The sequence below is a fragment of the Solea solea genome, chromosome 4 (assembly GCF_958295425.1).
Source record: "Solea solea chromosome 4, fSolSol10.1, whole genome shotgun sequence".
NCBI lineage: Eukaryota > Metazoa > Chordata > Actinopteri > Pleuronectiformes > Soleidae > Solea > Solea solea.
In genome coordinates, this window is record NC_081137.1 from 17,009,911 (window position 1) to 17,115,785 (window position 105,875).

The 105,875-nt window shown below is 41.6% G+C and overlaps 2 protein-coding genes across 6 annotated transcripts; both read right to left on the bottom strand.

The window, feature by feature from the left end:
- Window positions 1-1,058: 1,058 nt before the first annotated feature.
- Window positions 1,059-4,751, bottom strand: h3f3c (H3 histone, family 3C). Its single transcript, XM_058628025.1, has 4 exons — window positions 4,595-4,751; window positions 3,039-3,195; window positions 2,589-2,742; window positions 1,059-2,477 (listed from the first exon to the last, which is right to left on the bottom strand). Exons 2-4 carry the CDS (start codon window positions 3,164-3,166, stop codon window positions 2,349-2,351), a joined length of 411 nt encoding a protein of 136 aa, XP_058484008.1. The 5' UTR covers window positions 3,167-3,195; window positions 4,595-4,751; the 3' UTR covers window positions 1,059-2,348.
- A 1,967-nt stretch (window positions 4,752-6,718) lies between these two features.
- arhgap32b (Rho GTPase activating protein 32b) lies at window positions 6,719-103,008 on the bottom strand. Of its 5 annotated transcripts, none has more exons than XM_058626901.1 (25): window positions 102,441-103,008; window positions 77,768-77,888; window positions 68,592-68,697; window positions 65,683-65,777; window positions 65,301-65,385; window positions 43,993-44,079; window positions 39,366-39,503; window positions 37,622-37,714; window positions 36,629-36,751; window positions 35,884-35,961; window positions 33,415-33,496; window positions 31,768-31,818; window positions 30,899-30,973; window positions 19,968-20,117; window positions 16,861-16,963; window positions 16,096-16,240; window positions 15,505-15,587; window positions 14,909-15,016; window positions 14,122-14,267; window positions 13,813-14,014; window positions 13,377-13,522; window positions 13,219-13,293; window positions 11,885-12,712; window positions 10,873-11,537; window positions 6,719-10,556 (listed from the first exon to the last, which is right to left on the bottom strand). In XM_058626901.1, exons 2-25 carry the CDS (start codon window positions 77,860-77,862, stop codon window positions 8,340-8,342), a joined length of 5,976 nt encoding a protein of 1,991 aa, XP_058482884.1. In that variant the 5' UTR covers window positions 77,863-77,888; window positions 102,441-103,008; the 3' UTR covers window positions 6,719-8,339. The 5 variants fall into 5 exon arrangements, with proteins under 5 accessions (XP_058482884.1, XP_058482883.1, XP_058482886.1 ...); XM_058626900.1 differs by having other exon boundaries at window positions 102,394-103,008; XM_058626903.1 differs by lacking the exons at window positions 77,768-77,888; window positions 102,441-103,008 and adding an exon at window positions 102,394-102,413.
- Window positions 103,009-105,875: the final 2,867 nt, after the last annotated feature.

Below are 105,875 nucleotides of genomic sequence, written 5' to 3' on the forward strand. Positions count from 1 at the left end.
AGTCACACACACACACACACAAACTTGTGAAAAGTGCTTCAAAATTACAGACCCCAGCTTTAAAGTCATCCTGAATGTACTTCCTTCAGTTTTATTGGTATGTAGTGACAGTTGACAACCTAATAAACAAACATGTATTTATTTAGTTGAATCATGCGACACATGTTCAAATACAGTGTGAACACGCTTTGGAAGGAAATGTCACAGCTTCTGTTCCAAGAGAGAGGCTGTAAGGTGATTGATTGCTTTAATGCATTATTATTTCTGACAATGACTTATATAAGGAAGCTTCCATATTTTTGTTCTCAGACACTTATAAATGCTTCAACGTGAGCCAAAATATTATTTTTTAATCCAAAAATGGGGTTAGCATCCTCAGTGTTGCATTACTGTCCAGTGCCTACATGAGTATTATTGTAGTGCGTGCGCTGCAGTGCAAACACAAAATGCAGATTGGAGACAAAGACCATGAGTGTTGTTAAAAGATATGTTTATGTTAAGCAATTTTTTTGTGTCTCATTTGTTCGTACTTAACGGTTATACTTAATTAGATTAAGGGGAAAATAAACATAAAACTGCCATTTCTGAAGCTCAGCATCAGCAAACATGCCTCCTTTAGTACGAAATCACACAGACATGAGGAACTACGTGTGGTGGTAACATGTTATGTCGTAAGATGAGTGACACGAAGCTCACTGCTGTTTACAAACATGCCAAAATATTGAGTATTCATTCTGTCATGGAGAACAGCATGAGTGTTGTTAAATGTCTCCCCCATGTGGCCGTTTAGCTTCCCTACACTGATAAAAAAAAAACTGCAGTTCAGTGCAGTTATGTAACGCCTTTAATTTGTAATGACTACAGTTAAAGACTAACACATCAGATTAACTTCCATTTTCTACCGCTTTATCCTCCACATGAGGGTTGCAGCCAATCTCTGCTGACATAGGGCAATAGGCAGGTCATCACAGGGCCACATATAGACAAACAACCACCCACTCTCACACCAGATTAACTTCACACTTCGCTAAAAACAAACGACACAAATGAGCCATTGCCTTATTTCAACACCTATTTATTACCACCATAATATGAGAAATTTGGAAAATACAAAGATCAGCTTATTTATACGTCTGAAAATCTCGAGGAATAAGAAAAAATATAAAAGAAAACAAATGAGGTTATATTGTGTATTACAAATTTTGAAAGAGGGACAGTTCATATGCTCAGATCTACAGACAGAGAGAGTGTGTGTGTGTGTGTGTGTGTGCAGGAGACAGAGTCTAAACATGCAGAGTTTCTCACTATCATATACACTTTTACTGCTGTGACAAGTCTAATGCCTAATGCCTGTGGTGATAAAGAGAGAGAGAGAGACAAAGAGAGACAGGCGTAACATACAAAGACTGATCTACAGTGAACAATCGAGACAAGGTCATTGGGTAAACCATCGCCCCCGTGAGGCTGCCATTAGAATTGAAGCTGTCTTGGAAAACAAAGAAGCCCTTCCTGATTTTCTTAAACAAATCAGATCCATGTAAAAAAATAAAATGACAACCATGTCGGCAAATATCAATTCAATTTTTTTTTCTTTTTTTCAGAGATTTTGGAAGTGGTGAAGGAAGGGAGGCGCATCCATGATTTATATGCATAAAAAAAAAAATAGACACCATATCCACAACAATAATCAATATTCTTAAGCGACCAAGAAGATTATTTTTTTGTCGAGTACAAGTGGTTTGGAAGATCAGAGCTCACGCGGACACACAGACAGACGGACAGGGCAGCAGCAACCTCTCCCTGTGCAGGTCACAGAGGTGAGGGAGGTGGACCACAGTGGGGACAGTGGGGAGGGTGTTCAGACGGGCAGAGGCCTCAGGACTAGTTTTAAAATAGCACCCTGCTGTGGAAGTTGCAGCTCCCCTTAAGCAGACCAGTCCCTCGGCTTTGTCCTTCTGCTTTGCCTCTGTGAACCACACAATCTACACCTGCCGACCTCATGCCCTCCAAACATCCAGATGGAGCTTCATGTTTCTAACCAGGTGCTGCCTGTCTGAGTATGTTTGCACGCGTGTGTCTCATCTCCTAAACCATTTACATGCACGATAAAGGTACCCTATTACATTTGGTGAAGACAAAAAAAAACAAAAGACAAGAAAAAAAACCTATGAGAGACCAGACTTCAACATATTTCTATCTCTTCATAATCAGGATTACTCTAACATCTACTGAGAAACTGGGCAGGCTGGGGAGCAATGAAAGTGAGGGTGGGGAAGGTGAAGGAAGGGAGGGAGTCTGGGAACAGGTGCAGAAAAACGGGACAGAGGGAAAAATGTCGAGGACGACGTCTAAGCGCGCTCTCCGCGGATGCGGCGTGCCAGCTGGATGTCTTTGGGCATGATGGTGACACGCTTGGCATGGATGGCACACAGGTTAGTGTCCTCAAACAGACCCACCAGGTACGCTTCACTGGCCTCCTGCAAGAGGGAGAGAGACAGGACACGTATTATCGAGTGAGTCTGTATCAACGAGAAGTCACACATTTGTGTTTTTATTCATTTATAGTGAGTGTGCACGCCGACACACACCTGCAGGGCTCCAATGGCAGCGCTCTGGAAACGCAGGTCAGTCTTGAAGTCCTGAGCGATTTCCCTCACCAGGCGCTGGAATGGAAGCTTGCGGATCAGAAGTTCAGTGGACTTCTGGTACCGACGGATCTCTCTCAAAGCCACGGTGCCAGGCCTAACAGACACACACACACACACACGTTTGAGTTCAATTTCAATTTTCTGCAAACACAGCCTATTACATTAATTTTTGGGCATAAATTGCCCACTTTTCTTTCTTCTAAAAAAAATTATTTAGTTTTTGAACTGCCTCATTAAGAGTTGCCACAAATGAAACATTGAGGATGAGAAGCTTCATTGATAACTAATGTGTTTACACAGCTGCAGAACAATGCACTGTGGATGCATGAATAAAGCAACAATTATAGAGTGAGAGTAAGTCTAAGAGCTGGAGGTCCATGACATTATTACCTGTAACGATGGGGCTTCTTCACACCACCGGTGGAGGGGGCGCTCTTGCGGGCAGCCTTGGTGGCCAGCTGCTTACGAGGAGCTTTTCCTCCGGTGGATTTACGAGCAGTCTGCTTGGTACGAGCCATCACGACAAAGTATCACCTGAATAGGAATACTTAAAAAAAAAACACAAAGTGACAGGTGGTGAGAGTTCTGAACTCACAGGGACACAGAAGCTGCTGGTCAACTACTGCCTCATTTGGTACGTTTGCGTCACTGAGGTAAAGCTGAACACAATTGAACTGATGGAGCAGTGGATTAACAACACTTGTGTTATTGTTATCCTTCAGATTATTATTATCACTTTTCTGTGTAACTGCGGTCATTTTTCAGGGGTTAACATGCACAAAAACGGGGGGGCCGGTCTGGTGCAAATGCGATATTGGCATAGTGCCCGGACCTGTGCATTGAAAATTTCCAGAAACTTTGTGGGAAATTGTTATAGCCCAAGACGAACAAAAAAAGTCGATGTAAGCATGGTCTCAACTTAACAGGAAGTCGGCCATTTTGACGTCCATTTTGAAAAATTGCACCCTAAGTTAAAGCAAACTCCTCTGAGCGTGTTTGTCAGACCAACATGACAAATATTTTTCATTAACTTTCTTATTGGTCAACACATTTTTAGGGCTGCTCATTAAATATTTATTTTATTGCACCATTAACATTTATTGATATATTAATATCCAGTACCTGATATGGATATAACACCGATATAAACCATCTCTGTTTATATCGGTGTTATTATGGATTAGACTGTGATCGTGTTACCACAGGCACTGTTAATAACTCTGAACACAAGCCCCTTTTTTAAACTGATAATAACACGATGCGTTGTTTTCCCACATCAGGCTCTAAGTCTCAACATGTTCACTCCCATCAGGGAAAACTTTTCCTCCGCTTCAGCAGCTGCACAAACACAGCGCACCGGGCCAATGCCGACACGGTGGCCTCGCACCTCCACCAATCACACTGCTCACTAGCTCGTCATCCACAAACCCACCAATCCGCTGCGTACATGTACGATTCAACAACCAATGGGATTGGAGTCTTCATGGTTTAGGGGCGGGGCGAAACACAGTAGCCCCGCCTCATACCGCAAGATTATGGCCGCAGACCTTAATGAAGCTGCCGACGTAAAGGCAATAGGAGAGCGAGACGTAAACTTTGACGTTTTTCAATAAAAACACAAAACTTGAGCGCACAACACAGCCACCAAAACACAGAAGACAAACGTAGCTATCGATTAACCGCAACAGCCGAATGAAGCGACGCGATACTGAAGCGAAACAGCACCGAAGACACGGCGACTGAAAGTGGAGCAGATATTCAGACAGTGGAAGAAGTGAGCCGCTCTCGTCTGTGAGCCTCGGCATCGGGGCAGCTGCTTTCTCTTCAACACAGCGTCGAAAAAACACACAATTTCAGCACTAAAACAACTTAATTTGGGCTGTTTTATCAACACAACACTGAATAGAATTGCGAGGAGTAAAAAGTACGAGCGAAATTAAACTTACCGAGGGTGAATTTAACGCCTTTTCTTCGTCACGCGGACACAAGTGTGTTGTGCTTGTCTGGCAGCGTCAGATATTTACTATCTCTCACACAATGGAAGCGGAGAGAGCGCGAGCAAAATGGCGGCCGTGTCAATCATCTGTCTCCCACAATGCAACTGCCAACGTTTGTAAACACGAAAAGTTCACTTTTTCAGCACACTTTTTTTCAAAGAACGTTCACATTAAAAGCATCACTTTATAATAATTTCGAACAGTTTGTGTTATTTATTTCGTTTTTATTATTCAGTAGCGTCGCAGTTTCACGACCACGTTGCTCACTATTTATAAATATATTATACACATAAAGGGAATGCTAGTCATCATTTATTATTATTATTATTATTATTATTATTAATACTAATAATAATAATAATAATAATAATTATGTCAAAAATGTGTTTAAAAATATTATTTGGTCCAACAATAGGAGTATCAAGAACCAAATATACACACACCTGTGAAAACAGTATTTAGACAGTAGTGGAAATACCTAAGTACATTTTTATGTTTGGAGGTGCGTACACTTTACCTTAAACAGTTCATGAAATGTAGTTTTGTTTATTGTTAAGTATACATTTGTGTTAAATTTGCAATGCAATTGTTTTATTCACAATGGTGTGTCTGTTAATGAAGCATGTGTCCACATTTTTATACAACAGAAAAACACAAGGATCCATCTTAAATGCCTGATGTAAAATAGCAACTTCATCAAACACATGGTATTTTTGATGGCCTCCTGCGTCTTTTTTTTTTTTTTAAGTTTTATGTTGCTTACACAAATAAACTAGGACACATGCCCATGTGGTCAGTTATGTTTGAATTAAAATGCTAAAAAGTATTATTAATTGCTCCCCCCCAACCAAATGGTTTACATTAAATAAAATGACATAAATGTGACAATGTCTTCAGTAATCAATGGAGACAACTAAGCTTCTAAAAGCTATAGGTGCAAAGATGGAAATCATATAAGAATAATGAGTCAGCATCACACATTCCAATAACTATATGGTTACCTGGGGTTTGTCCAAGGCCATGACATGAAACAACACAGATGCAGCACATGAGCTCAGAGACTGTGATCAAAGCTTCTGTTGTTGTGACCACATCCACATTACATAAAACACACATTCTAGCTCATGTCAATGAGATTTAAGCACAATCATAATTTATCCACACGGGTACCTAAAATCCACTTTGATTCACAAAATGTTTTATTTCAACCAGTTTTGACGCTGTTAGACCCTTGAAATTATTATTTACCAGGCCCTCTAGTGGTCCTCTTTAAAAACATTGTGATGTTCCCTCCTTTTGAAAACACATTGGCATTCACACACAGAATTCAGCCTCTAGAATACCAGCTGTAAAAAGTGTCTGAATCATTTACATGATGTAGTAAAAGTCGAGTTATCCAGCAGCCATGGTTCAGGTAGGGCCATCCAGCTGAAATATGTTATCTTATCTCATGGCCTAAATGTTTTATTTTCAGCACAACATGTGCACCTGCAGGTGTTGTTCTTACCACTCACATTAGTACTGGATACAACTCAAGAAGTGGGGAGGAGTGAAGTTCTTGAGGGACATGAATTGATTAGTAGGAAGCATTTTTTAGTTGATATGAGATTTGAACTGTAAAGTGGAGGTCATAGGGAAGCAGATGTGTGGTGGAAACTTTGTGAGTTTAACTAGAGCAGTTTAGTTGCTGTGTCCTTGGGCAGAATCCAGACTAAAATGGTTCATATACTCCAACCAGCAACAGCATTAATGTAAGTAATTCCCTCTTGTATTGAGATTGATCTGTTGACTTGGTCAAGCCATGAAACCATGGAAAATAATTTATACTACAAAAAACACAGATTTTTTAGTTACACAGATTTTCTTGCTTGTTAATCAACAATAAGTCCCTAATAATCTTCCAGCAATGTGTGAATCAAGTGATCTGATGGAGAATGACACTTCTGCTCCTCTTCTGCATGGACACACACACACAGGGAGATGATGGCTACTTGTTTTGTCTCCTGCAGTAACTCCTCAAGTCACACTAACCCACACAGAGGTGTATTAGAAACATGCATTAAAACACGTGGATTACAGCAATTCCTGAACAGTTTTATTTATTTCATATCTAACTTATATAGATACCTCTAGTTTGGGACAAGAGTGTTTTCACATTCAAGTACACATAGCCTTACTTTAACACCCCATCTGAAAAAGAAGAGGCTTTAGATAAGGCAAGAGGAGCAAAACCTGCAAGCAATATAGAAGTCAAACGGTTACAGAGTACGACCTGGATTTAGACATTTCAAACATATTGTAATTTTTCCATTATGATGAACCTAAAGGGCATGTAGTATAATACCAGATGAATGTACTATGTAATCATTTCCAGCTAGAAAAAATGGACCCAAATATCTTAAAAAAAAAAAAATCCATCTTAACGGTTTTAAATTCAGAACCAGTGAGGCGATACAAAACTAAATAACCCAGCAGATCACCCGTCAGCGCTGAACTACCAAAAGTCATCTACAGTGATCCTAAATCTAGCTATGTTTGTGCAGTATGACAATGGGTTTGTATGACAATGGCAGAAAACACAATAGGGTCTGTAGGAATAAAATTTAAGGCTCGTCACCAAGTTGTTTTCCTTGAAAAGCAGCGGCAACGTGTTTCTCGCTTTGTCGTTTGACAGGAGCATCGTTGTCACGTGTGTTCAGTTAGTCCAGTTTATGAAAGTACCTTGAATGTCGTGAAAAGGGGAAACAAACAAAAAAATAACCTCTTACACATCTAAGGCTACAACACGCATACATCCATCACCCCCTCTTTATCCCATTAATGTGCAACAACTGTGCCAAGTGATTTGGTCCCTCTTCCGCTGAAGAACAGACAATTACCAAAACATTCCGCTGAAGAACAGACAATTACCAAAACATTCCATTAGAAGTCACTGAAATCTGTTTATAGCAAAGTTACATAAAAATGGCACAGTCACAGAGGAAATAAAGAGAATGATAACCACTATATTAACTGAAAGTAACCCACTGCTGCGGATGCTTATCAAGCCCACACTCAGTTGGAATCTCGGAGACAAACATGGACACACTGTGTCACCGACACATGTACATATTAGCAGAGGGGGTGGTGACCTGTTTCCTGTTTTAATAACTTGTGCTGTAACATCCAAAAAAGAACGTAATGGATAGTGAACTACACAGAACTGTTCTGTAAGAGATAGAGAGTGCATGCATTTCTAAAATGCAAACCTTAATCCCCAGATGATGCTCATACCCAGCGCCACACCTAACAAAAAATACAACTAAAAATCCCTTTTTACTACAGATTCTATCATATATATTTATATACAGTATATATATATCTATACATATATATGTGCATAGATATGTACATATATATGTATATATACACTGTATTCGACATTTTTGTGGTTTCTGTACCTTAAGTCTTTCATATCATATACATTTATGACTAGTTAACGTCTCAATTAATCAATAATATGACCTCTTGAACAGTAATTTCAGGTACATTCAGGACTTTTTGTAAAAAGTCTTACAATTCATTAAAAATATACAGGAGCAAAAATATTGGTGATACGACAGTCCACTGTCCTGCAGAGGCTGCTCAACCGTAGCTCATTAGTCTCTCTTCAACACAGCTAAAGATAAATTCACATGTTTCTCCCCTAAATGCTTCATTCAGTACGTATCTCTGTCTCTGGCCTCTGCATGGCCAACTCAGTCTGGATAAAGGCTCCCTGGCCCAGTGCTGTGGAGTACGCTCTGTTGTTTTGGCTCACTGTGAATCCTGGAGCAGGATAGGAGCCCGAGCTTCCACGTTTTTGGACAGGTGCCTGAGGTTGAGGTACTGGATGGTAATCGTCCAAGTTATCGTAGTGGGACTGTGGAGTTTTCGTGTTATGTGTCTGATACGAGTAGTCTCTGTCCACTTTGCTCTGGCTGTAGTGCTGCTGCTCGCGGACACTGTGCGATCTCTCTGGTTTGGAGCGGGCGAGTTGTTCCCTGGGAACCGACGGTTGGTCGTCTGTGCTGTGGTAGCCGCTTGATGTTTTCACTTTACTCTGGTGGTGGTCAGAATCAGGACACTCGTACCGTGGTTGGACGTTCCTCTTGTTGGAATACTCTTGCTGCCAGTGTTTAGACCTGCCGCAGTCTCCACCCAGATTCTCGTCTCCAGTCTCGTACTTGGCCTCGTATCGGCCGCTCTCCTGATGGGAGAGACTGTGGCTCAGAGTTGCAGGAAGGGAGTGAGACGATTGGCCTTTTTTGGAACTACTATGCTTGGAAAGTCCATCGGACTTGTCACCTGCTACACTGCCCTGGATATGCTTGTCAGTCTCCATGTACATGAGAACATCAGGGTCTGACACCATATGTCTGGGGAGGTAGTGTCCATCTTTGCTCTCGGCTACAACCAGCACAGCTTTACCGGGGTCAGATTTACTACGCAGGTGTAAGGTTTCATAACCAGATATATCTGCTGGTGCGAACAAGCCAACATTGTCATACTGAGAAAGGACAGGGCCTTTAATCCTTTGTCTTGCCCTGCTCTCCCTGCGGATGGAGTGCATGCGGAGCCTTTCCAACTCCTCTGGGTCCCATGAGAGGTAAGCAGCAGCTTCCTTGGCCCCATGGCTAGGGGGCATATCCCTGCTCACAAAGCTATGCTCCTTCCCAGGAGGGAGAACATGGCGAGCGAGGTAGTGGTACCCAGTAGCCTTTTCACCTGATCGACCAGCAACAGCTCCAGGATCTCGGTTGCTGTGGGAATGGAAGTGGCGGATTCGGATCGTGCCGTAAGGATCGATGTCATAGAACGGTGCCTCCAACTGGCCTGAACCAGAGTACGGACTGTAGCGGTACTGGACCCGCCCATTCTCAAAGTAAGGCTGCAGCTGTGTGACGTGGTAGTCTGTTTGTGAGGACTGCGGAGTGGGCTGCTGGTAGGCTTTGCACTGATAAATGGGTCTGTGGTAGAAGAACATGTCATCATCTGGAGGAACCTCGGTTCTTTGAATGGGCACTGAGCGAATAGTGGAAGGAACATGGAGCGAGTGTACTCTGCGGATGGTGGGATAGCCTTGGGGTCTGTCGTGGCTATAACCTGGATGCCCTGGCCCTGGAGACATAAACACACTCCGCGGGTTTCCTCTGGATTTAATGGAGTGGTGGTGTGACCTTGGGCCTAAAGTGCTGTATCTGTTGTCTAATCTGGCACTGTAAGGTATCTGAGGCTCAGACTTGGACACATAGGCGAGGTGTGGGGGGACACTGTCTGGTCGGTAGTGGTGTGGCATGGACTGCTGGCCTGGAGTAACAGGCTTCTGGTGGTAGTAAGCAGCTCCTGGAGGTTCAATAAAAACTGCTTCCCCTTTAGGATGGAACAGGTATGCTGGCTGGTGCATGGAAGATTTATGAGGAGGAGGAGAGAGAGGATGGTGAGGCAGAGAATCATCAATAGGGCCAGGTGCCAGGCCTTCATCCCCGATGTGGTAAGAGGCTTCACTTTGGCTGAGGGCTGCTGTGGCTAGTTTGCTCTCAATTGTGCGAACAGGAGGGGCTGGAGGTTTGGGCCCATGTGAGTCGTGGTACCTTGCAGACTCGGTACAAGGCTGCACTGGCTTAATGGCCTCCCAGGGCTTCTCAAGAGGCTCAGCTGAAGTGGGGGCCACTCTTGCACTGGCCTTCGATAGCGTCTGGGGCTGGGGGTAGACTTGTGTCTGAGGCTGTGCCTGAGGTTGAGCAGGTGTTGGCAGATGAGGCTGTATCCGAGTCTGGGGTTGATGCTGGGGCACAGGAACTGCATGCCTTTTAGGCTTTTGAGCTGTCGGAGGTGGCTGCTCTGGTGGTTTTGGAAAGACTGCGGGCAGCGCAGTGTCCTCCGATTTAACCTGGGCAAAACACAGCAAAACAAATGATCAGTTTTTATATAAACTGAATTTACACCAAACATGTGTTGCTGCAGCACGTAGTACATGTATGTGCTGTTCAGTGGCACAGTCTGGTTGCTCATTTCAATATGTACCGAAGATGTAAGTAACAATAACAGCACTAAATAAAAAAAGAAATTTGAGGGACAAAAAAATTAGCAGTATGTAGACATGTGGTATGTTGAGAAAAAATAAGTGTTGAACACTTCCTTTACAGCTTACTCACTGATGTTTAGTACCTATGTTTATGATGAAACAGGTAGGACATGACACTTACCTCAGGGCGAGGCTGTGTGACGACAGTGTCTTTACAGCCGCCGCTAGGAGTGGAGGCAGCTGTAGAGTAACTGGTATGGACTGGGACTTGTCCTGCAACAGTCTGATGCCTCTCTGGACTTTTCCTGGTTGGAGAAGTCGGGCTGACTGAACTAGAGAGTGGAGCACACTTGTACAGAGGAGTGTCTGGTGGGGTAGAATCTTTACGTGGCTGTGTTTCAGGTGGACCTCTCGAGGACACGGCACTTTCTGTAGCCTTGTTGACCATGCTTGGTAACTCTGGCTGCTGCTGCTGCTGCTTGATTGGGGGACTGGAAGTGGAGGGATATGATGGGGCTGTGGTGACAGCTGTGGAATTGGTGTGTTGAGACGAGGGACTAGAATGTTCAGCTTTCTCCTCAAAGGAAGTCTGGAAATGTAATGCGAGTGGATGTGACGTGTTGCGGAGGTCAGAGGCATCCTGTGACTGCACAGAGGATACAGGTGTTGGAGGCTCTGAGGACCGTAACTGCGACTGGATGGAGACCTGCTGGGCAGACTCAGCCAGGGCCAGGGCCAACATGCGGGCAGCATTTTTAGGAGGGGGAGGAGGAGGAGCAGAGGAGGGAGCTGAAGAGCTGAGGGAATGAGGGGTGAGGTCCTTTGAAGAGTCCAGAGCTACAACTCCTATCAGGGGCAAAAAAAACACAAAGGATCTATGGTTGAAGAATTATTGTGCAAAAGAACAGTAGGTAAAGTGAAGAAATGACAGCAAGCAAGCAGGTCTAAGGTGCTTCGAGTGGAAAAGAGGGAACAATTAAGTCTGTAAGTACAGGCATAGTGTAAAAACTTACTATTATTGATGTAATCATTGAAACCTATGAGACTACATCTAAACTAAAATAATTTACATAGTTGATTGCATCATTCATCACATTCATTTTCAATCTATATTATGTAAGCAAAAAAGTGATTATTTAGAAACATGCCAAAAAAGTACACTTTAAAAAGAAAAGTCATTGTCTGCTCCTTACCTTGGAGCTCTTGGTGACTGGCAGCTGGTGCCTGCTGCAGACTGTCCTCTCCCCTCAGCTCGTGGCTGTCTGTGCTGTCAAAGGCCGCCAGCTTAGAGTGCAGCTCCTTTTGGAAAGCTTCACCAAGTGACAGCTCTGCTGCTCGGAGCAACACGCTGCCCATCAGGGGAGGAGAGTCCTTGGGTTTTACAGGAGGTAATGGGTGTGGAGTGACAGCATGTCCAGCTGTATTCTTATCAGGCATATCTGTAGAGAAAAGCTCTGAAGTGGCAAAAGGTGTCATACTGATGGCCTTTCCACATTTAATAGGTGACACTGCCTGTGTGGGTTTATCAGTGAGTGAATGGGAAGTGGTCAATTTTTTGTTTTCTGTATTGGCTCCAGCAGCTGATCTGAGGTCTGTGGACACCAAGGGCGAGGTCAAGCAGCCCAAGAACGAGGTGGGAATGTCAGAGCCGTTTATCTTGCCACAGATGCTGCCAGGGCTCCTTTTTAACGTGGAGGCCTTGGCACCTCCTGGTGAGTCATCTAGGGGGAAGGCGAAGGATGTGTCGGGGAGACTGCACTGGAAAGACATTGGGTCAAAGTCCAAGGAGGCCATGCCGATGTCTGGCGGGCTGAGGTCCACCTCTTCACCTGATGAGCGAGGTGGTGAAATGAGAGCGGGCACACAGATGGGCCCATCGTCTCCTTCGCTTTCCTCTGTCGCATCCAGGTTGTCGTAGGAGTTGCAGTGCTGCCGGCTGTCCAGCAGCTCTCCGTTAAAGGAGGCTGAAAGGGCATCACTGCTCGAACGCGGCCTCCGAGGACGGTACACCTTGGACTCTCCTGACAAAGGAAAAAAAACATTTAAATCAGAAAGTATTCACTTTAAAACTATGGATCAGGATCTGGACCCAAACTTCAGAACCGGGATTCATTTCTTAACCTTAAGCTTGTCAAAATGAAGGACATGAGCAAACTAAACTGTCGTCCTGAGCGAAGAGAAAAGCAGCATGTGGAAGTATTACACATTCTACACCATAGCTGTTGGCTCAACCCCAGTGAAGCTGTAGAAGAATCATAACTGACAGGCAGTGCAACAAGCCATCACTCTTGTGCGACTAATAGTACATGTAATGATAAATAATGTCATCACGTTTGTGTGCAAGGGTGAGGGGCGGGGGAACATCCAAATATCTTGGAAAGATCAGCATGTCACGTAATATTAGTTTGAACTCGATTGTCAGAAAAAGTGACAGCCCTAATGTAGCTGTGGAGCAGCACATTATGGACCACATAAATGATCTCAACTCCTTACTTTGAGCCAAAGTGAAGTGGAAACATTTGATTACCTTCAACATTATGCAGGGAACTCAGCGACTCTTCACTTTTGGCTGATCTCAGTGTTGCCGTGTCTCCCCTTCCTCCTGGAACATGATGATTGACAGGGTTTAAGCATTGACGTTAAAGTAACTAAACTCTTAATATCACTTGTGGAGCGAGGACTCACCAGCGAGAGCCATTGCTTTGAGTTCATTAGGCTCACTGGGGTTGCGGTGGAGCTTGCGCTTTGACATGGAGGAAGACTTGCCCAAGTTGAAGAAAGAACGCCAGCTACCAACAGGAGACTTCTTGGATTTAATAGGAGGCCTCTTCCTGCAGTTATTAGTGGTGACCAGGAAGAGAACAGTTAGTTACAAATTACAGAATCAGCAATGTAATAGTACATTATTCACAGCTCTTTGTACTTAAAACAGATCTTAATTTTTTTAATACAACTGCCCATGTTTGAGTTCTCACCGCAACCAGCAGAGGGAGACACATTCCAGCAGTAAAATCAGTAGAAATTGCAATCATATGAATATAATTTTTTCCCCTCTATGTTACTAGATGTATATCAAGTTGATCTTATGAAGCTGCTCTGATTTCAGCAGGACTTAACAAACCTCTCGGTGGGAAACTCGATGACGGTGTGGAACTTGCCCTGCAGGGCGGCTGGACCTTCGCCCACCTCAATGTACTTGCTGTCTTCTGTGACTGGAGAGTTGATCTGAGCCTGTGTCCTCGCCTGGGCCTCCTCCAGACTCAAAAGTTTCGTGGAGGGCGATGAAATGAGCAGGGACTTGGGCCGCGACAATGAGTTGTGACCTGATAATGTCGAGGCAAAGAGGAGTAGAGCAATGAATGGTAAAACTAAAGCAGTATTAGGGAGTGAGATGTCCGTTTGTGCAGGATCTGTGTAGATGTGTACATACCTGCTCCCTCTCGTATTAGTGAACTGAGTTTAGTGCTGAAGAGGACATCCACATGGTTGAGGATGAACTCCACCACCACAGACTGAATTCTTACTTCCATGAAGGCTGCTGTACCGCTGAAGCACGCAGATTCAATCTGTTTTGATCTGGGATGAGAGACGCAGAACAGTGAAAAGGGAAGAGGTTAAGTTTGCTCTGATTTAATTATGACACTGGCTCCAAAACAGACTGAAACAAATTCTGCCGTTTGTAATTATAATCAAAGTAAAATCATTACTGCATTTGATACTACTGTGAGCACTTTGATAACAAAATGAATCATTTAAAGTAATAACTTTGAGCTGTGCAGGGCCCATTATCACAGCTGATTCGGAAGAACCTATGAATATTTAAGCTCTAGAGTGTAAGATTTAGGAGGCTTTACTGATAGAAACATAATTTAAATTGTATTTTCTGTAGGTTTATATTTGCTTTAAATAATAATAATAAAAAAACACTTGGTTTTCATAGCCTTAGAATACTCATTTTAATTTGTACTTTGGGCAAGGGTTGCTTGACATAGGTTACCATCTTGTACCACTGTGTTTCTACAGCAGCCTGAATGGACAAATCAGCCGTAACGAAAAGAATGTGAGGGCCACAATACTTCCTTGAAGGTGTGAGTGGATTCATTTTTACACACTGGACCTTTAACTAGTGGATATTTTTATAGCAGGGAATTTAAGGTAATCAGGGCAACTGTAAGATGACAAAGACAAACATTTATGCAACAGTCTTGGCGTCTCACCTCAGCAGGTTGGGAGCCCAGACGATGGCCAGGTTCTTGCTGTGCATGTTGGTGATGTAGCTGAAAGCTGCCAGGCGGGAAAGGTGTCTCATGAGGAACTCGAGGGTCCTGGAAATCAAGTATTCATATATTCAGATTAAAATGGGTTTCCAATCCTGATGTGTACACTAACCACGATAGAGCGACTTCTATAGAGCATCAGCAGTACATTTCCCTCTGTGTGCTCAGAGGAATTTGCATTAGAAAATAGTCACATTTAAGAAGCTTAAACAATCGGAAATCTTGTTTTAGTCATGAAAAAAGCTTAAAACAGATTAATTGATTATCAAAATAGTTGTCGATTCATTTAGTTATCGATTCAAAATCGATTAATCGTTTCAGCTCTACATTCATACACTTTTACAAAGGATGGGAAAATGTTTATTCATCACAAGCTATGTAAGAGTCTTCTGGGACCTGTTAAATTATTCTACTGAATGCAGTGTGACATCTCAAAAGCCCTTGATATGAACACTAACCGACATACAAAACATGCACATCAGTAATCTGCTGTTTACTAAGCCTGCCAGCGGGGGGCAGTGTGCCTCCACACTGACCTGTAATGCGGTGGAGGAAGCTGCTGGATGACATCATGGATTTTGATGAGTCGTTCTTCATCCGTCGCAGCCGATACGGCCTCCTGTAGAGTCAAAACAAAGCAAGTGATGGTGAGATAGGTGGAGTGCTGATGCATCTCTGTATTAACAGGAAGTTCGCTCATCATTCTTGGTTCACACAACTACATGCAACACAGAGGGGACATCAGCCTCTGCTCTGCTTCCCCCCCAGTTGCCATAACAACTACCAAACATTTACTTCATCCTCAGGGACAGACCTGAAGGTATTTTTTATTCCAAATGACACACAGAGTGGTTTGCTTCATTTGTAATGACAGGGTGTGTCAAGTATAATGCTTTCACATTAGGGGAAGTGTCAGCAAACTCCGTGAAGATAAATGTGCAGAATAACTCGAAGGGAATTTACTTTCTCCACTACAGTCTTGTAATCAATACGTCATTCCGCAATCAGTGTCCTTTGGGGCGACTGTAAACACAGCCGATAAAGTCACGTGCTCTGAACATTAACAGACTTGCAGGGACACCCGAGTGTGTGTGAGAAGTGTTTAGTCCGGCCGTGGTTTTGCTTACAGAGAATTTCTCATAGAGCTGGTAGGTGAGCAGGGGGTTGGGCAGCTCTCTGAAGTAGAGCTTACACAGCGAGCCCACACAGTGGATGTCCTGGATGTAAACATCTTTGGTCAGGTCAGGGATCTGCTCAGAGTCAAACTCATGCCTTAAGGAAGAGGAAGAGGACAAAGTCAACGCAGTGACCTTTTCACTAATGCAGGGTCTGAGTCAACTTAATTTACGCATTAGGAACATCATTTGTATAAAAGCATGTGCAAATCATACATATACAGTAAATAAATGGTAAATAAATTCATCTTGTCACTGTAAATGTATTAAGTAAAGCAATTAACAAAGCGACAAAGCAATAGTGTATGATGACTACAAGACACAAAAAAACATCAGGCTACATTTAATCTAATCACAGGCTGTAAAATGTAATGAAACTGGTCTTGGTGTCTTCTGAAACCAAACAAATTAGTTGGAAATATTGGTGTGAGCTGGCAGTGATAATCGCAGTTGACCTAGAAAGAGATAGTCAACACAAGAACTAACACCATTACATTCATTCACCAATTTCCCTTATCCAACAATATGGACATGTAAAAACGAGGAAAACGTCTTTGTTTTCTCTGTAATAGAACATGAAGTCATTTTAAATACAATTCATGTGATCGGTGTTTAAGTGAAAGCGACCAAGGACTAGCAAACAAACCACATTTCAGTACACACACAGACCCACATAAACCGTGTTCACTGAGCAGTGTGTGTCTCTGCGTCTCTTACCGCAGTTTCTGGATATTTGAGGCGATTCCAGAGAGGCGGTAGATGCCGTCCACCACGCCATGTTTCTCGATGAAGTCGGTGCAGCTCTTGAGGACCTGGGGAACTGTGAAGAGAAAACCACGTGTCGTCACAACACTTCTTGTTCAGTCTTTGCCGAGCGCCACAGTGTCAAGGTTAGAGAGTCTTGCATAAACACTAAAGGTCAGGGGCCTTTTGGACACAAGGTTGCAGGCTAAGAGGGAACGCTGAGTATGAATACATGTTTTATGCTTTCGGTGAGAGGAAAGCCCTTTATAAGCCGAGGGCGGAAACATTTAAACCTAGTACTGTGGAAAGAAATATTCAAGAGCTACAAATCTATCGTTGCTCTTGGCAAGTTTATCTATTTTCTACACAAACAAACATTGAGATATCTTGTTATCTGGGAGTCAGCTTCAAAGCACAATGGCAGTGTTTGTGTATTAAAGATGGAAAGACAAAAAAAACAACAACAGAAATGCACATAGCTTCTTTAGTCTCCTTCTGCAACCATGAATCATAGAGGCATGTTCTTTCTCCGTGTGTGATAAGGATGGCAAGTGTGTGTGTGTGCGTGAGGAGGTTCCCAGGCCTCCCACTGCTCACACATCATTCAGATGATGACAGAGAGTGGGACACTCACTGAAGCAGCTGTTCAGATGAATTCCAGACAAGGGCTGCGAGAGGCTAAATGGATAAATGCTCACGCAGAAGAGGTTCTCAAAATGTGCATTTTGGTGTAAAATAACATTTTTCCCCACAAGTGGAAACAGTAGCTGATGTTGTGACAATTTTTTAACCCCTTTTGAAAATGTTGGCTGTAGAATTCACCTCAGAGCACTCAGACTGACTGAAAGTGGAGACATGTAGGTTACTGATGTTTGGCTGCTGCCTCCTCTTACTGACAAAGGTATCATGTGAGAATGCTATTACTATTCAGTCTCTAAGAATGAGTCTGAAACTGGTTATGAAAAAGGCTTTTGGGGGGGAAAAACATCTGACACAAAGTGTTTGCAACCTCTACAGCTTGGATGTGACAATGCTGGTACAGCTATAGTAATTAAACACAGCGGGAAATCATTTACTTGCTAGCCTACGATTTAACGCATCAAAAACTTACTCCATGATTTCTTGTACTGTAATCAAAAGAAATAAATCATTTAATAAAAAAAAATCCGAAACACCCAAGCATGTAAAGATGGAATTTCTGCAAGGAAATCGAGCAACATCTGTCCCACAGACTGCAGGCACATTAGCGTGATTAATACATGATGTTTTAATGTGGATTTATAAATGTAACATTTATTTTGTGGAACATGTGCTTGTGGAAAAAAAGTACAGCCATCTATTTACTAAGTAATTAGTTAACTAATTAACTGATTACACTTTTATTTAAACAGCATGATTTCCTAAAGCATGTTTTTTTAAGTACATCATGTACAAATTAAAAGTGAAAAACCTTCACATACAGTACCTATTTAGAGTTAAACGCAAGTTTACAAGTGAAATGCCACCTCAGTAATGGCAGGTTGTCCGCGTCTGCCTGCAACACTGTGTCAGAGTGTTGATTGTCTATTCACAAGCTACAGATCATCATTATTATGTTTTCAGTGTCAGTTGTTTTCCCGTCACTTTCCAGAAGGATGACTCAAAAACAACTGAACCAATTTTTTGAGCAGATCTGACTAAGTGGGTGAATACATCCTTGTTTTCCTTAATATTTCTTAAATTCTCAAGAAATAATGAATGTATAACTACAAGGGCATATGTAAAGTGGTAATATCTACTAAAGATTTGGACAGTGATCCAAATTTGGTGAATCAAAATGAGTTTTTTTGGGAAGGGAACATTGTATTGTTGGTATGCAGTCAGTCTTCTCAATATGTTTGAATGAGTATGTGACAGTAAGGGAGTGTTGAGCAAAAAGGAGTTGGCTGTTGGTGACAGCATCCAAGTGCTGGCATGAGCTATGAGTGCCCATGGAGAATATTCAGTCATTAATAGTGTTTTTCTCACTTCACAAGATCCCAGCTCTGTTTTATTTCTGGACAGTTTGACCTCCACTACAGTGTGACAGAGTGTCTCATCCCTCTATGTAAAGGTGAAGCAGGTTTTTATAAAGGTTTAAAAGATCAATTCCGTCTCCAATGAAGGTGTGACTTTTATGCAGAACAAATAAGATGGACCGCACTCAGTGTGACATTTCTGAAGTAATGCGCTGCTAAGACTCATGACTAGATACAGATGATCCATGAACATGATTCAAGTTTTCAAGTTAAAGTCAAAATGAACACAGTGTAATCAGCACACCGTGATTCTCCTGCGCTGCACCAATACCATCACATCAGCTCAACCTGACATTCAGACACCATGCAGAGAGATCACTAAAACTGATTATTGTAGACTTCAGCCCCACAATCATCCTAATTACAACCAGAATGCAAGGTAAAAGGTCAGTGGACGCATTGAGGTGAGAGAACACCACTCTCTGAGCAACAGCCATGATGTCTCCAATTAATTTGCATTTGAGCCTCAAGGCTCACGATGGTAAACAACAATTAACAAACAATGTAAGCTGTGGCACTTTTAATACAGCAGATTTCCCACATAACTGCTGGTATTCTCATCATTACTACATCTACTTATAGCTGGGGGACAATTTCTTGTCCACAACACTTCCTTGAGTTTTCAGTTCGCTAGGCAACAGGTAGAGAATGCAGGAAGTCACTGCACACAGGCCATAAATAGCTGGGCACATTTATAGCTGGACTATAACCTTTTTCTTTTTTTTTTTACAGACTTAAGAAACAAATGCGACAAAACTTTATAGGTGCTGCTAAACAGATTATGCCTTTGAACAGAGCCAGAAAAACTGTTATCTCCCATTTCCTTTGTTAACCATTAGTCAAATTAACTTTGTAGCTAGTTTAGCTTCATAATAGACAGTTGGACATAGATGTGTCAACCTCAACAACAAAATCAGAATTCAAAGCATATTGCATATACAATTCAAGGTTCTTTTAATGGTATTTAGGGGAGGAAATGAATCCAGGTCATACTTGGTGTGCTTGTATGTGAGTATTCCTCACCATCATATCCAGAGTTCAGGAGGTGTTCTCCCAGGTCACAGCCGAACACCCTCTCCCGCAGGATGCCCCTCTGCTTCAGCTTCTGCTTGGTGGGCCTGGACTTCATGAAGGACCGCAAGAAGGTGATCAGCTTCCCGTGCTTCTTAGACACTGAGGAGTGATGGAAGGACACAGGTTAGAATCCTTAAACACATGTTTTCTACACTACAGGAGTGAAGGAAGGAAGGACACATGTTAGATTCTTCACACATGTTTTCTACACTACAGTGACTAAGGGCTCAGCTTTCACGAGCTCTATCCATGCATTGGAGTGAAACCCCATACAAGGTGCTCAACGTGTCCCATTGTGCATTTCAGCCTTATTCTAATGCAAACTCTTCCTTTATGCATGTCTGGTTTCCTTGAAGCAAAAGCTTCATTCTTAAATACCACCTCCCAGGCAACTACAAAGGAATCCTCAACATCCAATACCAGTATCCTCAGTTCCTCTTGCCAAAAAGAAAAAAAACCAAAAAAAAAACCCAACCCGCATTAATCATACACTTTGCCTGGGAAAGGGTCGTAATCTTCTTAAACTACACACCAGTTGTTTTCTCTGCTTTTGAGAGATGTGGAAAGGCCATCACTGGAATCAAACAATGTGATTTTTCTCTGCAGGGAGGAACAATAGAGCTGGCCTCTCCTCCAGACATTTGTTTAAAAAAAAAAATACTCATTGAGACTCCCATACTTGGAGCCACTGGGAAGACAGCAGAAGCAGAGGGTTTTTCCACTATGGGGACACTTTTTACTCGACTTGGCCCAAGCATGACCAGTCTGATAAACTTTTCAAGGATCATTCAATGTGTAAGTAACATAAGTAACTTTATATGGTACCCAGGTCTCGGTCTGCAATAAACTAAGTAAAAATAATATAATAAAATGAAAAAAAGGCACCCAAAAACAACCAATCAAATCAAAACGTCAGCGGCATTATAATTAAATAGTGCAGCAGCTTTTACAGCGCAACAGTTTCTAAACAGAGGAGCGGCAGTGTGGAACAGTTCAACACGGCATCCGGGAAGAAGCTGTTTTTCAGTCTTGTGGTCCTTGCCCGGATGCTGCGCAGCCTCCTGCCTGACGGGAGAGGGGCCAACAGCTTGTGTGTGGAGTGAGTAGTGTCTCTCATGATGCAGACTGCTCACACTCTGCATCTGCTGGTGTAGACATCTGAGGGGGGGGGGGGGTAAGCTGTGTCTAGTAGTCCTCTGGGCAGATTTAACCACCCGCTGCAGTGCTCGCTTCTCTGCAACTGTAGGGCCACACAGTGAAGATTGTGGGCTCTCTATCACCTCCTTCTTGCTTTTCTTTGGTATTGAGGATCAGATTGTTTTTCCCTGCACCACAGTCCCAGTCTGTACTACCTCCTGCCGACTCGTAACCGTTGGGTTATAAGCCCCACTGCAGCAGTGTTGTCTGCGAACTTCACTGTAGGGTTGCCGTCACAGTGGGCTCTGCAGTCGTGTGTGAGCAGTATGTGGAGGAGTGGGCTGAGGACACAGCTCTGAGGGGAGCCAGTTTTAAGGGTGATAGGTGAGGATGTGATGTTACCAATTCTGACGGACTGGGGTCTATTAGGTAAGAGGTCTTAAATCCATTTACAGAGTGTCGGGGCTATTCCAAGTACTGACAGTTTGCTCACCAGTGGCTGTGGGATGATTGCATTAAAAGCAGAACTAAAATTCAAAAAGAACAGCCTCATATAGATGTTCTTACTCTCCAGAGGTGTGAGGGACTGATGGATGAAAGCCGAGGTGGCGTCAGCTGTGGAACAATTCCGCCCGTAGGCATACTGGTACGAGTCAGCTGTTATGTCAACAAACTTCTTGATCTGTGTCATTGCCAGCCTCTGAAAGCACTTCATTATGATTGGCGTAAGTGCAACTGCGCAACTCCAAGTATGAAACTGGTCCCAGTCAAACGTTTGCGGTGTGTGGATACATATTCGTCTCTGCTATATCCTCTACAGACACTTGCATGGTGCTGTCCTTCACACTGACTCAGAACAACATCCCTTCCTCTTCCACAGCACAACCGACCTCTCTGGATCTCAAACCAATAAAAGAGCACAAAGCGCTCCACAGCCACATGGCCCACATTCCTGGAATCTAAAACATTTCAAATGACAGTGCAGATGGTCTCGCTCAGGAAAAAAACAAAACAAATCAAAACACCAGCTTAAAGTTCACTACTGAGGACAGTGGTAAAATGTGCAATACCTATCTCGATCATTGTGTTCTTTCAGCCACAACATCTGGAACTTCACTAAATCCCTCATAACAAAGTGATGGCACAAACGTCTCCTGTCTTAGCTGCTCTGGCCTGAAGTGGAAAAACTGTGGTGTACTGTATATATATCAGTTTTTATCCTTATTCCAGAACACACTGCTTTAACAGTCACAATCACAGCCTTTCCACTTCTCCGATGCATTTCACAGACCCAACATCATATTCAATTTACCTGCTCGGGCCAAAATAAGAGGAACACATTTAACATTTGGTCAAATCAATAACTAATCTCCTGAAAGTTACTAGTGCCCTTCGCTGTCAAGCCGAGTTTTGCTGTCAATGAAATCCAGCTAAATGCATGTCAAAGCTCACCAAACTCAATCTGCAGAGACAAAACAAACCCAGTAAGAGAAAAAACACAGCAGCATATCTGTGTGAGATAACATGAAAACAAGTGTCCCAGCAGTGATTTCCTGCAGCGTTTAGTGATTATTAGCACTCAACTTTGATGAATCCGACTTAGATGCACGTACATCATGAAGCACACATGTGCTCATACATGTATGAATATTATTATTATTACAATTATTTAAATCAGCCACTGTGTGAGTGCACTCTTGGCTAGAGACTATTACTTAAAATGAATGAGAGGCTTTGTTCTGCATGCTTAAGTTACATTATGAAAGTTAAATGCATGCAGCAGACTTAAGTGAAAACATCAAGACCATAGTAGAGGTAATAAGCTCATTGGAAAGATGCTTTGTGGCTGAATTCAGTCCCTCTCTTAAACTCCATTTTCCACCAGATGTCCTCTGGTTCACTTATTGGAAAACTGAGTGAACCAGCCAGTGTTTTTACAGTTTTGAGAGGAACTACTGTTTTGCACAATACTAACTAAAATAAAGTATATTTCTATTCCTTTAAATGTGTTAAATCAAACATATCATGATGGCGGCGCTGTGACAATAGCTAGAGGTAAATATTATGTGTCAGCGGAGGTTCCTTTAAGATTAAAACCCAATTCATTCACTTTGCATATCAAGTAACCATCCAACAAGATACTTTATCAACACCATGTGATCATCACATCAACATCAGTGTTTTCTTATAAGAAAATGGTTTCACTGATTTTCATAACACACAATGTGGCGTCTCAAAAAGAAACAAATCCTAAACCAAAATAGATTTGTAAACTCCTTGCTCCTCTTAGTAAATACATACATTTGAATCCTATTGCTATGTTAATGAAGCAGCACAATCAATTCAGCACCAACTGTTTGTCACTGAGCCAGTATCTGTAAACAAGACCCAGTGTTTCTTTTCAGGGGAAAAGTGGAGCTACAGTTTAACCCTCAGGGAGAAATTCCTTCTGTACTGCTGTAACCAGAGACAAAACAGCTGAGGCAGCTTTGTTTACTCACGGTTTATGCATCAAGAAAGTGGCCTCAGTATCATGCAGGAAAAGGCGTAAACAAGGAAAGTGCAATGACAAGTACGACTCTCCAGAGCACGGACACGGACTCCCATCTGCCTACTGGAGGGCAGTTGACAGCCTGAGGGCCAGTAGCTATTAAAGCATGCTCAGCTGTGAGGCCACTGCCACACTCACTGCTGAAATCCAGCTGGGTAAAAGGCATTTAATTTAAGAAGAGCAGGACTGATAGAGGCTGCTTTCTGTGACACTAATTACAAGATTTAGAGCTTCAGGGTGCAGTGATTCAGTTATGTGCTTTCACAAAGTTAGGAGACTAGCAAAGATTGTATTTAAAAAAGAAAAAAAAAGATTAAATCTAAAGCAGCACAGACCAAGGTATCCTAACAAGCACTCCCTCACATGAGCCAGATTCGAAAGACAAAGGATCCTACAGTTCCCATGATGCAACTGGATACAGTTTATCATTAAATCCTCTCTGCCCGGGGGTGACACTCAAATGCTGTGTTTCTATCAAGTAGTACAGTGCAGTTAAGCTCACCATGAAACGGTATGTAACATCAAACCTCGACCTGGCTTGCATATAAACCATGGGGTATGAAGCTCAGATAGCGGGAGCGTCGCATCATAGCAGTGCCACGCAGTGAAGGCGGCCAAGAAATTCAACAAAGAAGAATGCAACACAGTAAACAGTGCTGTGTGTGGTGACATTATCAATGAAAAACTGTCTCGATGGACTGCAATGTTTAGCTCCGCACTGATCCGTTATTTTAGTATCCTTCCCAACCTTTGATAATTGAAACTCAAATAAATGGGTTGTGTGCTGAACTGAGCTGTAATGCATGGTGAAAATTGAAATATTACTTTGTATAATTTGTAATGACACAAAGTACTTTAAAAATCTATTTCAACTTTAACTTCAGCTGAGTGGGGCCAACCAGGACAACTAAACTGAACTGCATGTGGGAAATTAGAGGAGTGGCCCTTTAATACAAACAGCTGACAGTGGTTTCTGTAGAATATAGTGTATATTTGCAAACATTCTAAACTCTCATGACATGGGGTTCTCTACAAGGTGATATGGGCTGAGATATTTACAGTGAGAGAAATAAGAGCCAAGTGGCTGAAGCCGGTACCTGTCATAACAGATCAGATGAGGCCAGATAAAACTCAGCACAGAGAGGGATGGTTCCTGCCTAATCAACTCTAACAGGTTTCAGCTGCAGCCCTGAACTCACCAACTGTATATGCATGACGAGTCTTTTCCCTCAGAGAGCCCAGTGAGGGGCTGGGATATGACAAGCAGGGGGCCAAGCATTACAGCAGAAACAATTGCATACGTAATGGCAAACATCACGCACTGTTTCCCCCCCCCACTCAACCCCAGACTGACCACCTCATTCCACCCAGTTAGTGAGGAGCATTTCAAAAGCACGCAGAGGAAAATTCCAACTTCTTAGCAACACTAAAGCTGAGCGGCGACACTACCCGAGCCAATCAGCCTGAGACATTTGATACAACTACTGTGCGCATCAGTGTTCCATGAATACACATGCACCAGGAGAGGCATGAATGTGGCTCTGTGGGACTTCATAGTGCTCTCATTACAACTCAACTCAACCGTTTCACTACGACCAGTGGCCCCTCCTTAACACACACAAACACTCATAAGCAGTGGAGTGGGAAATTCAAATTGCTATCCTCTGCTGGTGGCTATTATTATGATATTGTTGTCAGTCTCAGATGTCTACATCCTGCGAGAACAAGAGTTCATTTATGGATATGACATCATGGGCTTTTCCATAGAGATTACCCCTGGTGACACATAATGGTGAGTTGTTTTTTTTTAAACAGGTGAGAGGATATTCATCCCGTCAATGCAGCTGCATTCACTTGGTATCTGGAGAACATTGGGAACAAAGTCCCTCAAATAAATTCCTGTAGCCACAGTAAACTTTGCTTTGCAGCCACATACATGCGTCAACAGGCCAGCTTCATCATAATGTTGTTTTTCCTGCTCACTACCAACAACAAACACACATTTGTCGAGTGAGAGGCAACAACCACAGAGATAATGTTTGCCCGACTCATCAAACTAAGAGAACACAATGAGGGAAGAGAGACTGTGCACATCTCCTGTAGGAGTTTCTGGATGGTCGTTGGCTGAGTAAACAGCAGAGCAGACACTGACCTCTGTTTGGACACAGGCGCCTAAGTGTGCAAAAGATAATAGGAACAAAATGACTAATTGTTCCATGTCTCAATGCGCCAGTAAACAGAACATCAGCAGAGAGAAGTGAGGACAGACTGGGAAGTGTCAGCTGTCGTTGGGTTTTAGTTTCTGTGCTGTCAGTCCACAGCAACACAAGGGGACACTTTGACATGGACTAAATGTATATTTAGTCAGATGTTTCACAAATGGACACCACATGACTATTTCAAATGTTTTCAGTATTCTTGGCACAATTGTGTTCATATTGAAACTAAGCAAACCCTAAAATCTGCAGTTTATGTGTTGTTTTTTTTCCACGTGCCATATTTCTACAAATAATTTTAACCTAGTTTTCAATGTTTAAGTATTTTCAATTTTCTAATCCTTTATATTACGAGTATTATTCATTTATTTAATTTTTTCTTAACCATTAATCTCTTTAATCTGACCACAAAAAGCAGCACTAATTGAACTAACTCTCAGAGAGAAATAGAGGGGGGCAAAAAACAAACATTCATCAGAGCTTATTGAGTTATGGTAACATCTTAAAGAATCAGCTGCCTCTGCTTCTTGTAAGACTGGGGAACTCATATTGTACATTAGTGATTCAATAACTGTGAAATAAAAAGGAGAAAATGGAAAACGTTGCGGTCACACAGAGAAGGACAAATGTTTTCCACACGTATGAATCCCCCACTCCATCATTCACAGTTTATTCCTCCTGAAACTCGATCCATCTAACACAGGATTAAATGTTACGCTTCAATACTTCAGTAGAAAAACAATATCCAGACGTAGTCTCTTACCTTAGATCCATAGCGCTGGACTGAAATGACAGCATTTAAAAAAGAAAGAAAAACGAAGAAGAAAAGAAAACCCGTTCGAAGTACAAAGCGCCGCTAAACTTTTTCTCTCTCACACTCTCTAACCGCTCACCTGTTACAGAGGCGGGGAAAGTTCACCTGAGATAAGCGGTGTTTAAACACTATGTGTCTATAACACACACAAGAGGAGCAATAAATGACAGGAGGAGCGGAGTGTGTCTGTTCTCTCTGCGCACACACACGCAGCTCCGCTTCTGCCCCGCCAGCCCCGTGCTGCCTTCACGTGCTGCAGGAAATTTCAAAACCACGCTCTGACAACTTCTATTTCAGCGGTGGTCCAACATTTTCCTCCACAAGAGTTGTTTTTTTTTTTTGCAACCATGTATTGAATTAAAAAATCAGCTCAGGCCCCCAGAAAGAATAACCCTATTAATTGTTGAAAGTCTCAGTCCCTGAGCAGACATGTTGAGTCATAACAGAGTCACAGTAATTTGTTGCTGCCCCAGAATCACAAGACTGCTATCAGTCTCTTTTCACTACATGTGATCACTTCAACTTTTAACAGGCTTTTAATAAGTTGGACAGGGGTCATGTCTTTGACACACAGGACACTTACACAACTCTTCTACTCAAGTACAGTTTTAGTTTTTCTGCCACTCTATATTACTTACAAAAAAGCAATGTCTGGTCTAGGTATCATTGGACACGACTGATTGTTGTATTTCAAGTTGTTTTTCAGCAAATCATCAGTTATTTTAACTTCTCCGATGCTGATGATGACTTTAAGCTGCACAAATGTAATTACGGTCACCTATTTACAAAGGAAATGTGAAGATTCAGTCCAAAGAGGATGGAACAGATATGAACTCTTGTTTTCTTCTTGTTGTTTTCAACTCACACCGACTAACAACCGTACATAAAGTAGTAAAATCAGTTCCACCCTGAGCGACCCCAACGGTCCAATGATAAATGTGTCAGCTGTAACAATCTAATACTGTCACACATCATATCAGTCACATGAGCCATTAACATGTAGGTTCTGCAAATAACACATCACAACACATGTGATGTCTGCTTATGGATACAGGACACGCACAAAAGATGCAGGACACGCACAAGAGTACAGTACATAAAGAATGTTCCCCATTTTGCCGAGTTAAATGTATAACTTTTGCCCTTCTGTGTCTATACTAACAGAGCTGCTGATGAAAATTATTAAGAAAGTCAAGCAAAATTTAACACAGCATGTCCGTCTTCTACACCATCACCCATAGAAATCAGGAGCAAAGACATGAGGTAAAAGGATAATATCTGAGAGTTCAGAGAGTGAAAGCTACAGTTTTACCATGTAGCCCCTGGACTAGTCAAGAGTAGGAGCTGTAATCGATGGCATGGGGCTGAGTCAACAGGATTAATTTGTCACACAATATTCAGTGCTGGACATAAGCGGTATTAGAACAATGATCACTCATGACATAAAGAGAGGAAGTACACAGCAGCAGGTGGAGGATCCCTTTGGACAAGCAAAAACTCACCTTGCAGTCTGAAACATGGACATGAGTGTGCTACCTGACTGTTATCTGTAAGTTATAACAGTGTTTCTCACTCCTGGTCTGTTTTAAATGTTGCCCTGCTCCAACACACCTGAGCAACATCTAAAACATGCAGGGCACTGGGTCCACGGAGACCCAGGACTGAGAAACCCTGGTTTATAACATCGTTGTTAGCAGGTTAACAAATGCAGCCACAAACAGGGAGATCAACAGATCGACAACAACAACAGTCTCTTATTGAAGCTCCAGTGCAACGTGTTACACAAGGGAGCTCGCATAGTTTCACAGCACCAGGAAATGACTGGAGATCCTCGGGAACAGGAGGACAAATCTTACTCTGTCTCACACATTCTCTCCCCACTTTCCTTCCTCCCTGCCTCACATAACCAGCTGTCTTGGCTCATACGTGCTCACAGCTGCCGAAATCTCTGGACTCCAGACATGATGAAGGCCTGCACTGAGGAGAACAATGAAGGGGGGAGACTTACATCTGGGTCAGTAACTGGCAGGTTTACTGGGCTGTCTGAAGAGGAATAAAAATCTGAATAATAGTTTTTTATTGAAAAACCATTCCAAGTCCATTCATTTCCTAATTGATGTTGACAATTGTTTTTTTTCCCCTGTAGACTGCCTGAGACAGCGCAAGAACATGTATGGAAGGATGGGTAACGTCTGCTTTCTTTTGCCTTCTTCTAAATGGTAGCACTGCAGCGTGTTAACAATTTCCATGGTTTTGCTGGGAGGCAGGAAAGGTTAGTGGTGAGCATCGGAGATCTGAGCAGAGCAAGGATATTTTTTCCAATGCTGTGTGGCTGCCTGCAGGAATGTGCTCTCTCAGTCACCATGGAGAGGGAGACAGAGATTCTTACTGTTGCAGGACAAAGCTTAGTGCTCAATGGATGGGTTTACAGGCCCCACTCTCATTGTGAAAGGATTAAATAAATCAAGGTCGGTCGAGACCTAGCACCAAGGCACCCCTGGTGCGGCCATTCGGCTTCAACCAAACAGACACACACAAACACAGCTGGACCTCATCCAGACACAGGGTACATTCAGCAGCTTTGAGAAATGCTCTAGTAACCTGGCTCACCCCTGAAGTCATTTGCATACACCTTGGATGGCAGCGTAACAAAAACAGAACAGGGATACGTTTGCCCTGGTTTAAAAAGCACAGTTCTCCCACTAATCCCTAAAACTTTTACACATAGTTTTTTTTTCTCCCTTTTGCAGACAAACGACATCAACATAATCTTTTCTTTGTTATCACACAAGGATTTTTAAAGCAAGAGAAGGACAGTTAAAAAAAAAAAAGCAAACACACTGGACAAAAACATGTCCTCACACTAGACACTGTATATTTTTTCTGTTTGAAAAGTGACACCTAGGAGGTAGGACAGAAGTAGAAGTTAGCCATCGCCCACCACAGGGGAGACTCTTCTGGTCGCAAAAAGAAAACTTTTTAAATAGAAGTCTAAAGCTGTGTTTCCATCATGGTATGTTTCAGTATGGTACAGTATGGTATTCCTGGGTCAGGCTTGTGCTTCGACTGGGAACGGTCCCTTTACTTGGTTGGGGGGTGTGGGCTGTACTGTGTGACCCAAAACGAACGACGACCTTGAACGCGACACAACAGACAACAACCCAAAGGACAATAACAGAGGACACCTAGCAACTCTTTTTTTCGTGCTCAGTTTGTGGCCGTTTGGGGGAGTTTGTCTCGATTTCCATGGAATATTTACACCGATTGCAAGGGAGTGACTTTTTTTTTTACTGCTGTAGGTGGAGCCGGTCTAGCTGCACCCGGACCATACCAGACCATTTTACTCTGGTACTATGGGTGCCAAAGAATGGAACGGTTGGGGCTGGTTATTTCTGTAATATTCCGAATGGAAACACAAAAAAAATTTGTACAATACTTTACCAAACCGAACTGTTCTACTAAGTGGAAACACGGCTTTACGGAAATTAAACCTACTTCTCTTCAATTCACAACATCACTTAACATTTTCCTTAGGAGTTGATGGTCTCTAGTTTCAGTTCTTCTTCGACAGAACATGATGTCAATTTTATAAATCTTGTTTCCCTCTAGAGGAAAATAGATGATAAAGCAAAGCACATATGAGTGGACAACCAGTGTGATTGACAGCCGTTATTATCCAATAGGTGGCTGGTTGCAGGTGACGTCTGTGGCTCCAATTAAATCAAAGATTTTAAGGCTTCACAACTGGAGTTTGTTTTACAACTGGAAGACTACGTCCATGTTTTATATACAGTGTGCTCTCACATTGCTCATACAGTCTAAAATAGCTGCACTACCGATGGACCTAAATATTTTCTGGGGCACCAACAGATTGTAGAGAAAATGTGGATCAGGAAGTTAAAGGTCACACACACACACACACACTCAGACACCACAATTGAACTGGATTGTGAGAGGCTCCCTTCATTCATACAAAGGTTTTGTAAGTGAGTGTGAAGAGCTATAACTACCTAAACTACCACTAATTAAAAGCTACTGTGACAGGTACAGGGAGTAGTCATATTAGGGTCACACAGTTCAAAAGCATCGGGGTTGTGGAGTTAAGGGTTAAGGTTTTGGTTAAGGGTTGGTGGTGCAACACACACAGGGGCTTTTTGTCTACCTGAACTTAGGCTGTAGTGGTTTAGCGGGTCGGCCACCCATGCATTGTCCTCTATTACACTCTCCATCTCCAAGTCTGCATGCGGCCCGATGGACAGATGGATCAACAGACAGATGGGTGGATGGCATGGCATGGAGACATGAGAGAATCAGCAGAGGGAGAGAAGCACGTCAATTTAGCAAACAGAGAAAATTGTGGCACAGTGAGGTCAGATGCTTTGCATAGAAAGTCATACTTTGATGCCAAAGCAATAAACTGCTTGGTGAGAAAGTGTAACGATAAGAGGAAATATGGAAATGAAGCACAGCCAATATGAAACATTACATTTATCAGTAAATGTAGTTTTTTTTTTTTATGACAGAACTTTTAAGTCATAATCCTTAGGTTCTTATAGCCCCTTTTTTATACTTGGTCTGCATTTTTCTTGACAATAGTTATTCAGCACATTTCCATTCTGTAATTACTTCACGATATAATAGTTTTCACTGTTTGAGGCACACAGTTATTGTAAGAATGAGCAGTGACGGGGAAACAATGCAGTACTTTTTTCTCATACACACCAGCTTGTCTTTATTGTTCAGTGGTGGTGGAGATGCATAAGTCAATGCTAAAGGCAATTTAAAAAAAAAAACAGCTTATATTTCTAAACGACAAACACAAGGGGGCAAATCAGTCACATGAAACACCAGACAGTGACTTCTGTTATTATTGTTATCATTTTGCCCAGTTTAAAGTATGGCTACAACTAAAACTATTTAATAAAACCAAACAGGACTAAAAATCTAAGGATCAAAAATAGTGTGAGTGAGTGAGTGAGTGAGAGCAGTGTGAGTGGACGTGGTGGATGAAGAGTGTGTACCAGCACGCACAGGGGGGGAAGAGATTCCAAGAAGCGGGCTGCAGGCCAGAGCTGGGGGTGGCTGAGGTAGAGGAGTCACAGTCAATGCAACAAATCAAGACACATGCTAAGACAATTGTACATACAGTTAAAGGTGCACTCAGGCAGTGGAGCACACACACACATACTGTACACAAGCAGATTTCAACAGCAGCATTATTACACTCAGTTATTTGTTCTGCCACTGATCGCATATTTGAAATAGACAGCCCAACATTTTACTTTGGTTGATTTATATTAAAAAAATTACATTTGTCTCAGTAAATATATTTTATTAAAGGTGATTATTTTGTAATACAAAAAGCACGATTGGCAAACAAAGACATGCAAAAGGCAGGCCCATTAGATCCAGCCTTGAACAGTGTGTTTTGTGCCGAGTGCAACAGTTAAATCTACACACACACATACACAAGCTCATTTCTGATCAGTCACACAATCTGAGAGGCTTAAAAAGTTGATTGGCAGGGCAGATACTATGGGCTTCCAGCAGCACCTCAAAACCTCGCACATACAATATCGTCTCCCCCATAATTGAAGAGCTTGTGGGGTTTGTATATGTGTGTGTGTGTGAGATTTCTGCTTTTTGCGTTTCTGTGCCATCACTTAATCCTGATCCCAGTGGCGTTCCACTGGTTGGGAAGCCTGGCTCAGCTCACCCAGCCCAAAGCCAGTCGGATGGCTGTGATAGTGAGTCATGCTGGTTTAATCAGTCTCCGGTTTGGATTCGTACACTGAGGTTTGATCAAAAAGGGATCACTCATACAGCGATGTGATGTGAGCTGCCAATTTCAACAGCAGCTGCAGTGTGGGAGAAGTTAATGTTTAGCTCAAGTCTACATCACGGCCACATAAAGTGCTCCATTTGATAATGTTGTACATTTGCCTGAGACACTCGGGAGTGTGCTAAAGAGCTTATCTTGTGTTTGCTCTACATGGTCATAGATTAGCAGAGCTATCTGCAGTGGATTTGCATAGTGCTGAGTCAATAGCTAAAGCAATAGCATGATTGGTAAGCTATTTCGGGGGAAAGATGTGTTTAAATGATGAGTTTGCTTTCACTGCACGATGCCCACACACTAAATGTATATAAACGTCGCGCTGGGCTCTGCATATTGAACTAAGGTTTTACACATAATGAAAAAATCATTTAGAGTCCAAGCACTTCAGTCATTCAAAATCATCACACAACTGTTTTTCAAATCAGTCGATGTTGATAATTACCAACTTAATTGTGGTTTTAAAACTCTTAACAAACTGAAAACAAAAAAAAAAACCACAGAAACATTTTGCAAGCCATTGTGATTATGTGTTACGTCTCAATGCGTGTTTGCACAATGCATGTGATTTAGAATATATGATAATGTTATACTGATAACAAAGAAAATGCTACGTTGTTACGGAAGTATTGCCCAGCCTGAATGTAAGGATATTACACCACTCAATGGATCTACTTACACACAAACACACACACACACACACACAGAGCCACTTCATACATCACACACCTAACCACTTCCTGAACATGAAGCCATATTAGTGAGACATTAACTGCTATCAGGGATAACTTCCTTCCAATTGTGAATCATTTCAGACGCAGAGGAAGGAGGAGGGTGTGTACCTGGTTTTGGCACCGAGTTAGTCATGGACTGTGGCACCTTATCATTTATGAGCTCCACGCACTCGCTGGGAAAGAAGCCAACCTGGACAGAGCAGAGCAGAGCAAAGAGACGGGCAGGTGAGGTGCAAGGAAGTACAATCAGATATGTACACACATCTCTATCGTAGATTATAAACACGTGTCAAGATTCTGAGGTCACTGCATTTACTGGATTCTGAGACAGAGATTGGCACCTGTTTAGGACATTTATGGATCAGGTGGCATGGAAATGACTACACTGTGTGTGTGTTTTTATTCAGTTAAACCTGGAAAACAGAAACTCATACAGTATTACATACACCAGTGCTTTGTGTTTTCTGTACCATTATTAAAGTAGTGGTTCATAAGTGTCTATGAACCTTCTCCATGAGAATAAAAATTTGGTACAGGCCACAGAAACACATATCAATATCATTCACTCCTGATGGAGAGAGCTGGTTTGTTTGCATTATTGTTTAATTACTATCCAAACACCCTTTTTAAGCTCTAATATTCAGTATAAATGGTCCAGTGACAGTTAGTGACATCTAAATATTAAGGGAACTTCACTGGCCTTTACATATCACTTTAAAACATAAAAACACATGCTGTGGCTGGTTTGTCCATTTAGGCTGTTGTAGAAACATGGCTGTGCAAAGTGGCCGCCTCCATAAACCCAGGCCTTGTCTAAAGTATATCACAAAGACTCGATCTTAATTTTAAAGTTAAGATAATACAAACAGTACTTATGTGTAATGTATTCAATTTCTGCTAATAAACCCTCATAAATGTTACATATTGGACAGATTCAAGTATGGATTTAATATGGAAATCGCAGGGTGCCCAAGACACATAGACATAGTAGAGATGCATCAGTGAATAACCAGCCAATGAGAACTTTTCTGAATATAATGAGTGTGAATGGCAGTACTTCTTACAGGAACAGAGCCAAAACACACACACACACACACACACACACACTCTGCCACCCAGAGAGGGCAGAGGGTCAGAGGAGGTTCAGCCAGACACAAGCTGCAAAACCCAGTGTCATTGCTGTTGCAGATTCTGATTTAAACTAAGAAGATATCTGCAGTCAAGTTTGAACTTTAAGAGTGATGTTGTCTTAGAAAACAAATTTGCCATTTGTTTGACCAAAAAAATATAGGCCACACTATAAATGTCCCCCCTGGAGCTTCATGTCTCAAAACGCACGGGATCAGATTTACGAAGAATAACATGCAACTTAAATGAGGACTGGCGTTTCCATTGAATTTACAGCACAAATCCACATGTGTGATTTCCCTTGATTTACTGAGGGAGTAGCTCATTACACAGTCGGCCCCCTGAGCCTGCAGAGATTTAGCTGAGATCATAGTTCTCAAAAAGAGAAATTAATGTTTACTTTAGCCACTTCCGCTTTAATCCAGCCAATATCATTTATCGTGTCACAAAATGAATGCGTTGGGACTTAAAGAGAATAAAAAAGACATGACTGATTTCATTTTTAATCAAATCTTCCACAGCTGAAGTTGTTTGAGCGCACAATTCCCTCCGTCTTCTCACACAGTGTTTCCATGGTGAGTTGCGGTGGAGGGATGATAAAACGTGATGGATGTGTGTACTAAAAACCACAGTATTTTTGGAAGATATCCAGATGATTTGTCCAACTTTGACAGCTGAAACCTCTCAAACTTCAGGTTGGCTTGGAGATGCGAGTTTTACGCAAAATAACGACTGAGAGATGTGCAAGCAATGTGGGCATGAGAATGTTATTTTAAGAATAAAAACACCCTTCTTAAACAAAGATATATCAAAACACCCTGTCTATTGTAAGATACATTTTGTTCCCATTAGTAACTGCTCTCATTTTGATGTATATATTGTATAAAAAAAAACATGGCCCTCATTGCAGCCGCAGAGGGCTTCAGCAGACAAAACATTTGCACACACAAACACACAGCTATTTCTCTTTGACTGTATAGCATTTAGTTTTCTAGGAGAATTATAAACCTGTGTGCCATGTTCTGGTATGTGATAAGACTTTTAAATCATTCATCCGTTTCCTCATCTGTACTTCCTGTGTTGTATTTTATTGTCTCGTGGACACTTAAGCCAATAAACTGCAATAAAATCTAAATCTACCCACAAGGATTTTTATCATTTTTTTGTGCAACATATGTCCAGCTGCACATACATAACACGGACATATTGTTTCGCACTCAATTTAAAATGACTTGTCATACACGGGAGACTATTAATTTAATTATTCAGTTTACATTACAGAGAAGGCCTGTAATCCAAGACTTTTAGTAAACCCTATGGCTTTGGAAACCACTTCACAACGCGCCGCTCTCTCCTCATCCTTAAAATACCTCAAAGTTTACAGTTAGAGGAAACCGGTGTGCGCACACTTGTGTATATGCTTTTGGCTTCAGGCTGTGTGCAGCATACCTGAAATCCATGCTTCCCTCTCCACCATGTGGTGTCTTCTTTAGGAGGCATGTCAATCACTGAGACAATGTCACCAACCTGCAGAGAGCACAACAAAGATGGGAAAGAGAGGAGATTAGAAATGTATCCGACTGTTTCTTTACTTCTTGATGAGAAAAGGCCTCGGTGATTGCTAAAACTGGAGGCAGTATTCAGCTACAACAACAAGGCTGGGTACTGAAAATGTCTTTCTTAAACATCTTCAAGTCCTGATATCAATCAATCAATAAAGATGTCTGAAAAAAAAAAAAAAGATTAAATGTTGGTAACCACTCACTACATTCAGACCACACACAATGAATGTTTGTCCTACCCTCCCCTTTCACTAACTGACCTGCTTTTGTGAGCATACCCTGCCCAAACTAGAGTTTTCTGCTATTGCTAGCCTAGACTTACAGACTCAAGCTTTAACATTCAAATGCATGACATACGCTCTCTGGACTGCTGTGGTCAGTGGGATTACACCAGACTATGATGTCATTTCCCTGTTCAATTGAGGAATTTGTGCCAGAGCATTTGTACCAGAAAAGATAGCGTGATTGTCCGTTCAGATCTTTCCCTCCATCTGTGTCTTTATTGTCTTGTCCGGTTCAATGTTGCGAGCAACAACAAATGAGGACACATCTGTGACGAATTCTTATGGAATCTCAGAGTATCTTGAGAAACGAGAGAAAATGAGGATGCTGATGGGTTTTGTTGTCATCACCTCAAAGGACAGCTCATCTGACGCCTGGGCAATGTAGCGCTTGATGACGTGTGCAGCAGCAATAGCTGGCACGTTGATAGATGACTCTTCGTGGACCAACAGATGATTCCCCTTATTGTCAACCTAGTGCAAATCAAACACAGACCGGACTTACAAGCAAATTCAACAGGCAACGCAAGTAATTAGACAAAACAGAAACAGCGAGAAAAATATGACAGCATATGATTATCCTGCGTTTAAAAGCTCATCAGCCTTATTGTATTATAATGTGGTTTGACTGAAGCCATCACACGTTGAATCCATTGGACACTTATTTCTGAGGGTGCATTGAAAGCTGTTAAATAAATGCATGAATGACAAACCCACTGTGCCATGGACTGTGGGTTCTTCACAGAATGGACGTTTATGCCAGAGACGGCATAAACACCTGTCGAGGACCAGTCACTAGATCCAGGTCTGCATCCAACAAACATCACTGTTGAAACTACTGAATAATGAAGGACTGCATAAATCTGTGTGCTGTTTTAATTAGGACGGACGGCAGTTTGAAAATAGTCCAAAAAATATCCAAAAATGGGAAAGAAACTGAACATCTGCAGGATTTATGGGGCACAACACTTCAGTATAAGTATCATACACAGTACAAAAGACAGATACGACTTCATACTACCTCATACCGGGTTGTTGTGATTCTACAATAACTCAATGGTACTTTCTCTACACTTCTAGGCATCCACAAGTAGAAGACAAACTGTTTTATATAGCAAAGAAGAACAAAGTAGGCCACAGGTAGCTTGAGCTTAGGGTTTTGTCGTGTGCAATATATCAAAGATGTTTCTCTTTGATGGGCGACTGCAGTGTTTGAACATAATGCTCCTCTGATTCAGGCCACTGTAGTGTTTCCTAATACATACTGTGCAGGAGTATGATTACAATTTCATCTGCAAGTAAAACACCCAGAGTGATATCACAGACAGAACATGACATGCTTACCTCCATCCATGTGAGGGCAGGTCCACAGTTGATCTTGTTGTCAGCAATGGCTGAGAGCCGGGAGAGGTAGGCTAACAACATCTGGGAAACTGACTAACATGGGGCAACACACAAAAACAGGCCAGTTAGAGTCATTACTCTGACTTAAGATTTACAGTAGTAACCATTATTATGTACAGTATGTACTAAGGCCTTTTTCACTGCAGATATATTTGACATGTGTTAGTTAATTATAACATTTACAATAGTTCTGTTCAGGTCACCAGGCCTGTCTCAATTTGTCTGATCACAATTATTCGTTCTAACAGCAGATTTTCTTGCATAATAATCATAACTGTTTTATTTAAAACAGCTGAATGAAGAAGAAATATGTTTTTAACACTATTTTTACTCTGATTCCCTGTTGTTATTTCCTTTGACTGCCATTCATTCAGTGCTAAAATGCTTAAAAGGGCCATGTGTATAACATGCAACTGGAGGTTAAAATGGATACTGCAACATAAACAGAATATTTCAGTTTAACACGTCTCGTTAATCTGTGATAATCTGTGATCCTGGTAATTTTATGACTTAACACAAAGGATTTCTCACATACAGCTACTCTAATGCTTAATAAGGTGAATTAGTTTCATAACCTTTGTAGAATCATGGCATAAAATTAATCCCAATTATTTGCACAACTGTTAGTTGTCAGCTAAAGTTCAAGGTTGTGACAGCACTGACTCCGACTGGTCAGAATGACTGGCAAGAAAAAGGCCTACAGTCATCCACCAATAATGTACCGGATATTAAACTTGTTAAAAACAAGACTTCAATTTAAAGGAATACTTCACCGATTTACATTTAGCTTTGTATTACTAGAACAGGGGAAGCACAATTTTTCAAAAATATTACCCCTATTCTAGGAAAACAAAGCTAAATGCAAATCGGTGAAGTATTCCTTTAAGTTAGTTGCTCCCATTCGAATGCTCTGGCTCCTGTTGTTATGTGCCATTAGAGGACAAATGCAAATAATTAGGCAGCTAAAGAGTGGTGCATGGCAGCTAACCACTTGAAGTGGCATTTGTGGCTATGACATCATATTACAAGGGAAAGTTAGTTTTACAGTTTCTGGTGCCTCACATCTGTGCATTTGTGTTAAAGCTGACTCCCGAAAGTGCTCGAATCTAAAATACAGCTCTGTTGAAACAAAAAAGTCTTGTCTAAACCTGATGTTATATGACAGCAAAGAAAGTCCAAAACTAAGATTTAACATTGGAGCCTATAAATTCAGCTACTGGTGAAAGTAAAATGTGGCCCGCAGGCAACTTTCGAAGGCTATTGTTCCAGAAGGCACACACAGACACACTTAAACAAACTTACACACACACACACAAACTGGTTTGGCCACTCTGTTTGATACCTCTGCATTCTTTTTAAAGCCTCAGTCTGACCGTACAGTTTCACCTGACTCGGCTCTGAATAACTTTCTCAAGCGGACTGAAGGGGAAATAACTGACACAATATCAGATGGCACATTCCTAAGAAATTAGCTAGGTAGATCCCATTGCATATCAAAGTGCTGTGTGAGATTTAAGCAGAAACAAGATTCTCCAAAATGCAGAAAGATAATTATTATGCTGAATAATGTACATCTTTTTAAAAGTCTATATTTAGACCAGAGTCAGTTTCATGTTATACTGAGAAAAAATCTATTTAAGATTCAGATTGGATTGTATATTTTAACCTGCATGAATGAACTCACCTCTGACGAATCAGTCAGACTTTCCAATCGAGGCAGCTCAGGCAGCTGTGAGAAGCGTCGGTCATAAATGCAGAGGTGTAGGTGCTTGTCCAGGACACGGAAGTCCTCATAGCTGCGCTTCACAATCCAGCTCCGGCCCTTCAAAACCATGACAGAAATGTGAGTGCAGCAGGTGAGGAGACAAAGACACAACACTGTGGTTGCTCACAGAGAGCTGCAAACACTCTTGATCAATGATAAATGTCACAATACTGACACATATGTTCACTAAAGTCTTTCACTGACAGCAGCTTTAAAAGGTGATGATACATCAGTCTGGTGTTTACCGCTCGTTTCATGCCTTGGAGTGCTTCAAAATCAGTTATGGGAGTTTTAACAACATCAATTGCCGATTGTCTCATATATCGTAAAACTAACGATGACGAAAGTGAGGTAAAGCTAAATGGACCAGAAATGTCTACCAGTCAATTCAACACTAGCCTACAACTGAGCTAAAATGTTTTTGATGCAACTGTAGAGACCAAATAAGAACCAAATTCCTCTTTCTTTATGATTTACATACAATTGTAAAAGCCTTTTAACACAACAATCATAGTAAGATATCACTGGGTCAATTCCAGTTTGGTTGCTGCTCCAATACAGGATGCAATATCCTCCACTCTGCACACATCACTCCACACAATAAAGCCACCTATGTAAGAATATAGTACACAGATTTCCACTGGACTTTCAATAGCATACTTTTATCCCCCAGAGTCTAGAGACGAAATGGTCTCCGCTTGCTCTTAATCCTTCTACCTTTTTTGCCTGGATTTCCTGACACTGCATTCAGTTCCTGTTGGCACAAGAACCTCAGACTCCATCACGTTAAGTACTGCAGCTGCCGTGAGCCTGTTTGCTCAGCTCACTGCTGCGTAAAAAAAAAAGTCTAAAACACGACTAATTTACAGCAAACCTGACCATCAAATTTGTGGGTGGTTCCACAGAAGAAGGGCTCATCAGTGGAGCTGATGAAACGGTGTACAGAAAAGAGGTCCAACATCAGATTTTTTATTTTGCTTTTATTCTACTCGCCCACCTCTCCGTCTTCCTGAGCATAGAATTATTCACTTTCCAGCGTTTGCCATTTAAATAGCAATGCACCAACCACAGGTGCATGTGGCTTTTGATTGGCTTTATTGATGTTACATCCAAAACGAACCTATGAATAATTCAGACACTGAATACAACCCCTTTGTGCCTTGTGCCACACTTTGTGCCAAGATTACGCACCATGTAAATAGCAAAATTGGAGGAGGACACGCCCTAATGCACCTATTATCTTGTGAGCTGAGCACAATTGTGTTTGCGGGCAGGTTATGGCCCGCGGGCCTTGAGTTTGACACGTGTTGTAAAGTATCAGTTGCTTCTCACCGTCATCACATAACACACCCATAGTTTACACATAATTCATCCATCATCAGATGCTGTTTGGTCTGAACCACAAGTGAACTGTGCGGCGTTGTGCCTGGGTACATTTCCACAAGCGAGAAATTCAACTGCCACAAGGTCACCTGATCCTTGAACACCACGACATATAACTGAAGGCCTGAAGCATACAATCTACCCCCAGACATGCTTTCACAGCGGTACAGTTTAAAGTTTGCAGAAGAATCAAAACCATGAGTCCACACAGTCCTGCAGAGGGCACTGATGTGAGCTGAGAGGACCAATGTCCCTGGCTTATGCTCAAGAGCTTTGACCTGATGCCTCGACAAAGCTACTGTATCGCTTACTTCCACGTCACAGATTTCTGTTATCCTCAGTTATCAGGCAGGAGATTGTGTAACACTTGCAGACACAGATCCAGCTCCACTGTGACTGATTGTAGCCTCATTTAAGATTAAGATTTGATTAATTAGATTCATTTTCATACCATTTTAATAAAATCTATTTTATGCATTACTGTCTTCTTAACTGCAAGATCTGAGGTAAGTGAATATTTTATTTTTTGGTACCTACTGTATGTTTGATCGTTGTACTAACTAGTATCTTCAAGTAGTAAGTCATTTTCAGTTCAGTGGTAGAGAAAGTTGTCTTTCAACTGGAAAGTTGGGAGTTTTGATCCCCTGGCTTTTGCTAGTATATGTGTCCTTGGGTAAGACACTTAGAGAGATACTTAAGAGACTTTTCTACCAAGTGTTCAACAAGATAACTTGCCGAATTATGGAATTATTGATCAATAATTGCAAAAATGTCTTGCCTACCACAGCCTTAAAATCCCTTGTAAATTGAGTGTTCACTGTATTACATCATGGTCCATATAAATATTTTTAATTCTGCCTGATACAGAGAAAATATAAACATCATTTCATTGATTTGATTGGAAGATGGGAGGAAACTTTGTAGTTGACATCACAAAAGTAGTATCAAGCGTCTCTGTGAGCAAAAGGCCAGTCAGTTAAACCTTAATCAGCTCTCACTGCACTTATTTTTCTCTGGCATCAACTGTATTTATATCCCAACAGACCCTGCTCTCTGATAAAATGGCACCGTCTCAAAAAAATTCAAATATAAAAAGGGAAGCAAGTCTGCCTTTGGCTTGTATACTTTATAAACAAAGCACATCACTGGCTTACTCAGCCCCTCCTAGTGAAAAGCAGTGATTAAATGCCAACAGTGCAAGTGCAAACCAAGAGAGAATTCTGCCCACAATCCACCACATTAAATGTAACTTAGCTTTTCTTTCAAACAAATATCCACGAGTGATTTTATGTATATCTTGTTTTTTTTTTTCATCCAGTAAGAAAGAGCTCCAGACCTCAAAACCCCACCGAGAGAGACTAGTGGTGGAAAAAGTATTTGCTTTGATTTGGCCTAGAAAAATTTGTCTGTGCCGAGGCCAGGGCTTGTGTGACTGGGACTGCAGTGCACCACTCAGCCCACTGATTCTAGTACTATTTGAAAAGTGCTGGCTCGGAGAGACGCCGCTGGGAGGGCTCTGTGGTCTTTATGGTTTCCTGTCCCACTTTCTTCTAGTCACCCCCTTTTTCTGGGCTTGTAGAGCTGAACCAGCCTCGTCGCTCTGTGCTAGTTTCTCTGTTCAAAGCTGATTGCAGAGTTCAGGGACACCTCTCTGCCAGCTTTTCTGTCCTTTTCCAGACAGAATTGGTTTAGATTTAGCAGTTTTCCAATGGCTGTGAGGAGTCAGAATTTCCAAGGAGACAGCTGCATACTTGTGTGGCATTGCCAAGGTTGTGCAAATAGAGTATGATCTGTAGAGGAATATGCATGAAACCAAAAATCAAAAATGTCACTGAAGGAGGCAGAGGCAAAGCTTCTGAGCAGCTGGGGTAACGTGTGTGTTCTACTGAAAAGGCTTTGCCCAAATTTGGATAAATCAAATGTGTTGCAAAACTTTGCATATGATGTAATCATAAATAAGTTGGCTGTTACTTCATCAACAGCCCTCCTTGAAAAGGAATTTTGGAGATGACTGAGCCAACTTTTTCAACTTTGACAAGACCTCTGCTGTGAAACTACACAAGGAATGTTCAACTAGTTGTAAAAAAAAAAAAGAAAACTAGATGGAAACAGCCGCGTCAAAGACGGAAAGTATCTGTAACCCTACAATAATGGGTCAGTGACATGGGTCTTTCAGTCTCATGGCTCTGACAGTAAATCAAGAAGCAACTTTTAAGTATCACAAAAACACTTTATCCAATCAGGAGGCAGAACTCCTGTGTCCACATCAAGATCCGATCGCGATCCAATCACAGTCACCCCCCCTTATGTCACCTCTATGCACTGCCATATTAACAACAACAACAACAACGTTCGCCGCATGTGAAGTTGCGCTATTGTTTGGACTCAGGGGAAGAAGTCTTTGCGGAAACCCGCCACCAAGTACTGCATCGAATTTACACTGTTTAATCTGGTAACAACATGTCTCCAGACCACCTCCTGAAGTGGTTTGGCTGATCCGTCCGGACAATCCGTCCTCCTGTGTATTTAGACATGTACTTACAAATGGTCAAGCGCTATCCGATCTCAGAAAATGCATTTTAATGCTAACGTAAGCAACAGAGAGAGAAACTTAGCCAACAGACAACATAGCCGACTGTTTCACAAACCCTGCAACACAGAATGAATTATGAAAACGATCCTCTGAAAGAACAGAATATGTTCATGTAAAAATATGGCTAAAGATCAGAGTTTGAGCACACTCCTAAGGCCTTCCAAGCCAGTGTTATTTACAATCCCTAGCCCATCCTGGCACGCATCCACAGCTCTTTTCAATCCAGCTCCAAATTCCCACATAACTTGGATTTTTTGAAACAATAAGTTACATGTTTGTGTAATGTCTAAGTCTGGGCCTGTAGCTCTGCTCACAGGGAAGAGTGCTGAATATCTGCACTGGTTTAATGAACCATCATCCGTGGGATGGAAATTACTTCAGACAAGTTTTAAGAGACGAGTTCAAAGCATGAATACATTTCACAAATGTGTGGGTGTTTTTCAGTGAAGTGGAGCATACATGGGAGATAGCATATAATTACATTTAAGTACGAGCTCGTGGTTGCTTTGGTATGTTTCTCTATTTCTGTACGGAGTGTGCCATCAAATCCATTGTGTTCCACAGTCTTACCTGGCAGTAAATGTGGACTAAGTACACCAGCTCCTTAGATTCGTAGCCATTCCTCGTCAATTCACTCTGTTCGTCTTCAAGGGACAACTGAAAGAGAGAGAAAGGACACGATTAGAGCCTTAAAACAAGCATTTTCTGAAAGGCAGAGTTAGGCAGCAGTGGTCAAGAAAAACAGTTCATTATAACAGCCGTAAAACAAAGCCTTCAAACTTGCGTGTCTCAGCAGGAGAAATAGACTAAAAACACAGTACAAGAGACACAGTTCACTCTGACCTCCACACGTTCAGCCTTTGACGGGTCCATTAATGCGGACAGTGGGTGGACGACACTACAGCATGAAACCTTCAGCTTCAATTCACAAATTCTATTCACGATTTTTGGTAAATATGTCAGGCAGGAGAGTGGGCACAGACTGATTTCCATTTCTTTTAATGATGCAGCCACGACTGTGTCAATCAGATTTTAGAATCACAGGGTAGAAAATATCAAGAACATTCTGGTTCTTATTACCAAAACTGTTTTGGCATCAGCATCCAGAATAATACGACTGGAGAGGAAAGAAAAATCATCCATTCTGACATCACTTTTAAACCCATAGTGTCAAAGTGAGGTTGAAAATAATCTGTTCTACATGGAAACACAAGAGAACAACACAAAACAACTCTTCACTGACAGGCGGCTTCCAAAAAAAGAAAAAAGAAAGATGGATGTTGTATAAGATAATTACACTCATGACAACTAAGTGGATTTTCCATTTGGATAAAATATAAATGAGGAAAGAAAAAGGAAGGGTGCTGTGACAGTCGGTGTATGTTTTGCTAAAACAATCATGAGGACAGCTGTGTTTAGGAGACAGGAGTTGTATAAACTTTGCCCTGAGGTATGGATTTTAATTCTACCTACTGACTGGTATTATCTCAAAAGTACAGTCGTGGCTATCTGCTGCAATGCTGCTGCATCAGTGATTTAGCCAGAGACATAACGCTTAAAAACTACTATTATGGAATATATATATATACATGTATCAAATTATATCAGGATATAAAATGCTGTCCTTCCATGTAAACTGTGTGTTTTAGGAAACAGATATTTCCTATTCAGAAAGATTATGCATTTCTTCAGATATTCCAGACTTTTCTTGGTTTGTTTTTTTTCCCCAAAAAACATCTTATATAATGCAAGTCCTATAAATAAGCTAACCAGTCATTTACTGTGTCATGTGCTCTTCTAGTTTTCGCAGAACCTGATCGAGGTCAAAACACACACACACACACACACACACACACATATGCAATTATTGCGTGAATCAATCCATTCATCATCTTGATTATCCTTCACAGAGGAAACTGGAGCCAATACAGCTGATAGTGGGTGAGAGGCAGGTTGTTCTCCACGGACATGAAAGGACCAACATACAGAGACAAACAACCATTCACAATCACATTAACTCCATTCTGCATGTCTTCGGACTGTGTGGGAGGAAGCCAAAGAACACAGACATGCAATCTCCAAACAGAAGAGACTTGCTCAAAATGAGGATTTAAACCAGGAACCTTCTTGCTGTGAAGCGACAGTGCTAACCACAGCATCACCCTGATACAAGTTTACATCTGAATCATCTTCATTTTCAACATCTGCATGAATAACGTATTTTTTTTTTGTCTATTGTACTTTCATCATCATGGTTTAAAGCATAACAAAGACTGACGGTAAATGCGCTCCACTCGTCACTAAAGAGATAATGTGAAGCGAAGTCACAGTGTCACAGAAGGGACAGAAACACATGGAAGTGTTTTTTTGTTACCATTAAAGTGGGTTTGACTGGAAGACAAGCATCCCTTGAAAAGGCAGCCAGTAAAAGCTATAAAAGCAAAAAGTTAGAAACGGCTACATAGTGGTGGTGCAGAGAGCAGAAAGGTTTGATCCTGTTTCATTGTGGGGGTTTATGGGTTTGGACCTGCAGTATAGTTTTGGAAAAAGCAGCTGCCTAGTGACCAACCGCAGCTGCTAAGGAGACAGGGATTATTGTTTGGATCTATTGACATCACTTCTATCGCAAAACTAGAATTACCCCAGTGGTGGCATGCCTCCACTGACCAATACAGTCTCTGTCTATGCAATGTTTTCCATATATACAACACGCACAAGTTGACTTAAAAGGACTTTCATAGTCAAGACCTTTGACCACCAAATCTAAACAGTTTATCCTTACGGCAAAGAAAGACTTTTTTGCCAAACTTGGAGAAATTCCTTCAGAACATTCTTGAGATATCATCTTCAAAACAAACGTTTCGGCCATGGCTGTCCCTGGTTTTAAGTCATAAAAGAGACATCACATTTTCATTCTCTGCAATGTTTTTCCAATATTAACCTTTTTTTTTTTTATCTTTTATTCAGCCATTTTTTCTCCATCCCATATGCCCCTGCAGATCAGCTGCTGTCAAATTTTAACATCACATTTTCTACTGTTTGTTTCACTGATATATTTATGTCAGGGATCTGCTGTGTGCCCCTAATGTCAGGAGCGGTGATAAATGTAGGCATGTTCTTGCAGATGACTCCTCAGATGTTTGTCAGCCTCAAGTTATTTCTAGATGAAAAGCCAGTGGATCACCAAAGTTATGAGTTCATCCTGAGGGGAAAACGATTGTCTGAACCAAATTTCCTGTCCCTTCATCCAAAGGCTATTGAGAAATAAAAGAAAACACACAACTGTCGACCATGCAGAGGTGAAGTGAGGGGGAAAACCACTAGGGTTCCGGCTCTGGGAAACACGTGTCCCTGCAAAAGTTCATGGCCATTCATTTAATAACTATTTAGATATTTCAGTCTGAAACAGACACTGGCAACCATAGAGCATGTCACTAAAGCAGAGGGAAGCTAAGAAGCTTTTGATGTTTTAATACTGACACATGTCCATCAATGTCACAGAGTTTCTACATTATTAAGTTACTTTCTCAAATCTCAAATTACCTGTGGGCCACTGAGTGTCTAGTGTGGTCAGTAGGAGGCCAGTCAAGTGGGGGGAAAAAAAGCCCAACTTTCTCACTTTTTGGGAAAAAGCAACAGTTGTAGTGGTGGATGATATAAGCTCAAACTTATATAACAATATTCCGTATTGATTCCTTTTTTTAATATGTACTTTATTGCCTTGTGTGAGCTTTTATGTCTTTTATTTACTTTATTTGTCTTTTATCATTTATTCTGTGCAGCACTTTTTTGTGGTTGTTTCAACCCTCTTATGACCATCATGATAATCAGGCCACCTGGATTTATTTTGATTTTATGTTCTATGAGTGAGTGCTTCTGTCCCTTTTTCCAAGATAACATTCCCTTTCAATATCTAGCAGTTATTCAACCGTTTGGGAATTACGGTACTGAGAAGCTGACGTCACAAACGTGTGACGCGGTGGTGAAACTTGTCTGTGATTGGAAGTTCAGAAGAGACCTGAGGGCTACCGTAATGACAAGTTTATGGCAGAACACCTATAGTTTATAGACACAAACGGTCTATGAGTCACGGTAATGAGTATGCATGCCAAATACCGAAACAGAAGGGTTAAAGAGCTTTACAATTGGATTGGATCATTCCAAAAAAATTGTTTGTTTTAATATGCAACAATATTTAGTTCACAATAAAAAACATATTTATGATGCAAAATGAATCTATTCTTTAGGGCCACATGAAATCGATTGGAGGGCCACATATGTTCTATATGATCTATTGGTTTGGTAATTACAATCTGAAAAACAAAAAGTTTTCAAGAATGACTCCTGTGACTCACTGGATGGATCTACACGGACAAATGGAAACAGCTAATAGCCAAGAAGCTGACACCTTTGTGAAAGAGCCCCTGTTGCCGTTTGACCAACTGTCACAGAGCAGATTATTAACATGAGGGAAAGAAATAAAATACCTCGTCATTTCACAGCCAAGTTTGATACGAGGGGGAATTATTGTCTCCGCATGTCACGCACGGCACAATCAAAGACGAGGATTTATTTGAGCAGGCAGTGATCATCGTCATCATCATCATTACCATCAGACATCTCACCAAAGAAAAAGCCGTTTCAGTGATCACATTGGGAAGATTAGAGAGGATTTATGTGTTCAATAACCTTGAAGGACGCTAAATTGGAAAATGTAAAAAGCCCTTGGCAGGAGAAATAGTCCACCGCTGTTTTACACAGGGAAATAAAATCACTTTGACCACCCTTGCAAGTTTATTTTTTCCGGAGAAGTGACACCAGCAGATATCCAAGGTCTTCATACTTCATCTTATTTGTTTCTGTAATGCCTTTGGTGATGGGTGAATGTTATCATCAGTGTCTGCTCTGTATGTTTGTAACCGCTTTGAGCAGCTACTGGCCTTTGAACTAAACTTTGATTTAGGGTGTGGCTTCTTTCTTCCACTTTTTATGGATGTGTTGTTTTTTTTGATGCATTTAAAAAAATAAAAAAGGCTAGGCTGTTTTTATGACGTATGAAATTCTGTTGGGATGAATATGTCGTATACAATCGTGGGATCTCGAAAAGGCCCAGTCACACTGAGATATCTTCTGAAAATGTAATCAAATAAACTCATACATTAATTGAAAAACATCACTCCAGGGCTTTGCTCATGAAATGCGAGATCCTGACATACACCAACAGGGGAAGGTCTGCAATTAAACAATCTGTTATATGACAATATTGGACTCGTAACTCGTGTTGAGGCTTTGCTCAGACAGTGCGGTGACAACCGGCTACAATAGCTTATCTGACATTATTTAAAAACAACATAAAACTATGACCTCCATAAGGCACCTTGGACATAACATCTGGCCTCTCCTCGGCACACTCAGGATCACCGTGGGCAGTGTGATGAAAATAGACAGTAGCTAATAATATGATTTGAGAAACCGCTAATGCCTTCTGGAAAGGCTACACAGCCATTGCGTGGATTTACTATGTGACAAGGGCTTAAAAAGAGGAGTGCACTGATTTAGCACTGTGCTCCTATAACACTGCTGGAACCACAGCGAACAGTAAAAGGAAAAGATCAAATGTATGTTAAATGTAGTGTGTGCGGAGACAGGAAAGGGCACAAATGAGTATGTGTACATATGACCTTATGATTAACATGTTTACTTACATGTTTGTCTTGCGGGACAAGAAAATGTGCCAACTATGGACACACATAGACTTCCCAAGGACAATGAAGAATATACATTATTTAAATAGAAATGGGACAACAAGAGGTTATATGTTTTTTTAATTGTCTTTATTCCAGACTTGAGTGGAATTTCCTAATTGTCACAACGATGTCTGATGTAGAAACATAATTTAAAGTCTGTCTCAACAGTTAGGCTGGAGCGCTAACGGATATCGGATAAACAATCCCGTCAAATATTTGAATTGAATGTTTACTTGAAATAGTAATACATTCACAGCGAAGCTTGGTGAGGAAGTTCTGTAAATATCAGCGACACTGTGGTCAACTTAACGAGGGACCTTCAGGTTTGTGGGCGAAACGGCACCGAAAGCGTTCAATAACAACTTTGACAGTATTTATAGACATGTAGACGTACTGTTAAAGAGTTGGATTACACGGTGCACTGTATAATCATTTCTCACAGCAATTCACTGAACACTATAATAAACCCTCAACACAACCACCAGAACGTGGCATGACAATAATTCAGCCCGTCTTTTACGTCAGTGGTGTGTATGAACAGAGCCACACCAACATGCACCTCGCCTCTTGTGCAGGAAGACACTCGTCGTATTGTCAGCATGAAAACTATTTTATATTTAGTACTTGGTGTAGAAGACGGTTAATACAAAAAAAAAAAACAGTGGCTGCTCAAACATTTCAGCTTCTGTCTTTTATCCAAATTACAACTTATGCCATGAGTGACACAGAACCTGGACCAGAGCCTCTCCATGGCATGTCAGACAGGTCGTCTCGTCTACCATTCCAGGCCACGTTTCTGCAATGCACGCACACCACATTTTAATTTGATTCCAATCCAACCGTCACTGCACGAGCACACAATGTCCCTATAGCACCAGCAAAGCCCAACGGCGAAGAGGTCTACCAGTGCCGGTCCACAACAAAACTGCATTTTCTTTACCAGAAGCACCGGAAACAGGTACTAACTGCAAGTCCATGTTAACAATGGACAGATCAGAATGAAAATAAGTGGAATTATATCCTAAGTTTCTCCCTGGTTTCCATTTGTATATGGTCATAACAGAAACAGATGCACATCTATAAAAAGGTGGTCTGCCCCTTCCTTTTATTTACATCATTGTAAGACCAGACTTACAACATTAACAGCAAGAGGAACACCATGCATGGTGGTCAGCTTTCAAAGAGAACACGTCAGAGTAGCACGTTCCTAACAAAGGTTTCTGCAGATGGGGGGAAAAAAACCTCAGTCTATACACGAGTCATTTCCCCACAGCTGCACAAAAGCAAGAGGGAATCACAACTGCAGATCAGGTGCGGAAAAAGGAAAGAAGAAGACAGCATGGTCAGCAAGATTAAAAGACACGTTTTACTCACAGCAGCTTAGCTCTGTTTTCCCCTTGTCTCTTGTTTTAGCTCCTACACTTTCCTTGCCTTAGTGCAGAGGAGCTTCATGCTCAGACTTTGCCCCCCCATCTCAAGTCTCAAACACCTGTCCCAGCTCTCTATTTCCCAGTGCGAGTGTGCGGTTCTAGAGTGTGGGAATGTACATCCTGTCTCGCAGGGTCCTGTTTCGCGTGTCCGGAACACAATTCCCCTCAGTGGGACGTAAATGTCAGCTCTCCACTTTCTTTTGCATGCAGCGTAAGCTCTCCTGGTGTGGGAGTCAGAGCCAGGGGGAGGCAACAATATTTCCAGCACACACTAGCAGCAGTGCTGGAGCACGAGGTGGTGGTGCTTTGAAGGATTCCTCAGTGGGATAGCTTTCATCTCCTCCATTTTGGTCTATCTCTCATCCTGTCATCATAATGCCCCATCCTGGTGTTTTTGCCTTCTATCGGTCGTTAGCTCCGTTCCTCTGATGCCTGCCACTCAACAGAACTTTAACTATCTCATTAGCAGGAGGAAATGACGGGAGGGAACCACCAGATAACAAAAAACACAAAAAAAAGTCTGAGTGTTTGAGTCTTCTCCTGCCTCTGCCGACCTCTCTGACTGATTCTCTGTCCCTTAACCACACACAATTCTCTCCCCCCCGTCTGACATGCTGGCTCACCCCGCCCCCTTCTCTCCTCCTCCACTCCCTATCTGGTTGGTACGTTCCTGGGACAAAGAGCAGGGATGCAGGGAGGGAAGGAGAAAGAGACCAAGCAGAGGAGAAGCAGAGGAGAGGGCAAGAGGCAATAGAGAAAAAGGGGAGGGGGATGCAATTGCAGGAGAGCATTTTTTGTTCTTTCCTCATGTGCCGTCCTCTGGCACAGTCATGTTCTAACAAAAGAGCTGAATTGAGAAAAAGTGCAGTCCTGCATGCAATTAATAGTAGACGACAATGAAAAGAAAATGAAAGAGTCAAAGGACAGATAAGTGTTGCACCTTAAATTACGTTAATAACTGATGCTTTGCAAACACAGCAGATAATGGGAAGCCACCTCTGTGCCTGATGAGCGAACCCCTGCATTTAAACCTTCACTTCACAGTAAATAACCCGTGGTGTGTGCTAGCTTGCACCTCCTCGCACTTGCAAAGTAGGAATGCATTCACCAAAAATAAGTCTGCTGAAAAAGTGTGCTCTCAGGTTGCAGCCAAATACCTCACGAAAAAGGGAAAAAAAATGAGGAAAGAAAAAGTTTCATCAGCTGTGACTGCGAGCTGTGGACTCAAAAACGAGACACACTTTGTGCAGCTTGAGACAAATGGTGCGTGTTTCTCTCTGCACAAGAAAAACCCTTAAATACATATCACAAAGCATGAAACTTACTGTCATGGTTGAAACCATAATTTCTGAGACGACTCTTCCTCGTGATGCTGACCAAATATTTCAGTTCAGGATGAGCTGTGAACCGGCCCTCTCACTGGGGCGTTTGCTTCAGCCAGATGCCAGAGCATCAAATCAATTTCCACGATCATTCATACTTATGAATATCAAATGATAATCCAATGATGACCCACTTCATTCAGCTCTCTGCTCTGCCACTGACGAGCTGAACTGATTTATGGCAGACCACATGCACAGAGGTCAGGCGTTGTCCAGGAAATGCAACCATTTCCACGGACATGTTATGACACGGTGCACCAGGAAAGATTTCAGAGCAAACAGAATTCAGCCGACACAGAAACTTAACATGAAGCTGCAGGAGACTAAGTGTCCTCTACCCACACTACACAATTTCAAAAACCACAGAATTCCCTCATTATCAGTCACAGCTTCCCAACACACAGCTGCAGGCAAGCTGCAAGACGCCCCTGCTACACGTTCTGCACTTAGACCCTCGATAAACTTGATCCCAAATCTGACAATGCCCGACATTGAGGGCAGACGATGAATTATGTCCATTGAGTTGACAGCACGGCAAAGTTTGGAGCGTGAGAACACATCTGGTTGAGACAGTAAAAGAGTATACAGGAAGAGAGTGAGGCGAAAGCATGGACATACTCCAGATCAGTGGGTGGCAGTAACACACCAACAAAAAGTGATGAACGGGTGCCTTCCACTAGTCGTGTGGACTACAGAGGCTGAACCAAAATGAGATTGTCTAGTCATATAGGATTAGCTATAGCATTACCGCTGTTGCTTCAGCTGGTTGAGACGCAGAGAACACTGTTCAGGCCTGTTTTTTTTTTACATGTGTACTGTAAACTATGTTGTTTGGATGCTTTGTCATTGACATATCTTTTTAAAATATGCATCTCTGACACACGATTGATAGAATATGGTGGGCAAACTAGGTCTAGGACATACCCATTAGGTATGGAAGGTCACATTATGGCGCTTTTCCACTATACAGTTCTAGCACTACTCGACTCTACTCGATTTGGTACCAGACACGTTGTTTTCCATTACATCATAGTACCTCCATAGTACAACAAACACACAAATTAATGATGGGCAAAGCAGTTATTTTCGGTGGACTGAATCAGTTAATCAAAAAGATTTGTTCATGTTGTCAGGATTCTTAAGTTTTTTCAACTGTTCTATATTTTGGTGATGTTCGGTTTGATTCTTGTGTCAGACGTCACCCTCATGACTCTGCCAGTGACGACTCTCTCAGTGGACTCTGTTAACGTCAGATTTTAGTATTGGCTCAGCCCGCTTGGAACCTCGCAAGAGCGGGTGCCATGTATAAAAAAAACTTCACAAGTTAAAGTCTTGTTATTTTCACAATCATGAGGATGAAATTTGTGGGATGTAGGGGAGTGATTAAAAATAATAGCTGGTCTCCAATGACATTATTTTTTTTATCAACTATGGTATTTCTATCAGACTGCCCAACTAAAAGGGGCTTTAAGTGCAGAGCTGCCTGTGGGGCCTTGCTGCAGTGTTTCAGGGCTGAGCAAAGAAATGCGATTGGGCTCCATCTAAAAATCATCACCAAGCTATAAACATGGCTTTGCTCGGGGACTAAGGAGAACAATGGGATTTAAACTGAGCGAGGGATCGCTGTAAGGGGATGAGATCATGACTTGGAGGAGGTTCACAAAGCAAATCCCATTATGGGATATTTGCTTACCGCTGTGTACAAGCATTCACACAGAGACTTGTATATTGGGGCTGAACGTTTTGGGAAACATATCCAATATCTATTGCGACTTTGATTTGATGTGCGATAAAACAAAAATTAATCCGAGCTCCAGTTGAATACTTACTATATAACCCGTTTGAATTGTGATGGAGTATTTCGGCGTAGGAACTATTTTGAACGTGTATGTATGACACTTACCTTACAGCAGTCAATATGTGGATCCTACTAATTATGGCCACTGTGCACACTGCTGCTGTTACACCTTGATGTCAGCTGTAGCACCATTTTACGATCAAACACTGGTGTGTTAGATCACACACATGCACGCACAGAAAAATGACAATAAAAGGTCCAATGTGCAACAATCATTTAGTAAATAAATATCTATGTAGACATATAATAGAGTAAAGACGTCTTGAGTAGACTGACATCACAGAAGAACCTCTGTTTTAGTCGCCAGTCGAGCTACTGCATTTGAGTAATGTTGGAACCTTTGGACCCAGTATATTAATATATGCTCAAATGGGGTTGTTTGTTGTTTCCACAAGACAAGCACATTTGAACACTCCCCTGTCATAAACACAATCTGTTAACTCTAGAAATTCAGAGGGCTCCGAGTTCAGGATACACTGTGCATGACTTTTCATGTCGTAATTACAAGTTCTCCAATTCCACTTGAACACTGCAGTAGACACAGCCCGTAGTACTCGGTAGTGGCAGAAAGTATAGTTGAAATCATCCATCTGAAGGCAACACTCCACTTTTACTTCCAAATAAGTCGTTTGATGCACACATAATGATACATGCTGTTTTTTCTGGCAGTCAGGCCAACATGCACATAAGTGCAATAACAATGGAGGCTATTTTTGGTGTTGCTGCTAACACGCTGCTGCTCAGTTGTGCAATTTGTACTTTTAATGAGGTGCCCTCAACTTATACAGAGCCTATTTCTGGCACCTGTGACTCAGGAGGTAGAGTGGGTCATCTTCTAACCAGAAGGTTGGCAGTTTGATCCCCTGTATGCTGACTTGTCTAAGAGTCCCTGAGAAAGACAATGAACCCTAAATTGGTCCTGATGTCTGCTCCAGCCTGTAAATGGGTGTGAATGATGCGAGACAAAAATGTGTTAATATGGGTGTGAAGGGTAAAACTGTAGTGTAAGGCAAATGGTTTTCTTTTACCAGAGCTAAACCTTGTATTTTATATGTGCAATATGACCAAACAATAGCATAACATAACATCACCCACCTAATAATGTGTCGCATGCCAGGTCTTCACCCACAAACATTTATTAATACATACATTCACACACTGGTTAGGAGCAGATTCTGGGTTCAAGGTCTTCCTTCAGGACACTTTGCAAGTTTGTATTCTCCATTCCAACTCAAATTCCATGAGGCCAGAAAGAGGTAAGATGTTCAAAACATGCATCCAGTGCTCCTTCAGCTCCTTCCAGCACACTCAGCATTTATTATGTTCCCACGTCCCACATTCAGGCGATTTGCCCCCCAGAGGCCCCCCAGGTCAGGCTGGAGAGGAGGGGATAGTTTGTCAAATGTGAAGAAGGAACAGGAAACAAATCAGTGTGGAGGAGCTGCAACTGCCATAACAAGAGTGTGTATATATGCAGCAGAGGGTGGCTGGGTGGAAAATCACCAAGTAAAGAAAATCTCTCTACGAGTGACAATGTACATCTGTGTACAGCCCTTGTACATTTGTCTTAAAAGCATTGCATGTGATTTATTTAGAAAACACTCCACAACTACAATCATAATACCCACTAGCTATGGACAAATCTTAATACTTAACCAGTACCTATTGGTGTTTTTCTCAGTACTTTGTTGTTTATATATCATGAATATTTATGTGGGGTTTTTTTATTTTCCAGGAATTTAATCCAAAAAAATGCAGGGAGTTTAGCATTTAGAGTTTATTTTTATTTTTTTTTAAAGAAACATCTGGTTTCTGCAGGGTTCAATATTATTCAACACCTCATTCCGACCAGACAGCAACAGAAGACCAGAGTGGAATATATGGCCTACAATTACAGAGCTGGAATTTGGTGACATTTTTGTCAGTGTTTCTAAGTTTATAACTATAGTTGCTAGCAACAAAGCCTGGACGAGGACATTTGCATGCTATGGGTGGAAAGAGAGCAGTTTTATTGTGATATAAAAAAAAGGAGCAGTACTTTTTCTACATGACTATGTACCACGCTGGACTCAAAGTATCACATCCCACCGCTAAGTGGATCTTACACAGGTTCTCTACAGATCTGTCCAAAAGTATCAAGATGATGACCGAGCAATCTGATTCAAGGAACTCAATCATGACACCGAGTAGTAACTGAACTGCTGTTCATGAACCATATCTTAAAGCTCCAGTGTGGAACCTCTATTGCCCCCAGTCGACTTTTGAATAGTTATCAAAACACTGCGGTCTCGCCGATGTTGTTCTTTCTACTCAGCCCTCATGCAGAAAGAGAGAAAATAAAGAGCAGTGCTGTCTGTTTAAATACTCCTCATCTGCTTTGTTAAGTCAATAATGTTATTTTTTCTACACTACTTTGGTGAGTTATGTGTCTTTTACCTTTGTGCTACTTGTTCCAGAATGTATCCAGAGTTTCCAAGTTTCAGATAGATTGGTTCATGCAAGCACATAATCAGGCGGTAGTTTAGGGGATCACTGTTGGCAGAGCATGGATTTCCAAATTTGGACAATTGTGAAAAATACAATTGTGAGGTCCTACTGAGCATCCAGATTTATTTTTAGCAATAGAAACTTTTCATTGGCGCTTGCGGTCCTTATCCATAGTACAACTGTATGAAGCCGTCTTGCTTCACTCACTTCACACGTTGCCTGCCCAGTCATTTGACAATTTAAGTTTAAAATGTGTGCACTACAGCTTTAAAGTTAAGGAGCATAAAACTGGAAGAGACTGCAATAGCATGCTTCACTTTCTCGTCCAAAAAAAAAAAATGCAACCTTGCATCCCAACTCTTGTTGCCCATCTTGCCAAGCTACACCCCAAAAAACAGGAACATAAGTCGTTATCTGTGGTGAGACTGAATTTCAGTTGCACATTCCATGCAATTTTGGCTATAGTCTGTGCTTCAGAAGCATGTGTCTCTCCTGCTTGTAGTGTAGACATGCTAGATGAATGTGGTGGGCAGTTTGGTTAGTGACAGACGGGTACAACAGTCTATCATTTCATATAGTCTGAATGAAATGACCGGTTGTGTTTACTATGTTATATCTAGGGCTACAGACACCAGCTCACCCCCAGACATTGGTTATTAACTGATGGCTACGGGGAAGTTAAACAAATAAAAGAAACAAGTGTTTCACCCACAAAATTACATAACCAAGCTGAAGCTGTTGGATTTTCTACGTAGAAATATGTTTCACACATCCCTCAAACACAACTGAGCTGTCCTCTGACCATGAACATGACAAAGAGGAAGAGAGGGAGGTTATACTGTGTGTGTGTGTGCGTGTATCTGGCTGGTCTTTTGTTTCCTCCAACAAGGACAATGAGTCTGAGCGTTACATCATCCTCCACTTAGAGGGAGTGGAGAGGTCCTGTGAATGAACATGTGATGGAGGCTTTGACATCATCTCTTTGCACTCGCATGGCTCACTGTTTGCTTTGTCCACAGTGGAATCATAAGAGAGTGGAGCTAATACAACTCTCACGTCCAGAACGGCAGGCTCTCTCCATGTAATAACACAGACTCAATAATGCTATCATGCATAATGTTCACTGGGTGCTGGTGTTAGTCAGTGCTGTGCCTTTAAAGGACAGCCGTGCTGGGTGGGGTGCTGCCCAGTGCGCTCTCCGGTGTAGTGCTGCAGTTGATGGATTGGGTCCCACTGGAGATAGGGAGGGGGGAGGGGGGGGTTTCTTGGTCCTTTGTGAGTAAGGGGAGTAGAGTGGGCAGTGGAAGCATATTGCATCACGCTGCTCAGCTTGCAGGGTGGATGCAGGCAGGAAAGTGATGGAGGGATGGATAGAAATGTGGATATATGGATGGGTAAGAGCAAAGACAAAATGACAGAGCCTTTCCCTTCCCCTTTACCCCCATACAGATTGCAAACACACATCAGCTAAACGGCAATACACGGCGACTTAAAGCGACAGAGGGGGGCGTGAGTCTTCATAACACGCATGGCCGCACACATACCTTCAGCCCACCGCTGTCATTCACCCATACCCTCTATAAGTGCATGCACTGTTGTCGAGATGAGAGCGTGGACACTCCTTCACAGCTGTTAAACTCTGACTGATTGCCATGATAGATAGATACACCAACACGTCTATGCCTTTGTCTCCATTCTTCCCTCTCACGAAACACACACACCCAAGTTTATTATTGATCTATGTCTCGGAACACCAAACATCAACTCTGCTTTTGCGTCAGCCACTAAAGTTCTTGCCTCAATTCTTTTTTCCCCACTTCATGTGTGTATTTTCCTTGGTTCATTGTATCTGCGACACACACCCAGCGAATGTCTGTCTGCACATACACGTAGCCAGAGGGTCAGAGCTTTTGTGTTGAAGTGCTGCTGTCTGTCTGGCTGCGATCTTACATCTCTAGAGCCAACGCACCGAGCCCTGAAAGCAAACACACGGCAAGAAGGATGGTGTGGTGTGCATCACGTTGATGAGACACTACAAAGCCATGGCATGAGTAACTTATTTATAGCCGGCAATGTTTAAACTCAGTACTCTGCAAAAGGCAGTAAGAGTAGGAGAGATGTTAAAATATTAAGTGTAAGGTGATTAATTGCCATTAATATTTGAACCGATAAGAGACGCAATAATTAATTAACTGACAGTGTCTTGTTCCATTTCCTGTGTCTGTCATTTCTGAACCTCACATGCAGTGTAATTAAACAAACAAACAAACAAAACAAATGTGATATAAAATGAATCATAATTTTGACGAAAAAATTTGAAAATGTTAATCTCAAACCTTCAACTTCAGGACTGAGGACAGTGTCTCCTTCACTGAAAGAGGTTTTCATGTTTCAGCATTAGAAGTTGCATAATGGACCAATTTGCTTGTGATAAATCTTAATCTGACGTTCACGTGATAAGCGTAAGAGAATCTTTTCCCTCCGGGGGAAAACAAACTTTTATTATCAAACTCACTCCAGGCTGAAGTTCACACAACCAAGCAACAACCACCCAAAACATATTTTCTCATCAGACACAAAAAAGAATGATGACATAGTGTTTGGACAGAACCAGCTTGTGTGGCTTCTAACTCTCCATTAATAGTAAACCGTTCTCAAAGCTCGAACCACAGAGTTGCCTGTGCGCAACAGGATGGGACAAAGTGGCAGGTTGCAGATAAACCATATGGGAGAGAGTCGTGGTGAAGTCAATAAATTCATTTTCCTGGTGTCTAGCTGCAGAAGCCGGAGGTCATTGAAGAGAGACATGAAAGGGGGACATGAGCCAAGGGAACTGAGAATACAGAGAAAATACAGCACTGAAAAACACTCCTGACCAATCAGCAAGTTTCTAAGGAAGTGGCTCTTTATTAGACACATGTGCTTGTTAGTTTCACCTCGTAAGTGGCTACAGCTACAGCTCAATCTAAACAGCATGTGAAAAGGGTCAACAAGTTTACTTCCTGTTCAAGCAGACGTTTAAATGAGTGGCTTGATTATTCGCTGCCAGATACAGCAAGTCCATTCCATCTTCCCTCGAGCATTTTTTAATACAACACAGAGAAGGAAAATGGATCACTGCAGCATGACATACTGATGGTAGAGACAGTTTAAACAGTATACTGTGTAAATCTACTCTGCTGTCTGATGTGGAGGTAGTTTTGCCAAAGTGTTTGGCCTTCACTATTTTTTATTTTCTGTTTTTACTTTTCGAAGCATGTGGACAAAAGTTATTACTCCTGTTTTTGTAAAGGGACCTTTCTGAGACTCTTTTTCTGAAGCTCACTTGCACTTGAAGAAGAAATATGAGGGACGGCACAAATAGTTTGTTCACTTCAAAAGTTTCAACAATAACATTTCATCATTTTAACAGCCTTCAATTCATCCCTGAAATTGTTGACAGCCAACTTATTCTGAGAATCATATCTTTTTTTCCATTGATGTGACTCAGATCTGATTTTACTCGGGTCTGCATGGGCGCATAAATGTGATTCAATTCAGATTTTTTTTAAATCAGATTTGTGACACTTCAGTGTGTGGTCCTAGATTACATATATATCCAAAATGTGGCACCAAGCAACATAAGTGAGAATGGTACATATATCAAAATCCACGTGCCTTTTTTGCTGCTAGTGGCGTCATCATCATCATCATCCAACAATGGAGGAGAGCATCATCCTCTAAAACTAAATCATCCACAAATCCACTGCGACGCCTTCCATTTCTGGCCAGTCTCCCTCTTCCACAGAGTGGTCTCACAATTGAATCGGAACTGAATCAGTGAACAGAGCTAAAGCAACAATATACTAAAGTACTTGAATCAAATCTTGATTTGAAAACCTACACATCTCTCCATGCATGCGGCTCTTCAGTACAGTACAAAATCAGTACATAGTTTGTTTTGGGATCTATTTCGTATTCATCATTTACAGTTCTATACCTTTCTGATGAATGATAACTTCTTTGGATGTTCAGTCTGCACAAGATGCATAAAACAGCTGGGAGCATGCTGAGCCAAAAAGAAAGGCAGACAAGCTCACACTGATGAGAGCTGCAGAGTTCGCTGCTTCGGAGTATCCGCCAAAAGGAGCCAAGTTGTTTTCACAGATACTATATGGTCATTAATTACTTACTCTTCAAAACGACGACACAAGAGCCTCGATTGTGTGTGCACGATTTGTGAAAACTTCCTGAATGCATAACAATCCCCCAATGACACACTTTTGTATTATGAGTAAAACCAACTCCGAGCCAAAGTAAAACCACTTCCACTGATGACATAATTTTTTTTTTGTTATGTCTCTGTCTGCATCACCGAACACCCATGGCAACACGTAAGAGATCCAGAGCATATGGTAAAGCTGTCAGTCAACGACATCGACTTCCTGTTTATTACTGCCGTTCGCCTTTCACTCCTTCCTATTTATTCATCAACAAACAGCCGGACCTCACAAGCTCACAAGCTCCTCTTTGTGGAGTTCAGGCTCCTGATTGGACAAAGTGTTGTGAGATACAGGGAAATTTTCTCCAATATTTATTCTCAGATCTTATTTAGAATGTGTTTTCTGTGATCGGACTGCGATAGGATAGCACTTCACCACATGCACTTACACCTGGTGTTAACATGCGTCTCCGATGTCCCCATCAAGATCCGATTGCTATCTGATCACGGTCGTCCCTCCCTTACATCACCCCCTCTCTTCTTCTGTGAAGATTTCCTGCAGCAGACTACAGCGTCACATCATGTACAACAACAACTATGTAAGCCATACGGTTTTCAACAACCGTAAAACCGACAATACAGAGGAGACTGTGCAGTTATGTTGCTGCTTTCTCATTTGCTCGGATTTCCATCCATACACCTTCTACCGGTTTATCCTCCACATCACAGGGGGTCGTGCCAATCTCAGCTGACATAGGGCGAAAGACGAGGTACACCCTGGACAGTTCACAGGGCCACATAGAGACAAACAATCATCCACTCACACCTATGGTCAGTTTAGAGTGTCCAATTTGCCTAATCCTCTAATCTGCATGTCTTTGGACTGTGGGAGGAAACTGGAGATCCCGGAGAAAATCCCTACATATCTCCACTCCAAGTAAATGTTGCTCTTCTTGGAGATGCATCAGACACTCAATCCATCTAGAGTGTATACACATCTGTACTTATAAGTGGTCAGGTGCTATCCGATTGCAATCTGATCACAGAAAACACATTTTAATGCCAAGTGTAAAGGGGAACTGAGAGACGCAAGTCACTGAAAAAACACTCTAGATTCAAGTGTAACCAAACTCCATCTTCCGCAGCTCACTCCACCCCAATGCCAAAGAAGTGGGCTGACACCTGAGTGAGAGAGAGAGAGAGGAGGAGGAGGAGGGAGAGTGCAGAGCAGTGTGGGAGCATGGTGTGGCAGCGAAACCTGACACTGAGTGTGAGCCGCAGCTGCTCACACCGTGCTTCACATGGTGGAGAGAGAAAGGTGACAGAGCAACAGCTCCTGCGTTAAAAAAAGAGAGAAAGTAGTCTGGGACAATGAGCCTCGCACTGATGAAAGAGTGTACCAGCCAAGCAAGAGTGGACTAAGAAAAGGGTGGTTCAGTGGTATTTCACATTTCACTGACAGTGGTTTTCATAGTTTGTCTGCATTAGTAATATGCTGCTATCATGGATCTGGATTCATCATTTATCACAGAAGTAATGATAGCGATTAAGCCAAAGTGAAAAGGTTCATCCTGAGGGGAAAAGGACAGTCTACATAAATTTATAGGATTCATCCTCCTAGGAAATTTGTTAAATAGTTCATCACTACTCTGACAATCTACAATAAGTAATACATCAGACCATCTGATATTGGGGGTATTTAAAGTCACAGTTAATTGTTCGACAGGGAAATCAAAAGACTATATAAATCAAAAGCTATTTATTCAGACATATACAGTCTAATTATATACACTTACACTGCATTACACTGTCGACTCACACCCACAAATGCACACACAAAGTGTCGCATTCACACCGAGTGTGTGAATAGCATGTAACATATGTCATTTAAACACATTTTACCTGAAATCACCATAAAATAACATGTCTGCATTCACAGGGATGGAGCTGAACTGCTGCCAGAGATTCAGCCGATAAGACTGCAAGAAGAACTCAGTGACAAATTGTCCTTCATAAAAAAAAAAAGAATCTCCCATTTAAATTGACATTTACCTGTTCAGCTTATTTCATTCATTATCTACAGCTTAACCTTCGAGGGAGGGGGGGAGCTGCAAAGCGACAGTACAGTCAGCTGGTCAGACGACACTGACTGCATTATATTGTTGTTCATTATAGTGATGGCTGATCAATTCACCTCATTCTCACCAGCCACTCAGAGCATCATCCAGCACTTAAGAATGAATTATACTCAAATGAATTCACTGATGTCATTGTCGGCGAGGAACAGACCTGACATCAACAACCTCCTCTGCCAAAAAGAACCTGCCTGTTTCCAGTCAAACATTATTTAATATTCCAGAGTCATGAGACAAAAAACTGCCACACAAGAGCTGCTCTGTATGCAGGAACACTCTTTCTTGGACTTCAGTGACTAATGTTTCCACAACAAAACCCTGCCTGACTCAACTTCTCCTTTGGCAGGGCTTTTTTTTATTTATTTTTTTTATTATGGAAATGAAATAATTTGTCTTAGAGCAGAAGGCCCGGTCTGAACCCAAGTCCTCAGCGTGATCTCAGTCCAGTGCTCTGCACACACAAACGCACAGTCTGTGAGGATTACTGATTCATTAAAGAATGAATTCAGTGGCGTAACTTCATGTGAAATTTAAATTCTTAACTTCTTAAGAAATGACAAACAACACGACTGCACAACAAATTGCTTTGTGCGCATCTGTGACAAACGTGACAGACGCATCAGTCAAATGAGCACCGTGATAAATATGAACATTCAATACGAGGAAACCGCTCTCCGAATGCTTAACTCGGCAGCAGCGTTTTTAATTCATCACTCAGTCGAGTATTTACATCACGTCAGAATTCTTTGGACCGACAAAAATCAAAAATGAAAAAAGAATACACTTGTGATGAGCTCGTTAAACAAGCAAACATGTTTGGTTTGACTGAGATGAGATTATACATAAAATATAAAGAGTCCGAGTGACAGTGGGAACAAACAGAGAATAAAGAGCCCTTTTAATGAAGACAGAAAGAACGCGAGTTAAGTCGAAGTTGAGGAGGGAGCTGCACTGAATACCGAAACCAAACGGCAGCAAACACCCAAGCAAAACAAAGAGGCAGGGCTGGTTGAAAGCAACAGGGACGCCACAAAGGGTGAGACAGTGGAGCTGCCCTGTGGCAGCGAGAGCAGCCAGCACACACAGCTGGGATAACAAAAGATGCAGCAATCTCCCAAGAGCAGTTCATATTGGCCCGAGATTCTGTTATGCATGCTGTTAATGGACGGATAGATTATGTGGTGTAACCGGAGCTGCATCAACAAACAGCCTGCAGGTGAGGCAGATGGACACACACGCTCTCGCTCTACTGCTGCACACGTCGTAAACTAAGCTGACTGCTGACCCCTTCTGGATCCCTAACATAATGACAAAGCCTTGGAAACGGTTGTATTCACAGTATAATGATGAGACCAATTTAACAAGAACGGACCGTTCACAGTAAAGCAAAGGCTACCCAACACCTTGAGGCTGTGGGGTTTAAAAACGTATTAAAATGTGGACAAACAAATACTGACCTAAGCCACACAGACACTGGATCTTACAATTCCCAAAACACAGCTTAGGAAGGGGTTTTATCAGATCCTCCTAAAAGGTTACTTCATTCACAACTCACTCATTCAGTCTGTAAACCAGGCTTTCTGACAGAGATCGCAAATCCTGAACTCAGAAGCCAAGATAAGCCTGTAGATGCAAGAGCCACAGACACGATATAGTTATCGCCACGTGTTGAGTAGTGCCTCTCTAATTTACTAACGATGTTAAGCTTTACATTTATATATTTGTATATATAACACAATAAATAATTAAGCTATGGAAATATATTATAAAATGCATGAGGTCTTTCCTTGGAAAAAAATAAAATAATTAGGTGAGAAGCACATTAGTGTACAGTGGAAATAATAATAACGTGTCATGTACGATGTAGACGGGTAGGAAAACAGGTGGTGATACGAGAACTGAAATATAAGACATTCAATAAGACTTGCCTTTTCTCAAAGGCATTACATTTGATTGTTTTTGTGTGTAGGTGGAGGACAGAAAAAAAAACAAAACAAGAATGACAACAACTACATTAAGTTATATCAAAGGTCCTAGTGGCTAACAGAGCTATTTTGATTTCAAATGGGGGGGAAAACTGATTCTCAGGTTCAAAACACATTTAAGACTCTAACAACAAGACTCTAAAATGGTAAGGTGTCACAAAAGTGCAGAAAGAACAGTTGAGGATGTCGGTGTTAGGCTAGGGACTCTACTGCAGTGGTCTGTGGCTCTTTCAGTCAAGATGACAACAGGTAAACAAGCCAGCAAACACAAGAATTCTAGGCAAATTTGACCAATCCTGTAGCGTGCGAAGCTGAAACAAATGAGGATGAGCTGTAGCTGACGGGGGTATTTATGAAAATAATACCAAACATATGCAAATCAACAAGAATTTCCAACAGATACCAACAGCCCCAACAAATAAATAAATTATAAACCTGCTCATCACGAACTGGAAGAGACATGTGAGTCATATTCCTGTTTACATAAGAATCTTCCACTTTCGTACCCAACACTGCAGGGGAATACCTAGTGAGAGCAAAACACACACTGCTCTAAGGGCCATCAACCCAGACCCAGTGTGATTTCTTCATCATCTAGGATTCACATTTTAACTTGACAAAAAAGTGAAGTAATTGTGGGAGACGGACGTTACCTGAATTGTGCCAAAGTCCACGTTTTCATAGTGGAAGTGAGCACACTCAGCCAGTTTGGGGAAGTGGCCCTTGGTGAAGCAAAGTCTGAAAACATAACACACATGCTCATTTTAGTTAGCTGGTTAGTTCTCCACCTGTTGCTCAAGATTGACATTCGTGTGCGAGTGTGCACGACAAGTACAAGCAAACCGAGGGAGTGAAAGGAGGAGGAAGACACAGAAGAAATAGACCCAAGGAATGGCAGGAACTCGAGCCAGAAACAGGCACTCAACTGTCAGTTAATTGCAATAGAGATGTACAGAAAGAAGGAGAGGTGTGTGAGAGGTGAAGGAGACAGGCAGAGACAGGTGTGTGTGTGCGTATGTGTGTGCGTGAACTCACTTCTTGACATTTTTGACCTTCATGCTGGCTGTGCTGCTGCTGCACGAGCGCATGAGGGGCTCACTCCGCAGCTCAGGGATCTCGGCACTCCTCGCCTACAACACATAAATACACACGTTAACATCAGGGATGCGGCTGATGATGCACACAAATAAATCTCTGCCACACTTCCACTGCTTGACAGTTTTCCATTTGGGTTTTGCACGGCGGCATCAGTCAAACGACCAACAGGCTTTTAACTTCTAGCACATTCAGTCCATCGGTTGTAAATGTGAGTGAGGGCCAAGTGTTATTTTCTATGGAACTCTTTTAGGCAAAGATAAAATCGTTTCACCTTACCGTGTGTTAGTATCTTTGGAATAAATTGAACCTAAGGCAAGGAGTGCGTGTTGAGTTGACATGATGACAGCAAAAACTTTGGATTTAATACCAACACTGACAAGGTGGATGCTGTAATGTAGATCCGATCAGTGGGCGTCAGCTGTCACGCCCGACAGATACCTGATGCAGCAGATTGTGTGGGAGCATCTCTACTGCAAGGTCTTTCCAAGTCACGCTATTAAACAAACAGGCTTCAAATAATGGGTGTGCAGAGCAATGATCGTGGCTTTAAGCTGTAAATACAAACCCAATAATTGAAAAAAAAAAAAAAAATGGACAAATAAGCTTGTAGTTAACACCGGCACATGTTGACATGTTGGTGCTGCTGAAACACATCTATGGCTCCAACCACAGCACTGCATCAACTATCAGCCATGCTCACTTGCTTCATTTGGAACACATTCAGCTGAAAACACAACTGTGGTCAACAAAACACTAATTAGTAACTCACTCAGACATTCTCCCGCTGTGCACGTCCCTTGAACAAAAATTTAGTGTCATCTGATCCCGGCATAAGTCCGGACAATGTTAATGAACCCAATTCTGCGGACATTATTCAGAGTTCATCTATGAGAATAGCTTAAGTCAAGGTGGACCTGTGACTCCACAGCCAGACGGTCAGTGACAGGAAAGGTAGTATGCAGATCAGGTCAGACTTTACAGTCTCCACCACCTCTATTTTAGGTGAAAACTTCACATTGCTGACAGAGGAAGACATGAGGCAGCAGATGTTTCAAATCAACAGTCATTTTATTTGACAGTAAAGTCGTTTTGGCAATCTACTAGGGGACACTCTGCCTTTAGTCTCTCTTTCTCTCTTTTTAGCAGAACAGATTGTGGCATACACAGCAAAGAGGAAGCAAACCTGAGACCTGAAGCCTCAGAACATGGAGAACCTCCTCTACCAGGTGAACTACAGGGAGCTTCAGTTTAATTTCACCTTCAAAAGATTTCAGTTTTTGATATACTTAAACCAATCCAGTAAAAGACTGGGACGCCCCTCCTGCTCTAGCAGGGGCCTGCTGTGTTTGAGTTTTCCCAGGTTCTTGTCTGCCTGTTGTTTCTTTGGCAGGTGTGTGGGTGGGGTTTATTAACACAGCTGGAGCACCTGGCCAGTGTCTCCCTGTTGTGCCTAGGATCTGGCAGTCACACTCACTCACTGACTCACTGACCATCTAACCCCAATGCACCGTGTTAACTCTTTAGTTATATTTAGTATGAATGATGTGTTGCTTAAATATTATTCATCGAAATCTGCAAAACCTTTAATTTTTTTTAGATAAAAAATAAACTGTCTGACTCCTGTTTTTTGTCATGGCTCATCAGTGTGAAATAAATAGAATTATTGATAATTAAACGACTGTCAATTGCAGCCATAATATCTATTGGAGTCAACTCAAACTTTGGTTTGTGTGACTTTCATTTATTATTAAGCAATAATGTCAGAAAATGCTGAAAAATATTGATCAGTGTTTGTCAAACATGGAAATGACGATGCTCTCAAATGTCTTGTTTTGTCCACAAACCAAAATTAGTTTTAACGATTTCTTTGTAATGTGGAGCAAAGAAACCAGAAAATATTCACATTAAAGAAGCTGAAAAATCACAGAAACTGGTTTTAATTCTTTTGAATACACTCAAACCGAATTATCGGTTATCAAAATAGTTGACGATTGATTTAGTAATCGATTAGTAATCGATTAATCGAGTAATTGTTTCAGCCCGACTTTAGTTTCAACTGCAGAGAATGAAATGTGGTTTTGTCCCACTGTTCTTTGCTCTGTGGTCAACTCAGATTATCATCTATCCTGGTTTAGTGATTCTCATCACTTCTTGAGACCATCATATATAATACATAATGCATGTTATTCTAGTATAATGTCCCTCTTGAATCAAATATTGAACAAAGAATAACAGACACGCTGAATTAAAAGCTCATCCTCTGGTATCAATATTCATTAGTCTGCTGAGATTATTGTTTCCCTTTCTCGCTCACTCTCTCTCTCTCAGGCCCAATTCAAGTAAGCAAATGCAATAGGGCTACAACCACACACCGACCACGGGTGGCTCTGCATGTTACCATGGAGACGGCCTCATTTTCAGCATGCTGTTGATGCAATAAGCAGAGCCCGAACCGAAGATGGGAGCAAAGGAAATAATGAATGATGCTGTCTGGTGAATGGAATGGAAGCGTTGATACGGGAGCACACAGATGGCAGGTAGATGACTATCTATGCAGAGAGTGAGGAGTAGAGTAGCTTCGGGACGTAAACAGTCCTCTGCATTAAACATGAGTGCGCGATAGTGTTTCAGAAGCCGAGGAGACACAGTTTCAGGCACAGCTAATCAATCGGGAAAAGCAGATAAGACAGTGATGGACAAGCCGATCGGCGGGCTGTTATCAGAGGATCTGAGGTGTCACGACCGACACTTAAGCTGAGCTGTGATAAAGGCAGGACATGTATGATGAAAGCATCAACATCACTACAGGCTTTCCGAGTCTGTGTGTGTGTGTGTGTGTGTCTCACCATGGCGCTGATGGTCTCCTCCCAGTCTGGTCTTTCTCTGGGATGGATGTAAGCCAGTTCGGGCACAATATCGTCGTCCTCCAGGTGACGTCCAGGCCTTAGACCCCTACAGAAACACAAACAAACACACACTTAGAACAAACTTATACTTTCACTTGCACGATCTGTGGCAACATGCCTTGAAGGTCCACACCTCAGAGACTGGGATTATGTGAGTAATTATAACGAATGATTCACAAAATTGACGAACATAAATCATTTGTTCACAACACTTGTACTCCGTCTCTCCAGTCTGCAGTTGAAGTGGACTAAAATATTTTAAATAAAATACACAAACCATGTAGATGAAACGAAATGGGATTGTACTGACCTCGCTGCATTCATCGAGTTTCACAGAACAAAAATGTGTGATGTGTTTATTAAATGATATTGACAAATATTGGCCCAATTAATCCCTATATCATGGAATTAAAAAAGTCATGGTATCACAACCACGAAAATGTTCCGTCACGCCATGCAATAGGTATAATGACTCATCAAGAATAGAGTACAGATGTCACTCAGGTTATGGTTAGTAACACAACCCCTCCTCCTACAGTTGGTGCATGCAGTCTGCCAAGCTGTGTTTTAGATGGCAGGATCGCTGACATAGTTTTGCTTATCATACCGTCAGAATCTCACACTGTCCCATGTCTAACTTGGTCGTACATGAAGCCGGCAACCTATGCTGAAGGTGTCACAACACTAAATCTAATGTCATTATTAATAACTAATATTCAAAATTCACTCCATCACAAACAAAGGGTGATAAGATGGCAATACATTTGCGTTAATGCTGCCTTCACGTAGCTGGGAGTTCTGCATACACAGGGAGCCCAGTGACTTCAAAAATTGCTCCTCAGTCCATAGAGGATGTGAAAAGAAGTGAAGGAAATGAAACCGCTTTACACAGCAGCAGTTCATGAAGCTCACACACACACTGTGCATCCTGAATGCAGCAGTGCGTCGAGTAAAGTAGATTAGACACTACAATAGATACCAGAGCTTTGTTTTGGTGAAGATAATCGTTATAGATATCGTTATAGATCAGCTGCTGGACAACAGCAGACACAGAAACTCTGCATAGAGATACCATATTTCCAAAGGCAGAGTCCCGGGTGTTAAGACGCAGGGAAGCAAAGTTTAGTCAAGTCTATCTGCACTCCTTAGTCTCCTAATCCCTCCCACACAACTTCTCATGACACCTACTTCATCATTCTGTCAAATCATGCCACTTTTACTCAGCCTAACACAACAGTTTCACATAAGACAAATGGCAGTCGAAGCCCGAGAGTGGGCCACTGTCTGTAGTGATAACTTTACCACATACGCCACACTCACACTTGGGATTAACATCTGTCCTTAGAGATCTCATCAGCACCAATCATGACTGTTCACATCTGGTGTTAAAATGTGTTCCGTCACCACTGAATTTCTTCTCATTATTTTTTTTTTTTTTTTATATGAACACCTGGTTATTTTAAGGCTGAGCTGATTTACTTTGTGTATGTATGGGCAGAGCAGAGATGGTGAAAGATGTGGCGAGTGAGAAAATCCATCAGACAGACAGACGGTTCATGGACGACAGAAAGCATTCAAATATATCTACACACCAAATGTGTTTTTTTCCCAAATGAAATCATACTTCATGGCTGCAGAAAAACATGCCATGCACAATTTTGAATCCGTAAATGTCAATTGTTTATCTAATGACACAGGAGAGCAGTGAGTCATCTTCTTCTAAGAGGTAGTTTCTCTGCCTGAATGTAGTGAGCGATGAGAAATAACTGACATATTCCTTAGCCACTGCCACCCCTAATGACATGCTTGAGGCGCTCACTCACCAAAGAAAGTCTGAGAACGACTGACAGCATGAAGCACTGTCAGATGCACAGTGCAAGGCCACGCTTCCACACTGCATTTCCCTCGCCAAGTATCACCTCCTCTGTTCAGAAGTGCAGTGCAAGCTGACATTCCCAGCATTCCTCGGCAAGGAGGCATGTCTGGAGAAAGGACCTGCTCCTTGCAGCACCTGCTCCAAAACACCCAGCAACAAGACAAGTGCGCTTCAAGCCGGTGTTAAGGAGCACTAAAGTGCGAGAGGAGTGGAATGTTTCTTCGCTCCAGTCAGAAACAGGCGTGAAGGCCGTCTATTTAACGTGGTGGGAGTGTTTCCATCGCCACTATTTCCCCAACATCTTCTCAATTTTGGTGCATAAAAACAACAGAAGCTACATTTTGCTCTAAAGAGAGGGAAAGGTATGGAAGCCGCTCAACTTCTCCCGTCTCTGCCGTTACGCGTCCCCACCGCAGAATGTCAACAACATGTGCTCAGCAGCAAAGAGAAACATGCACCAATATTTCAACACAGCTGTCTCAGGCTGGCTAAATTAGCACAGAGGCCTTTTTAAAGCTCACACAAACCAACACAGTATTTATTGAGCTGCATATTTGTTTTAACTGGGTCAGAATTATTTGGTGCACAAATCATTTTGGATTACATTAAATCATTACAGCATTCATGAGTGCAGTCTAAGGATTGAGGAGTTTCTCATACAATAGCTCCTGATGCCTCAATGTTCACGCATATTCAGCAGCAGCTTCTGTCCTTGGTCTTTATGCACTGAAATTCTGCGATTGTCTGAGTTTGTTTTTTTTTTTCAAAATATGAAATACTGCAGATTGTGAACGATTGTGAAACACTAACCACTACTGCACCCCCAGTTAACCTGCAGATTGTGGAACCTTCCAGAACAGTTTCATCTTGTGTTTGCTTTTCAGCCTCGCAAACTGTCCTCACTTTTTCCAAGTGTGTTGCAGCTGTTCTGTCTTGCATATTTCAGTTTTTATTATATTTTGATTAAAACGGACTAACATTCAAAATAAACTTGGCTGATGATTTCATTTGTTTTTATCGTGAGTTCCTGCTTTTGTACGATGGACATCTGCCAAAACAACCCTCCCCACAGTGAAAAGAAAAGCCCTGCACTGCCACTGCATCAGACCAACATATCCGTACATCAGAACCCATAACCACATGTTGACCACAAGGCCAGGGATAAAGGAAGAGGTTGTGGAATGTAAACACCACCACTTCTCCGAAGAGCCACAAGGACATGACCCACAACCACGGAGTCAATGAACATCCCTCCCAAAATCACCACCTTCGTTTGGAAGAAAATGGCTGAATGTGATGATACAGGGGCGCCAAAATACTCAGTCTGACCACTCTGAAATGTTTAAACCATGAGGGGAAGACGACAAGGAAATGATAGAGAGGGAAAAGGCCAGGTAAGCACCGAGGCTGCTACAGCCCATGTCCTTCAAATTACAAAACACGGCGAAAGTCAAGTTCTGTCAGAGCTGAAAAGAAATGGCTGAGTCCTTGTTACATCCATGTTCCATTAGATTTGTTAGTATAAGTATTACTCAATCACTTTGTTGATACACATCCAAAAAATACATGTATCTAAAAAGAACAATAGTACGACCCAGATGGTCAACGATCAAAACGGAAGACTACGTCCACTTTTTATTTATGATCTGTGAATGGACTTGGCACCGAGTCTGATTCTGTTTGACACTTATCTCCGTTACAATAGGTGTTTAGAAAGAAAGCCTGTATCTTATAAGTTTCAATTTTTCCACAGTCAGTCAGTTTAAAGCTTAAAAACAGGACAAATCCATTCAGGGGAGCAGACATGAATTAAACCTGCCAGATGAAGGCATTAAGCTCTGCCAGTTTGGGTGGCTGAGATGAATGTTTATAAGAGCGACACTTAAGAAGAGCATAGCATGTGTTTATGTACTGGACTGAGCACACATAGACGCATGCCACTTTTAGAGGTGCCAATAATACTCACCAGAGAGTATCATGGCACTGGCCTGATGAAGGATATTTCCAGCGAGTGGTGACGGAGGCTGAAGAAGTGGATGAAAGACTGAATGCTCAGCTCTATAAGAATTAAACGGCTCAATTCAAAGTGGGTTTTTATTTGTAGTGAATAATTTATCCACAGAGAATATACATTTAAATGACTCTCTGTAAACATGTTGCTACAAGAACTAAACAGTTCACATTGACAGGTGCAATTAGTCCTTAAGGAGTATCGAGTAGTGAATGTAAATGTGATGCGAAAGTACAATCACACCCTTATCTATCAAAGGCACATAAATGGCATCAACGGCACAGAGAGATAAAGTAATACTATGATTTTTAAATTAAAATTTGGTGTACGATGATTTGGCTTTTTTTTAAGTAGCTGTGTAACTAACCAGAATAATGTGCAGTGAGCAAGTCATATAACCTTGACAGGGTTCTATAATAAGAAACTTTGTACAATGTGATATATTTTTTTTTCTGACAGGTTAAATCTAAAATGACCCTGGCCTCAGTAATGAAGGTTTGCGATAATTCTGCACTTCACTGGTCAGGAAAATTGTAACTAAAATAATTCCTCTAACCACTGAGCTGGACTTTAAGAGTAAACAGGCTGGAATGATAAGAGCAAGCGTATGACTCATCACCGTGAGTCCTATATGCTCTGGGTTTTATTATTAGCCTGTACTGAATGCAATAAAAGGTCTATAGTGGAACATACACGTATTTCATTTCCAATGCACAAAAAAAAAACAAACTTAAAGAGAAAAACAAAACACAGAAGGTTTTAGTAAGCGTTGCACAAGATGCAACATGTTTTGGATCACGAGCACCTTCTATCCCACATATGGCACAAGACAAGGAGTCTGTTGTGCAACTAATTGTACACATATTTACATGATAACTAACTAAGTAAATTGTTGTCAAGAGATGAACCTGGTCACATTATTTATCTGTGCAAGTAAGATGTGGGATCTTCGGTTTACCGTGTTACGCTGCAGCTGTTTCCCCACCTACCTCTTGAAATAGATTTGCTGTGTATGCACCAGTTTTTTTGAGATTTCTTATTTAAAATAAGAATAACATTTTTATTTTTCACTTCCATTTGATCCTTGGCCTCCTTTATTTTTGCCTCATCTGAGTGGAGTGGTAAACTGAATTGTGCAGATTGAAGCAAAAATTGTAATTCTGTCAATTTATTCCAAAGTGCACAGAAAGCCAAAGTCGGTGCTCCCAACCTGCACAGACAGCCAAACAGGACGCAGGGACACACATACGTGAGTGTCATTTCATATTTTATAGTGAATGAAAGTTGGAAATGTGGCCAGAACCAGGTTTCAAAAAGCTAATGAAAGTGGTTGCCTCTTTATAAAAGCCACGTCTCTGCTTTATGCATAATTCAGGAGAAAAGTGAAAGAGCAGCTTTACGCACATTAGCACCACCACTGATGGCAGAGCCTTCCATTAACTTAATAATCGTGAACGTTGCATTATCCGAAGAGAGGCAAACTATTGATTCAAAAATAAATAATTGTTGATAGCATTTAAGTATGACATGCTGCATGATTTAAAGCTCAAATAAATAAATGTGCACACTTGTACACAAAAGAGGTTTCGTTAAAACATACAGATGCGTTTTCTTCCTTATTATTGGTTATACAATAGTGGTGAATGGATTTATTCAGTAATTTGGGGAACAAGTTAAAAATGTTCCTTGCTTGAGAAATGTTTTAAATTTCCTGAAATATGGAGAAATGTTGCAGTGTTTTCTCCACATAACTTTATATGGCTGGTGCATGATGTAACGCTGTGCAAAAAAACAACAAAATAATGTATCATTTCATATTTTTGCTTTGTCATTTATTGCGTTATGCAGCAAGTTCCTCACAGCTACCTTCTTTTTTTTTGGACAGCACTTTGTTTCCTTTCCACATGGATGAAAGCAACATGACGGCAACAGATGACAGAACACTGGAATTCTGAACGGAAGGAGGACTCTTGACAAGCCAAGACAAAACCATAGGGTGCATGCAAAAGAAGTTTCTCTTGTTACAGGATGTGGTTTGGATGTGGGAAGTCGGACGTGGACCGCGGAACGGTATTTTTTGCATATTATGCCACACAGCAGTTCCCACAAAACAGACTCAAAACCCCACTGACCGCTTTTGCCAGCTATGCGATGTCATGTCAAACAGAGTCTGAAGGAAGAGAGACATAAAAGTACAATGGAGCACTGAAACCATGACAATCCTCAGAATCCGCGAGAGGCTTTTGTTCACAACCTACGACAAAGAATCATGACAGAGAAGAATAAAATATCACTGTTGCTAAAGAACTATTACACACTTGGCTTCTTTTGAAAGTGGTTACTTTGAAACCCTCAAGTTTCCTCACTGTGTTCCAGTAAAGAGAGAGTGACAATGAACAATAGCTCGACACAGATGACTTGACACCTCCACAGCCAAATGAGACACTGGCTAATGTTTTTATCCCGAATCAAATTACACTCTGTGTATTGGTGTCAACTTTTTTTTATCTATCACAACCTCTTTTTGGAGTGGTTTTCCAGTGAGTTGGTGCTTCACTTCCATTAAGATGATGGTTCAAATCAAAGCAGCACGAGCTGTGATATCTCTGTTCCCATGGTTTGATACATGAAGATCCTATGCCTGCCCGACCCCCACGTTGTAAACTTTAAGGCCCTTGTTTTTCATGCAGACAGGGATGACATCACTATATCCACAGAGAATAAATGGGCGAGTGTCCCGTTTCCTACGTGCTCAAGCCAGAGGCTGCCTGAATCCTCTGGAGAGTCTCCTGTTTTGTTAACCCATCTGACCTAGACAATGCCCCCAATACATTCATCATATGTGAACGGCAAACTATGGAGAATATCCAGACACTTCTCAAGTAATGACCTTGGGTTAAAGTCTGAGAACAACGTGCGACATCCTCAGGGCCCGAACACCTCTCCACGACCACAGAAGACTGGCTCAGTCGTACGAACCTGATCTTTGTGTGCAAAACTGAATGAATCAGCAAAAATGAAAAAGAACTCATAATGCTTGACAAGAAGATAAATGTAAGCAAACCCCCCCTGCAGCTCCCTGATAAATACACCTTGTACTGGTGAGGTGATAATGTTAAGTAAAAAAAAACATTTTCACCAATTTAGAAACTAAAACAACACTGTAGGAACACCGACACAGCTGCATGTGACTGAACAGACTGCACAGCCTGTGCACACCTTAAATTAGCAGTGCCAAGATCTATTATTTCCATATTCATGCAGCTTGTCTGCTGGCATGTGACTTACTGGATTGGGAAATCACTAACAGTTTCACAGTGTTTTCATTCTCCATTTGTGTCACTTCCTGGGTGCCGGACGTCCCCACTCTGCCCTTTTTCAGTCCTGCCGGCTCATCCTCTGATCCACTACTGTCCACCAAGATTCACTGGACATCTTCTCTAACAGAACTTGCCCCTGGCCCAACGCCCTCCGTGTCTTCTTTGACAGAGGAAAATACTCTGCTGCACACACACACACACACACACACAGACTCTTGTGTATATGTATACAGTACATGACATCATCTGGAAACAATACAGCAGATTGGTCAAATCTCTTTTCCACCCCTTTTTCACACTCCTCTCTTCCATACTCCATTTTTTTTCCCCTCACACACTCATTCATTTCACAATAGTAATATTGGACTGCTGTCTAATGTATGCTAAGCTGCTGCTGCTATGGCAACCACAGTGCAGGATTGAGACCCAGTTCAGGCATGTGGGGCGGCATGTGAGTGGGACATGGAGGGGGCTGAGCAGCCTTAACAGTAATACCCCTTCCCAAAGATGATGTACCAAGCTGGATGCATTCGTGACAACACAAAAAAATGACTAAATTACACACACACACACACACACACAGCAGTGGGGAAAACCCACATCATGTTGCTGATGCAGCAATGAGCGGGGGAGACGTTATTGGCTACCTGGACGGATGCATGTGAACAGGTGTACCTGCAGACGGAGCATTTTTTTTCCCCGAGAGGACTTGCTCTGAAAGTGTATCCTTGCCAAGCGACGAGGGAGCGGTGACTCACAGAAATAGTAAGGAACTGATGAATAAATGAGTCACCGCCTTAATTTCCATCCCTGATTGTATTATGTGTCAAAGGAGATCCCCGGGACATGTGGGAGATGAGTTCATCCTTATATGCGGAGAGTGCACAGCACGACTGTAATGTAGAGGGGATGAGTGACAACCTAACCGCGCTTGCAGGTCCTAATGTGATGACAGCACCTGTAGTCCAGCCCCTAATAATAAAGATAAATAACCATCTGTTATATGTGCATTTACTGCGTGTGTGTGAGGTTTGTCCTAAAAACATCCCTGTGAAGCATGCATGTTTACTGAAAACACAGATGCCCATGTACATTTTTGGGAATGCACATGCTTGTGAGTGTATATACGCGTGTGTGTGTGAGACAACAGTGCATGAACATGTGGGTGTGGGTGTACAGCTGTAGCAATGACGTAACTGGCTGAAAGCTGATACAGAGTGAGGGTAGTGGTCGTTGGAGCTGGGAGCTGAGAACTGAGGGGGGGGCTCCGTCAGCAAAGGAAAAACTGAATGGAAGGTTTCCAGCGGTGACGGTTAAGTGATGGCAGTCACCTAGTTGCTATGGGAGGATGTTGTGTGGGTGTGGGTTAAGGAGGGGGTGGGGTAGTGACTGTGCAAACTCATCCTATCGCTTCAGCTACAGCTCAGGCACGTCGACCGCTGGCTCCCCCGCCTCCTCTGCATGCGCATTCCCTTGTCATTTCTCCTTGAGGCATGGAGGAAGCCAAGTAGCCCCCCCCCAAATCATTATTAACACACACACTCCAGGCATACGCATGCATAAGCACACACACACACACAACCACAAACCAGATTCTCCAACTGTCAGAGCAGAGCACAGGGATTCACGTACAGTGAGTTTAATAAAGCGGGCAGAGGCATACTCAGGCAAAGAGAGAAGAAGAATATTGTGTGTGGTACTGCACGCGAACAAAAAAAGCTTGCACTCTCACACACACTCTGCATGCATCCCTGACTAACTATCCACAAACTAACAAGATTCTCAAGCCTTAACCTTAGGTGTGGTCCTTCTTTCCAAACACACACATACACACACACCTCCCCCCCCTTCACTCTGATGGGAAACATTCGGGGGAAGTCCACTCCAGAGTGCGTAGCGGTGGGCTTACCTGTCCAGGATGTCATGGCTGGACGTGGCTGTGGCTCCCAGCAGTCCTAGTGCTGCACTCCCCACCGCTGCAGCAGCCCCGCTGCCTGCCTCCATGATACTGACTCACTGCAATGTGCAGCCTGCCAGAGAAGCAGAGAGGGAGGGAGGGAGGGGGGAGTGTGAAGAGGTAGATCAGGAGGGAGAAAGACAGATGAGGTAGGAGAAATCACATGTAGAGGAAAGAGGGAGGAGGATGATGAGGGATAAAAACAGACAGGGAGGAAGGAGTGTGACAGATTAGATAAGACTTGGGGGGGGAATGTGTTGAAAATGGAAAAAAAAAAGAAAGAAAATGAGCGGGAAGATTGGCATGGGATAAGGATGAGAGCAGAGGGTGGGGAGAGGGAAGAGAGAGAAAAACAAATCACTGATTGTGTATAGAGTCTTGTAGATCAAACAAGTCATGCTGATGGAGCTTTACAAGGCAGAATTTCACTTAGGTGTGAACACATGGAGATTCTGGCGCACACATTCCAGTGTGAATCAACAGTCAAACAGCAACACTGGCTGCTCTGCTCTTCTGTACTGCACTGTACTGTGATGTACTTTACAGCCTGTGCTCTCTTTGATCACTCAATGGTCACATCTGACACTTTTTATTTAAAAATCCAACCCCCTCTATACCTGCACTGTTTAGAATTTTAGTCACTGCTGATTTCCCAATGTATAAAACTGCACCATCACAATTTCAAGCATTTCTAAAAGAGATAAGTCACACCCTGTCTCATTACCAATGCATTGCAATGCTTGTTATACCATGTCATGTTTTCCTATTAACTAAGAAACCCCAGTAAACACCCAGAGTATCATTCCTTATCTCTGTGTTCCACCATAACTTTTCCCTTTCTTAGTAATTCTTTTGCCCTTTGAAAAGCAGAACTCCTGTAACGATTTAAGCATCATATATACAGAATGTATATACAATTACTTATTTCAGGTAGCATAGTAAACCTTGTTTGGGTTGTGAGCTGCTGGTCTGAAGTCTTGAGTTTGGGTTTTTTTGAACGCAGAACACCGTCAGCCATGCACCTGTTGCACAGTACTAGCTGTCAATCGTGTGCTGCACATACATCGGTCATTACATGCCAAGTTTATTGGTCCATTTGACTGTAAATAGGATACAAATTAACAAAAAAGACTGTATTGAAGACCTGAAACTTTTGATTAAGACCAAGAAAATGTTGCTGAAATAAAAGATCAAATTAAAATAGGCAAATTTGTCAAAGGACTTGCATCAAAACAGATATCTTATGTATTCCCCCCCAATGGCCATTCCAAAAAAACTTAACTGTGGGTTTACTTTCCACTTTGTGTGCATCAGCATGTGTGGTTTAAGTGCTTTAGGGCTGAAACTAATGGTTTTTTTCATTATTGATGAATCTACTTTGGCTTGATTGTTTGACTGATCGTTAGGCAAGTATGAGTATGTCAATCATCTCTGTGAGCATCAATGTTTAATCAAGGACTCAATTAAAATCAACTCAGGTAACTACTTTTTTGGGCTGCACTACTCGAAGACAGGTAATAAAAAAAAGGGGGGAAGCTTCAGCTAGCTACAGTTAGCACGTTTTTCTCAGACAGTCTTTGTGTTTCTGTGTGCATTAGTATCTCTTGTTCAACACCTAATAATTTACTGTCATTACAGTTACTACTCTCCTCCCACTGAATCATCACTGTACCGTGACCACGGCGGCAAAACAAAAGCCTCAGTCTCTGGAATTGTTGCTGTATGACTGCAACAACAGGACAAACCTTCCAGTGAAATCCAAATGTCATGTTGTGAGCAGACGAAAATTAATGACAGGTTCACAGCAGGGACGACCCAATAAAACAGGGGACTGAGAAAAGAACGTGTAGCCCGTTTTCTGTGACCATCGTGGGCTGTGAGCTGTAATCCCAGGAGGATAACGCAAAGAAGAGTGAGCTGGAGAAAATGTGGGAGGACAGAATCCTCAAAAGCCACAGAGAAGCAGCTGTTTCTACTGGTGAGGAAAACTTAAACGGCATACATCATCCCCTGAGCTCTAGGTGGTGCAGGAAAGCATCAAAGATAGCATACTCTATATTTCATGAGTGACGGCAAACATGGAAGTGAGTGGTTTAATAACATATCGTGTAAAATGCAATAAATCCAATCTTAAATGCAGACGTTTCTAATGTACCAGGACTCTTCTGAAATTCCATAATCATGTTTTGAGCTCAAAGTGATTACGGGTCCGTGAAGCGTTCCAAAAATAACAAGGCAATAGAATGAATCATGAGTGATTAATCCTCACACTGGACCTATTAGAAACTAATGCGTCACCTTCTTTTGACCCGAGATCGTCTGCGCCATGAGAATATACCAGGGACGGAAAGATGATCAACTTCTGTGGCTCAATTTGAGCTCCGTACAAGAGTCCATCGACTTAAACCAATTCCGTATTGACCAGACAACGACAGCACATGCTATGAGCCAGTGAAAGATGTGACACGAGCATAGAGAGGGAGAGAGTTGTGGACACGAGCCACATGTTGAAATTCATCTCATGTCCTCGGCTACAGTAAAGTCACACTCCTAAATCACCCACTTTCATTGTGTGTCTGTGTGTGTGTGTGTGTGTGTGTGAGATGTGCATTTGCTATCTCTTTAGGATCTTTACTGGCAGAAACACCAACCTTGTCAGGACCATCAGTCCTCATGAAGATGAAAAACCTGGCCCTAATGAGGCAGAACCTCATTCCTGAGAAACTGGTTTAGGTTTAGGGCTAAGATTTAAACTGTTGTTAACTGGCTATTTTTAAGGTTTATTTAAGCCGTCTAAATGAATGGAAGTCAGTGCAGTGTGCTAATATGAATAGCTGCACAAACCTGTGTGTGTGTGTGTGTGTGTGTGTGTGTGTGTGTTGCAGGTAGACAAGAAAAAAGCGGGGAGTGCTTCCCATAAATCCATCCTGGTGCAGCCATAAAATGCATGACCTTGACAGCGCTTCAGATTGTACAAGTTTTTAGTTTTTTTTTGTTATTGGCATCTGTTGATTTTGATTACTTTGAATGATTTTAATTGTAACTTTACACATTTTTGTCCTTCTAAACTTATTAAATGCCGCTTAACTTAATTTTTCCATCAAGAAGTTAATACGCTTTTTGATATTTAGTTATTACATTTTTAATATGTGATGCAAAACACAGATTGGAGAGACAGACCATAAGTTTTGTTCAATAACGGTTAAAAGTGAGGATACTTGCCAATTATGTCTAAATGAACATAATTGGCTGTTATATAGTTGGAAGACATTCTACAGCCCAACTTTTTGGGGTGCCTAAATGCAGTGTAAAAAAAAAAAGACAGTGAGTGGCAAATTTTGGCAACATTACCTCAGATGTTGCCACGCAACTGAATTAATCTACGAACGAAAATTAAGTTTAAAAAAAGAAAGTGGGTATAACGTACAAAATCATGTAAGCAGAAGAGTCTGTAGTGTCATAGCAGAGCAGAGTGACTTGGACACAGTTTAAAAAGCCCCCTTTTCTGCTCATCTCACAATTAACGAGAACATGTGTCACCATGGCAACTGCGCACATCAAAAGGTGGTAACAGTTGTGCCTCAGAATGCCTAGCAAATATAGGCTACATAATGAGAGTGACTCTAAAAATGTCATTCAGACTGAGTTATCTTGATTTGGTTGAATTTATCTATTTTTATATAGAACATTTTTAACACTGCAGAGGTGTTATCGCCATGAAAGATACATGTCTGTTCCTTCTTGGTTTTGTATCAGATCTGCGTTTTACCTCCTCGCAGATATGACTGCTGAACTGCACCAAGCAATGTAAATGCACACTGGCTCTTCCGCATGAAATCAATACAAGGAAGCCAAAGTTCACTGACATGACCTTCTTCAGTTTAAGGCACAGCCACTGTGATTACTGTCCCCCGTGTTAGAGATGAATCACTAGTCCTACATCTTTGGTTTAATTCCCTGATGGCTGAAGGAAAAGCTATTTGACATGTCACTGGGCCCCAAACAACAGATGGTGTGTGACAATTAATGACCTTTATTTACTCCTGCTACCATTACCATCAGTCTGACTGCAGACCTCGACTGGTAGTGGCCAAATTATGACTAATGGGCTCGCTGTTACAATTGCTGTTAATTATTCATTTACTCATTTAATTCTATATGACAATGCAGATTCCTACGGAGCAAATCTAAAGCAATGTAAATTAGGTTGATTTTCATTATCAGTTTATCAGCGCTGGTTAATGTCTTTATTCATCACTGTAGTCGACTATATGAATTGCTAGTACTAATGCTCGCTATGAATCCTATACAGTCTTTTCAAACCAAAATCATCCTAATGGAGTAGATTTAACCAGTGAGTGTTTAGACTGTTCATGTAAACAAGGTAATGGTGAAAAAAGACCACAAAGGACTAGAAGGTGTGGAGGAAAGCACAGAGATCGTTGGACCATCGGGCACATTCTATCCCTTGCTCTTCTTTGCTCTTTTGCAGACACATCAGTTTTTTTTCCTCAAAAAAAAGATTGGCACAGTGCCCCCCGTGACCCTCATGTGGAGGATAAAGCGGTAGAAGATGGATAGATGGATGGATGGATGGTTTGGCTTTTCCCGAAACAACAAGGCGCAAATAACAATTATTTCCACAGACAATGTTCGCACATCGGCTGGCGAGACAGCGGTCCTTTTCAACCACCTATAGAGACCTAAACACAATGCTGAGGGTGAAACAGCTCGGAGAGCAGCCACATCGCCGCCAGCAGAGGCAACAGGTTACTTTAGCACAGGCATTTGATGAAGAGAGAAGACTAGCAAGCAGTGGAAAATAAATTACTGAAGAAGTTACCTTTAACTTCACAAAAGGTCCCTACTGTTGTTTAGCTTTTCAATTAAAAAAAAGAAAGAAAAAAACAGTCAGAGTGTACTTCAAGTAGTACAACCTTGTTGAATAGGCTTGCACTTGGCACAATTTGTGATTAAAAAGTGATTAAAATCTTTTCAGAAAGGTTCTTTGGCCTTAATTCTCTGTTCATTTTTTTTTTGCTTTTGGAAATAGTTTTGTACTGTTCAGCAACTTCAATTGCAGCCTTTGCAATTTACTGATTGTAAACTGCAGTTTTGATTTGAAAACTATTAACCCTAACACTAACCATCACTGCTGCAAAGTAAAGAATCCTTGCTGTTACACTAGTTAATGCCCTTTCAGTTTAGCTTGGGGTTTCGTAATCCAAAGCAATAAAACAATCAACCAACCAATATGTTTATGTGTCGCCTAAACAGTCCAGCTACTTGCAGTTTGTACTATTAGCTTATCAAATAAAAAAGCAGGGTGCCTACTAAAGTCATTCAGCAGTGGCAGCGTTCCAGGCCAACACTCCTCTATGCTTCATACTGCACTATTGATCACTACACTGTCTATACACTAGACTTTATTGCCACTTAAATTTTGGACCTTGCTGCAGGAGTCATTCAGTTTCGTGTCTCTTTCAGTTTAATTTGCTGCAGTAGGCAAACTGATACCAACTAAAACTGCTGTGGATAATTTGCAATAAGGTTGTTTTTATGTACATATACTGTATTAAAAAAAAACCACTATATGAACTTTACCTGGATCAAGTGATGATATCCCCCCTCCTCACCGTGTTTCTGAAACTGAGAGTGCAGTCACACATGCAGATAACTGGTGATCAGTATCTGGCCTGTGATGGATCTGTACTTTTGGGAGTACGTCCCCAACAAGCACACCCAGGTTTTTCAGTGTGTGCTTGAAGCTTATGAATCACTTCCTGCCTTGGATTTGAAACGGCACACTAAAGCCCCTTTTCCACCTATGGTCCCAGCTCGCTGCGGCAACTTTGTTTTACACACGAGTCGTGACACACACAAGCGGGTGACTAGTGACTTGTAAAGCAGTTGTTTTCAGTGTAACTGAATCATTAGAATCAGTAAATTCAAAAGGATTTGCTCAGTACTTCCTCCACATTTTAAGGATTGTTAAGTCTTTTTAACCGACGGCGGAAAGTTAGCAGCAAGATGAGAGTAGGCCAAAAACAATAGGTGTGGGGTCATTTTCGATGACAGTAAACAGTATGGAGGAAAAGCTGATTGTTGAAGACAGTGCAAACTGAGGCATGAAATAGAACACACTGAACCAAATCACTGATACTGTTGGCGTACAGAAGATTATATGCTCAACACAACAGAATATTACTGATTCAGTGGCCACAGGACATAGCTCAGAACTGATCCTTCATTTGCCCCTTCTTTGGTCTCCCCAAACTTTGAAGCAACAAAGCAGATACTTTCTGTAAGTGTAAAATCAATGTTGCTTTGAAAACTGGCGACATCATTTGTGCAATGCTGTGCCTGAAAGCCCCGTTAGCCATAAAAGCCTTTTAATACACTGCGGCATGTGGTCGGTGCACGGGAGAGGAGGCAGAGGATTTGGTAAAACTAGACAACATTTGGGTTAGCATCATGAAAGTTAATCTCACAGGCAGGAGAACACAAGAGGCTGCCAGCAGCCGAAGATGAAGTTAAACCTCTCTACGTCAGTGCAATTGTTAAACAGGATGGGGAGTGAATTCACTTGGGTAAGAGTATTGTACCACTTTTAGTGATTAGAAAAGATAGGAGAGAAAAGAAAAACAGAGCTGATGGCATATTCCTCCAAACTGAGGCCAAATATCAACACAATCTAAAACTGTAAATAATATCTGCTTGAACAAGTCACAATCTAATCTATATTCACTACCTGACTCATTGGGGATGGGTGTAGTCTAAAATTGAGGCTAACCTGATTTCAACAGTGCTCGTTCACCATCAGATATACAGTTAGACCTTGGTGGCCTCATCATAGACAGGGATGAGGTCATTAAAACACTATTTTGTGTGCATAGCAGAGGCTGCGAGAGAGACCGGAGACAGATAACATCCCTTTTTTCCCAAGTTTTAACTGTGTAAGCGAACAAAATCTTTTGCAATATACAGGCAAAGTGGAGTGATTAATGACCTTGGAGCCGATTTAAAAGCTCTTGAGTCGAGGCAAGTGCTAAAACTCGTCTTCATAATTAGCAGGCAAAAATCAGATAAGGCATGCAATCACAACAGCGCTCCACAGGGCAAACACATTTAGTGAATTAGAGGAGGAGATAATACAATTGAAGGCGATATGTGGATGTAAATTACCAAGTTGAAAAAATTAGCGAGCCAGAGAGTCAGAAATGACATCAAGTGCACATACACACTCTTTCATTATGCAACAACCACAGTAATCATTACAGGCTGAGATACCAGGACAAGGTAATTTACTTGTATCTTTATACATCGAGCAGTGTCAACCTCGGAGACATTTAGGTGTTGGAGCAAAGCTGAGTAAAACGCAGATCAAAGGAGAAACAGAGAGGATGAGAGGGTGGCAGAAATGTACCTGAAAACACTTGATTTAGCACACCTACAGCCAGTGCTGAGGAAGTTCAACCCTCATTTTTGCAATGACATGGTTGACATTTGCTTAACATTTTCACTGGCATCATAAGCAAAGCAACAAACGGATGCTTTCCAAAAACCCTTTACAACTTTCACTTTTAGTGCGTTCACATGTGAGATTCATTCTAAGGTCACGGATCAATCGTATGTGGATTCATGTAATTTAGAGCTGCAACTAACAATTATTTTCACAATCAATCAATCTGTCGATCATTTTCTTGATTAATCGAGGAATCATTAAATGTCGTAAAATGTCAGAAAATGTTGAAAAACATTGATTAGTGTTTGTCAAACCTGGAAATGATGATGATCTCTAATGTCTTGTTTCGTCCACAAACCAAAATGATTTGGTTTTAATTATTTATTTGTTATATGGAGCAAAAAAAAAAACTGAAAAAAAAATAAACATTTAAGAAGCTGAAACAATCATAAATCTTGTTTGAATAGTGAAAAAAGTTGACGATTAATTTAGTAATCAACTAATTGTTTCAGCTCTAATGCAATTACAACAGCAGTGATGTCAACAACAACACAACTGATATCAACGTTAGACCCAAATATAGAGCAGTTTTTGTGTTGAGCAGGTGTCCAGGCTTTCGATTTTAGGATTCAGCATTTTTTTTTGCTTGTTTGTTTGTTTTGGGTGGAGCAGTGAATATCACTCACAGCAGTGAATGTCACACTTCTTCTTACAGTTGCGTTGAAGGGGGAACAAAATGCAGAAGACAGCTGTCTGGAAACACATTAATGTAAGTGATGACAAGACAATACTGAGTCACGCTATCTTGACAAATGGAGCCGCTTGGCGTGAGGCAATGCAATGCAAAAAAATAAAGTATTGCATTTTAACAGTAAAACAAAAAGCTCAACAAACATGTTATTCTGCCGTCACATATTTTCGACACTTTCACGCGGGTAGCTGTTTAGCAACTACAGTTAACTGCGGTTCCTGGGACTTAAGTTTAACGTTACGTGTGTGTGCGAGATAACAAAAAGGTGTGTGATCATGAAGCAGCACTGGCGTCACGCCACCTCTCTTGTATGACAATTATCTGGTCATCTCACATGTGACAGGGAGCAACGCGCACTGCAAAATATGCTGACACTCTGTGTTTAATCAGCTGACACGGGTGCAACGACCAGCAGAGGATCCTGTTTACTGTAAACCGCTGTGAGCAGTGTCATCTCACGTGGGAATATAGAGTCAAGGTGAAAACGAGTTACATATAAATGGTTACAGGCTGAAGAAGAATGGAGAACTTTCGGATGCAAATTTAGTTTATTATTGTAACTCATGACTCTGTCACATGGGTGGAAGACACAGACAGCAAAGCTAAGAGGATTTCTTTAATGCTGTTCCATTTTGGGCTATTCTGGCCAATCCTCTAATGTAACTGTATTTTCCACTTAAATAGAGCACATACATTATAAGTACAGCTCGTATTTGATCCATGAACCAATGTGTCTCAGTTATTGCTCGACCACATGGTCTATTTCCTTCTATTCTAATTATTTTCTTTTTTTTTTTAAATCATTGTGAAGATGCACAAGATGGCAAGCTGTGTACCAAATACCTGTTCCATCTGTGGTGAATGGTTACATTTTTTAATTACACGGTTAACAATCAATTATTAGATTACTCAAAATCAATTTCAATCATCGACTAATTGAAGTAAACTCAACAAGGCAACAAGGGGATGTTGTAAATTAGAGGTTAGGGAGGGGGTCAACGATAGTCACCTGTCCCTTACATTTTATGGACAAAAGAATTTATACTTTATTTATTGAGGAAATAAGCGGCAAATTAATCAATAACGAACATCATCAACAACCCTTACACGGACAGTGCCTAAGTGAAAGATGCCAGAATCAGGTGCAGCAACTACAGATCAGTTAAAAGTAGCCAGAGATTAAATCTAAGTTAGGTTTTTTTTTCGTTTGTTTCACTGAAGTGCAATCCAACACTGTTCTGCCATGTTTCAGAACGCAAACAGTCGTGAAGACTTAAAATGTCAAATGACAAAAAAGGAAGCATTGTGCAAAAATAAATAAAGTTTGATCAAAATATCAATCTTGCAAATTAAGAAGTGAGTCAGTAGTTACACAGAAAATAGGCACACACAAGTACGAGCAACACAGTGTTAACAAATCATTCATTTTACAATGCTTATACTTGTAAGCCTAGTTGAGGGGAACAGTAAAACTACAACAGTTGTTTTTATATCTGCACTTTTAATTATTCAGGCAGACGTAACCTACATCCACTCCACAGCTTTACTGGAATCTATTTATTTAATTGCAATATTGACTTGGCAGCAGTGGTACATTCTGATCACTTGGCACCCCAAACTAGACGAACAAGACATTGGGAGAAATATGCTAACTTCACTGAGCCGTGGTGTTCATGTTTGTTTTTTTTTAATGGCCTCTGCAGAGCAACTATGCTGTGGCCCTGCCATTGAATTATTCTGAGTGTGAAGTGCATTGCTGAGGTGTGTCACCCCCACGGCGGAGAATGGAACGAGAACAGAAGGTGAGCAGTTACTCTGCATCCAGCATGGCGTGCTGACTCACTGTGACAAACACCAAGTGATTCATCAGGGATGCTTTCAATAGAATCGCCTGGAAAGATATGGTGAAAAAATGCGGGTGGGTTCAGCTGAAACTGATCCTCGGACCAAGATTGGCATTTCTCATGTCAATTATCTTGTGTTTGCATTTGCAAAGACAGAAAGACACACTGACACAAGCCTACGGCTCACTGACTCGATGCGTCCCTGCACGTCGCGGCTGCATTACTTTCCCTCCGGCTCTGATTAATGAGGTCAGGCGAGGTTGCCGGAGTGCAACTCTCTCACTAAAAGCAAATCGGGTTTTCACACCAGAAACGATAAAAACCCAGAGAGTCATTTATTTCAGTTATTTTGTCCATTAATCACAGACAATTCATTTGTGTTACTAAAGATACAAACAATAGACAGTTAAACAATAAAACAGTGCAGTTTATCAACTACATGCTGCCATCGATGTTGTTGTCTCATTGTTACTCATCATTTAAATGAAGCTATACACTTTGCAATATAGCATCACAATGCATCACTGATACATGATGTCATTGTTTTTCTGCCCAAACTTATTTGTCAGTTTAGTAACAAAGTAATAATTAAGCCGACATTATCCTCCAAATGATATATAAACAAGCAGAAATTGTGATTCTTCCTGAGAGACAGCATTTTTCAACTGTGACCCCTTTGGGCAACGGGGACATTTTCTGCTAGTTACCCACCTAACATCCTTCAGTGGCAGCCTAGAGGTTTCCTACTGCTGCGTCGCTCATGCACTCACCAAATCAGCAGGATATTGATCGGGCTGACAGGCAACAATGACCCTAATTCCTTCGGCGGTGCATATTCATGAGGCAATTTGGAGCTTTACGGGAATTAGGCCATGACCAAGCAGTCTGCTCAGCATCCCTGAGTGACATTAACACCTTTTGTTGTTCAAGTAGATGCAACTGCAGACAAGCACCACACCCTTCATCGTTATAAGAAGCTGCAAATGCCAAACCGTTGGATGTTTTAATGACAAATGCTAGAAATATTAGTGTAGAGAACAATTAACATGAACTGGGGGACACAGTACCTTCAAATCATTCCTCAACTGGCAAATTAACCATAATCACATACAATTACACAGCATTTCAGGTTTGGTCAATAGGACAGGATGCAAAACTGATGTCCACATCTATCTCATCAGACCTCTCCATCATCAGCCAGGCTGCAATTAGGTGTCCCAGATCAAACTCGAGACCAAAATCAATGTGCAACTACGCTTTTACAACTCTTTTACCAGATTGCATTTTTTAATCCCCCTCCTCATGACCGCCACCTGATTCCTTCTCTAAAGTCTCCCGTCTTCAGCCTCAGGAGGCTAGACGTCAGGACAGTGACCTTGTTCATTCAATTCACCCTCGTAAGATGAATACTAAAGTCTGTCTGCCAAGGGACGGTGTTGGGTATCACATCCAGACGCTTTATAGACAATTTAACAGCTCTGTGCATCGGGGCTGGCTGGGATTAAGCGAGTCATTCAGTCTTTAAAACACCCTAAAGCAACATTTTTTTTATTAACAGTGAAACTATGATACGATTTTAATTTTTGCTGCACTAAGAAAGGGGTTCGCGGTGCAGTTGAATTTGAGGTGCAGTTGAATTTGAACTACAGATGAACTTTCATTTCAAGTTATTGAATGGTTTTGGTTCTTCGTGTAATGTCATGGGGGGAAGCATCGGATCAAATATTCGCTGTAATCACCCAGAGAGGGGCAATAACGAGTTTTTAGTTTATTTCAGTTGTATTGGTGTACTCTCAAAAGAGATCATCCTGGTTTAGCCAGTAGTTAACCAGTTTCATCTGTGATTAATAAAAAAAAAAAAAATAATAATAATAATAATAATAATAATTCCAACTTTATTCACTTGCTAGGGTCTTGTTTAGTTTAAGTGAACTAATATGCTTTGAACTGCAGGTTTATAAACACATGCATAAATGCAAAGCAGCTCTCCACAGATGCGTAATCTGGAAATAATGACCCATACATGACCCTTAATGCTAACAGCTATGCTCATGGCTGGAATATGAATGGGCGTCTTAGCATTGTGCATGAAATGACGCATCTCTGGCAGAAATAGAGCAGAGAAAAAAAAGAAATGTTCAAGTTTACACCGGAATTGTGTTCCCACTGATTCCGATTGGAGCAGAAGCCGGGGGAAACCCACAAGCATTGACCCTGGGAGTTAATGTCGCTAGTTAAAAACCCATTTAAACTGTTTTCTTACCAGAGGAAATGGGTGTAGATTTCTTTATCTCACCGTCATGTTAATGATTCACCTTAAGACTATTATTTGCCGATAAAATATTTGTTAATAACCAAGTTGAGAATGTCAGTTTCATTTCCTTTGTGTCATTTCCCTCAGACCTTTTTCTTGGACCTTGCGTGCTGTGTATGTACGTTTAGTACCAGCAGAGGGAGTATATCATCTGAAGTACAAACAATACTGGCAGAAGTAGTAAAAAAGCAGGGGAACAAATGAGAGGCGAGACTGAGTGCCCTCTGAGGTGCACCTGAGCCAGGGCATAATGCTGCCGCAGTTGTGATTGAGGTGGAGGACAGTGCAGCTACAGCCGTGCTGCTTCTCTTTATGGACTGAAAGCAAATGCACCGCAATCCCCCAGGTTGGCCAGGCAGTGTCCAAGTATCCCAGAGACACTAATGAGGGTGTTCTTTGCAGGCTGAATTAACTAGCCAACACATGTATTTCTATTATTTATTGATAAACAGACTATTGAATAGGGATGGGTCAGAATATCGATTTGGTGATAGATATCAAACATTTCCTGCCAGTTCCACTCGCCAGGCGACGCTACATGCGGAAATAGATGCCCCATCCACATTCAATACATAGACTTTATGTAGTTTGTTTTTCCTGTTGTGAATAAATTGAGAAGTTTTGTAACTTTTCACAGATGTTTTTTTCTTTCTTCAGTTAGACAGATATCGTTAGGTATCACTAGATGCTTGTCTTGCAATATATTGATCACCACAGCACCGTTGTATTGGTATCGTGGACCATGTAACGCAGATCATATTGTATTGCATCATGACGTACCCTGTGCTTGCCACCCCTACTATTGAATATTAACTACCAATTACAGAAAAGGCATGACATTTCCAACCCCGCTCTCATTCCTCTGGCATTTTTCATAAACTTGTCACCTCTCAGCAAAAAAACTTCCAACAGCCCCAGGGCCCTCCTGCAGGTAAAACTTGGCTAACCAAACACTTTCAAGGCTGAACTTAATATGAAAGGCTCACTCTCAAACACTCGCTGTAAGCCTAGTATCACTAAGCCTACACATTCCATCCCTCACCTATGGCCATGAGCTGTGGGTAATGACCGAAAGAACAAGATACAAAAGGCGTAAATGGGTTTTCTACACAGGGTGGCTGGGCTTAGCCTTAGAGATAGGGTGAGGAGCTCAGAAATCCGGGAGGAGCTCAAAGTAGAGCCGCTGCTCCTCCGCATTGAGAGGCGCAAACTGAGGGGATTTGGGCATCAGGATTTGTGCATCGGCTTCAATTATGAATAGTTATTCTCAGACAAGGCTTTAATCTAATGTTACCAGCACTGACACTAGGTACACTAATACAAGACCATGGGTGAACGGCTTCAAAAATGACTTACTGCTACATTATTTATCGGTGCCGTTTTGAGATCTTCACATTCTCAAAAAAGTTGTTTTAGTGCTCACAAAACACTGGTCTTGTGTGGATAAAACCCCTCCCTGGTTTTCATGGGTGCACCCCCTAAGTACACTCAAGCCAAATGTAAGTGCTAAATGTGGTGGATTGGGCTAGAGGGGGATGAGGCATCTCATCAGATCTCCAAAACATGATATTTAAACATAAAACACTAGTTTGCTGATAGGAATAACTAGGCAGATCTTCTTCTGGCACAAAATAAGTTACCGACAGGCATGTTGTAACAACACACGAGTTGAACTTGACCTTAATGTAACGAGACAACATGACAACCTTCAACCTAATTAGCGGAATGAGGAAAGGAAAGAGGTCATATGGGGGGCGGGGCATGTTGAAAGTGGGTGGCCAAGTTACACTCTCAGTGAGCGCACAATTGTGACCCACTAGGCAACTCTTGTTGACCCAGTGAGAATTTTCCCTCACTGGATCTTTGGTGCCAGACGCTCCTGGGGCTTTTTACAGCATCCTGGAGCTCAAGAGCTTGTCCTGGAAACAAATAAAACCAGGCTACAGAGGAACGCTTAAATAGAGACACATGGAGGGATGGCATGGCAACAACACTGTAACCGTAACACAGATTGAAAAATGTTCTCCAAATGTCCTAAATGAATGTGGTCCTGACATAAAGAAATTCACTCAAGGTCATGACAGGTCTCTTTTAGACCTAATATGTGACTATCCTCGGCAGTAAAAGGTATATTAACGACACAAATGGTTTAAAGTTTAACTTGGGAGCTGTTTTACTCTTATCTTAAGCCTCGTCACTCTGAAAATCTTCAGAATAGCTCAAAAGGTTGCATCATGCTCTCACAGAATGCATTTCTGAGAGAGGGGAACTTAACAGTTCAGGGTCACTTGTAACATTTCACTTTAATGGCTTTGATTTCGCATTTATAGGCCTTAACATTCAATAAATGATTAATCATTTTCACTTAAATGTTCACATCGTCTCACTTATTTTTTGTCATGCAGAGCCAGAACAATTATTTCCTCTCTGACAGTCATGACGGGTCAAAGCCTGTCATCCCACACCGGCTTCCTTGGTATCATGAGCAGAAGTTGCCAGCTCCCTCTACACAGATGCCAGATTGTGTTCTTTTGGAGAATGTTGACATTTTACTTTCAGACATGTGGGGTCAACGTCTGTCCGTTTCTGGTCTTGAAAAGTTTTGACTGCACTCTGCTCTAGGACTAAACAAATCGAGGACCATACCTAATTATTCATTGCGGTATCATTTCGTTAAGCCAAGCTTCAGTGTGTAATAGATTTAAAATGTAATGGACCATTATCATACGACACCATCAAAATATCAACTACTCTGTAGCCGAATACAATAATAGAACTTAAGAACATAGAACAACAAAAATGTAAACATGATCACAAAAGCTATGACTGGAACACAAGGGGGACAACATGAATTCAAAAAAACAATGACAGAGATAAAGAAAGAGCATGCTCATCAATTAGGTATTCTTTCCTCTGGTGTCCAAGATGCTTGACAGTAATTGGTTAACCGGATATGCTAATCTTTGCAGTGCACTGCCTGTTTTGCCACAGAAAAATGAGGCATTACAAGGCCACAGTGCTGTAAAGTCTTCAGAAAGAGCGTGTCAGCCTAACGTTGCCTCATCCTACAGGGAAATTTAAAGCTTGACAGGTCCGATGTGTCTGGTTACAGCTGCTCAGCTGTTTTTGACCGAGGCTTCAGACAGACAGCCAGTCAATTTGACAGTTTCCTGAATGAAAATTAAAGATGACATTGATATTCTTCATAATAAATTGACTACGAGGCTAACCCCGGCACATTTTGATTTGTCAATATGTGAAATTAAAGGTGGTACTTTTTTAGCTTAGATTTGAAGTGTGCTGGCAAAGTTGCAGGAAATCATCATCAGTTACAGTTATTGTTTGTTGGTTGTGTCTTTTCATGGCAAAGTGAATTCAAACAGGGTTGGACTCACTCTGCTTCTGCTTCTTCAGGGCTATCACTGCCAAATATGTTTATCAAGTCCAACTAAGAGTAAGCAAGACTTTATTTGGCATTATTAATCAACACTTCGATAATTTAAATCAAGTGATCTGAGCGTGCGAGCGAGAGAGCGAGAGAGAGACTCCTCTAGGGTCAGTTTACAGTCTTTGCTAATTCTGTCCCATCACTGAAAGCTTCTGACAGATCATAGGATAAACGATGGGACAATATCAGTTTTCTGTGTCCGATACTGATATCACAAACTACAAATACCGATATAAGTCTGAAACCGTCATTTTAGACCATTTTTGAACTATGAAGCTTTTAATTTCAATCGTTTTCTCATGCTCATGCCTATTGCAGCTTTAATTACTTACATTTATTATTAGTTTATGTGTGTCTTGTACTACATCTTTCGCTTACTCCTGTATTTGACAACTTGTTTTCCCTTTGGCACCGTTATGTGCTGCAATGACCCAGTTTCCCCCTCAAAGATCAATATTTATACACGTTCAAGCATAACACAGCCATTCTAGAATAGGAGGACTGCTCCGACGCCGCAAAAGAATAGTTGGTTCTGGTTCAGCGAGGCTTTGCATTGACACATGCTCAAGCACGTACTGTTTTCCCGTTGAATGAAGCCTTGTTTATTGTGTTGACCTCCGGAGACCACGAGTGCCCTACGAGCAACCAGAGGCGTTTATGGTCAGTGTATGTCGATATGCTCCAGAACTCGAGGCAGTGTACAAAGCCACTGGTCTGGATAAACAGCAAGTCAATGAGATAATGTCTGCTGATGTATATATCAGTTACACTGAAATAAATACCGCAATAGAAGTGGATTATCTGCCTCTCACAGTGTTTGTTTGATAGAGCTTACATGTGACTTCTTCTCTGTGTTAATTACTCTCCAAATCTCCATGAGACTGCCTCTCAGGTCTTATAGAGCTGTTTATAAAGAAAAATCTGCTCAGCCAGTTTTCACCTGGATGCATCCACTGTAGTCGACGTCATTCCTGACGGATCAGCTGGCTTTACTCTGTAACACAAAGACCGTTTTTCCCCAAGTGTTTTTGTCGTGACAAAACAGAAGCTACCATATGACGACTTTCCTGGGTTGTCTAATAAGTTTCCAAACACCAATCAATTTCTCCAACAAACAAGACTGTCTGCATCGCAGTGCATCTGTTCATGAAACAACACCTGAGGAAATGTCACACATACAGCCTAAGACTGGAAAATGAGACAAAACAAGTACCACAGTGTCATCGTCAAATCTCCAGAGTCCAGGTGCAATTAGCTCTGGCAGTTTCCGGTGCTCACTGTGGAAGTTTCACACTTTTTGTGAAGACGGTAAACTAAACTCCCAGCGATGTGCCTTCTCCGAATCCTTCCAAGTAGTTTCATACAACTTGCTGCCAACAAGTGCTGAATGAGAACTCCCCATTTTGTCAATCCACTCTCATTATCTTCCACTGGGCCATTGTGGGAATACCCTGGCAACTCACTAATCAGCAGCCATGTCAATGCTAGGATTGTTTATGGGGGAATGGAATCTCCTTTGGGAATGTCGCGGCATCCTCTAGGGAACGCCACTGTGCCCTGAGCTTGGAGTGAGATGCTTTTCTACATTGGAAATAAAGAGTGTGTGGTATTTTCACCATGTGGGACAGGGCCGAGGAAAGCAACATGTGCATTGTGCATAGTTAATGAACATGCGGAAGGGACTCCCAATTGATGCAAGGCCCCCTCCGCACAATGCGTCAGAATCCGAGTCTGGGGGTCAGAGGTCGTGTCCGGCTTTGTGCGTGGCCGAAGAAGACAGAGGCAAACAATGAGACCTTTGAGAGTGCAGGAGGTTTCATGTACATAACAAGAAAACAAAAGAAAGCAGTTGGTTGCGTAAGAGAAGAGAGAGGGAGAGAGGGAATAAATAGTCAGTCTGCGCACCGCTATGAATTTAAATGAACACTTATGAACAGATGATAGTCTCTTAAAACAAACACTCCTGCCTGTAAGATGTCTCTTTAGAAACGGAGGTCAATTAAGTTTACTACTGATCTCCATAAACCCGATCCACCTTTACCAACTTCATCACCTTTATAAATTCCTGTTTACAAAAAGCAACAGATGAAGTGAGATCTAATGACACACCACACAAAGATTAAAGCTACAGCCACAAAACACTACTGGTGCCATTTCAGTTCGTAAACTCAGGGACAGCACTTTCAGCCAGGATGGTCAAAAATGGAGAACCTATAGAAACGATGACTGCGACTCGACTGACGGCTGTGAAACCAAAGTGTCCTTCGCCTCTTACTTTCAGTTCCATGTTGTCACCAGTCTCTTAAAACAGATCCCTGCTCTGAAGTTTCACCATTACCGTTTCTCATTAGTAACATGTTCTGAAACTAAGGAAACCACTGCAGAGGATAAAATCAGGTTTCTGATTACACGGACACGTGCATGTCCAATTTAACTCAATGGTCACACGATATACATTTTTATTTGCCTTAGTATGGACTCAAATTACTCCTGATACGGAGCTGCAATGCTAATCTGAAAACAGATCTTTTCATTTGAGAACATGATTTTTAAATACAAACATAGCTGTATAAATGTAGCCATAGCTTAGTCAAAGGTGAGTGTGTTTGGAGGCCATTCATTAGCATAGCAGAAGATGTTATGACATGACGCAGAATCAGCATCTGTTTTGCAAACTAAAAAGACCAGCTGCGAGTAGGAACTCACACATCTAATAAAAACAAGCAAAATTAAGATGCGACAGTTGCTCTATCACAAATTGTTAAGAACACCAAGAAGGCAACATCAGGTTACGTAGCCTGGGACCATGGTGTGTGTCTGCTACACCACAACCCTGCCACAGTCAACAAAAAACAGGTAACACAGTAGCAAGTAACAAGACCTTACTCTCAGCTATAGATTCTTATAACACTCTCAACTTCCTCTCTAATCCACACTCGACTCATAAGAAGCATGAGATTGTGATTCCCATTATTCATCATGGGCTGTCCTAATCTAATTTATCTCACCACATTTTTATAATGAACCCAAACAATTTTATTCACTTCTCTTTATGATATGAAGTTGTGAATGTTTTTACATTACTGCACTGTAGAGTTTTAATGCAGATGCTTAGACTACCACAGGCTCTTGTCTATAAAGTAGGGCTGCAACAATTAGTCAAAGCTGTCGACACAAATCGATGACAAAATTAGTTGCAGACAATTTAATTGTCAGCAGTCGTCGGCTACATCATTGTTTTTTGTTAACAAAGAGAGTCATTTGCTTTCTTAACCATCTCTGCTGAGAGTTGTACACACACAAGTGTCTGTAGTCACATTTGTGTGTGTTCATGCACAGATGCTTGGGTGTGATGATTGTCTGCTCAGGATTACAGTGTGTGTGTGTGTCCTCTTTTGTTACAGAAAACTAAACATAAATGTCACTGTTGTCTTCTCATGATGAGCAAAGACAGCATGGATGCATGCCAAGCAGTGCTCTCAGCGCCCCCTCTTCTGGACAACTTTGTAGTAGTTTCATAATAATAACAAAAGTAATAATAATAATAATAATAACAATAATAATAATAATAATAATAATAATAATAATAATAATGTGTAGGGGGCATTTTATTCATATAGCACTTTTAACAAATGCCCAAAGGCATTACAACAATATGAAACAAGCAGAAAGCTCTACAGATGGAGTCGGTGAGGTTTGAGTCTGAAAATCCCCCCCCAACCCATGTTTGAACAGCTATCCGAATTTCAGATAAAAAGTGACAGCTTCACTAGCTATGTACAGACAGAGTTGATTATCTGATTTCTTTCAATAATCAGCGAGTGGTCCACGATCAAAATAGTTGTTAATTGCAGCCCTACTATACACTATGTCACTCCCAGGTAGTGACAATACCTTTACATTAAAGACAATGCAATCCATTCAACAGTTACTTGATTCAACAAGCTAGGGTGAAAAACCACGTAAAAATCTGAAGGCTTCGGGGTCCATTTGCAGCTGCGTGTCTTCCCTCTCTCTTCGCCCTTTCACGCTTCACTGTCCTGTCTAATAAAATGCAATAAAACCCCAAATAATATCTTCAAAAAAGGCTTCTTTAAAGACAGTGTATCTAAAAACTAAGTTATTATTAGTATCCTACCAATTCTCTAATACACGCTCACTTTATGTATCCACTCGTACAAAAACCTCAGCTCAGATTCCAATGCAACAGCTTCACATGTGTGACAAATGTGCTGCAGTCTCCGAGATTTACAACTACAAAATGCTTGTGCCCTCTATCTGTTGAGATATGGCTAATCCTGAAGTTACAGTAGCAGTAAATCTGAAATGGCTTCAGCCTTATCTATTGCACCGCAGAGTATGTTGTTCTTTCAGTTGCAGCCGGGCTGTCCAAACTTGTAACAGCAGCATTAGTTTTTTGTTCATTCCAGCCACGAGTGAAGAGCTGCTCTGGCTTCCTTGAGCTGGAAGACATGGCAGTTTGAGTGATGAGTCATATTTTTCAGGTGGCCTAATAATAATTGCTACACTGGTATCAATCAGATGACTTATACGCGGTGTTTAATCAGACCAAATAATCCACATTTGACAAGCTATTCATGCTTAAATGCATCTCAATTTTGTCTTTTTGGCAGGACAATTTTCCTCAGCTGAAAAAACAATCAAAATGAATGACTTGGTTTTTCAATGTTAAGCTAAGACAGAACACAATTAAAATGCTTATTATCACAACTGCAATTACAACATCATTGTGTGTGAATAGCCAACATTCTAAAACTGCAACAAAAGAAGTTCTGACTGGAGTGAATGCAAATGTCTGACCCAAAATGACATCAATTGCTGAAGTCTACAAAACTAACTGATGTGGAAACTGGCTTATGAAAACATGTCATGTTTCACTAAAGTATATGAGCAAACCAGTGACACAAAGCCTGATCTTAAGATCCTGTTCTAGTGGTCAACAACATCTGCTGATATCAGGCTTTTTTTCTGCAGCGTCATCAATCAGCAATCACTTCAGAGTTCAAATTACTCTGCAATTGGATGCAACAGGATTTTATCTGCTATAGCACCAAACAGCAGAAACGTAAACATGACACCGATTTTCGATACTAGTTAATTATGGTGGCGTAATCGCCGAGTCTGCACCTTTTCTGATGTGACGTCATAACACTCACCAAAGAGCAATCGACAAATCATGCATGCTTTTTGTTATTGTTAATGTTATTGTTCTACCTCCGTTTGGTCTTCGAGAACAGAAACAATGGATGCCGTGTCCTTCATTTGAAAATAGGCTCTGTCAAGCAATACTATCAGACCTGACTATGGCAGCATTCATTTTGTATATATACAAAGCAGCAGAGCAGGGGTGGGCGGAGAAACCTCCCTTTTCTTTTGAGCAGCATAATTCACATCTGAAACCTTTCATGGGTGCTTCTTTGTGTTTTTAGTCACAGTTTCAACCTCTTCACAGCCGTCTCATTGTACTAACTCAGTGTTACATTTGCCTTTGTCTGTCGACATAAAACAATCACTTCCTGAGTGAAATATATGTGCATGGCACTGTTGTAGGTACTTTCATCTGGTGTGTTGATCTATACATGATTTAGAGAAAGGAAAACAAATAGAAAGGCAAACTCCTCTACTTGGAATGGCAAAGGAGTCATTTAGTCTTTGATTGGGTTTATCATGGTTGAAAAAAACAACATACACTTGTTCATATTAAGGTGTAAGAAGCAAAGTACTCACAATGAGCAATGCACTATTTGGCCAAAGATATCCAGCAGATTCCATTACAGAGAACCTGACTTCCACCTGTGGTTTAGTCTCCAGCACACTTCTCTTTCTGACCACTCCACTTCTAAATTACCCCTTGAGGGAAACACTAAAATTCACAGCACCGCTTTGCTCTGTCGCTGCATATAGGTATCCAAAATGACAGATCTTATAAGAGCGTATAACCGATGAAGCCAAGTTCCCAGCAAAGCGATTCGCTAGTAATGAATAAGGCATATTTCTCCATTTAAGAAACTTTATTAAGCTAGAGAGAGTAGGGCTGTCTTATATTTACTTCAAGTACAAACATGCTCGGAATGCTCGCACAGCTGCGCCAATGCAGATAAGGTGCTAGACTTCAATTCCACAAAAAAAAACACGCTAAAACAAAAAAGAGCCAACTGGCAAAGGTATGCATTCTGCTGCTGCTGCACCGAACAGATGCAGCACTGAACCGTGACCCTGTCAGCAAAATACTTAACCAACCATGACTTGTAAACTGTTCCAGCCTCATCATATTAGAGCAGCAATGTAATGGGCCTGAGAGGCATGTTGATGAACAACTGGTCATGGTGCCAGAGAAATGTTGCAAAAGACGATGAGAAAACATTTAGTCTCTCCTAAGACAACTAACTATTGTCAAAGCCCTACCCAAACGCTCCACATCAGATGCTCTGTGGTGTAGAAAAATTGGATATGTATGAGGTGGATATACCGGTCTGTAGAGTGTGCCTTGGTACATACGGATTACAGGCTTCCGTGAATATCTGATTCATCTAATACAGGGAATGAAGCATCAGAAAACCCTGAACTGATGATTAACTGAGATGTGAGGCAGTGGGTAGTGTTACTCCCTGAAGGATCTCACCGCCCCTGAGGAATAACATTGTGCACTAAATTAATTTAAAAAACAGACTGCAAGAAAAAAAAAAAAAAATGAAGCATCCTTGAGGTGGTAGAGGGCACATGTTCCAGTGAGGTTATTAATTATTTTAAGGTAAAACAACATTCATTAAATATACGGTTGACAGCCAGACTGAAGGTGAGGTCGACAGATGTCATCATAACAGGATGTACGACATTATATGTGCACATTAGATGAGTGGAAAAGTTTTTCTTCATTTTGTGGTCTGCTTTCAGAGGACTGACACACAAGCTGAGACAATAATAAAATGTGACAACAGTCAACAGACTGCCGGACAGTGATTGGTCAGAAAGTGTCGTCACAGGAAGAGTCATGAGTGTGACATCAGGCACAAGAATCAAACCGAACAATTCTGAACTGTAGATCAGTTAAAAAGACTTAAAACTCATGTGTTAATCTCCAGCATTTAGCCAGGAAACTTCTAAAATCTCAATATTCAAGGAATCCGGTGTATTTAGTGACAGCACTGCTGAAAGGCGGCAATCATGAGCCGGATCACAACCCGTTCAGCTGTATTTCAGTTCAGTGACTGTCAGATGAAGTCTGCGCTGTGGTCATGCAGGAAGAACTGAACGATCCTGTGAACAAATCTTTTAAATTAACTGATTCTAATGATTCAGGAACTATAACTAGTTTGTGTGTTTGTGACGTGTATAAAACGACGCCACGGCAGTTTCGCAAAAGGCGTGCTACGACGACCCTGCCCACAATGAGGAGGTACTACAAAGTAATGGAAAACAATGTGCCTGATACTAAACTGAGTAGTTTATTCGAGTAGAGCATAGTGCTAGAACTGTATAATGGAAAAGTAAACCAACAGTAACAAGACCAAGTCGCCCTTGGTCGAGTATCCCTCCACTAGCAGAGCGAAAGTAAACACCAGCAAGTGAAAGCTGGACCAATATTCTCCCTTGTCCAGCCTCTTATTTTATCACTCTCTTTAACCCTCTTTGATTTTTTGTGAATTGCACCATCTGTGTAACTTTGTCGCCTCATTTGCTACCTCATTCTTTTTGTGGCATGGACCCAAAACCTGAAGTTACATAGAGCCAATGCAGCCTTTGCAGACCTGCTCAGGCTATGACAGAGGTGCCATTCACCCTGTTGTAAATTGATATGTTATCAAAATTTGAAGGTTGAAATCCAAGATTGTGTCACCAATCCTAACCTTAAACTAACCACAATTCAAATCTTAGTCTTAAACCTTACTAGTTCCTCACAAATTAGGTTCTGCTTCAGTGGGACCAGGTTTATGGTCTCCAATCCGACTACTGCTTCTGACAAGGTCAGTGTTTATGCCAGAGGTAACTAGAGGTAACTTTAGACAGAGGTGTCTAAAGAGGTAACAAATACAAGTTTGCACACATACATATACACACACACAGGTTTGTGCAGCTATTCTTGTAAGGCCACTGCATTGACTTGCATTTATTTAAACATTCTGGACAAAACATCATCAATAACCATCATTGGTAACCAAGTAATGCCTAACCCAACTACGATAACCAGAGCTGAGAGATGAGGTTCTGCCATAATAAGACCAGGTTTTGGTCACCATGAGGTCCAGACAAGGTCAATGTTTAAATGTAACACACGTTTGAGCAGCTATTATTGAACGACACTGCATTGACTTGCATTCATTAGGGCAGCCACCCCCAAACCATAACCACAAACAGTTTATGCTTAACCCTAGCCTAAACTAAACCACCTAAACTAAACCTTAGTACTAACACAGCCTCAGAAATGGTCCTGTGTCTCATTGGGACCAGGCTTTGGTCCTCGAGGGCCACTGAACAGGAAAAATTAGGGTGTTTTATTACCCGGACAGGTCCTAAAGAGACAAATACGAAAACACACACACACTCACACCGCCACGAGCTTCACACACACAGAACATACACATGCACGCCGTCTACGTTAGACAACATCAACTGTCTGGTCTGGGCACTAAACACCGGCTGCAGCTCTGAATTATCTTACCTATCATAGTAATGGGGTTGAGGGTTTAACACACATACATGCACAGTATAATTGTGTTGAGTTACAGTCAAAGTACCTGTGTCGAGCGGTTGTGGTCTGTGCTGTGGGACCAGCGTCGGTTACCGTTGTTGCTGCTGCTGCTGCTGCTGCTCCTGCTGCTGTTTCTGCCGCTGCTGGGATGAGAGAGCTTAGCTTTCACTGTCTCCCGTCTGGCGCCTCAACGCTGCTAAACTCTGCCTTCATCGCAGCTTAACCCAGCACACAGTCACAAGCCGAACAACAAAAGTATATGAGGACATTGTTTATGCCGTTCGTCCCCAAGGACCGGTGAGTGGAATTGCGCCAACGGCTGTGTTGGGTTTAGGTCAAAGCCTAAACAAAAAAACAGGCTGCTCCACCGGGGACAACAGGCAGCGTCCACTCACTTACTCACTTACTCTCTCTCTCACTCGCTCACTCACTGTTGCTGTGGTAAGAGGGGGGAAATAAAACTCCTCACCCTCTCTGAGACATTCACCGGTTTCGTAACTACAGTACGAATAAACTCGCTTTTCTCTGGAGTTACCAGGCGCTGCTTCCAGGGTAAAAACTTGTGAAGCGGCAGCGGCTTCTCCGTGTGCTACTCGTGTGACTGAGCCCAGCAGAGGAGCTGCGCGGTCGGTCTCCGCGCTGCCTTCACGTGCTGTCGGAAATAGTGGACTCAGGCTGGGAACAAGGGAGGGAGAGGGGGCAGTGGCGGCTCTAGCGTGTATGTGTGTGTGCTCTGGGTGAATCCCTGCATTACGGTGGCCGACAGGGGCAAACGCACTGCAACGACCCAAAACTTTAACAAAATTAAAACACTGATCATAAAAACTGTGGGGTTACAGGAGGATAAATTGTATTCTCTTATTCAACCTGACTAGGTGTTTTAATAACGTAAGAATATTAGGTAGTAATTGGTTTTTGTAGTGTGTTTCTGTTGATGCATTTGCAGCGTTTGCGAATATGCAGCTTGTTTCTCCCCCTGAATGTAATAAAAAGTTGTCCATTAGAACAGACTTCTGTGGGGAAATTAGTCTAGTCCTCAGTTGATTTGTAATGTCTTTTTCAGAGGAGTTAATGATCTCAATCACTCGTTTAAGGTCTTCTTCAATAGCAAATGATGCACATTTGGTCAAGGATTAGGCTTCACAATAGGATTTTGACTTGCAACTGAGAGATTACTACTATATTTTATATGCAGCGCATGGTGTGTCCCGAGCCTCAGTCAACAACACACATTCTGTACACTCTTATTTTAAATGATTTTTAATTATTTTTTTATTTTTTATTTTTAATGACAAAAATGAATATAATATATTTAAAAACACATAAAATGTAAACAATCATAAACACCAAAAATTATATCCATATCAGAAGAATAATATAGACAGTTTATAGGTTGGCAATTGCTTAAAAATGTCCCTTATTGAGCTTTGGACCCATCATCTCAAGTAGTTTTTAATTGTTTGAAAAGATAAGCTAATAGAATTCATCACCAAGATTTTTTTTTGTTTTGCATAGCATGCATTCCTTCCTGAATGTTGACAGTTAAGCTCATTCATCGCATAACATCACGCCATGATTCCATTCCTCTTCAGCTGCTAGTGCTTTCTCTCCCTGGTTAACAAGATGAACGAGTCATTTGAAACAGTTTTCAATGTCTGCGCTCATAAAAGCAAAAGATTTGCCTCGGGAGTGACGTTTTTTTATCTCTATATATTTCTGAGGCAATAAAATGCTTTGCTTCCAGTTCTTTTGCGGGGTTGATTTACACTAGGATTGGCTTTAATAGCTAAATTACAGTGGTACAGTGTGACAGATGTAATCAGTGCAGGTTATCATTTTCTACAAATGTCTAGGTAACTGCTCTCTCTCCACTCGTAGCAATTTATCAATGGCCTTAGCTGACACAAATTCGTTTGTGAGAGGCCCAAGGATGCACAGAAATCTGATCCAAACCTGCCTCCTAGTGGCAACATGTGCTCCATGCAGTGAGTTCTCTGGATGATTTCTCAAGCGAGCCAAACCCTGAAGGTCCCTGAGTGAAAAGGTTGAAGCATTTGTGACCTTTGACCCATTTTGACTGATACATTAAGTGTTTACATCATTTTATTTTGTCAGTACTTTAATTTGTAAAGGTCTGCCTTTAATTAAAAACAATTCATGTGAGGTTTGTGTCCCCTTCTACTTAAGTAACTTTTACTTAATTTTAAGCAAGCTACTTTTTTTTTTACTTTAACTTGAGTAAATTTTTAGACCAGTACTTTTACTTGTACTGAAGTAAAATGTTATCAACGTAGTGGTACTTTTACTTGAGTAGAATATTTCCACCTCTGCTAACAGCTGAGTGTAAAAAGGCAGCTTGGGGTTGAAATTCGATGGCTCTTTATTCACAATATTATGGTGAAGCCAAAGCATTTTTGCAGAGTAGATGAGTTATTAGCCAGGGCTTTAATTGTAACAACACTTCATCCAATCAGAAGCCAGTACTCCGCAAAGAGGCTGACTCCATTTGGGAGGTTCGCTTTTTTTTTGCCAGAGAATAAATGCTAATAACAGAAATTTGGCCAAAAACTTACCTGAGCATGACATCACACATAGCAGCTTTAATTTATTCTTTTGGGCAAAAAACTCCTAAAACACTGAGAGGCAGAATATGAGAAGGCCTAGATCACGGTCAGGATTAATCATGGTCTCAGTCCCTCGTTAGAACGCAGCTACTGTTGAGTTAGGAGTCGGACTCATTCTACTAAAGAAAGAGAGGAGTAAGTAATAGCTATCATCTCTAGATCTATATTCAGAAACACTTACGCACAACAACTGCATCCGAGAAAGAGAGAGACAAGGGCTCGGGACACAGGCCGTCGCTAAACCTCGTGCCTCTCCGTCTCCGTAGGTGTGAACCTTGTGAACGAGTGCGAGAGACACAACAGATGTGATGATCAGCAGTTCTGAGCGGCGGTGGCTTTGCACCGATCAGCATCAAGCACTTCACACGAGACAAATAGTTTTGTTCACTAACTCCCTTTTTTTTTTTAATGCAAAGTAAAACAGGAATATAGAAAATGATTAAAATCAACCATTGTAGACAGGAAGATAAAATAGGACGAGAGAACATAAAAGGAGGTGGCTGAATTTACACTGTGCATGTATAGTACACTGTACATTTCATTACTCTTTTTCCATTTTTAATTTTCGGTTTAGTCTCTTTAACAAACATGGTTAGTTTGGCTGCTGCAGGTGTCGTCGGTAACAGCACTGGCCAAAAAAAACAGAAGAGGAAAACCACAAAAAACAAAGAAATAAAGTACATAGACTTAAGAAAGTAGGGAAATAAGAGAGAATTATACAGACATGTATGAAAATGACATAGGGGCCACGTCTGGATTGTTTTGAGAGTAGAAAGTTTATTTGAAAGGACTGAATCATTGTTTGTGTGCCACAGGGACGGTAAATGTGCATATGCAAAAGACGGTGGTCAAGTTTCTCTACCTAGCCTTTCTTTATTGTTATTATTATTATTTAGGAGGTAGT

What these genes read in the sequence shown, in the direction of transcription:
- h3f3c (XM_058628025.1), bottom strand. Translation starts at nt 3,166, where the DNA reads ATGGCTCGTACCAAGCAGACTGCTCGTAAATCCACCGGAGGAAAAGCT. An exon ending in AAGAAGCCCCATCGTTACAG is followed by an intron (nt 2,743 to 3,038) that starts GTAATAATGTCA and finishes TGTGTCTGTTAG; the next exon opens with GCCTGGCACCGTGGCTTTGA. An exon ending in CTGCCATTGGAGCCCTGCAG is followed by an intron (nt 2,478 to 2,588) that starts GTGTGTGTCGGC and finishes TCCCTCTTGCAG; the next exon opens with GAGGCCAGTGAAGCGTACCT.
- arhgap32b (XM_058626901.1), bottom strand. Translation starts at nt 77,862, where the DNA reads ATGGAGGCAGGCAGCGGGGCTGCTGCAGCGGTGGGGAGTGCAGCACTA. An exon ending in CAGATGAGCTGTCCTTTGAG is followed by an intron (nt 35,962 to 36,628) that starts GTGATGACAACA and finishes TGCTCTCTGCAG; the next exon opens with GTTGGTGACATTGTCTCAGT. An exon ending in CTTCCTCCACCGCATTACAG is followed by an intron (nt 15,017 to 15,504) that starts GTCAGTGTGGAG and finishes CTTGATTTCCAG; the next exon opens with GACCCTCGAGTTCCTCATGA.